Here is a 144,179-nt window from a genome sequence, read left to right as displayed (position 1 = left end):
ACACTGACTCTTTTTTCCTTGTGTGTGTGTGTGTGTGTGTGTGTGTGTGTGTTTGTAAGCGCTCACGTACGTTTGTGTGGATAGTAGATTACTGGGTTTCATTATAATGCTTTGCGTGTGTGGATAGTAGATTTGGGGTTTGTTAATTGCTGCTTCACTTATGTGGATAGTATATTATATGAAATGAGAAAAGTAGGGTTATGTTTTCCTTCACGTCCGCGCTTTAACTATAAGAACCCACAAGGTTCAATGTTAGAACAATTATACGGTATAACCAAAACGAAGATGGAGGTGTCACAACTGTTTAATGATTTAAGGCATGTTTATTTTTGGATGGTGGATGGGGAATATGGAGTTGAAAGGATTGAAAGAGATTGGAGGTTAAGAACAAGTTGCACTACGTGAAAGAACTAAAACTAGCCAGGGAGATGATAGAGGGATTAATTGAAGAAGAAGTGAAGAGATTGAGAGGTCGGATAAATCCCCCTTATGTCAGAGTGGGGACAATAAAAGAGGCTATGGAGAAGGTAAAAGAAGTAAGAAGGTTCTTGGAAGAGATAGAACAAAGGTCAGAGTGGCCCTTTGTCAAAAGGAGTGTTGAACAATTGAAAAAAGGGGAAGAAAAGATGAGAAAGGTGATAGATGAAGAAGTGCAGAAAATAAAAGACAGGTGGGCAAAAAATAGGAAAGAAGAAGAAAATAGAAAGAAAAAGGAAGAACTAGAGAAACTGAACGCTAACTGGATGAAAATCCAACAGAAGTTCCGAGCCATGGGTCACCCGGACTGGATACCGGAAACAGAAAAGAAGAAGAAGAAAGGAATGATGGAAAAAATAAGGGGATGGATAAAGAAGTTAAGGAGCTAGTTAAAGAAGAAGAAGAAACCCAGAGGCCCTTTTCAGGGCCACTCCAATCTCTCGAAAAGAGATAGACTTTCAATTGCCTACCCCTTTTTTATTGTTATTTTTTTTTTAAATAGAGACCCCTCCCTGTTTCAATTTTCGCCTGTTCCATTTCCATAGACCCATCAGGTCGGGACCATATTAAAATAGGGTCCCGACCCTGTTCCATTTCCCTTGAGGCTCAACTTGCCCAAGATTTTTTCCCCATGTTAAATTTACATAGACCCTATACAGACCCAGGGTAATTAATGTTAAATTTACATAGATCCTATACAGACCCAGGGAAGTCTGTAATGCTGATTCCTCATAGACCCTATATCGACCCAGGATTTTTGTCCATGTTAAATTTACATAGACCCTATAGTGACCCAGGGGTGTTTTTAATGTCTATTCCCATAGACCCTATACCGCTCCACTTCACTACTATCGTAGCATTAAGGTGTATGTTACCCATATAAATGTTGGCAGGGCATAATCGTGGCATTAAGGTGCATGCTACCCATATAAATGTTGGCAGGGCATAATCGTAGCATTAAGGTGTATGCTACCCATATAAATGTTGGCAGGGCATGCTCTTAGCATTAAGGTGTATGCTACCCATATACATGTTGGCAGGCATGTTCTTAGCATTAAGGTGTATGCTACCTATATAAATGTTGGCAGGGCATGCTCTTAGCATTAAGGTGTATGCTACCCATATAAATGTTGGCAGGGCATAATCGTAGCATTAAGGTGTATGCTACCCATATAAATGTTGGCAGGGCATAATCGTAGCATTAAGGTGTATGTTACCCATATAAATGTTGGCAGGGCATGCTCTTAGCATTAAGGTGTATGCTACCCATATAAATGTTGGCAGGGCATAATCGTAGCATTAAGGTGTATGTTACCCATATAAATGTTGGCAGGGCATGCTCTTAGCATTAAGGTGTATGCTACCTATATAAATGTTGGCAGGGCATGCTCTTAGCATTAAGGTATATGCTACCCAGACAAATGTTGGCAGGGCATAATCGTAGCATTAAGGTGTATGTTACCCATATAAATGTTGGCAATAAGGTGCACTTAGGAGAGTAATTGGCTATGCCAGGTGTCTCAAACGGGTAAGATTAAAGATTATTTTGGAATTCAGACTGTATACATGTCTCCAAACAACTGCCCAGTGCCCATCCCCATGGGGTTAAGGGGTGTGTGTGTGTGTGTGTGTGTGTGTGTGTTAAATTAGTCAATTCATATTGAACAGTAGCTTGAGTTCTAAGACACGATCATGCAATGTACAACTGCTTGGCCCCCACCCCGATTTTGTTTTAGTATAATCGATTTTGTAAGTGATCTAAAGAATATAGCGAAATAAAGTAAAACTTTTAATAACTGAATCAAAGAAAAGTTACCATGTAACTTATATTTAAAAAACTAAACATTCTATCTTCTTGTGACATTATCTGAATCAGCTCACTCCATCAAAAAATCATTCCATTCTAAGTTTGTTGAGTTATAATGACAGCATTGTTTTTTCAGGGTAGGATGTATCTGACACGTTCAACCATTTCTTTACCAATGCAAAAAGTATATATTATGACAATCAACAAAACGAGCCTAACCCAGACTTCATTCGCATCTCAACCGTTATAAAGGCTACAGATCTGGATGATCTACAAATTGCATTACATATTTTGAGCGAAAGTAACGTTCTATACACTCTTAGCAAAATCAAAACAATAAGGTCATGTTGTACAGCTGAGGTGGGACCAAAAGTCCTACAGTTATCAGTACCAGTTATTGCACGGTCTCTTACCTTCTCGATAAACCGCAGTACTACTTGAGTATATTAAAGTGTGCAAAAATTACTCCTTTTTTTAAACAGGGACGTAGCAATTATATACCCATTTTTATACTGACATCTTTATCAAATAATTTAGAAAAATGTAGCGAAGTAGGTTTATAACTATTTTAATATCTTTTCCCTTTCCCACAAGGAGCAGTCAGGCAGACTTCACCGCACACGCGAGTACACAAATAAAATGCCACCGTCGCACGTCATTCACTGGGAAGCCGTACAAGAATATCTGCCTGTACATGAAACCGTCAAGCAACAACTACAATCACGTCAATTCACGCGCGAAGTTCTCATCGCAGGATTCGAACAGATATTCGCGCCACTTACCTGCGCGAGAGATCGCTGCGGTCACCAGTGCGACGAAGGAAAAACTTGAGAAACTGAGGAAGCGATTTTATACGACGCCTCTGTGTTTGCGGTATCTCAGCTGAATCACTGGCGCCAACATCTCTTGCAAGAAAAACAGCATGCATTTCGCCGGGGAAAAGAAATGGATAGGTTTTCAGTATATGAATTAGAACCTGATATAATGGGACGTCCTGAATAATGTATAGGTAAATTATGGTCACTATATTTACGAGTTTTGGGTAATATATATAACTGAGGTGTACGTATGCTAAGAGGGAAAGTATGAAATTACTCATATACGGAATTATTATTTTTAGCGATCTCATTAATGCATGTTGAAATTTTCCATTCAATTTCTACTGATGGGTCTTCGTTAACATGTTTGTATTATTTTTCATCATTTAATTGACGTTCAACCTCTTTAACATAATCTTCTTGATTCATAACAAAAATATTGTTTGAGTTATCAGCCTTTTTAATCACTATACTGTCGTCATTCATTAGATTATATAAAGACTTAATTTCGTCCTTAGAAATATTGCTATGATATTGCTTTTGATGATTACCAATTAATATCTCTTTTGTGATCGCGTCAATATAAAAGTCTAAATAGGAATGACGTCCACTAGGTAGTGTAAAAGAGGATTTAATTGAATTAAATTTTTTTTAGAATGAAAAGAACTCAATTTAACCTCTGAATTTTGCTTCAGATAGATTAAGTACTATAGTTGCAACCTACAACTACTTTTCAAAGCATGATTTATTTCCAAACAAAACGATGCATTAAATTCCTGTGACAGACGTAAGTCATGCAGAAAAGGAACGAAGTCAATTTATAAGCCTGAAGTTGATTGTTGAATCGTCTGGGAATCCTTCGGAGGTTCTCAGTATAGTAACATTGTTTGCGTCCATTTTGGAACTTTGTTTTTCACTATTGCTTTAACATTTTGGAGACCATTTTTCAAATCGGTTGCCCAAGAGGCATTGGGATAAAATGGCTACGTTTGTCGGGCCATGGCCAATGTACTCCACAGGGACTTGTTACAAACAAAACTAAGGGTATCGGTCAATGGATGTAGGCCTTAGAGGGACCTTTAAGATGGACTCCACCTTATGACAAGCGTTGTTTAAATGTTAACTTCTTGGAGTAAATAGTCTGACCTCTATTTGGAAAAGAATCTGGACATAAGCCTGTCTCCCAAATGACACAATTGTATCCAGCACATCACATTTTACGAGATAAATAGCTCCAAAGAGATTTTGTTTCATATCATGTGATGTAAATATCCAGCCATAAATACATTATAGAAAATCTGGACTTCATGTAATCATCCCCAAACAAGAATATCCAACAACTGGAATGATTATCAGTAGAATTGACGCACTTTATGTGGAAACATTGCAAACATTATAAGGAAAAGGATGACTAACTAGCCGTGTGACATCATACAGGAATTTTATAGCTCCAGTGTTTACAAGCTTATGCTGTGCCAAATATTCTACTGATTTGGAAGGAAAGTTGCTCTTTAAATTAGATATTGCAAACAAAATCTAAAATTTTAAATGTTACTGGTTATATAAATGCGCGTCGTCAATTCAATAAGCATCAGTGGGAAATGAAAGGTGCAACATCCGATCCAGTATGAAATAAATTATTTCGTCTTTTTCTCTCTAAACTAGCTCCATAAAAATAAAAACGAAATATAGACATAATCAAACATGGATAATGATTTAATATTAAATTTATTAAGCTCGTTGAATATATTCAATATTAAATTATCATAAATTTGAGATCCACTATTTAAAAAGTATTTTTACCTTGGAAATTTTGCAAGAGGATGATGGTTCATCAAAACCTTGCACCTGAACGTCATTTGTGTCCGCAGTTAGAAGTGTAAGAGGTAATAAATTAAATTATGAAGTATATATATATATATATATATAGATATATACAGACATATATATACATATAGATATATACAGACACACACACACACACACACACACACATATATATATATATATATATATATATATATATATATATATATATATATATATATATATATATATATATATATATATATATATATATATATAATGTGTGTATGCCTTTTCAGAATGACTCAACTCAACCCGCCTTATTGCCTATGTGGCATGCTCGCTCATAAACCGAGATTAGAACGCTCTGTTTAAATTGGATGAAGAATGAATGACGTCTTTATCTTTATGTTTCAAACCTCTTTCAACACTTGTTTTGTTAGTGTAGTTTACCAGAAACCTGACACGAGATAATATTCATTGCTGTGCTGTACAAGGAAGAAATTACCATACTAAGGTTAGGCGGCTTTCACGACTCATGTAGGTGGGTTGTTTATTTTTAGTGTAGACTTAAGACATGCCATCATACTCATTGATGTGTGTAACAAATAACAAAACCTATTATGAAAGTTAAATACAGGCATGACTACAAGCGCTGCAACAGAGCTCGATACTTTTTTTCTTGAAACTAAATGAATTCCATTTCAGTGTGGGTGAGTGTGTAAATACCATGAGTTCAACTCTATCTGCACTAAACATGGTGTACTCTAACACAAGAATATCTATATTGAAAAATACCGGCCTTTCACGCTAAACTGGGATCACGAAAACAAAAACACAGAAGGAAACAAGATCATTACCCCCAGATGAAATGGCCTCTTTATTGGAAAATATCAATAATAAAAATGATTGATATAACGCAAACAACGAATATAAAAAATACCAATTGAAAAGTAAAAACATAAAACTTGCAATATTAATTGCAACGTCTGATCCGAATAATAAAAAAAAAAACGAATAAATGAACTAAAAGTATACACACACATTTCAATATTCAAGAAAAACTGTAGATAATCAATTTTGAAAAGATATATATAGATTTAAAGCTATAAATAAAAGGTGGGTTGGAATTTAGAGGCACTTTCAAAACATTATTGGATATGGCATGCCCGTTAAATGAAAGCAAATTGCTATTCCCATCGACATGAACGAAAGCAGCCCACATGGATTATCCAACCCGCAATTCATGGAATACGCTCTAGCAACTAGGATGCGGCGACTCCCTCTAAGACAGAAATATAAATAACAAGGAAAATAAACCCAAGAGACCCAAAAGGGCCTGAGAGGGCTCATCTCTTTCTAATAGCCAAATGCAAAAACATTTCTACAATAAGTCTGGCTCAATGGAATGCTTTCTGTCGAAAACGTCTTACAATGCAGTTGCTCGCATGTATTATCAAAAGAACTGACTAATTTTTTATTTTTGTATCTTCATCCATACCTGAAGGCACATATGCGTCCTTTGTCCAATATTGAAAGGTATTTATTCCAGGATGCGTTCTGTCCCATATTAAAAGCCTTTTATTCCAAGATGCTTTCTGTCCAATAATGACAGGCCTTATTCCAGGATGCGTTCTGTCCCATGTTAAAAGCCCTTTCTTCCCAAGATGCATTCTGTCCAATACTGGCAGGCCTTATTCCAGGATGCGTTCTGTCCCATATTAAAAGCCCTTTATTCCAAGATGCTTTCTGTCTAATAATGACAGGCCTTATTCCAGGATGCGTTCTGTTCCATATTAAAAGCCCTTTTTTCCAAGATGCATTCTGTTAAATACTGACAGGCCTTATTCTAGGATGCTCTCTATCCCATATTTCAAGCCCTTTAGTCCTGATGCTTTCTGTCCAAAAAATGACAGGCCTTATTCCAGGATGCTTTCTGTCCTATATTAAAAAGCCTTTATTCCATGAACATTTCTGTAAAATTTGGTATGATTATGGTTAACAGTTTTCTGAGACAATATTATTAAAGATTTCTTGTATTGTTGTTTTGTAATGGTAGCCATATTTCAAGGCGAAATGGTATCACAAATATAAATTTGATTTTTAATAGAAGTCGTTGAAAGCTTTAATCTGTATCTAGTGGGAACGGTCATATTTAAAGGTGGATGTGCCAATCGCACTTTAGTGACTGTATATTTGAATGCAAATCAATATTATTTCTTCAAATTTAAAAATATTTAATTAATAAAGCATTTCTGTTAAATTTTGTAGATTAATGTGTGATTTTAGACACGAATTTGTATAAAATTTTACTTCATGTAAGTAAAGACTGCGACCATGTTTCAGGCAAATTTGCATTATTAATTTTTTTTATAAATACATAGCCCTTCTTGTCAGAATGCATTATATTTAATTTGTTTAAGTTTTATTGAGATGGTTTTGACACGAAGTCATTTCATTGTTTTTCAGTGACGAGGGGCATATTTGATAGTGAATTGGCATCTTCTTGTACATATTTTTAGCTATTTCACAGGCCTTTATGCGACGATGATTTCTGAAACATTTTGTCAAATTCTGTTGAGCAATGTTTGTAAAGGCGTCGTTTAAAGATTTGGGGGGTGGATATAACTCCGATCAGATGTTACCCTCTGAATTGTTGTATACGTTATCATTAAAAATTCTTTTAATTGTATGCGTCTAGAAAAATTAACAATTTCTTCAGCTAATTTAATTTTATTGTGATATCTGGTTTGGGAATTTTTTTTAGCCCTTTGCCTAACAGTATATACTCATTATCAGTTAATCTTCTACGTGAGCGGTTTAACACTGTTTCTTTACCTCTCTTAATTTGTTCTCTTCGCTTTTGTTTCCACTCTCTTCTACTTTTGAATCTATGGAACCTTCCATTATCTTTTCTTGTGATGTCGTCTCTATTAGTCCTTGTGAAATCTTTACCAGATTTGTCAATGTCTTTCTCGTGGTCACTGTTTCTGATTCTCCCCGTTTTACGGCTTCTGCGTATGTCTTCTTTGTTGTGCCGTTGGAAGTCATGTTTTTTCGCTGCTGTTCATCATGTTGATTCATGTTTGAATTTACAAAATTCCTATTTATGTTGACTTTTCGGTTTACTGATAACAGCATATAATCCAAAAACAACCGAAAAAGCAGCAGCAGAAAGCAGCAAATCATCATAACAACAGAGTAAGGAACGGCAAGAAAGGAAGTATTCAAAACCCAGAGAAACTACAGCAAGGAACAGTAATACACATATAGCACCTTCCAAAACATCAGTAAACTAAAGAGTCAACATAAATAAGAATTTTGTAAATTCAAACAAGAATCAACAGATGATATGGCAGACTGGCAATATTTGAACAAAACTGGAAGAACTTTGTACCGGGATATCTTCTCAAATTTGGTCAAATTCTGTATAGTGGTTTTTGAGAGATTGTTTAAATATTTTGTTTCCATCTTGAGTAACCGCGGCCATATTTGGTGATCGTCATCATTTGAACACACCTGAAACATGTTGACGCCAGAGTGCACCCTGTTGACAAACTGAGCACCTGTTATATGTCCAATATTATACGTTGATAGTGGAACAAATGGAGAAAAGTTTGCTGTGTACTTTTGATGACCATGTGGGCATTACAGGTTTATTCCTTGTCTCTTTCCCCAGGGTCCAGCAAACTTTATTTCGGGAAGCAATGACTCAGAAAAAAGTTCCTGTCAGTCATTGATTTATATGTGATGCCAGTAGTTTGTGAGGAATTCGGAGTGGAGGTGGGGTGTTTGTCGATTTGTAGCTGCCGTCCATTGCAATGTTTATTGTAGAGGATTCATTTGCACTTCACAACATCTTTTTTCCAGCCATATCTCTTCTATTGAACTCTGACACAGTCTTAAGCTCTGCATGATCTTCCTTGCAGGGGATGCCACATCCATGTTAGTCATAAGCTGTCGTCTTAACTACAGGCATGTCTCCAAGACCGATTGCAAGTCCGATATTTTGTGCGGCTGAGCTTAGTTCTGATTTGATGGTCTTCAATTCAGATGCATAGAAATTAAACTTTTAACACTGTATATCTATTCTAACAGATGTCAGCAGACTCTGGTGTCTTTTTCTCTTTAACCTAATATTAAATATTGCTTGCAACCATCTTCTCAATAGAGTGTTTACTTCTTAGCACATCATAAGGATTTTCTTATGGGATGTTAAAATCAAAGGCAACGTATACGTTTTCGGTTCCCGCGTCATGAAGGATCTCTCTCCATTTCTGATAAAACATGGGTAACAAAGGAATAAGTGACCGTTTGTATTGCTGGACAATTCGAGTATGTCATACGTACATTACTGTAAGGACGATCGACCCACAGAAAAAAATTAAGACAGTGTTGGAATGGGGAAAGGGTTGTTAGAAGACTTATGTGAAGAACAATAATGATTAAGTACACTTTTCTCAACCGTGGAATGTGATAACTATTTTCATTGATTTTAAACATGCGCATCGATCAAGTTCGATGGCAGGAAAGATTATTTTAGCATACGTTTCAAAGATCGTGGAAAAATATACTGAATAAACTTTCAAGTACGGTAATATATTTTACGCATGCGCAATGCTAATGAAAATTCTGAAAGGCGGAAAAAATGTTTGAGTATATAGTTTACCATCGTTGAAAAATGGACTTACTGTAATGGAATTTTACATACACGCATTGCTAACTAATGATATGATCTGGATATCTTTGAATATTTACAGTTTTCACCAAATGGGATCAATACACAAAATGAATACTTGCTATTAACAATTCATTTTGAGGTGATAAAAGCAGTCATGCATAGCAATCAATTATTGCTGCAGCATTTTAAGTTTTACTTCGTTTTGTTTAGTCATCGTAGCACAATAAAATGCTTTATTCAGTTTCTGAACTTTGTTTTTCATTCATTCAGTTTATGTAAAATTTTATATATATATATATATATATATATATATATATATATATAATTTCCGAATTACGTCAACGGCAGCCATATTTATGGTATCAAGGCTGATTTACCATTGAGTTTATATGGTGTTTGGAAGTTGAAATTAATTCATTGAATCTCACGATACCATTACAAAGCATCCATATATAAACAGAATGCAAATCATGCTTTCCGTTTGTATCTATATATGTAATTTATACTAGATTTTGCTCCAGTGTGTCTTGTACAAAAACTGCCAGGTTGACCCTTCGTACTGGTAAAATGGGCAGAATATCGTCTGCTAGTGATCTTATCGGGAAGCATCGATACTGTGCAGTTTGTTCATCTGACTGTCTGCATGGCTGATACGGTTATTTACTCTTTAGCTATAAAGTTGTCAAAATTTGTATGGGTCGTATTAACACATTTTAACTTCAGTCACAAGAACGTTCATTTGTCCTTATTTTTCAAATGAAACCTAGGCTTATGGACCAATAAGTGAACCTTTTTGGTACACACTATTTATTACGTACTTTGCTTTCAAGCAATTTTAAGGGAAGATTTTAAAGACTAACAGTAATTAAATATATTTTATACATAAAGCTTATTTACTTTCTAATTCTCTATTTATGTTTTCATTTCAAAAGAAATTATTGGTGCACTGAACTTTAAGGTGATATTTTAAGAACATATGTTTTTAACAAAACGACTTTTCAGTCTCTTTTGCAATATGCAGAGCAGATATTTAATTATAATTTGTATCTTTTTAGTAGAAAAATTCTAAACGAATTGTTCCGTTTTCTTCTCTTCAGTTTCTACTTGAAAGCTCACAAGAACTTAAAATGAAAACATTACAATTTCAGCAGTGTTTCCCAGTGATGCAAGAGGTTGAAACAGCACTGTAACAAGATGTAATTCTTCCAAACTACAGGCATAGGCAACACAGCTACTGCTGTTTGTGATATGTCTACTTGTATATTGCAAATATCTGTCAGTTTTATTTCAGCTTTACTAAACTAATTTGATTTGTACGCATATATGGTTTTAAACTAAGTAACAGAAAATAAGGAAACCTAACAAGTTTTGTTAAATTCAACAAATAATTTATCTCCTTTGACTTCAAAGTGAAAAATTACAGTATGGTGAATAAATTCCTTAATTGTCCTAAAGTTCTATAACAAGTCCAAAAGTATCGAGTAATCCAAATGAGTTCCTGTGTTATTCCGAATAAAAATCAGTCTATTGTGCTGATGTAATCTTGATATAATGCAAAATATCTTAAATGAATAACATTAATTCCAACACAGCTACTAAATCCAAAAGGATGAGCACTTTGCAATCCAATGAATAACTGAAATAAATTAATTATCTCAACTGAACACAACTAAACGACCCCACAAAGTCTGATGTTTATGTTGGGAATAATCTATTCTCAGGAAAACAACTCGAATAGAGAAACTAAGAAGCAATAACATAAAGGGAGGAGCGTCGAATATTCATTTCAGATCATTGTAACTTAGTCAACAGGGTCAGGTACTTTAGCAGAGAAAAACCCATGACCTGAACGCAAATCTCATCAAATTTGTCAACAAGATTTCTTCCACATCTTTCCATGGTCAAAAAGCGGACACAGACAGATCATCTGTATTGAAAGCCAGATCAACCGTGCAAAATTAAATTTGTATATCATAAACGAATTTATAGCACTTGAATTAAAGATAAAATGTTGCAAATTGTTGACTTCAGAAGAGTTTATGTAAAGTTGCTCTGTAAGAAAATTTGAACGCTTTCGTAGGTGAGCCATGAACCGTCTTCACCCAGACTTGACAAAAACAAAAGAAAATATCAATATTATGAACGTATGGAAGTGTATCGTGTAATAAATGCAGTTTTCTGGTCGACAGAGTTATTGCCCTTTATGAAGTTTAAATATAGCATGAACATTTCCTTGCATATTAATAGTCTAGTTCACGATTCATTCTTTTGATTCTGATTCCAGAGTGCACGAGAACTATCTTTAGAACCTAGTTTTAGTTTATAAGGGTTATGAAGGGACGCCTCAATTCTTGATAGACTTATGTTACTGTTCTTTCAATCATCGTTTGAACAAGAAGACAAATCTACCTGGAACTCTGCATCTGTGTGTCACATTCTGAAGACAATCACCACTCTTAAAATTATTCGTTGAAATCTGCTTTTCACATAGATCAGGGATTAAAAATTTTTGCTTCATCCTTATCGTCCATGTAATGCAGTTAATTTCATTTTATCACCTGAAACAGATAAACATCCGACTACACGATATATTCTTTGTAATACAGTGGGTACTATACCATCTCTATTATCAAACGGATTTATAAAATAGAGTTCTTTCTTTGGGTTGTCGCTCTATGTTAATATCAATTTTCATTTAGTTAACATGAAATAAAACAATTATAATTCAAACAGACAATAGATACAAACTACTTTGTTGTAACTGCAATCTTCTATAAACTTTCTTTCTCTTTTCTCACCATAACATGAACAGACAAAGACAAAGAGGGAATGTCAACTTCAATGACAATGAAGATGTATTGATAATGAGTGCTTCAAACACAATGCAAAGTTCTAGTGAGCAATAACTGAACTGTACGTAACCAACTACAACTATAAATTGCTACAATTAAATAGTCACATGTACATGTTGGTATGTCATGAATTGGATACATCCTGTGGGATCTTGAAATCTAAAACCTATGTATTTATCAGATAAATAGCACCAAAAATACTTCAACATACATTATTCCAGTTTTGCAAAGTCTCTACCTATAATAATTTTTTGGTTAACTTTTCTTTTTTTTTTCTTTCTTGGTGAGTTTGTTTCATACAAGGTTAATCATGATTTGAATCTTCAAGATATTGAATGTCAATATAAAATGGAGATTGTCAAGTAATACATTTTGCCAGTATTACTGCAACGTATATATTTGGCGTAGCTCTGGCAATTACCATTACACGCTAACCAAATAACAATACGGGAATGTATATAAAATGTCCCAGGAATTTTAGTTTCAAATCTCGTGAATAAATAGAAAGATCTTGCGCAACACCAATAAATAAATATCGACTTAAGCTTGGGCAACAGCCGTGTTACAAGTTTATGTAATCCTGTAGAATCGAATGTTGCATTTACGAGGCAGAGTGTGCAAAACCCGTGCTGACACACAAACACGTAGAATTTTGGAAGATAATGATTAAAACGATATACTAACAGAGAAAGAACATGCAAACAAGAAATAATTTCTCCGAAAGAGTGTCAGACTAAAGGAGATGTACAAATTGAAGAATTGCTAACTACAATTTTATATAAAAAATGATCTTAGGTGCAAATTACTTGTTTAAACAGATATTCAAGTCCCTATCCAATGTAACAAAACCCACTAAAATACTTAGATAATTTGTTGCCAGCAAAAGAAAAAACCAAACAGAAGAACACATTCAAGAAATTGAACAAAGTATAACAGTCAAGGATAGACTTAAATAATAAAATCAAGTAAAATGATTACGAAATTAAGAAATAAACCTGTACGATAAAATAGGGGCTAACAAAACACCTCTGTGGGGGGTTCTAGAAATGAATGAGTTTACGGAAAAAAACTTAAAATATATGACATCAAGAAAGTCGCTCACAAAGTCATAATGAGAAATGATTTTCTCCATATTACTTTCAAAATCACAATATTAAATAACAGAATGTTTTATTAATGGTGGTAATTTTGCAGCATAATCCCTATCTGGTTTTATGTCCATTGTTACGATTCTATGGTCATAAACTAAGAGACAGTAAAGAGAGAAAACCAACAAATTTACTAAAACTAAATGAATCATGTATTTCGCTAAAATACAAAAGTTAAACATTAAAAATAACCTACAATATAGTGAATAAAACCCTGAAATAGCACTAAAAGTTCTATCACAAGTCCAAATATATCGAGTATTCCAAATGAGTTCCAGTGATGTGCCAATAAACTTGATATATCAAAATGATAACAACATGTCTTTAAATTAATTCGCAGTAATTCCAAAACAACTACTGAATCCTAAGGTCTGAACATTGTGTAAATCCATTGAATAATTTACATAAATTAAGTCCTCTCAACAAAATTGAACACAACTATTTTTTTTCTCCTCAGAGACTGAAATTTATACTAGGATAAACTTCTTTTTGTAAATTATTCCCATTATAATAAACAAAGACGCAAGTTCAGAAGCAGAATGAGGATCGACATGATTATTTCGAAGTCACTCTTTGTCTCCAATGTCAACAGCGTCAAGTACATTAGCAACTAGCCAATCAGGAATTAAATCACCTAGTTTTCAAAGGGAGAATCCAATCAAATTCGTCATCAAGATTTCTTCTGCAGCTTCCAAGGTCCGAAAATGCCACAATAACATTTTACCAAATCAAATTACCTCTTTCTAAAGTACAAATCCACTATCTTATAGTATGAACACTCAATCACGTACACAATTGGATGTTTGCTATATTTACTAAATGATCCTTACAATATATTGTTATTTATATTTAATGTAATTGTTTGTTTGTTATTTTGTTAAATGTGTTTATTTCATTACATCCTATTGTAATGTAACATTGTTTACTTGACTTGACCCTGTCCAAAATTGAGTTCATTTCTTCTTGACTTGATTGATCTTTTTTAATTGTTTTAATTTCATTTATGTAAACAACTAAAAATATATTCATTATATTATATGTGTACGAGCTTATTATCCAAATTATTATTCAAGTAAACAACTATTTGTTATCTATCTCAGAGTAAGAATCATTAAGTTGAGTGAAGGTCATACCTGCACTGTGTGATATTTATCATGTGCCAATTGGTAACAAACTTCTATTTGATCCAGAAGAATGAACTTTTGACCCTCATCCGGGAATCTGTCTTGTTTCTTAATTAGTCGTATAACATAACTGATGTTTTGATAAAGGGATTGTCAGATGGGCTTAAAATACTTCACACGTTAAGTTGTATTATGTTGTATCCAGTTTGGACTGAATTCTATTTTCTTCAAATTATTTAATTCAAGTGATTCTTTTCTATGGCAATAAAAAGGTGCTGTTACATAATTCTTGGACAAAGACGTTCACTGGAATTTATACTGAATTCAAAACTGGAATAATATTTTATGTGATTCAACAAGCTTGTTGTCTTCACTCTTTTCTGCTACTTTTTTTAGAGCATAGACACGTAACAATATAATCATGAAAATTAATACACGTAATATAGCTATACATAACACTATTGTATTGTCTTTATGATTATAACGTGTTTTGTGTTCTTGTAGGTTGATTGCAGAATAGCGATGACTTTACACTTTCTCAAAAATATTGTATTCTGCTCCTGTTTACTTGAGATGACACATATTATAACAAATCATTTCCTCCACAATACTGACATTGTAATAACTCAACATATGATCAAATAGTAGAAAATATATTTTTGCAAAACACAAATGTGTATATAGATTTGTTTATGTGGATGGGATGACTTCTTTTCTAAACCATCCCCATTTATGTAACCAATTGATATGTAACCCTGCTCTGATTAGTGCGGTTTACTACTTGGTAACCTGGCTTCCTCAGTGAACCGGTTCAATTGTAAACTGGTCTTTTGTTTACCTGACATCCACTATAACAGGACTCTTTTGTAACCCTGCCCCTCTATAACACCTCTCTCTGTAACGCAGCCCCTTTGTAACTAGCCCATTTTGTAACCCGGCTACCTCTGGAAACAGGCCCTTCTATAACTTGGTGTTCTCAATAACCCGGCTTCTGTTACTTGGCATCTCTGTAAACTTGCTCCTCATTGACGCGACCCATATGTAATCCGGCCTTTCTGTAAACCCATCATCGTCTATAAGCCGGCTTCGTCTGTAAACCTACCTGCTCTCTGCCTCATAACCCTGCTTCTCTGTTGAAAGGTCTATCTGGAATCTAGTTTCATCTGTAACTTGGACACTTTGTAACTCAAATTTTTATGTAACCAGGGCCCTTTTTAACGCGGATTCTGTGAAGACTCTCCTCATCAAGACCTTTTAAAAGTATACTAATCAAATGCAATACTTGCCAAATGGATAAAATGTCCAAACTTTTCATGTTAATAGTAATCGGTTGAACAAATCTTTAGGGTGATATATTTAATATTTACTGATTGTTTTTTTTTATTTCATAAACCATTACGAATAATGGGTGTTCAAATGCAAACAAATCTGATGAATATAAATCAGAGAAAACACCGCTGTATTTTGTCATTGGAATACTGGCAAGCCTAATCTGATTCATAGTGATGGTCCTCATAGTGATGTACGTAAGACATAAGCGAATTGTCGAGAAATATAAACATAGACCTATTCTGTCACTGCCCATGGTTTGTACAAAATGCCACGAGGTTTTGCGTTTCGCGGAAATTCATGAACCGTATACACCCCTTGCTCCTGACAGGCCTCTCATCCCAGAGCAAGCACAATATTATGTGTTTAGAAGAGAAGACTCAAAAGAAGGGACAAATGCGGACAACATATACACATCTGACAAGATAATGAAACACAATATAATAATAAGCTGTAACAGTACATGCATTTGAACTTTATTGTGAGCGAAATGTATGTGAACTGTGGTAAAATCTGCCTAGGCATACCTTTTAAAGCTCAAAACACAGTAATATGCAACGATAATCATATGCATCTGTCATTATTGACTAAATGATCGATACAATGTTTTCGTCCATTAGAAATTATGGCCTAAAAGTGGTAAAGCATATGCAATGTATTATTAAACGAAAACGATTATTGATGTTGCAGAAAAATTATTTACCTCTAAATCGTATTGGCCGTGATTTTTCAAAAACCAGACCCATTCTTTGTACTATTAGTGTGCACACTCTATGAACTGTGCTTATTCGGATGATTCGCAAAAGCAGTGTAAAGGAAAAAGGTCTCTCGAGTATATTTTATGTCCTAATTCATAACATTGGTCATAAATCATCCCAATGAATACCCCATTAAAAAAGTATATTTTTATACTTTGAATTAGAGACTATTTTCGGATTTCCTAGGCTGTGCTCTACAGATGTTACGTTCTTTTGAGAATGTGACAGGTGTAAAGTGCAAGTTGTTGCTATGCCTCTCACCTACTTCCATGTGCTGTGGCTGGCATTTCTGTACATAATGTACTTGTTGAAACTGTACTGATCTCAGCAGACAGTTGACCAAAATAGTTGCTTCCATCTGCTTGAAAAATCAACCCGAATTCGTCCAAAATACACTGACTTTATCAGTGATTAAAATAGCGAATACGAGGAAGTACCAGCTTCTGAAAGTGAAAATGAATGAAATACGAAATATACAAGACGCAATATAACGCAAAATATACAAAAGTCAGAATAGAGTTATGCAATTTTGTTCCAGTTCTAGTTATTGCGAGTTGAAAATGAAATCTCATTTATCACTTTCAAGTACTCTTCAAAAGATACATACTGTTTTATATAAGGACGTATACTATCACAAACTATAAAGGAAATTACGTAAATATTTCCGTACATATTTTGTGTGCAGTTTTGCATGTTATGTATGTATGTATGTATGTATGTATGTATGTATGTATGCATGCATGTATGTATTTATGTATGAATGTACGTATCACAGGCACCACCAGAAAGATAATAAGAGAAGAGCTATCAGATATTTTGACGTTTACGAAAACAAAGCAATAAATGGTGTCCATGCGCTGCAGTTTATTTGTCGATTTGTTAACGTTAACCAATATGGTTTTACATGTGTCTACGTCCGTGAATATTAGTGTATTGCATTGTTGGGAAATTTAATGAAAACTTCGTGTAATGATAAGGTCTTTAATCACACAAGGAAATCTAGTATCTGATTTTTGTCAGATGTTTCGTCAGATAAATAGATCGAAGATGGGCGGAGTGGCACGGTTACTTTTGCTCAGAAGTTGATTTGCACATTAGAATTCTGCACACGAAAGTTGTCCCTGTCTACTTTTAAAGTTGATGCATTGATTTAAAGGAAACAGTTTTTGTCATTCGATTTTGAACACTATGAAGGCATTGTGTTGTTTTTGGGGCTACAGTACACAGTAAGGTATCAAAAGGTCTCGCTGCTCCGAAAGTATATTACCATTTCCATTTGAGGCAATGAGAAAATTTAAGGTCATAAATCCTTCAACCTTTGCTAATTTTCCGTTTGAGTTTGTACACTTTCGACCCTTTGAGGTTATAATACTTTCCCCATGTTAAACCTATCCCAAATATCTGCCGCATGGTCACCTATAGACGCATTTATAATTATCATACGAGTCCCAAGTCCCTCATACAATTACTAGCGTAGCATAAAGGAATTTAAACCAGCTACATATCTCTACAATGATGTTTATCCACTATATGTAAACCTTTACCGAAAAACCATGAAATAACTTGTCGAAATCGGCTTAACAAAATTTGAGCAAATTTAATAGAAAGCATTCCGACAGGAATGATTTTAAAGTATTTTTTTTTTTACAAAAAAATGCAGAACTGCTTTAAACATGGTCGCAGCTATTTCATACAGGAAAAAAGGCTATCAACAGTTCTTGTATAAAAATCACCAAACGGATATTAGCAAAATTTGACAGAAATGATCCATGAGTAAAGAGTCTTTACATTTGTAGAAAGGATTCCGACGTACACTCTAATATAACCACATTACTAAATTATTAAATATGGCAGTCCTTACTAGATTTAGATAGAAGCTTTAAACAACTTCTGCTAAAACATCAAAGTTTCGGAAAAAGAACTTTTAAATTTATTTAAATGATGTGTTGATTGGCCATTAAATATCTTTGCAATTACAAAAAAGGACCGTAAGGGGAGACTTTCACAACTTCATCTCAAAAACATGTTCATCATAATTTTACCAAATTTGACAGACAAAATTCTGGAATAAAGGACATATAGTATTAAACAAATGATGCCATCAAATATGTTGAAGATATAAAATATGTAAACATTTGAAACAATTGTTTTCATAATATATGCAATCAAATGCATTGGTGGGCACTTTTGACACAAAGCATCCTACTCAGCCAGAGGTACTCTCTAACTGCTCTTGCATTTGGTTATTGGGCAGAGGTGAGTGATCTAGGACCTATTTGGGTCTCATGTTACTTTGTTTTTTTCTGTATTTGATTGAGTCGCCGTAGCTTAGTTGGTAGAACGTCCGATTTGGATTCGAAGAGTCGTGTGTTGGACAACCTAAGTTGACTGCTTTAGTTTATATGCTTGGAAACGGCAATTAGCTCCCATTTTCTTGACGTGATATAACCAATATTGCTTTGAACGTGCCGTTAAAAACCAACAAACATTTCTATTTTCATCTCAAGTTTTAAAATTCATATCAGTCTTTTGAAATTGATGTTCCACTTTTGTTTTCTTTAATATTAATTTTTATGTTTATTTTAGTTCATTCGTTTTTAGTTGTATGATTCACATCAATCTTTTACATTCACGTTGCAAATTCTGATTGCTTAATGTTGCAATTTTTGATATCTTAGCGTCTACATCTTTTATAATTAGTTACTTGTGTTTATCAGTACTTTTATTGTTTTTCCCTTTTCTACACATTACATTTGTTTTTCCTTTTTATGCATTTTGCATGTTTATATTCATTGTTTTATATCAGTCTTTTTATTAACTGGTATCTTCCCTTCAAAAGAGGCTTTTAATCTGAGAGTACTGATCTTGTTTCATTGTTTTCTATTTATCGTGATCCTAATTGCATACATGTTGATTACATTGATGGAGCAGGAAAACAGAATCCACTTCCCCTCCCGATACTACTTTAAACTATGAGTCAGGTTTCTTTTGGTATACATATTCCATTGTTAGACAACACCCTCTTTGTGCCGATGGAATATACAATATAGTGTTCACACCTGCACGCATACTAAAACGAATCTGTTTAGTTTCTAGAACAAACATGGTATAGAACAGGCTTTCGCATGTATGTTTGTGTTCGACTTTTGTATAAAGCTTTATTATTTGTAACACACAGCAATGAATGTCGTGGATGTTTTAGTTTAGGCCAGTAGAAAACTTACCTGTAGCTTGAAAGAGGTCTGAAATATAAAACCAAGTGTATATGACAACATGTTGACTGTAACACACTGAAATGAATATCTGGCATGTCTAGAGTCTAGGCTGCTACAAATCCAACTCGAGGTTTGAAATAAGAAACCAACAAAGTCATTATCCCGCATAAACTAACAAAGTCATTATCCCGCATACAAAATTAACAGAGGTATCTAACCCGGAACATGAGCAAGTAACCCATTGGCTGCAATAAGATATATTAAGTCATCATAAATGGGCTTATGTATATTTAAGTTATTTGACAAAGGCGGAACTTAAGAAGCTCACTTTGGAGTATAAACATTTTGGAACAGTTCCCTCTTCATCCTGGAGCCGAGGGCAGGAACGACATTCAGGAGAAAATTATTGGGGTTGAAGTACCTGCATTCTCTTGTTAAAAGTCTTCAAGGTCAGAATACTTTTTAATGCACTGTATGCCATAATTTAGTAATTTTCTCTACACATACAAAATGCATAAAATAGACCCTTGTCGTTAATGATGATTACTTATAAAAGATAAACCTTGCTTTACTGCTTTATTTTAAGCTATAGTTTTAACTGTTGCAAAGTAAGCAAATTTCAAATCTCCTTTGCTGTTCGTTACGCAAGTGTTCACGTTGTAGACTGATTAATTTCTGCAGTCGATATATATTTTTCAAACATTATATACGTTAAATCGTATTTGAGTAAGACTAAAATAAACATGTCGCCATTCTGTTATAAATAGGGGATGAGGGTGACAAATAGCCGTCATTAATTGCCACTATTTAGTACGTACGAGAGAGTCCCTGCTAATTCTGGCAAAACAGACAGCTTCGTGCCTTTAGCCGGTTTCATTCCTTTCATGTGGAACTTAGGTCTGTAAGAAGTGTTATATTTGCACAAAGCTTGATGGTTCCACTCTATATAATTCATTGCTTGGTTTAGAAAGAAAAAACGTTTTAAGAAGTAGTTACAGGGGGCAGGAGAGGTACTTCACGTAATATATTGAAACAGGAACATGTTTCATTCTACAGAGGCGGGTGATAACTTTACGATGCAGCATTTTTGTCTATTGTTTTTAAAAGTGTAAAGGGATTTTTAGGGCAAGATAATTTTAATATCCTGAAATATCAGTTCAACGGGCTAGATTACTTGTCATTACGCAATGTACACAAAATCTCTGTGAGTGTGTGCATGTGCGTGCGTGTGTGTGTGTGTGTGTGTGTTGGATTTTTAACGTAGCTTTAACAATTTGAGTCATATCGCAACGTCTGCAGTATGAGATTGATAGAGATATCTAACACTGGGACATCATGCCGCTGATACGTGGTATCATGTCCCACCCGGACACACTATACTGTCACCAGGACAACCGCTCCTAATATCAGCCTCTTAATGCTGAGCGCCAAGCGAAGCAGCTGTTAGTACCATTATAATTAGTCTTTGGTATGACTCGACCAGGGTTCAAACTCGCGACCTCCTGCGACCTTTCTTGTTTAAATTCTTTTAGTGTACCACAAAGCCTCGAACGACGCTATGTGCTTTAAATTGGATTAAGCATTGCACGCACTTATATTACTCTACCGTGGCACTAGCTCCTGACAGGATATTTAAATAATGGATGTAGATATGTTCTACGTGAGGTTTATAAAAGCGCTACTGATTATATCCATGCATAATTTGAACGAATAAAAGTCGATAAATTATTAAAATTCCGCAAAATATTTTTTCTCTTTGTGATTGGATGTGGCAAAATATCGATAAACCGAGATTCAGGAAGATGTCCTTCTTTGAAATGATGATATGGATCGAACTTATATGGTGGTGGAGAAGGCAACACATTTGTTTTTTGGACACAAACTCCATTCGTTCTTACGTGGAAAATATTGTTATCCCATATTTGTGTCTATATCAGCTTCCATGCTATAAGTTAAAAAATAGAAGAAATGCTTGGTTTTAGATAGGGAAAAATATCCAACCCTAGGACAAACATCAACAATCCACACAGGGGAAAATGGTTGATGCCTCACATGCAAGTTTCAGAAGTAAAATGACTGTTGTAATGACACTTTGCTGAGGTTGTGCATAATCAACCTCGCTCAGATGTCTCCCACCAAGGTCACTGTCATAGCAAGACATTTTAATGCTACAATTTTTGTGTCAACTAAGTAACTTATATAATTTATTTATAATGTTTATCCCCACATACTGCTTTATGCGACAGCGAGCCGTCTGTTATTTATTGTTGTATTGCTTAAATGTCAAGGTGACACTAATCTATACATATATCATATGTTTTAGGTCATTTCAAATTGTGCCCCATGTTGTTGCTTTTTACCATTTTTTTGGATTCGAAGAGTCGTGTGTTGGACAACCTAAGTTGACTGCTTTAGTTTATATGCTTGGAAACGGCAATTAGCTCCCATTTTCTTGACGTGATATAACCAATATTGCTTTGAACGTGCCGTTAAAAACCAACAAACATTTCTATTTTCATCTCAAGTTTTAAAATTCATATCAGTCTTTTGAAATTGATGTTCCACGTTTGTTTTCTTTAATATTAATTTTTATGTTTATTTTAGTTCATTCGTTTTTAGTTGTATGATTCACATCAATCTTTTACATTCACGTTGCAAATTCTGATTGCTTAATGTTGCAATTTTTGATATCTTAGCGTCTACATCTTTTATAATTAGTTACTTGTGTTTATCAGTACTTTTATTGTTTTTCCCTTTTCTACACATTACATTTGTTTTTCCTTTTTATGCATTTTGCATGTTTATATTCATTGTTTTATATCAGTCTTTTTATTAACTGGTATCTTCCCTTCAAAAGAGGCTTTTAATCTGAGAGTACTGATCTTGTTTCATTGTTTTCTATTTATCGTGATCCTAATTGCATACATGTTGATTACATTGATGGAGCAGGAAAACAGAATCCACTTCCCCTCCCGATACTACTTTAAACTATGAGTCAGGTTTCTTTTGGTATACATATTCCATTGTTAGACAACACCCTCTTTGTGCCGATGGAATATACAATATAGTGTTCACACCTGCACGCATACTAAAACGAATCTGTTTAGTTTCTAGAACAAACATGGTATAGAACAGGCTTTCGCATGTATGTTTGTGTTCGACTTTTGTATAAAGCTTTATTATTTGTAACACACAGCAATGAATGTCGTGGATGTTTTAGTTTAGGCCAGTAGAAAACTTACCTGTAGCTTGAAAGAGGTCTGAAATATAAAACCAAGTGTATATGACAACATGTTGACTGTAACACACTGAAATGAATATCTGGCATGTCTAGAGTCTAGGCTGCTACAAATCCAACTCGAGGTTTGAAATAAGAAACCAACAAAGTCATTATCCCGCATAAACTAACAAAGTCATTATCCCGCATACAAAATTAACAGAGGTATCTAACCCGGAACATGAGCAAGTAACCCATTGGCTGCAATAAGATATATTAAGTCATCATAAATGGGCTTATGTATATTTAAGTTATTTGACAAAGGCGGAACTTAAGAAGCTCACTTTGGAGTATAAACATTTTGGAACAGTTCCCTCTTCATCCTGGAGCCGAGGGCAGGAACGACATTCAGGAGAAAATTATTGGGGTTGAAGTACCTGCATTCTCTTGTTAAAAGTCTTCAAGGTCAGAATACTTTTTAATGCACTGTATGCCATAATTTAGTAATTTTCTCTACACATACAAAATGCATAAAATAGACCCTTGTCGTTAATGATGATTACTTATAAAAGATAAACCTTGCTTTACTGCTTTATTTTAAGCTATAGTTTGAACTGTTGCAAAGTAAGCAAATTTCAAATCTCCTTTGCTGTTCGTTACGCAAGTGTTCACGTTGTAGACTGATTAATTTCTGCAGTCGATATATATTTTTCAAACATTATATACGTTAAATCGTATTTGAGTAAGACTAAAATAAACATGTCGCCATTCTGTTATAAATAGGGGATGAGGGTGACAAATAGCCGTCATTAATTGCCACTATTTAGTACGTACGAGAGAGTCCCTGCTAATTCTGGCAAAACAGACAGCTTCGTGCCTTTAGCCGGTTTCATTCCTTTCATGTGGAACTTAGGTCTGTAAGAAGTGTTATATTTGCACAAAGCTTGATGGTTCCACTCTATATAATTCATTGCTTGGTTTAGAAAGAAAAAACGTTTTAAGAAGTAGTTACAGGGGGCAGGAGAGGTACTTCACGTAATATATTGAAACAGGAACATGTTTCATTCTACAGAGGCGGGTGATAACTTTACGATGCAGCATTTTTGTCTATTGTTTTTAAAAGTGTAAAGGGATTTTTAGGGCAAGATAATTTTAATATCCTGAAATATCAGTTCAACGGGCTAGATTACTTGTCATTACGCAATGTACACAAAATCTCTGTGAGTGTGTGCATGTGCGTGCGTGTGTGTGTGTGTGTGTGTGTTGGATTTTTAACGTAGCTTTAACAATTTGAGTCATATCGCAACGTCTGCAGTATGAGATTGATAGAGATATCTAACACTGGGACATCATGCCGCTGATACGTGGTATCATGTCCCACCCGGACACACTATACTGTCACCAGGACAACCGCTCCTAATATCAGCCTCTTAATGCTGAGCGCCAAGCGAAGCAGCTGTTAGTACCATTATAATTAGTCTTTGGTATGACTCGACCAGGGTTCAAACTCGCGACCTCCTGCGACCTTTCTTGTTTAAATTCTTTTAGTGTACCACAAAGCCTCGAACGACGCTATGTGCTTTAAATTGGATTAAGCATTGCACGCACTTATATTACTCTACCGTGGCACTAGCTCCTGACAGGATATTTAAATAATGGATGTAGATATGTTCTACGTGAGGTTTATAAAAGCGCTACTGATTATATCCATGCATAATTTGAACGAATAAAAGTCGATAAATTATTAAAATTCCGCAAAATATTTTTTCTCTTTGTGATTGGATGTGGCAAAATATCGATAAACCGAGATTCAGGAAGATGTCCTTCTTTGAAATGATGATATGGATCGAACTTATATGGTGGTGGAGAAGGCAACACATTTGTTTTTTGGACACAAACTCCATTCGTTCTTACGTGGAAAATATTGTTATCCCATATTTGTGTCTATATCAGCTTCCATGCTATAAGTTAAAAAATAGAAGAAATGCTTGGTTTTAGATAGGGAAAAATATCCAACCCTAGGACAAACATCAACAATCCACACAGGGGAAAATGGTTGATGCCTCACATGCAAGTTTCAGAAGTAAAATGACTGTTGTAATGACACTTTGCTGAGGTTGTGCATAATCAACCTCGCTCAGATGTCTCCCACCAAGGTCACTGTCATAGCAAGACATTTTAATGCTACAATTTTTGTGTCAACTAAGTAACTTATATAATTTATTTATAATGTTTATCCCCACATACTGCTTTATGCGACAGCGAGCCGTCTGTTATTTATTGTTGTATTGCTTAAATGTCAAGGTGACACTAATCTATACATATATCATATGTTTTAGGTCATTTTAAATTGTGCCCCATGTTGTTGCTTTTTACCATTTTTTTGGATTCGAAGAGTCGTGTGTTGGACAACCTAAGTTGACTGCTTTAGTTTATATGCTTGGAAACGGCAATTAGCTCCCATTTTCTTGACGTGATATAACCAATATTGCTTTGAACGTGCCGTTAAAAACCAACAAACATTTCTATTTTCATCTCAAGTTTTAAAATTCATATCAGTCTTTTGAAATTGATGTTCCACTTTTGTTTTCTTTAATATTAATTTTTATGTTTATTTTAGTTCATTCGTTTTTAGTTGTATGATTCACATCAATCTTTTACATTCACGTTGCAAATTCTGATTGCTTAATGTTGCAATTTTTGATATCTTAGCGTCTACATCTTTTATAATTAGTTACTTGTGTTTATCAGTACTTTTATTGTTTTTCCCTTTTCTACACATTACATTTGTTTTTCCTTTTTATGCATTTTGCATGTTTATATTCATTGTTTTATATCAGTCTTTTTATTAACTGGTATCTTCCCTTCAAAAGAGGCTTTTAATCTGAGAGTACTGATCTTGTTTCATTGTTTTCTATTTATCGTGATCCTAATTGCATACATGTTGATTACATTGATGGAGCAGGAAAACAGAATCCACTTCCCCTCCCGATACTACTTTAAACTATGAGTCAGGTTTCTTTTGGTATACATATTCCATTGTTAGACAACACCCTCTTTGTGCCGATGGAATATACAATATAGTGTTCACACCTGCACGCATACTAAAACGAATCTGTTTAGTTTCTAGAACAAACATGGTATAGAACAGGCTTTCGCATGTATGTTTGTGTTCGACTTTTGTATAAAGCTTTATTATTTGTAACACACAGCAATGAATGTCGTGGATGTTTTAGTTTAGGCCAGTAGAAAACTTACCTGTAGCTTGAAAGAGGTCTGAAATATAAAACCAAGTGTATATGACAACATGTTGACTGTAACACACTGAAATGAATATCTGGCATGTCTAGAGTCTAGGCTGCTACAAATCCAACTCGAGGTTTGAAATAAGAAACCAACAAAGTCATTATCCCGCATAAACTAACAAAGTCATTATCCCGCATACAAAATTAACAGAGGTATCTAACCCGGAACATGAGCAAGTAACCCATTGGCTGCAATAAGATATATTAAGTCATCATAAATGGGCTTATGTATATTTAAGTTATTTGACAAAGGCGGAACTTAAGAAGCTCACTTTGGAGTATAAACATTTTGGAACAGTTCCCTCTTCATCCTGGAGCCGAGGGCAGGAACGACATTCAGGAGAAAATTATTGGGGTTGAAGTACCTGCATTCTCTTGTTAAAAGTCTTCAAGGTCAGAATACTTTTTAATGCACTGTATGCCATAATTTAGTAATTTTCTCTACACATACAAAATGCATAAAATAGACCCTTGTCGTTAATGATGATTACTTATAAAAGATAAACCTTGCTTTACTGCTTTATTTTAAGCTATAGTTTTAACTGTTGCAAAGTAAGCAAATTTCAAATCTCCTTTGCTGTTCGTTACGCAAGTGTTCACGTTGTAGACTGATTAATTTCTGCAGTCGATATATATTTTTCAAACATTATATACGTTAAATCGTATTTGAGTAAGACTAAAATAAACATGTCGCCATTCTGTTATAAATAGAGGATGAGGGTGACAAATAGCCGTCATTAATTGCCACTATTTAGTACGTACGAGAGAGTCCCTGCTAATTCTGGCAAAACAGACAGCTTCGTGCCTTTAGCCGGTTTCATTCCTTTCATGTGGAACTTAGGTCTGTAAGAAGTGTTATATTTGCACAAAGCTTGATGGTTCCACTCTATATAATTCATTGCTTGGTTTAGAAAGAAAAAACGTTTTAAGAAGTAGTTACAGGGGGCAGGAGAGGTACTTCACGTAATATATTGAAACAGGAACATGTTTCATTCTACAGAGGCGGGTGATAACTTTACGATGCAGCATTTTTGTCTATTGTTTTTAAAAGTGTAAAGGGATTTTTAGGGCAAGATAATTTTAATATCCTGAAATATCAGTTCAACGGGCTAGATTACTTGTCATTACGCAATGTACACAAAATCTCTGTGAGTGTGTGCATGTGCGTGTGTGTGTGTGTGTGTGTGTGTGTGTGTGTGTGTTGGATTTTTAACGTAGCTTTAACAATTTGAGTCATATCGCAACGTCTGCAGTATGAGATTGATAGAGATATCTAACACTGGGACATCATGCCGCTGATACGTGGTATCATGTCCCACCCGGACACACTATACTGTCACCAGGACAACCGCTCCTAATATCAGCCTCTTAATGCTGAGCGCCAAGCGAAGCAGCTGTTAGTACCATTATAATTAGTCTTTGGTATGACTCGACCAGGGTTCAAACTCGCGACCTCCTGCGACCTTTCTTGTTTAAATTCTTTTAGTGTACCACAAAGCCTCGAACGACGCTATGTGCTTTAAATTGGATTAAGCATTGCACGCACTTATATTACTCTACCGTGGCACTAGCTCCTGACAGGATATTTAAATAATGGATGTAGATATGTTCTACGTGAGGTTTATAAAAGCGCTACTGATTATATCCATGCATAATTTGAACGAATAAAAGTCGATAAATTATTAAAATTCCGCAAAATATTTTTTCTCTTTGTGATTGGATGTGGCAAAATATCGATAAACCGAGATTCAGGAAGATGTCCTTCTTTGAAATGATGATATGGATCGAACTTATATGGTGGTGGAGAAGGCAACACATTTGTTTTTTGGACACAAACTCCATTCGTTCTTACGTGGAAAATATTGTTATCCCATATTTGTGTCTATATCAGCTTCCATGCTATAAGTTAAAAAATAGAAGAAATGCTTGGTTTTAGATAGGGAAAAATATCCAACCCTAGGACAAACATCAACAATCCACACAGGGGAAAATGGTTGATGCCTCACATGCAAGTTTCAGAAGTAAAATGACTGTTGTAATGACACTTTGCTGAGGTTGTGCATAATCAACCTCGCTCAGATGTCTCCCACCAAGGTCACTGTCATAGCAAGACATTTTAATGCTACAATTTTTGTGTCAACTAAGTAACTTATATAATTTATTTATAATGTTTATCCCCACATACTGCTTTATGCGACAGCGAGCCGTCTGTTATTTATTGTTGTATTGCTTAAATGTCAAGGTGACACTAATCTATACATATATCATATGTTTTAGGTCATTTTAAATTGTGCCCCATGTTGTTGCTTTTTACCATCATCATATATTTAAGTGACGATTCAAAGGGCACAGCTCATGGTTTCATTGGTTATGCACCACTTTTATATATCGACCTCAAAGACCAGTCACAGCAAAACCAAATTTGTTATTTCATCGTTATTTTAATGAAATTTGATCTGTTTACACAACGACACTGTTGCAGATTTGGGATTGAGTTGTCTCTATGTATACCCATTTGTAATTGCACTAATATAATCTAGTTACTCATATCAATTAGAATGAATTACAATGTATAGTTTGTGATGTGCTCGTGTACATTCATATGATCAACATACATGGCGTAATGGCTACTCAAACATTAAAATTATTCAGTGAAGGTATGCACTAGCACTAGACGGCGTGCTGTGTAGCGTGGATATAAACCCTTTTAAAAATTCAGGGTCACGTGAAGGGTATATGATTCCCGTCATTTCCGTTTCAGCTATGTAATTCTTCAAATATTCTATTATTTAGCAGGAACGAATAATAAACTACTTGTATCTGCGTGTATGTGTGTGTGTGTGTGTGTGTGTGTGTGTGTGTGTGTGTGTGTGGTATGTGTTAACGTAGCCTTAACAATGTTGCAGCCATATCGCTACGATGTGTGACAGTATTTAGTGATGTCTAGCATGCCGCAGACATGTAGCGTTATGTCCCACCCATTCACATTATCATGACACCATGGATGACCAGTCCTAACGCTAACCTTGTGATGCTGAGCGTCAAGCGAGACAGATGAAAGCACCATTTTTATAAGTCTTCGGTATGACTCGGCCGGGTTTCAAACTTGCGACCTCCAGCATCCGAAGCAGACAAATTAACCACTAGATCACCGGAGCGGTAAATACATGGTTGTAGCAGGTCAAATTGTAACCAAGGTGAAGATACAATTTCAGCACGAGTGCATTCAGGACATTATTTCACCGCCGATACATTTAAAAAGCTTGTCTATTGCCGACCTCAGAGGAGTCGAATTAAAGTTGCACTGAATGATCTGGCCTTTGGTATGTTACTTTTGGAAGATTTGTATATGCCTTTCTGAAAGTTGTTTTCCCATTAGTTATTTCGGAGATAGCGCGCATTTTCGTACTTCCGGGTAGTAAAGAAAATGAGCACTCACCAACAGAATGAAAAGTTCTCATTTGAAATCGATACTGACAAGCTAAAATATAAACAGCTGAAACATTATTCACGCAGACAAAATCAATTTGTGACAGGAAGCAAACGCGAGTTGATATCTAGAGCGAAAGGAATCTCACAACTGAAGCTTACTGATGGTGAAAAAAATGCTGCTTGAAGCTAAGCAACAAGTTACTAGACTTCAAGTGAACAATCTATTAACTGCTGGCGATCGTGTCCCACATTCAGACACATTGACTTCGTGGAAACGGACATAAATGCAATTTCTTGATTTTAGCGAATCAGACATTTACAATTATTTAATCCTGAAAATAAACTGTAAACGACAGCTGCGGTCCAAAGGATGTTTAGAAGACAGCCATCTGCATTATTTTACGTACCATCAAATTAAGGGTGATAGTAAATATTGTTTGTGATGTGTAATGTAATACCCGCTTTACCAGGATCTACGTCTAAAGACAACCCTGACCACGTTGTTTGGTTGTGCCTTTCCAAAGCCAATGGTCATGTCTATTCGGCAGAATGTGATTGCGCCATTGGATAAGATTATTGTTTTGCTTTTCTTTTCTAGTATTATAATACAAGAAAAATTCAGGACTTAAATGAGAAAATAAATAAGACATATACGATAAGATTTAGTACGTAAGGGGGGTTTTGACACCGCATAATCATTATTTATTAATTGATTTGAGGTTGGTGAAAGTCATACAATATGTGACTGAAAATACAAACATAATACGTGAGTTTATTTTAAATGAATATGGCTTCCTTAAAGTGAGCACAGTCTTTGCTATGTAAGTAAATATTCTTGTCATACCACCGAGGTAGAAAATATCTGGCAGTGACAATCTTATCAAACAATTGTACCATTTTGACTTCGTTTAAGTAACTGACACCTTGATAATTATCAATTTGTTTTGCCAAATTATCAATTTTCAGTGGATGAAAACAGATTTCGGCAAGATTTATAAGAGTGTAATCCAAGGGCGGGGTAGCGCTTAAATTTATTTGAGGAAAGTGGATATGAACTAGAGCTGCCTGCACTATTATACCTTTCCTATTGCTATGGTGATCTGAAAAATGCAAAAGTAAAGGCAGAAATGTTAAAAATGTTTAACAGTTTATCCATGTATGTCCAGGATGTAACACTTATTGAAGAAACACAAGAGGACAAGCTTCTAACTCAAAATGGAGGGCATAAAGGTCCTATCGAAATATTAGTACAAATGTTGGTAGAGATATACTCATGCAGAAGTCAACAGATCTTGAAGCAATCATAAAACAGATTCTTTATTCTGGTATATATGTGTAACAACAAGTTCACAAAGTGGGGCAATAAAACACGAGACTGTTGCAAGAATGAAATAGAAAATTAAAATGAACAAATAATACAAAAATGTTTAAGGAATACTCTATGGCTTAATGATTAATACAGAAATTGGACAGTTCCTTATATTGACGAGGATGGAACACCAGATGAAAGTTTGCTTAAAGTGAAATGTCCAGCATCTGATAATTGGAGAAAACAAAATATTTGTCACCAAAAGATTGTGCAAAAGACAAAAGTGTCTACAGAGATTATGGAAATGATATTGACTCATGTAAGCTGAAACGTAATCACCCATATTAAAGTGCAGGGGCAGATGGCATTATGTGGGTATAAAAAGGTGTGATTTCGTTTTGTGGAATTTGCAGGGTATGTCTGTAGAACGAGTTTATTTTAATCCAGGGTGTTGAAATGCTGCCAAGGTCAAATTGCAGACCATATTCTTAAATACTGTTTTGCTAGATATCTTGTCAAGGAGAGTTCAAGGAAGTAAAACGCTGTATTCCTCACAATCTGTCATAATAGTCTGGATTTTACAGTTAATGTGTCATATATGAATATTAAATATTAAGGGAGGTTGTAGATATGATAGTCGTGCACATGTTTTCTATATTTGTGATGACTGGGTAAACATTGTAATTGGTATGATAACCTGAAGAATTTTGAAGTGTTTTATTCTTCAATTTCTCGTTCTACATTTATCCCAAAATTTGCAATTTATCTTTTGTATGAACTTCATGAGGCAAAAAGTGTCCTTTTACGTTTAAATAGTGGTATTATGAAATATATGCCCTTGAGTGTTATTTAATCTGATATTAAAAACCATTTGCTGGCCATGGTAGCATCTTTCCAGACGATTTTGTGATTTGCTTGTCACTAGTACTTCTTGAATACAAATCGGAAACAAAAGTAATAATGTTCCAACTGGGCGTACTCTAATTAGAGATTTGTATGTCGTATATGATTTATAGTCCCAATCAGAAGGTAAAATAACTGTAGAGAACATGGTGTGTCAGTTAAAATGTCTGTACAGTCTATAATTGCTCTACATTTTGGATATCTGGCATAGTTTGATTTATGTTATCTTTCGATTGCCACTTAGCTAAAAATTGCAAATTTTCATCAAAATACTCAACACACGTCTTAAAGATAGAACTACGTTTACTTGTTGAAATACTGAAGCGGTCGAATAAATTTTCACAAAATAGACCTAATCTGATTTGCATCAGAATCATAAAGAATTGACCAATGATTATCAAACATCCTAGCCTGCCATTATCATCATTCTTTGACATCTCTACTTCCAACTCAGCAAACAAGCCCCTGACTGATGATGCATCTCTAATACCAGAGTAAAACACCACTTTTTGTCATCATTTAATCCATATTATTAAAAGTAAGAGTTGGTCTGTTGCCCTGTGTACCAAAGTCTTCCATTTTAATATAATTAACTTGAATTGATGGAGCAATTTATCTTACTGGAATTATCAGCTATTCATCTGTGTTGATACGGAAACAAGTTCTGGCTGTATTTGCCCTGCTTTATGATACACGTTTTACCTGTTGTATTATGCAAGCCTGTGGAGTCATGGAACTAAAATGGAATTATTTTATCCTATTTACTGAATTAAATACTTGCTACAGGAGACTAAACCTGTGTATATGTACAATGCTGTCGGGCATTTCTACGCACTTAAGGTTTCCGTCACCAATATTGAAGCAAAATGCATATCGAATTGTACCGATTGACGAAAATAAAAAACTGCAATGCTTACTATTTGAAAAGAGGCGATTGTCACCAGAATATTCCGTTTAAACTAATATTAATTTTGGACACCCGGGATATTACCCCTGTGTTTTCATGACTCGCGATATGTCGGCCTATTCTGCGCATAGCTTTGAAAAGATGTAATGTTTATCCATCGGGCCATGGAAATGAAATACATTACTTTGGACTCTTTCTGACAGCATTTCAGTCGAACAATTAGCCAGATTTATAGCTGGATTTACAAATTCCAACGTAACAGTGCCAATAAATGTCAAGAAATATTTAGTAAACTAACCAGATCTTCTAAAAAAATTAGTAAATTTTAACTTTTTATAAAAAAAATAAGCTATTATGTTGAAGAGAAACAACAATGAATAGGAACTAATAGATTTACAACGTCTTGTTTATGAAAAAAAATACCAAAGAATTTAGAAACTTGGATTAAAATGCAGTATCATTTTAAGGTATACATTTACATCTTTTATATAATGTATTTATTTGTATAATTCTGAGATACATAGTAAATAGGATTTTCCTAGCTACAAGTTCAAAAGGTCATGGGGTGGGTCTTCATGTTGGCATTTAGCAATCCATTTTCATAAGAGTTTCGGGTAGAAATGTGGGATATTTTGTACACTTTATGAATATCACTTTCCTTAATTAAAGGACTATCGTCCTTTCTTGAAACAAATTAGATTTTCGACCAAAATCAACACTTGATCCAATGTTTACAGTAATGTCGTATCGTTGCGCAAAAATACCTGACGCGCAGATCTGGCCAACATGGTGGCAATTGTATATAAAGAAAACAACATTTTTAACGTTTATTTATGTCTGTATTAGAGGAGATTAGTGATAACATGTTTAGCCCAGATGAAATTTTTGAGAATAGAACATTTAAATAAATATTTATCTATATGAGGATATAAAGTGCACACACACACACACACACACACACACACACATATATATATATAATGTTAGAGTGTCCGCCTCGGATGTGGGACGTCGCGTATTTGTACCCCAGCCCAGTCATACCAAAGACTTAAAAATGGTACTAGCAGCTGCCTCGCTTTGCGCTCAGCATTAAATGGTTAGTGTTAGGACTGGTCGGACTGGTGTCAGGATAATGTGACTGGATGGGACATGATTCCGCATGTCTGCGGCATGATGCCCCAGTACTAATCATGGCTAAAAAAGAAGACTGCTACGATGCAGACATTGTAGGAATAATGCTGAAAAAGTTTTAAAGCTATGCTGAAATACAAATCACACACACACACGTCTCTACGATTATTTAACTTGTCGTAATGACACCATCGTTTGTGTTATTTTTCACTTTCACTCCTTCTTGCAACCCGGAAGCGCTGCCTAATTATATAGACGCGCTAAAGAGTTCCAATTTCAGGGCAGATAACAATACATTTAGTAAAGGTCTATTATTACGGGCTGGGTCAGAAAACCTCGGATGTAGATGTACTTTATAATGGTTATAAACGAATACATCCACTTTCGATAGATTCGTATTACCGATCTGAACAATAATGGATCTTCCGATCATCTGTCAAGCAAACGAATCGGCACCTAAAAGTACGGATGTTGGTCAACTTTCGAAGAAAATCAGTACCGTCGATTTTAAATCTGCTGTTGCATGTATATTCATTTGTTATCCTTTAATACTGTTGATCTTTAATTTTCATTTCAGATAATAATGAAATTTGAAATCTCTGTATTGTGAAGTACACCGTCCCATGAATCATATGCTGAACATTAATAATGACTATGTACCATATACGTGATACCCATGTTGTCACAATATTCCTGGTGTTGATTTTACCGTCACGCATGACAGGCTATACAATAAGTACAGAGGAACCGTCAATGAGTACATCCATATTCACTACGACTTCTTTGCAGTCTACAACAAGTACAGAGGAACCGTCAACGAGTACAGCCTTATTCACTACAACTTCTTTGCAGTCTACAACAAGTACAGAGGAACCGTCAACGAGTACAGCCTTATTCACTACAACTTCTTTGCAGTCTACAACAGGTACAGAAGAACCGACAACGGGTACAGCCCTTACCACTACAATTTCTCTTCAGCCTACAAAAGGTACAGAGGAACCGTCAACGAGTACAGTCTTAACCACTATGACTTCTCCATGGTCGACAAGAACTATATCGCAAGGGACAAATGGAACAGTATTTACAACTATAACGTCTGAATCGTCGGAAACAACCACTGAACAACCGACAGCCAGTACAGTCTGGACCACAACAACGTCTCCACGATCGACATCCAGTGCAGCCCTTACTACTTTAAGTTCTTTACGGTGGACAACAACTAACCTGCAAGAGGAAACTAGTACAGTCTTTTCCACTACAACGTCTTCACGATCGACACCCAGTACAGTCAATACCACTTTAATTTCTTCACAGTGGCCAACAACTAAGTCGCCTGAGGGAACTAGTACAATCTTTACCACTTCAACGTCTTCACGATCGACACCCAGTACAGTCAATACCACTTTAATTTCTTCACAGTGGCCAACAACTAAGTCGCCTGAGGGAACTAGTACAGTCTTTACCACTTCAACGTCTTCACGATCGACACCCAGTACAGTCAATACCACTTTAATTCCTTCACAGTGGCCAACAACTAAGTCGCCTGAGGGAACTAGTACAGTCTTTACCACTTCAACGTCAACAAGTAAGCTGACCAACATATATTATTTGTTGATGTAAATCTTATCGTGAACAAAAGATGGCACACGGCAGGTTGGAAACTTCTATCTTCTAAATTAAAAATCATGACGCATCTTAAGTATTAGACCTAATCACTTAGGCCGCAGGCACTCTATATTGTCCTCGAGATCCATTCAAAACTGTCCAACTAAACGAAGTAGTAGTGGTAGTAGTAGTAGTAGTAGTAGCAGCAGTTGCAGCTACTTCCACCAGAGTCGGACCATGATAAAGAACTTTCATTATCAATGGATACGTTCTCGTTGTGGTCTGTTGCATGGAAACGGATATAGAAATATTGAGCCCTAACAAGAGTAAAGATCTATTAGTATTATTTTTACAGGTTACAATGACACAATCTTTTCACAATCTTTTCCAGAGCCCGACTCTATCTACATCTCTTGTATTATCGACCAGTGGCGGCTAGCAATATAAATTACACTGAATCAAATATTCCTACACAGCTATTATCAGGACCGTTATGCTGTCAGTTAGAGTGGCGATGGTTGGGGTGGGGTTGTGAGTGAGAGAGTGGTGGTGGTGATGGTAGGGTTACCTAGGCATGGGAAACGTTATAGCCCTTGAAGCAAAAGTCAAGTCATTATTATTTTATCGTTGCACAATATGTACAAACGTGACAAGATCTAGCAATATATATATATATAGAGAGAGAGAGAGAGAGAGAGAGAGAGAGAGAGCAAAACATTCGAACTCTACACCCCTATAAAAATAAAACAAAAAACAAGCAAGAAAAATAATATTTTACAACCCATACAATACAACTTCAAAACATACAAGGCTACCTTATCGCTCGCCCCCATTATTTTAATTTACATAAAGGTCTAGACCGTAGAACCATACGCTACTGCATTCATCGAAAGGTTTTGGATTAAATACAGTATTCGCTCAAATATCATCACCGTTAATGAGCAGATATTTCACTGAAAGATATTAGATTTATAGATTTATAGATTATAGATTTAGCTTACTAGAACTTAATACCGAAATAATGACACCTACCTTCATCAAAGGTAATTTCCAAATCATATTAGGTTTCGCATGGCCTAGTAGTCTAAAGCGCACGTTTTACCGATCACTGCTGTCTGAGCTCTGTCCGCGTGGGCTTGAGTCTCTGGCTCATCTAATGTGGGTAAATGAGAAAGCTTGCCAGTAGATTCCCGTGGGTCGGTGGTACTTTATGGGTTTTCTGGGTTATTCCTCATTCCTCAGGTCATTAAACAGTTTTGACAAATGTACATTAAGCCTTGACATTAAAGATCCAATGAACAAAAACAGAGAACATTGTGATATAAAATTCTGCGAGAATCAGTTATACTGGGCAGTTGGTGATGAAAACCTGTAGCATATATTGGACACAAAACCAGTTTTAAAAAGGTCACTAGTCTGGCAATGAATGCCGCAATAAATACCGACATGGTAAAGAAGATAATACTCGGATCTGTTAAGTGGTCTGTAGTAATTTGTAAAAAGATAGACAAAGAAATTAAAGAAGAATATGTAGGTACATATTATGTAGACACAAAAAAAAAAAATAAAAAAAAAAAAAATAAACAGGGAACAGTTTTGCTATCACACTGGCACGGCCTACAGCCAATACAGCTTACTGTAAGTAGATCACGAAACAAAAAAAAACATACGTTTATAGTTATGTATGTGGTTTCATGAGCTGGCTTAAATAACATTTTCTAACAGGTTTTTATCGTCTTTACCTTTATTGTCTTTTTTCTTTTCTTTTGTTATCAAATATATCTTTCTTTATAACCTTAAATAGCTAGATAAGTAATGCTATAGCCAGCACAATGAGACGATCATCGAATAGAGAAACATTTTTACAGCTAATTTTAACAGTAGTTTATTACTGTGCAAATAATAATATGCAGTGACTCTGCTGCCTTTTATTTTAACTAACTCAAACAAGTAGTTGGCAGTATTTATAACTCAGTCTTAATCTTTGTCAAAATAAGACTTTGTACATCTCTATCTCCATCAGTTATTCCACATCGTCTGGCTCGTGTTGAACCATTTATAAAAGGCAGTAGTTAGACAATGTGTTGCTACGGTCATGCATGTTGCTGCAACAATAAATCTGAGCTATTACCAAACCGTTCTTTGTGAATAGTTGTTATACTATTTTCGTCTAATGGTTTCATTAACTTTTAGATTTGTATGCCGTTGATATTGTGTCTCAAGTTACATCCCAGTTTTATTTAACGTCTGACTAAATGTGCTCTATTACATTGAACATAATTCAGCTCTTCTTGCGACTTGGTATCTTTGGTTGCATCGGTTTAATTACTGATATTTTCCTCGATATCCTTTCTTTATGCCTTCCATTTAAACGTCTGATGTCATTGATTCTAATTTTGATTTGGCTACTTCAACAGCATTCACATAACATTTAAAATCTTTTTCTTCTCACAGAGTAAATAATCTGTGACCACATATCGCTTAATCGTAAGTTTTAAACCGGAAATATGTTTTGTTGAAAGCTTCGTCTAGTCTATGAATTGATTTTTTTACAGACATCAGGACTTTCTTCTTTACAATTTGCAATGCAATTTGTTTGTTTCAGTAAAATTATCATCCATCTCTATTTGTTCCCTTATATTTGCATGGGCGGTCGGATATTCATTGTTGTGTTGTGTTTCAGGAACGATTTCATTATCTTCATAAAAGCGTTTGCAAATGTTTGTCTTTTGTGGGTTTTTTTATATAAAATCTTTCTCAAATAAGCCAAGTACAAAATGAGAACCTCCATTTTGAGTTGTTATTGAGTCGATTTTTAAAACTTTTTCCGCCTTTGTGATTAATACATACATTTGCTTATGAAGTTAGTCCTTCGAACGTAGCATAATATCACCATCGTTACCTTTGTACGTAGTGTTAGGATATTTGTTGTTACCTAGCATTATTCTTGTTATCTTTGTTAATTTTTGTAATGGTCAAATTAGTATGAAAGTTGTTAACTTCAGATTTTTGACTAGTCTCACTGGATAAATAATTATCTTTGACAAATATATTCAAAACCATTTTACACTATTTAACTGGATCAAAACCACATTGAAAACGACTTGGTATTGTACCAGAAGCAAAATAACAATGAGAGAAGTAACCCTGAAGAGGAATACAAACGGGAATTGAAAATTTGATAGCAAATGGGACGTATACTGAAAAAAAAACAGGAGAAAGTTAATTGTCAGTGAGTTGAAAATTCAAAGAAAACTTGTTGTTGTTGTGGGGTTTAACGCCATTTTTCAGCACGATAGGGCTATATATGGCGGCCAGTATTAATGGTGGAGGAAGAACCCGGAAAACCCCGGAAAGAACCACCGACCCACGAGAAGCTACTGGCAAGCTTTCTCACATGCCCACATTGGCTGAATCTTAGACTCGAACCGCCGCAGACATAGGTGAGATGGCAGTGATCCGTAACGAAGAGCGCTTTAGACCACTCGGCCACTCGGGGCCCCTCAAAGAAAACTAGATGAAAACATTAGTTATTGGTCAATGCACGATTAGCTAAACGAATATCTTTTTCAAACTGTTACACAAGTTTAGACACCTCAGAATCAAGCAGTTTCACTGGTTAGAGTCCAAACAAATCAGTTTCTAGAAACTTTTAAAGCAAAGAGAAATTACACAGTAATAAGATAAAAGTGAAACAAATAACATACTGAGCACTGTTTACCATGTAACCTTAAATTCAACTCAAATAGATATTTACAGCATGCGTTTGAAAAATTTTCAGATGGCAATGTATTTATTATTAAACATGAATTTTGCAGAAATCTTAATGTTGATTATTCCGATTTCTTTGATTCAGTTTAGGATTGATAATCTGATAGCATTTGGGATGCTACACAGAAAACAATTAAGTAAATAAATAGGACCAAGGAAATTAAGTCATTTGGCTCGTGTTGTATAAATAATATAGAGCAAACAAAATATAAACTATGTATTCGTTGTTGGAAAATATATTTCCATGTATGATTTGGGTACTTCTACAAAATCACTCGACACAATACCGTCATTAATTAAACCACAACCAAATCAAATGGGAGCAATTTCTTGATTGAACTGAAAATACAAACAAACAAAAATTCTGATATGACAGCGAGAAAAACATTATTTCGTATTCTGAACTGTATTGATAATTAAAGTATTTAAAAGGTGCCTCACAATAAAATTATATGTGGTGCTACAGATTATGGGAAGACAGCGTGTCGATATATTCCAACGAGACGGCATGTCAGAAATTATCTTTGCTGTGAGCATATGTCCATCATATATATACGGCCAAACGCAGGAGAAAATGGCGTTTTACAGATATTTGTAATATACCCTAGTGATAAATTAGTTAAATGAATGGAATTACTCATTAGTGTTTACCAGGAACTGATATTGTGTTTCTCATATACGACTATAGGAACATCGATGACGCAAGCAGGCAACAAACAAATGTAACCACGTTAGCATTCAATTGTATGCATTACAAAATATATGTTTAGGTGATAGCGTAAAAGATAATGTAATTGTTCATGACTTCTTTGAGAGGACTCGGTTTATTGTTGTGCTTTTCGATCAAGATAAAAAGCTAAAGAGTGATTTTTTAAATTACATATTACAAGATAACTTGCAAGGAGATTGCAAAAAATCTTAAAAAGGAAACATAAAGCTATTAATGCATCTCATGTATCCATTTACTTACAAGCTGACTACTGATTCTCTATCCCGCAAGTCTTCATAGTCATCGACTACAATATTGTATACTTGTATCTCAGTGTTTCATTGCACTTTATCCTTGTTAGTATAATCATCAAGACAAGACAAGACTTTATTGAATTCGGGTTGAAAGTTGGCAACATATGACCATATACTAATAAAAAAATGAATATAGCGTTTGTTATCATAACATAATGCTTAACAAGGATAACGATATACAAAACGCAATCAAAGAAACTTCAAATGTTTTTCAAGAGTTATATGTTACCCCGTATTCATTAATTGATTATATTTATAAAAAATGAGGCATACATTTTCTTCTTTTTGATGATAATAAGAACACGACAGGAGATAATGATATTTGTCACTTATTTCTTGCGACAGACGAGATCTGTCGTTATAGGAAGCATTAACCCCGCTACTTGTTTCAACAGGAGACCCATTCTTTGTTGGGTTTCCTATTATTTTTAAGCTGTTAGATATTTTTTGGTGTGAGAGATAGATTATTTCTAAATCGGAACTAGTTATGAATAACCTGTAATTCAAACCTTTCCATGAAATATTGATGTTAGCTGTCCAAGCTTGCCTGTACATGTATTGATCTTTTAGTTCTACAGATTTTGTTAACCAGTTGTTGTTGTTGTTGCTGTTGTTCTTGTTGTTATAGGGTTTAACGCCATTTTACAGCACTAGATAGGCTATACATGGCGGCCAGTATAAATGGTGGAGGAAGAACCCAGCGAAACCCCTGAAAGAACCACCAAAACCCGCGAGAAGCTACTGGCCAATTGTCTTACTTACCCACACTGGCCGAGCTCGGAATTAGAACCCACGCAGACAGAGGTGTCATGGCAGTGATCCGTAACGGTGAGCGCTTTAGACCACTCGGTCACTCGGGGCTCCTGGTTAACCAGTTAAATGAAATAAAACGTTGATTTTTCCAGCTGCACCAGACATCATCTACAGTAATACAGATGTGTTTATATTATCCATTTATTATTATAAAAATTGCATCCGAAATGTTTGTTTAACTGAGAGTGCATATGATAAGAAATTATTTCCTTCGTGACCACTAAGCAATCTAGCTCTATAGTTTATCACGAGACTTTAATGTTCATAATTAGAGGGAACGCAAAAATTCAATATATACCATATACAGAGGGGTACATTTTTGACATTCAGAATATTTATAAGAAATGAAAGATGAGTTTTTCAACTAAATCAGATCTTACAAAGCCACAAATTTCACAGTCATATGTTACAATCGAAACAATGGTCTAATCGAACAGTTTCATTTTTCAATCAATAGGCAAGTCTAAATTGTATATATTCTTTTGAAGTAACTACATACCTTTATTAGCTATGATACTAGAGTATTCAGGTTATTGGGGAACTTTCCATTTTTGCGAAATATTTATACTCATCTACAGTGTCCTAAATTTGCATGCATGGTCTGTTTTTAAGGAAATACAATACTGTTTGTTTACCTTGTATTGATTTTAAGTTTCCAGCTGTTGCAGTGTCTGCTAAGGAAATGAAAGGTATATTGTATGTTAGCAAGATTATCTGCGACGGGCATAGCGTAATCATTGAATGAAAGTAAAGTCAGTATGCTTGGAGGGTACAGTGCAAGTTATTGGGGATAAGGAAAGAAATAATAGAAATAAATTTTCCCCTTTTCGTACACCTTTTCCACGCGAGAAAATACCAGAAATAAACATTCATGATTTGATATCATTATAATATTTATTATCACATGAAAACACTTTCATCTGATGCCTATGGAATGTAATGTATGTAATAATCCTACTCCATACATTGTCAAGGGTATTTTTAAGATCAACAAAAGTACAAAGAGGTTTCCTTGTGCAATGCCTAATAAATTCAGTAAGGATGTATTGACAAACGTGGAATATCCATCCCTGAATCCGGCTTAAGTCTTAAATAGTGATTTATTATCTTCAAGGGATTTAGACAACCTTAAATTTAATGGAAGAACTTTACCAAAAACAGCCATATCGGTTTTGTCGCCTTCATTTTTATGAATCGGTACTATAAGACCTTTAGTCCAACCATCTGGTATGAAGCCAGTATTCAAGTTTAAATTTAAATACTTAACATTCATAATTAGCATTTTAGCAACTGAGCATTGATGCATTCATTTTATATATTATCAATTAAACTTGCTATATTAATTTTTAGATTTGTAACAACTCAAATTTTACTTCAGCAGTATTTGGGTCATTCAGTCAAGAGTTATCTAATGCATGCAAGGCTTGCGTGGTTTCTGAGATTATTTGGTCGTCACTATCTGCTTTCACTGAGTTTCTAGCTTTAAAATCTTAAACATATTCTTGCAGTGCGATACTCTTAACGTAAATTTCTCCAACTAAATCATACTAAATGTTCAGGATGAGAAAGATTAAAGCTTGCACAAGGTATTCAATGATGATTGCAAAGATTTCCCCCAGTTATTGTAGAGTAGTCTATCCCGTTGCAATTTGTAAATATAAGTTACACTGAAAAACTCAAGTCTACTACCAAATTTGTCATTGTTCTTAATATTTTGCATGTTAATCGTGGCATGAACGAGTGATTTAAATATTTGTTTCCTTTTAACACGTAGCTTTAACATACCATTATACTCTCTGTATTCAGAATTTTTTGCCATTCTCATGCATTTGTATTCTTTGCTATGCTGTTCCCCCTTAACGATATTTTTCTTTTACTCTGATTTCCTCTCTGTGCTTCATGCTTTCGTGCTGTACTCATATGAAAATCTCCACATTCTGATAGTTTGGGGAGTTAGATTTTTCAAGTAGCTTCTCACTAAATATCTATTTCCATCGTAGCAACTTATTACAACCTTATTTAAGCCTAATGGCGTACATTAACAATATTGTAATTGTATAATCTAATTGAATTCATCTCTTTGTAATTCACAGTTCAGTAAAATATACAGTCTTCATATTGCTCTGCTCATAGATTGTTCTGATAATACATTTTTCATACCCTTGCATACTTTTCATCTTTGTTAGTCCGAAAGCCATATATCTTTCTTTTAATATAAAAAGGATATTATACTGGTACATAATTCAAGTTATCTTTAAATAGGCTTTTGATTCATCTGAGTAGCACAAATATATACTTATGTTTATCTCTTTAACTTGATTCATGCTAAACATATAGATTCAAGTTATGACACTAAATAAACCATCTCATTTTGATTTAACTTGCACAATAATTTTGGAACCTAAGGTCGATTTTATCTTTAATTAATTTTCTTCAGTGTTTCTTTAGGAATTAGTTTTGCTGGTTTTAAAGAACAACCCTTACATCATAATATATTGAAAATATCATCCCAGTCTTGTTCGTCACTACCAGACAATACATTGTATTGAATAGAATTGTTATTTGGCTGCCCATCTAAATTTGTAACAGGCATTAATTAACAGTAGTAAATGGGGCCACCCTAGCCTCAATGGGAATTAGCATTGCAGAACCCCTTGGGCCACTCTAGCCTCAATGGAAATTTAACATGGGGAAAAATCATGGGCCACTCTAGCCTCAAGGGGAATTTAACATGGGGAAATAGTCTTGGGCCACTCTAGCCTCAAGGGAAATTGAACATGGGGGAAAAAGTCTTGGGTCACTCTAGCCTCAAGGGAAAATGAACATGGGGAAAAAGTCTTGGGTCACTCTATTTTTTGTTTTAAAAAAATAAAATAAAAATAAAAAAGAGGTAGGCAGTTGAAAGTCAATCTCTTTTCGAGACCTATGAGTGGCCCTGAAAAGGGCCTTTGGGTTTATGTTAATATGCCCTTAACATAAAGGGCATCTGCGACATCTTCTTGTCCTCAAGCTGCGTCTTAGTGTAGGACCATAAATCAGAGTCCTCTTGAGGCATCCTTGTCTTTCCACATAGACTCTTCGTATCCACAGACTGGTGTCTGACTTGTGCACAACTGTCCACTTGGATCGGACATACATTAGCATGTCCGTCCTGAACATCATTGAAGACACAAGGGTGGATGATTCGACTGTGATCCACATCTTGAGGCGCCGAGAACAGGTGAATCAATGCAGTGAACTGCGCTTATTTATAGGTAGAGGAAGGATTGAACCGGATTGAGTTCATTGACCAATCCAAACACGCGTTACAAAATTCAGTCAGTCCGCATCCAATCCGAAGAGAACAGTCTGTGACGTCACGTGGTCTATATAGATTCGCTAGCGCCTGTGTGCAGTCAATCTATGCGACAGTGATTCAACATGACGGAAACTCAGAAAACGATTCATTGGGGTGCACCAGCAGGGGAGACCACCCAAGGGAACCCGGACTTACTTTCAGAAGAGGTAAATTGGGATTTTGTGGATTTTCTTACCTCGCTAGAATTTTTTTCCGGAACCTTCGTCACCTTCATTACCACACGTGGAGAATTTTAGACAGAGACAGAAAGAAGAATTGGAGAAATTTATACAACGACAAAAGGAAGCGGAACAAGCTTTTCTTTTACAGCAACAACAGCAAGAAGAGGTAAGAAAAAAAAAAACAACAACAACAACAAGAACAAGCAACAGCAAAGAAACAAGAGGGTGAAAATCAAACGGTCACGGTACTGTTGGACATTTTAGCGGAGTTAAGCAGTCTGAAACAAATGTATCAGACTTCTTTATCACGACCGAAGAGAATACGACCTTCCCCAGCTAAACACGCCAACCCTGTGACTAAGCCTACCGTACCACCCTTAGTGATTTCAACCCAATCATCATCATCATCATCAGTAGGACTCGGCCATGGCAAAGGCTTAAGGCAGTTAAAGTTGATTGCTTAAACTCACCCCTACACCAAAAACCAAAGGCCCTTTTCAGGGCCACCCACTTCTCTCGAAAAGAGATACACTTTCAATTGCCAATAACTCAAAAAAAGTTTTTTTTACCCCTATAGCACGTGTATATGAGTGCGTGAGTGTACGTTCTTATTTTAAAATCAAAACCCAAAGACACTTACCATATATAATTAATGTATTCTTTTATCAATAGTTACAATCCAATTCACAATTCACAACAGAGCACTTTAAAAAGTTCATACACTTCTTCTGTCTCACTGTTTAGTCTCTCTGTTTTTTAAATTTCTTCACCGTCACAGTCTTTTCCTCCTCCTCTTCCTCCTCACTTTCTTCCCTTCTTCTTTTCTTCTCCTGTTTCTTTTTCTTTACCTGGCTGTTTTCTTCCTCTGAAGAATCCCTCTCTTCTTCTGAAGAATCCCTCTTTTCTTCTGACTCCTCTTGTTTCTTTTTTGGGCAATCTGGAGACCAATGTCCTTTTTCTTGACAATAATAACAGGTATCTTGACTTTTGTCTTTTCTAGCCCCTTTTTCTTTTTTGACGGTCTGGACACTCTGAAGACCAATGCCCTTTCTTCTGACAGATATAGCAAGTATCTTGACTTTTATCTCGAAAGGAAGGAGAGTAGTCCTTCGGCTGGTCTGAAGAGAATTTTCTAATGACCCCTCGCAAAGCTCTGATGAAACGTTCCATCTGGGTAGTCTCTTCCATCGTTGTACTCGGTTTGAGAGTGAAATGAATAGTGAAAGGACAAGACACACACCCTTTTATATACGCTGGTCTGCCATGACTATAAATTAGTCTATGGTGTTTAAACTTTAGTCATTTGACGTTTTGCACTCAAGGTGAAACGATCCAATTCATTTGAGAAGAAAGAAGAAGAAAGTAAGAGGCAGAAACGTGATCTATCGCCTCGTACCAGGGCTGATGTCTTGGCACAAATTCATGCCAGTGATTTTGAAGAGGACATGAGTGAACCAGAATCCAAACCCTCTAAACAAAGTTCGCCACCCTTAGTCAACCCTGAAAAATACTATTCCATTCGAGAGACCGAAAAGCGCCCCTCTAGAAAATTTAGAACCACGGCTTACAAATACACGGTGAAGTTTAAAGACTTCAAGGCTGAAGTACCGTTAGAGAAAGCAGAAGTGTTCATCACCGGAGTGTGGGATTCTTTGCTCACCACACTCAAGCGACAATGTCAACCCAAAGAAGACGATCGCTTGAGACTTTCCATACAACACGACGGCTTGAAATCCCCTGTTTGGATCGAGTTTAGCACCCCTGCAGAATTGACCGCTTCCAAAGTCATGGACAAAATTCAACACGTACAACAATCCAATGACCAGTTTGACACCACCGATGGAAAAGCCACACTGGACATGACCCACGTCTCTCCTCCTCAAGGGACTTGACGCAAAAAGATGTTATTGGTGAACGAGCTTCGCAGCATTAAGCGTAGCCTCGTCCAAATTCACAACCCTCAAGACCAGATGTGTTTAGCCAGGACTATCGTGGTGGGACGAACCTATGCCAACAAAAACGACACGGTAGAATGGAAAAGAGCATGGGAGAATATTCGAAAATCGGACCGAGCCAAACAACGAAGTGAAGCAGAACTCCTGTTGCAACAAGCCGACTTGCCCAAAGACACACCCTGTGGCATTCCTGAAATACAAACATTGCAAGATGTCCTAGCTCCATGATACACCTTGAAAGTGTACCCTGAACCCGAGGGATAGTTTGTACGGAGGAAGGACCAATGCCACCTGTTTGCTGTACCAAGCCGACGAAGAGAAAGGAGAAGAAATCAAATACTTGGACGTGTGTTCGCTGTATCCCTACGTGTGCAAATATTGTCACTTTCCTGTAGGGCACCCACAGTTGTTCACGGAACACATTGACCTGAAAAACGTTCGACAATACGAAGGCTTGATCAAGTGTAGTTTTGCCTCCCAAGGACTTGTACCATCCCGTCTTACCTCACCATTGCCAAGGTAAACTGATGTTTCCTTTGTGCCGTACTTGTGCCGAAACTTGCAACCAAGAGCAACCTTGTCAGCACACCCAGGAAGAACGGGCTTTGACGGAAACCTGGGTCAGCGTAGAATTGTTCAAAGCTCTGGACATGGGATATCGACTGTTAGAAGTGTACGAAATTTGTCACTTTCCCAAGACACAACAATATCACAAGGGTGATCCCACGCAGAAAGGCATTTTCGCCGACTACGTGGATGCCTTTTTGAAACTGAAGCAAGAAGCCAGTGGCTATCCGTCCTGGTGTCACACTCCCGAAGACCAAAAGACATTCAAAGAGAAATACTGGGCACAAGAAGGCATTACTTTAGATCACATCGAGAAAAGCGAAGGCAGGCGATCGTTTGCCAAAGTGATGTTAAATTGCTTGTGGGGTAAAATGGCACAACGACCGTGTTTACCCAAGACGGAGTATTTGACAGAACCTTCCCGCTACTTTCAGATGATTCACGACAAAACCAAATTCATGAAACACGTGGACGTCGTTCGCGAGGATTTGATCTTGGTCAATTATGATGAAGATCTGGACTTTGTACAAGACGACCGTTATGGAAATGTCATCATTGCGGCTTACGTGACAGCTCATGCTCTCTTAAAATTGTACGAAGCTTTAGAACTGTTAGGGGAACGTGTCCTGTACTTTGACACGGACAGCTGCATTTACATCCATCACCCGCGTCAACAGCACCCTGACATCGAAGGAGACCGTTTAGGAGCCTGGACAGACGAGTATCCCGACGACAAGATTCTAAGTTTCGTCAGTGGCGGTCCAAAAAATTACGGCTACGAATACCGGGACCCACAAGGAGAAGTGCACACGACGTGCAAAGTGAAAGGATTGACTCTGAATTATCATACCAGTCGTGTGGTCAACTTTGGGGTATTGAAAGAAGCCTTGCAATCTGGAGAGGATGAGCACTTTAAAGTGACCACCTATCAACCGAACAAGATTGTACGTTTACCCACTCACCACATCGTCAGTCGACCCTTGGAAAAAGTCTATCAAATCGTGTACCAGAAGCGAGTGCGACTTCCCAATCATTTCACCTTACCGTATGGACACGTCGGTATTGATCTGTATATAAAAAGGAACCCTAGGCAAGATCGATAGTTCATTGTGACTACCAAGACCAAGCGAACAAGATGAATACTTTCAGAGAAACACAAAACAAGTTCAGACAGGTACACTTCAAGTTTGGGGCTTCTGAAGTGGAATGCGATTGTGAGCCTTGCGATGGGAACGATGCTGTACGCTGTGACCTTAGCGATGCCGTAAAGCATCATGGGAACTTTGTTCTCACTACCCCTATCATGGAAAGTGATGCTGTGCGTGTCAAACCTGAGGGATGCGAAAGCGATGCCGCTCGTCCTCTTGGACATTTTACTGGGTTTCGTTTTATAGGTGGATGTTCACCTTCACATCTACCTCCCTATGGATGTCATCCAGCCCTGAACAAACTCCTGTCCATGTCACCCAACCCTCATCGAAACGAACCTGTGAAAGACGAATATTCGTTTCCTGTGCGTTTGTCGGAATACTGCGACTTTGAAAATCGTCTTCAATCGTTCAAAGGAAAATGGCCTAAGTATCTGGGAGGACCGACCCCGAAGAATTAGCCAGAGCCGGATTGTTCTACTTGGGCGAAGGAGATAAAGTCAAGTGCTTCAGTTGCGGTGTGTCACTTCATCACTGGGAACCACAAGATTCGGCCTACGTAGAACATGCTCGATGGTCACCGAATTGTCGTTACTTACCCTTAGTGGGACCGAGACATTGAAGTAACTTACCATGTCGTTGACGAAGAAGAAACCAGATTGGCTAGGAGTGAAATGTTGGACATCACCGAGACCGGTATTTAAACTTCATTTCAAAAACGATATTGAATCATTACCTAAAGAACTGCAAGAGAAGATTTACAAGGAAGTTTGGCAGGGGTTTGCCAGAGTGAAATCTCAATGGGTCACTGTAGAACTTTGGGCCGAGAAATTCACAAGAGGAAGGTGAAAAAAGTCAACCAGTGTGTTAGATTTCTCTGGGTCAAGTGTGCATTCGTCCTATTATATCACTCTAGACCGTTTACATCAAAAGAGTTCAGTGAGATTTTTGGACGTTACCCTGAATGGCAGTGGTCAGAAATTACTTACTATGTGGATTACTTTTGCTCTAGAAGAAGATTGTGAATTGTACGGACTGACCTATTCATGGATACTTTACAAGAGAACATTCGTGCTTTGTCTGTGGAGTTAAGAGAACGCATTTACCGAGAGCTGGTCAAAATACAAGTCAAACGTAAAGAACAGTTGCATCCGTTACGTCACCAGATCTTTAACCACTGGTACCTGAATGGTATAAAAGAACTGATTCGTCAGAAATTGTTTCAGTGGTCAGACATTGTTCAAAATTTTGAGGTCGCCAATGATCGACATGTTCATAATTTTGGTTACTTCGAGATTCACCTAGTGCAGCGCATTGAGGAAGACAAGTTAAAGGATTACAAACATATTTTACGTGGAATCTACTTAGTGGAAGAGGAAACTTCTAAACAAACTCTGACGTTTCGGTTACAGTATGCAACATTTAGATTCCCCACTGGAGAACGAAGATGTCTGGCTAGAAAGTACGTGTATTGCATCCGAAAAAAAGAGAATATAAAAACAGGCTGCCATGCCACGACTTATATCACATGTAATTGAACAGATTCCGTGGAAGGAACTCAATGACCATATTCAAACCGTGGATCATTACCATCGATTATTACAAGAACTGTATCCATTCAATTTGGGTCGACAAGTGGTGTGTGTCTTAGTGACTTGTTTTCTAGGATTTCGTTTACCAGCCGATTCCTTGTGGACTCTTTACGAACAGTATTTACCATCCCATTCAACATGAAAGTGGTGCCTTTAAATGTTCACGAGAGACTCCTTTTGCTCAAAGCCTTACGTTTTCATCTGGATACTTCTCGACCTCTACGGGAAAAAAAGATTCGTCAACTTTTAGCTACCCAAGACGTGTATGACGATGTGTGTGTAGCTTGTGACTTACACCCCCACTGGACAGATGTCCGTGCCTGGAACAAAATGGGATTTTGAGGTTGTTCAGTATGCTCGAGAGTTGTGATCCTTCCTTTCAACGTCCAAAGAAAAAAGTTACTTTTCAACCTGTGTTAGTGACGGTGCCAGAAGAACCCGTCACCCAGGACAGGACTGTCGTGGACAGGCCTGAAAGACCCTTTCGGGAGGACACTTGTGTGACCTTACCCCCTATAGAACTGGTCAGAACTTTACCCAAAACATGTTGTACAGACACTTGTTTTTATTCCACGTTAATGATTTTCATGTGCCTTTTATCGTTGTACTTAAGCCTTTGGCTTTTATGTATTTTTGTCTTTCGTATTCATGTTTAAAACATTCAATAAACGTGTTCTGAAAAAAGTATATAAACTCTCGTCTTGTTTGTTTTCGTGTCACAAGTGACACTATGGCTACTTCTGCTGTCTCTGTTCCCTCTTCCTCCACTGTCAAAGTCATCCCTTTAACATGCTCATTGCTGGACCTAGCGGTTCAGGCAAAACCGAATTCGTCAAACGTTTGATCGAACATAAACATCATTTGATCAATCGACCACCTCAATACATCGTGTGGTGTCACAAAGAGTGGCAATCGGCGTACAGCCTCTTGTGAGAAAGTCAAGGCGATTCCATCGTGTTTGTGGAAGGTATTCCTAAAGAAGACGACAGCATCGTCTCTGACTCCCGTCAAACCCATTTGGTCATTTTCGACGACATGTTAGGAGAAGACGAAAAAGAAATTAAACTGTGGTTCACGCGCAAAGGGCATCACCGTAATACCAGTGTCGTTTACATCACCCAAAATTTGTTTCAACAAAGTAAAGCCCATCGCATCATCAGTCTCAATGCACATTACGTGGTCTTGTTTAAAAGCCCTCGAGATAAATCGCAAGTGCAAGTCTTAGCCAAACAGTTAGGGACGCCTTGGCTGACTCAGGCGTACGACGATGCCACTCAAACTCCACACGCCTATTTACTCGTCGATTTGAAACCTACGACCCCCGATGATTTGAGATTTCGTACCCACTTGTTTCACCACTGGTGCCAAGACGGAGGGCCTGTCCTGTACACGTCTCCGTCCTCGACTTAACTTCACTCCACAAAAAAATCTATAAAAGCCTCAGACCCTTTTCGTCTGTCTCACACACATTTTGAACATGACGTCCCTTCAGTCGCATCTTCCCGTCAAATTGATTCGTGCCTTGTATGGCATCAGTCGAGAAAAAAATCCACAAACACGAGCTCGTGTCTTAGAAGCTAGTCTCAAAGAAGTCTTACGATGGTTCACGGTGACGGCACGTCAATTACTCCAAGGGATCATTCAGATTCCTCATCAAACCAAACGCTTTTTTGATCGAAACAAAGTCGCTTTGACCCAACTGGCCGATCCCCGCATCGACACTCAAACCAAAAAACAAATCATTTTGAAACCTGGAGGGAGCAGTACTCTAGGAGGGGTCATCAGTCGCTCTCTCTTAAGATGGGATCCTAATGCCCCCAAACTTCTCCCCAAGAAAAAAGTCAAACGAAACTCCAAGAAGAAGAAAAAGACCAGGTCCCCAAGGAGAACTTCTCCAGTGGCGCCACCCTCCTCTTACCAGACACCACCCCGGAAAAAGAAAAGAAGCCCCCAGAAAAAGAAACAGACAAAAAGTCCCCAGAAAAAGAAAAGTCCACAGAAGAAAACTAGTCGCAAGAGAGGCACTTCGGCCAGGACGCAACGTTACACTCGCAAATCACGACCTGCCACGACGGTGACTGCGTCTCGGCAGCCTCACGTTCATCCACTTCTCCGTTGATGACACCAAGAACTGAATAGTACTTGGAGACGTTGATCACACCAAGAACTTCTCCGTCGATGACCCCAAGAACTTCCCCAGTGGCAGGACCCTCCAATTTAGTGGCAGTGGCGGCTGCTCACAAAGTACCTTCTCCCAAAATCAAAGTCCAAGAAAGATCGGGCATGTTACAAAGTTTACTGGATTTGTCCAAGCAAGAACTGGCTTGATTTAGTCCGTTACGTACCCCTGCACGACGTGTCATGCCTGTCCTCAAGTTGATACGACGTAAAGACAATCAGTGGCGACGCGTTCCAGTATAAAAAAGGCCTGTGACCAAGTAAGGTATCATTGTTTTGGTACTCCTGAAGCTGTCACCCTCCAGAAAACATCCCTCTTCTAAACAGCCCCAAGGAAAGAAAAGAAAAGGACTGCCTCCTCGTTTAGTCAAACATGGGGACATGTTATCTGTCCTGTCCAAAGCTTCTCCACCTCTACAAAAAAAACTCATTCAATCAGCCTCCAAAGATGTCATCGATACCGTGTGCGAATGTTGTTTGAACGTCTTGAAAGGCACGATCCCTTTGTCCAAACACCAGTAACAATGCTTAGGCAAACATCGTCACGTTCTTCGCCAAATGGTTCAAAAGAAAATTCCGATTCGTCAAAAGAAGAAGATGTTGGTCCAACGTGGAGGCATTTTACCCCTCTTGTTAGGCCCCTTGCTGAAAGGAGTCTTGGGAACCACGTTGGGAGGACTGGTGGGAGCAAGATAAAAAGGCCCTCTGAAGTCCCAAGTGCTCAGAATCGACCCCTGACAACCCCATGGAAGGACGAAAGCTAGCTTTAGTGCCTTACAAACGATGGATGGAATACCATCGTTGGCAAGAACAACGCACCCCGCATTTACCTCCCAATCCCAATTTGAGCGAGATGTCCCAGTTACAACACGAATTGCAGTCCTTGATGGATCGCCAAGATTTGTCCGAAACAGAAAAATCGCAAAAGTACGGTCAACTCTTGCAACGACTGCAATTCTTTCACCAGAAAGCTTTAGACGAAATGCTCTACGCACTCTGAAAGATTTTAAGACCTTGATTAAAAGTCCAGCACCATCATCACTACCACCACCACCACTACTACCATCCCCAGGGGTCACCAGAGACGCTACCCCACGAACACATGAGGAAGAAGAGATGCGAGAAGTGTTTCAAACACCGTCAGCAGCTCCCATTTCAAGTAAGATTGCAGCATCCTTGTTGACCCCGTTCCCCACACCCCAACGAGAAGAAATGAAAGCTTGGCTTTAAAAGATGATGTCCACTCCTCCTTCGACAGAAGTGAAAAAGAAAGAAGGGAAACCAGAAGTGAAAAAAGAAAATTAGACCAAAGCCATTCCATTGCCACCTCCACCACCACTACCTTCGACTTCTACTCCCGTAGCCCATCGGACACGTAAATCCGTTTCTAAACCACCCTTTCGACCCACCCAAAGTAGCATCACCGAAAAGTGGGTGACTTATTAACAAACAAACAAACACAAAAAATGGAAAAAGTCTTAGCCAGCATTTACTACGATCCCTCCCATCCTGCAGGTTACGCAGGAGTTCAAAAATTGTATCGTGCTGCCAAAACTCGACTGAAAAGTCTCCGTTTACCTCAAGTGCAACGAACAAGCTACCTACACTTTACACAAAGCCATTCGACGCAAATTTTCCAGAAGTCGCACCCGAGTGGAAGGCATCGATCATCAATGGCAAGCCGATTTAGCCGATGTCTCTCATTTGGCCAGCTACAATCGTGGCTACAAATATTTGTTTTGTGTCATCGACGTCTTTTCCAAATTTGCCTGGGTCGTACCCTTCAATTCCAAATCCAGCAACGATTTAGTGCGAGCCCTGCAACGAGTGTTGAAACAAAGCGGTCGTCACCCTCTTCGATGGCAAACTTACAAAGGTACCGAATTTCTGAACCAAGCTTTCCAAAAAGAATTAAAGAAACGTGACATTCATGTTTTTTACCACCGAGAATCCCGAAACCAAAGCCAACATCGTGGAACGTTTTCAACGCATTTGAAAGAACGCATGTGGAAATATTTTACGCATCACCACACTCTGAAGTTCATCGACATCTTACCGCACCTGGTGCAAGCGTACAACCAATCTTACCATCGAAGCATTGGACGTGCCCCGCAAGAAGTGACTCCCGAGAACGAAGTGCTGGTGTTTAAGCGCCTGTTTGGTACGTCCCCGACGAGGGCTGTCCCCAAGAAAAGTGGAGAGTTGACCGTAGGAGATTGGGTGCGCATTGGCAAAACCAAACGCACTTTCGACAAAGGTTACTTACCTAACTGGACGACCGAATTGTTTCGTTTCACTGGACGAGTGCATTGCCGTCATCCTGCCGTCTATAAATTGGAAGACATGAACGGAGAAGTGCTCAAAGGAACGTTTTATTTGCCCGAGTTACAACGTGTCACCAAAAAAGAAGACGACGTGTACGACATCGAAAGCATTCTCGAACGCAGAACCCGTAAAGTGGGCAAACGACGTGTCAAAGAAGTCAAAGTACGTTGGAAAGGATATCCACCCAGTTTTGATTCTTGGATCGACGCTTCGCAAGTCATCGACTATAAAAAGATGTGACCATCATGCCCTTTCACACAGACGCAGCTACGTCGACCACTCCTTCACCCAGTTCTTCTCTGCAAGATTTACGAAAACAACCCTTGTGGGTGTGGTGTGGAGAACGTGTGCCTAAAACGCAAATCGTCTTTTTCTGCCAAATCTTCGTGGTGTATTGAGTCATCGGGGCAGCCATCGCCAATTTGAGTTTGCAACAAGGAGACAAACAATTGTGGACCATTTTATTGAGCAGTTGCATCGGTTACCTGCTTCCCAATCCCTCCCTGAAATTCTCCTCGAACGGGAACAACGGGAACCTTGTGTCCCGTGCCAGTGTCAGTCACCACTCCAACAACAACAATAACCCCATTTTGAGCGCAGACACGCCTCTGACTTGCAGTAACCCCTCGGACAGCCACAGAACTCTGGAATTATGAGTCACCAAAACCAATTTTACTTAACCTTACCCAGTGACAGTTCCATGGAGGTGTTTCCCAAGAACACGTTGTGCTGTTACACGGCCAAATTACCTCAGACCATCCCATTAGATCACGAAACCCATTGGGAAGTGGCTTTAGTAGAAATCATTCACCCGACCCAAGTCCTCAATGTCCTTCCCAATCAAAACTTTTTGATGTGGAAGTTTATGACGAGCAAATGGAACAGTACTCATGGCAAATATGACAAGAAAACCCCTGGCACAAAAAAATCAAAAGTACACCACCTATCACTTGTTCATTCCCCCAGGCTATTATTTTAGTGGTCAACATTTGGTGAGCACCATAGCCTCCAGGTTTATTGTCGTGTTTCTGAAAGCTTTGGAAAGTGTCAGAAAAAGTGTCACCATGGAATACCACAAAGCAGCTCGTCGCTTCTTGATGAAATTTGACGGGAGTAAAATCGTGTCCATTTTATTTTGTCCTGAATTGTTTGAGATGTTGGGCGGAGACATGGACACGAGAATGGCCATGCTCAAGAAAAACGAATTGCCAGTCGTTTACGACAACGAGTCTTTTAGCAAGTTATTTCGTGCCCCGGTAGAACTGAACCAGGGACTGAATTTGATGTTTGTGTACTCCGATGTGGTGGAGTACAACGTGGTGGACAGACCTCCGTACCGTTACTGCGTGTCATTCCTTTCAAAGTGGATTCTGCCACGATCGCTGACGATGAAGGTGGAAACACTTATCACGTCCACCGCGAATGTGTAAATCCTCACTATTTGCCTGTCAGTATGTCTTATTTGGACACGGTCAACATTGCTATAAAAGGAGATCTGGGACAAAATATTCCATTCACCAAAGGAAAAGTCACGGTGAAACTCCATTTTCGAAAACGGTTCTCTCACGACTCGTAAGTGATGTATCCAGTGTACCGAGGGGTTGCTAGACAGCGAGGGCACGGTTTAGGAGATATGTTAAAATCGGCCTTTCGTTCGGTGGCCCCAGTCTTGAAACCGATGGTGACACGCGGATTATACGCCTTGAAAGATGCGGCATTGACGCAAGGCAAAGAATTTCTCCAAAATGTCATCATCGACAAACCAAACCCTAAAGAAGCCTTCATGAGGGCTGCCAAAAATGTCTTGCTGCAAACGGGTAAAGACCTTTTGGGCCGACGGGAAACACCTATAAATGTCCTGCACGCTACCGAGTCAGGCATTCAGCAAGGACAAGGCAGAAAGAGACGACGAAGAAAACACCCTTTCACCAGATTTCACACTTCTAAAGCTAGAAAGACAAAGAAAAGAAGAACTGTTCGAGACTTAGACGTTTTCGATTATTAAAGTATTAAGACACAGAAAAAAATGATGCACCGAGAATCTTGCACTTGTTCCAAGTCGGAACTGGATCTGTTTGCCATGCCCCCCACCATGATGACCATGCAAGAATCCCAGTGGGTGGAATTTCACTCCGTTTCCTCTTTGACAGCCTCAGCTCCCATCGAGTTTGAAATCAAAGGACAGCCCGAAGATTACATCGCACTGAATAGCAGTTACTTGTACCTGAAAGTCAAAGTTGTCGATGAGGACAATTCGCCCCTAGATGGTGATGAGGTAATAGTTGCCGTCAACAATTTCATGCATTCCTTGTTCAGTGGAGTGGACTTGTACTTGAATAACAAACTAGTCAGTAGCAGCATGGATACTTACCCTTATCGTACCTACCTGGAAAATCTCTTGACGTACGGAATAGACGCCAAGAACACCCATCTCGATGCCTGTGTGGTATGGGAGGCTGACAATGCGGGCGAATTTGAAACATTCGAAACTGATACAAAAAAAACACACAATGCGGGATTTGTGGAACGAAGAGACAAAATCAAAGACGGACAGAGTTTAGAACTGATGGATCGTTTGCATTTGGACATGTGGTTGCAAGAGAAATATTTGCTGAATGGGGTGAATGTCCGCCTGAGACTGAATCGTAGCAGTGCCGCTTTCCATTTGATAGGTACTACTGGTTGCAAAACTGTCATCGAGGAAGCCAGGCTCTACGTACGACTCGTGGAAGTGTTACCTAAAGTGGGTAACGACATCAGTCAGACGTTGAGCAGAACGACCGCTAAGTATCCGATACGACGCGTGGAAGTGAAAACCTTCACCATTCCTACGGGGCAACGATCCATGATCGAAGATCATCTGTTCCAAGGCCAGCTACCCAAACGTTTGATCCTTAGTATCGTCGAGAATGCAGCCTTCAACGAAGCTTTGGCTAAAATTCCTTTCTACTTTCATCACTTTAACGTGTCCAAGATCGAAGTCAGTCACGATGGCAAGACCTTGTGTACCCGACCTTTCGAACCTAACTTTGGCAAGAAGAATTACTTGAGATCGTACTTGTCCTTGTACGAAGCCACCGGACAGTTAGGAACCAACACCAGTCACGGTATTTCGTACGAGGATTACGCAGGAGGCAACGCTTTGTGGGCTTTCGATTTCACTCCAGACCAAGGCAGCGACGAGGGACATTTCCACCCTATAAAATCGGGCCAGATTCGTGTGGAAATTCAGTTTACTACAAATCTACCAGACACGGTGAACGTCATCCTGTATGCAGAATTCGACAATACCATAGAAATCAACAGTTTGAGAGAAGTCATTCTAGATTATTAGAAGCCATGGAAGACTGTTATCCCTCTTTACCTAGTGGAGAAACTTTGGAGATGGAATGTGAGGAGACCGTGGAAGGAGAATCCCAAGACAAAGACGATGAAGTTATGATGAAGTCAAGATGGCCAGAACAAGAAGCCCATTTAGTCTCCTGTTTTGCCAAACACTTGGTCGAAAAAATGACGGAATTGATCAAGAAAGATTGCTATGGATGTCAAAACGATCATCCCAGTCAAATTCAGCACGATAAATGCCTGATGCTGAGTCAAGAAGAAAAACTGGACGAGTATCTGGACGAAGCTTGGAGTCTCATCTTATACGAAGTCGTGTTGCATCAGTGGTATAAAGACTTGCGTGAACATTCTTGTCCACCATTAACCACTCAAGAGATCGATCGTATCGAAGCTGTCCTGAATCAGAGTGGGGAGACGAAACGAAGAAACGGTTATTTGTCAGACATTTTCAAGCAAAAATTCAGGATCGAATTGATGACTTATTATTACCTGTGAAGAAGAAAACACACAAATCAATGGATACCTTGGAACTTTATTACCTTTTGAACCACAGTTCGTATACTGCTTCTTGGAATCCTGTCGTCTGTGCTAAAGATGAACTGCCTCATCGCAAACCTCAAGACCATCTAGCTCATGTGATCAACACGGACGATAGTCATCTCCCAGGAACCCACTGGGTAGCCGTCTACTTTCCTCAAGAAGGATGTGTGGAATATTTCGATTCGTACGGATTGCCTCCTTTGAAAGACGATATCATCGACTTTATGAGAAGAAATGCTCAGACCACCCGATTCAATAATGTGAAATTACAAGGCACAGATTCCTTGGTGTGTGGACAATATTGTGTGTATTTTCTGCATCATCGCAGCCTGGGCTATTCCTTAGAACATTTAGTGACTCATTTTGATCCTCGTTCTTCTTCTAGAAACGATGTGAAAGTAGATCAATGGTTTTGTGACCATTATGCTTATCTTTTGTCTCAAGCTAGGAAACGTAGTGTCCATCAATGGCCTAATGACTTCCAACAGTGGAAATCACAATTTCATTCACAACGTTGTCAACCCTGTCCAAAATAATGTGTGAGTTGAAAAAAATGTTTGAGATTTGAAAAAAATGTTTGATGTTATATTGTTGGATTATTGTTAAAAATGTTAGAGTTGTTTGTTAGTGTTAAGTGATTTTGAATAAAAAATGTTGTGTTTTGAAAAAAATGCCTTTGTGGTTTGTTTGGCTATAAGAATTTTGATTCAAGCTCTTTGACTTCTTACTATCCCTCTCATGACACTCATTGAACGTTCCGACTCGAAAACCGTAGAGGGATGTTTTCCTTCACGTCCGCGCTTTGACTTTAAGAACCGGGTTGTTTCCAGTCTAACCATCCATTGTCGACTCATCCTCCTACGTAGATGTGCTCCAAACTAGCTAAGCTAAACGAAGCCTACGTGAATTTGCATAAGGTCAGACACAGTCTGATACCGAAGCCAGAAGAGATAGAGAATGTGAGAATGTTAAAAGTCACTGAAGACCTGATAGAAGAGCTCTTCAGAGAAGAAGTGAACAGGGAGAAAGAAGAATGGACAGAGAAGTACAGACTTCAGAGACAGCAGCAACAGCAACAACAACAACAGCAGCAGCAGCAGGAACCTGAACCTGAGAGAGGCTTTGTCGATTGTCGTATCGACACCAAAGAGTTCTTCTTCTCTTTCCGAAGAAGCAGACCTATCGTCAGAAAGTCTATCCTCAGAGGACGTCGTATTCTTAGAAACTAAAAGATTGCCATAGCAAACAAAAAAAAAACAGCCCTTTTCAGGGCTACCCAATACTCTATAAAAGAAATAACAATAGATTTGCCAATGTGTGTATGTAGAGTAGTGTGAATATAAACACTGACTCTTTTTTATAGTGTGAGGGTATGTGTTTGTGTATATGATTGCGTGTTTGTAAGTGATCACGTACGTTTGTGTGGATAGTAGATTAAGATCATGTTTTTTTGCTGTTTGAAGTGTGGGGAGAGTAGATTTGGGGTTTGATTGCTTTGTGTATGTGGATAGTATATTGAAGTGATTAATGAAAATTTTTAAATTAGTAATGGGTAGTATAAAAAAGTGAGTGTTTCTTCTAGGTCCGCGCGTTGTTTGGTTATGATCTAGGTAAGATCAATTTTGTATTAGGGGGATCTTTTCCATCACGTCCGCGCTTTCAGTATAAATTAAAAATCGTTCGGCAGTCTAGCTACCCTTGTTGATTCATCAACGCCACCAGAATGAACACCAGACTAGCTAAACTGCTTGAACTTCATGTACACCTGGAATATGCCAGGCGTATAGTGAATGAGCTGGCTGCAGAGGCCATCGTAGAGGAGGGATGGATGAAAGAGGAGGAGAGAAGAAACAAAGAAGAGGAGGAGAGAAGAAACAAAGAGGAGAAGAGAGGAAATTTCAGAACCCCAGAGACAGAAAATTGGGATTCTGAAGCCACTTATCCCGCCTCTGCCCTCCCCCCAAAAAGAGTGATTAACTAATATCTATTTACAGTCTAATTTTGACAAAATCATACGTTTGTGAAATTATTTTTTACGCAATAATCATTTCACAGCGTTTTCAGGTCTTACTTTATATAAACGTCTTCTGTAATTGTTTGCAAATACTTGTCGAGCAGTTTACTTTACTAGAAACTATAGTTTCACAGTCTTTAAGTAAGAAAACAATCTTGACTGAATATATTTTGCTGTTTGTATCATCCGAGATTTATTCGGATTTTGTTTCGAATCTCTTGTGAACAGTTCAAGTGGCCTCATTGGTTAGAGCGTCCGCCTCGGATGAGGGAGGTCGAGGGTTTAAACCCCAGTCGCAGATTCTTCGCTTTGCTATTAACATCAAACAGTTAGTGTTAGGACTGGTCGGCCTGGTGTCAGCATAATGGAACTGGGTGGGACATGATGCCACATGTCTGGGCATGATACCTCAGTGCTAGTCATCACTATAAACTGCCACACTGCAGACATAGTAGCGATATGACTCAGATTGTTAAATCTACGCAAATATACCAACAACAAAAAACAGGCACATAATCTCCTATTGGCTCAATATTGCTTTCGAAATCACTATAAACAACAAAAGGACGTTTTGTTAACGGTGGTATATTTTAAAATTAACAACTCATAATCCATTTCTCACATTATGGCTATTTTAGTATTTATTCGTTTGCATAATCTTATGCAGTCTTATAATTCAATTTCAGAATATAATTCCGTTTCAGAATAAAAGCTAGTTGGACCCTTCTCTTTAAAAGTATTATTTTGCTTTTACTTGAGATGACACCATTCTTGACAAATCCTGTACTCCACAATGTTGATATAGTCTATACTAACTTATAAGTCAGGTCAAGACAGTACATGCGATTCTTGTCTGCATCAATTTTAATTAGCATATTTATTCAATTTGCTCTCTTTCTGTTGCTCTCATTGGACATAAAAGTATGTATACGGTTTGGCATACATTAACATATGTGTTACATTTATTTTCAAATCATTTACTTCTTAGAGGGAACCATTGTTCATACTTATCAGGTTGATATGTTGATGGCATGTATGGACAATCATTTAGACGGAACCATTGTTCATACTTATCAGGTTGATATGCTGATGGCATGTACGGACAATCATTTGGTGAGTTTTTGAATGATTCCATTAGAAACAATTGTTGCTGAAATTCTGAACATTAATATAATCATTTCTAGTTTTTACCCATTCTGGTAATTCAATATGTGATGGCTGATATCTATCTACATGTAATGTTAAATAGTTTATACCTGCAAAACCCAAATGAACCGCTCCGGTCGCCTCAGAGGTTAGAGTGTCCGCCCCTGATGCGGGTGGTCGCGGGTTAGAACCCTGGTTGAGTCATACCAAAGACTTATACAAATGGTACTAGCAGTTGCCTCGCTTGGCGCTTAGCATCAAAAGATTAGTGTTAGGACTGGTCGGCCAAGGTGTCAGGACAATGTGACTGGGTGGGGCATGATGCCACATGTCTATGGCATGATGCCCCAGTGCTAGACATTACTATAATCTGCCACAACACTGCGGACATCGTAGCGACGTGAGTCAAATTGTTAAAGGTACTTTAAAAATCCAAACCCACAAACAAAACTCCAGTGCATATTTTAGACCTTTGTGGGGGAGGGAGACGGGAATAAGGGACAAGGGACAAATGTTATGTTTAGTATTTCATACAACCTTTAACTGTCGTCTCTGTTGATTGTAGTTAAAGAATAGTCTATTTGATACAAATTCATTAATTCGGGTCTGTTTTCTACTTCTGCTAACATTACGGCTGTCAGCGATTGAAAGATTCAGCCGAACTTTGATAGATACAGACTCTCAGTTTTCTACTTTACCTGTTTAATGCTCTTTTAAACAAATCCTTTGCTTCTGGTGGTGTTTCTTTTTCTGTTTTCCATGTTTATTCTGTTCATTTTCCATTAGGCAAGACGTTTAATAAAAGGTGGATGTACTTTTCAAGTTCTCGATTTAGGAACTTTTGCATAAAAAAATGAAGTCACATATTACAGCACCATATTTTTCTAACTGAAAATTATTTTGAAATGTACATTTGGGTGATTATAATTGATCCTTTTGTCACATTTTATTCTAACTCACAAGTAATTTTTTTTTCTGAGTGTTTTCTCTGATCTTGTTATTTAAAGTTTCAGCTTATCAAGTTAATGCACATTTTGCCTCTTTGGTATTATATATTTCGACGATCCGTCTGGACGGCAGAGCTTTTCTAACCACAACGAAAACGGCTTCATCAATAAAACAGACCGTGTGTAAATTTGGTTTCCTCTGTAACCTGGCTTCCTCGGTAAACAGGTCCGTCTGTTAACTGATTTTTCTGTAACCTGGTGTCCATTGTAACCTGGCTTTTTTCGTGACCTGATAACTCTGTCGCTCGGCCCATCTGTAACCGGGCTTTCTCTGTAACTCCAACATGTTGTAACTCATCTCCTCTGTAAACCGATTCTTCTTTAACCTTGTACTAACAATAATCCAGCTTCTCTGTAACAAGAGATTTCTGTAAAATGGTCCCTCTTTGATGCGGCCCTCTGTTGCAAAGCATATCTGAAATTCGACCCCTCTGTAAATCTACTGTCTCTGTAAACCGTTTACCATATAAAACTACCTGTCCCTAACGCTGCTCCTTTATAAACAGGTCCTTCTTTACCCCGTTTTCATATGTAATCTGGTACCTCTGTAACTCGAATCTATCTGTATTCAGAATCCTTTATAACCCAGATCCCTCTACGGACTGGCCTCTGAAGACCCCTTAGAAATGTGCTACTCAAGTGTCACACTGGCCATGTGGATACAATAGCTGAATGTTTCATCGAAACTTTCCGGTTTAGGAAAGTTTTTGTGTAATATATTTTACGTTTTCCAATTGTTTTATTTATTTCAGAAAATACATTCGATAGTGGGGCATCAAATGCAAACGTACCTAGTTATGCTAAATGCGAGACAACACCTCTGTATATTGTCATTGGAATACTGGCAGGCATAATCCTATTCCTGGTGATGGTCCTTATAGCGATGTTCATAAGACATAATCGAATTGTCGAGAGATCTAAACAACGACCCATTCCCTCAATGCCCATGGTTTGTCCGAAATGCCGCGAGATCAATCATGACACGGGATTTGAGAACGCGTATGCTGCACTTGATCCTGAATGGCGTGACATACCAGAAGAAAAACCTTATAATGTGCTAATGAGAGTAGACCCTATTGAGACACGGGCTGTAGACAATATATATTATTGTGTGAAAGAGAATGAAACGGAAGATACTACTGCCATGTGATAGCATATGCATTTGGACGTTTTAGCGGGAAATGGACATTTAAGATTCTCACTATGATATTGTTATGTGTGTGACAGTATGTTTTGCAAAAAGAGTCATTTTCAATTTGTTGAGCATTTTGTTTCAGTTTAGGTGCCACTTTTGGCCGCCTTACTCTCATTCTAATGTATCATTACCCATAAAGATTAGTCAATGTGTCTGGTCTCTAAACGAGTTTAACAATGAGGTTCTTTGATCTGGTTTCAAATATGGCAATGTAGACTCAGACTTGAAGCGCCTAAGAGGAATCCAATTTTAACTAGGGTAAAAGGATTCTAGCGCAAAATGGGAAATTAACATTAGGCCACCATTTTAGGTCACTTGGGGGACAATGGGAAATTAATATTATATCACCAGTTTTGTGAGATTATAGGGAGAAAGGTACATTAATACTATGGTTCTTTTGTGGCAATGGAGATGCTGAGGACAAGGAGAAATCCTATATAAAAAATGTCCATAGGTTTAACATTATTGCTGACTAAAATGACAATGTAAAATTAACATAAGGACTCCGTTTTTAGTGACATTAGGGATTCTGGAGACAACGGAGCATTCTGTGTTAGAAATATATATTGGTTTAACATGATGGTTGATTATAAAGATATGGTGAAATTAAGATTTGTGTTGGATTCTGTAGACAACGGAAAACCTGTTCGAAATGTGCCGTATGTTGAACATCCACCTTGTCTGACCGAGACCCATCGATCTACCTCTACACCTACTAACACACCCTTAACCGGCACTCATCGTTGCTTATGAACACAATGCAGGGGTCATATGTAACAGATAAGGGTATAACGAACATAATTTAAATTCCTTAAAAACAAAAAATAAATTTAAATTTTCAAGATAAGCTTTATAAAAAGTACATCGCCCAACTTTTTATACAGGGTCCAAATATATGTTACTCTAGCTGCAATAACGTTATAAAACCGTATCAAAACTGATGAATGAAACAAACTACTGACCTGATACTGACCAAAAGTTTAAAAACATACTGACGATAAAGGGCTCAATTTTAATGCGAATGGTACAATTAGAAATGCCGAAATTCTAAAGCTCCCCTCATGAAGGTCATTCAAGGTTAAGATCAGAAGTAGTGGCATTTGAAAAACGTAAGTAGTTCACTGTTGCTAAGTACGTATGTGTACATTTCTCTCCATTCTGTCTTTCCTTGTATGTCAAGTCACTGGTCAACCTATAGGAAATCGGATATTGGTCTGGGGAGAGTAATTGTATAAATATGAGAATGGCAGTGGTAGTGCTTTCACTTTTTATAAGAAGATCACACAGTGGCGTCACTAGGGTTGGTGTCACCCAGTGCGGTAACTCATGATGTCACCCCCATGAACCTACTTCCTGCACAAAAATTCTAAATTTTTATAGACAGTCTTGTACAGTAACTCATGGTGTCACCCCCATGGAACTCTTCCTGCACAAAAGTCGAAAATTTTATAGACAGTCATTTGGGTGTCACCCCCTCTGATGGTGTCACCTGGTGCGGTCCGCACCCCCCGCACCCCACCCCCTCCAGTGACGCCACTGGGATCACAGGGACGTAAGGGGATATGGAAGTTAATTTCTGTTTATAAGGAATTTAAATTTTATTCTGTCATACCTTTGTCTTAAAGCAACTATGAATGTTGGTCAGCTTAAAAGGTAGGTTTGCTAGTAGGTGTAGAGGTATTGACTAGCATGTGTAACTTTAATGGACAGCAGATCACTGTGCATTGATCAGTCAAAGTGTATACTATACTTATAGATTTCTAACATAGAATTAACCTTTGTCGCTATTTTCCTATACACCAATGCTGACCTAATGTTAATTTCCGATTGTCTCTACGATTACTCAGCATGGTAACCCTGTGGACACTTTTCAGTTAGGATTTCTCCGTGTCCTCGGTATCCAAAATGCCACAACGTTATTTTCTTTTTGTCCCTGTAATCCCACAAAAATGGTGGCCTAATACAACTTTCCAATTGTTCCATAAGCCATAAAAATGCTATTGTATTTCAAAATTCTGGATAAAGATCACTTGCGAAAATAACACTGAAAAGGTCAGGAAGAAAATGAATAATAATATCAACAGATTTAACAATCATTTTAGACGGTATACTTTGAGCTGTTTTGATTTATTTATTTCTAATGATTGTGCGGCCTTTTAATATCATCTGGTGTTTATCTTTATCTATATCTTTTATATATCGATTATTTCACTATCTACTATGACTGGCTCATCAATTAACGAGCATTACTTCCAAAGAAACAAAAATGTTTTTAAATGCTCAGAAAAGGCAATTCATTGGATGGCTAACATTCATTTTCATAGTATCTTATAATTTTTCTCCAAAAGCCTCTAAGATACGATTAAGCAATGCTACTTAAATTGATACCGTCTTTGACCATATGTTGCTTCTTTGTAATCTTCTCATATTTACTATACTCTAATCTAGATGTAGCATAATATTAAAACCAAACTTGTAACGTTTTATTTCGAAGATACCTTTCCCAATGAATACTAAACTCAATTCGTTCTTTCAAGAAAACTTGCAGCACACTAAACACCACTTGCTCCTATGTTTTGATGAGATTTTAAGCTACTTTCTTCCAAACACTGGAAATGCACATTCCAAAAAGATATTAAAAAACATGTTATAGACATCATTTATGGTAACAGGGTCATCTACACTCCCGACATGGGAAGGTATGTCATGTACTATATATATTGTGTGCAGGCAAGGCGATACATGAGGTTTACCAACAGATCTGGGTTCGAATCTCCGTAGAGTACGAATTACAAATTCTCTAACCTGTATGATAGTATTATTTGTATTAAATATTCATTCTGCCTACTATTATCAAGCATTCTTCTGTAGAATCCAGGGATAACACTTTCCGTTCTGTCTAGTGTATATTTGTAATTCTCTCTCTCTCTCTTTATATATATATATATATATATATATATATATATATATATATATATATATATATATATATATATATATATATATATATATATATATATATATATATATATATATATATATATATATATATATATATATATATATGTTTAGTGTTTGTTTTGTTAGTTGCTTTTTTCCCTGACGTACAGTTTGTTGACCCTCGAAACGTTGGGATGCGCAGCTATTAATTTGTTGGGTCAAACAAGCCTCAGTCTGATTTTATTATGGAGAATCATGAACCATTCGTGTCAAAGGATTCTACATCACCCATGATTAATTCTGCCAATCTTAGCTCTATTACAATTGTAAGGAACACAGGAGCTTCTCAGAGTGTTTTATTATCAGGTACTTTACCTTTTCGTGAGAAATCTTTTTCTAATTAGGGTGTTCTCATTGAGTGAGTAGAGTGCGACTTTGTTAGTGTTCCTTTCCAGTATGTAAATTTGTCATCTGACTTAGTCTCAGGACCCGTGACAATCGGAACTGTTTCGTCTTTACCACTCGAGGGTACTCATTTATTCCTAGGCAATGACCTAGCTGGAGATAAGGTTGTGGTTAACCCACATGTAACTGACAAGCCTTGTTTAGATGAGAAATCGTACGTATTGAAAAAGAAATCTCTGAATTATACCCAGCTTGTGCAGTTAATAGGTATATGGCAAAGAAAGCTCTTCAGAATGATGTTGATCAAGAATGTATTCCTTAAGATGACCTCATGTGATGGTCAGGGTTTTGATGAGGTCACATTTACTTATTGCTGGCTGATTCGGACCGTGGCTGATTCGATCCAAATGACCGGCTTATTTGGCCCAAATTACGGGCTGATTCGGGTCAGATGACGGGCTGATTCGGACTATGTTAACTATTATAATAAAAACTATGCAACACACATATTATTTATTTTAGTAATTATTACTGTTTTTGCAGAAATACTAAGAGAATAAAAAAGTTGATATTCGATTTTTAAATTAACGACGACAGTTGTTAGCAAATTTCAAACCGAAATCAGAACAAACTCCAAATGAACTATATCATTTAGATTTGTTCAACCAAAATAAAGAATATATATATATATATATATATATATATATATATATATATATATATGATTTGTTCTTACACATGTAGAAGAGGGGTGCAAGTTATTGTCAGAAAGAAAGTGAATAAAAACACAGGGTCCTGTATTATTAACTTGTTTGATGAGATTGTAAAATGAAATGTGCATACACCAGCCTGCTCTTTCCGACATCGGTAGAGTCGAGAGGAAGACAGAGAGTAAAAAGACAGAATTCCCTATGTCAGTCGTGCAAATATTAAAGTCAAAGTATATGGGTACATAATTAAAACAAAGACAAACGTTGTGATTGATGCTGGCCACTTTCGTGACTTTGCATTGAACATAAATGATATTAGTGAACCAAACATTTGCTATGTATTTACAGCATAACCTAAATATTTGGACAAAGTCTATAGAGTAAACGTGCTAAGAAACTGTACAATGAGACAGCGTATAATACAGAAATATTTTGAGGCTACAACCGCCGTAAACACGATTGTTTTATACTGACCAGACTCAACCTAATCTATGTATTTACAGCAATACAACTTCGAACAAAATATATCAAGTAAAGATGCTAACAAATGAAACACTGAGGCGAGTGGCATTATAAGAAAAAGAGACTGTAGAAGCCGTATAACCTTGTAAGAGATTACTGCGGATGCAACCGCCTAGAAATCGAACAAATGGAGGGAACAAGAAAAAAACAAACATTTTTTCTTCTTCAAAAAACATATCACTAACAAAAAGATATCATATAACAATTATATACAGGGAGGTATGATGGGGTGGAGGTGGGAAAACAATTTTACAAAAAGGAAAACAATTCTGCACCCCAGAAGGAAATGGACTCAACTGACGCCAAAGTCCCTAGCAGAGAGAATCCCTACGCGCACAGCCGGTGCGAACGCATTGCAATTGGCGGGGCAGAATACGTGATTAAAAAACATTAAATATATTGGCCCTTGACAGGGCGTTACACGACAAATCTGACGAGAAATTGTAGACCCAATCACACCTCCCATAAAGGTCATTACGTCAGCGTAAATCGTTTTATGTGATGTGTTCTTACACATGTAGAAGAGGGGTGCAAGTTATTGTCAGAAAGTAAGTGAATAAAAACACAGGGTCCTGTATTATTAACTTGTTTGATGAGATTGTAAAATGAAATGTGCATACACCAGCCTGCTCTTTCCGACATCGGTAGAGTCGAAAAAAAGACAGAGAGTAAAAAGACAGAATTCCCTATGTCAGTCGTGCAAATATTAAAGTCAAAGTATATGGGTACATAATTAAAACAAAGACAAACGTTGTGATTGAAGCTGGCCACTTTCGTGACTTTTTATTGAACATATATGATATTAGTGAACCAAACATTTGCTACGTATTTACAGCATAACCTAACTATTTGGACAAAGTCTATAGAGTAAACGTGCTAAGAAACTGAACAATGAGACATAGCGTATAATACAGAATGTTTTTGCGGCTGCAACGGCCATAAACAGAAATACAGCAAATAGAGCTTGCTGCATTTCTGGCAGGCACAAAAAGGAGGGTGGGGCAAAGAACAAAAATGTCCAGAAAAGAAAAAAACAATGTTAATCAAAATTAAACCGACGAATTCTGTGGCGCCGGGGCAGTAGAGCACCCAGATGCGGATACTTTCTGAATGCGCTGTCGGTCTTCCGGAGCTCTTAGAGTACCATCATACGCTACTGGCGGTTGAAAAGGCAGGTAGACGCAGATTAGTACGGGTCGAGTGAATGATTTCCAAGCAAAGCACGGTCGATGCCCAGGGTCTAGGTCTGTGCAACCCACGAGACCTGACAGAGAAAGTAGCACACACGGCAGAATAGCGATCTTAGAAAAAGTGACTGAAGTGTTGCAAAGCTGATACCCTTTTGCCTCACTTTATGTATTTCTTAAATGTATCTGATCTCCAGCGGCCTAATTCCTTCATTTGGTTTTCACTGAAACCTTGTCTGGCCGCCTCAGTGGCGGCCCCAATTCTGAAACTATAAGACTTGAAATGGTTAGAGTTAAAGCCACAAAAGCAAAGCGCTCGTCTAAGTTCTGTACTAAATTCTACTCTGGAAACTGGTTGCCCATTTTGGTTTATAAAAGCGGTCCTGGAGCATTACCCCGGAGGGTTAGGTATGCTTGTAAATGAGTTATCGGACATGTCGCAGGATTTTGTTGTGCAGCAGCATGCAATATATATGGTTGTCCCAAGCCGTGCTTGAAGTATCCAAAAGTGATTTTTGTGGGAAAAAGTGATTTGAAATAATTGTATCAAATTATCACTGTAATCTCTCCTATTCTGAGAAAGGCATGGAAAGCCAATGTAAACATTGCCGAATACATGGTACGCCTGAAATGGTCTGAGGTGGTATTTAACAGAAAAACTAAGATTATCCAGCGCAACTTTGTCAGTTGGTAAACGAACATCGTGAGATTTACCTTTGTGAATGGTTTGAATCAGTTTTTGAATAAGAAAGGATGAAAAAGGGTCGGCGAAACCGTTAAGTTTATGCACATATCCAACTGCAGAAACAAAAGGGGGCATCGAAGATGCTGCATATTTCTTGTCAAGTGCGTTATGACAAGGGCCAAATTGGTTATTGAAGTTGGGAGAGAGAACTTGGTCAAAGTTTCTTATGTGAACTCTTTATATAGCTTCCAAGCCCGCTTATATGTGGTTTGTGTAGCTGGGTGTAGGATGTTTCTAAGCAAATGATCAAGCGTACTCTCCAGCTGGGCAAGGTTGGAAGAGCGGAATGCGATGAGGCTGTGAGTCCGCATACGCAGCGATGGCTTGGAAACTCGAATCCTGTTGGCGAGAAAGGACATCGGCGAGTTTGTTACGTATACCCCGTATATTTTTTTGCCCTGAACACGATATTTCATTTAAGGCAAGAAAGTACAAATTTGCGAATGAAATGCATGATTTTTTGTGTCCTTAGAAGATTGCTTGTTTATGATTTCAACTAAGGCTTGATTGTCAGTGTGGAAATAGATAAATTTATTGGATAAGTGTTCTCCGCAGTCCTCAACTGCCAGAACGATGGGGTAGAATTCTAGAAGCGTTATATTTTGATATGCCGATGTCTGATCCCAAATGCCATAGAAATAGTGTATGCCTAGGATCTACCGTTAAAAAGTCTTGCCAGGCCCCTAAATCTTCTTTTACCTCCTTTGTTAGTCTAATGTGGTGATGCGGTTTTGAGATGCCAATTGTCAAGTTGATGAGTCGCCTAAGAAAGGTTCGTCCCGGCAAAACTGCTGCGCAAGCAAAGTTAAGAGTACCTATGATGGATTGCAACTCCTTGAGAGTAATTTTATTTCGGACCAGATATAAAGTTACGAGCTTATTACATTTTTCTAGTTTGTCCGTGGGAATCCAATTCGTATGCGAGGTACGTGATGGTTGCTGACGAGGAAAATGTTTTATCTGCAGCCATAGGAACGCCGATGTCGGCACATACAGTCAGCAAGCGATCGAGCTTATAGTGGTGTTGGACACGAGTTGCATCTAGTATATAAAAGCATCCCAAATATGTCATGTGCTTTATAGATAACTTTGTGTTTGCTATCACCATTGAAGTGAATAACTAAAGGTCTCAACTGGAACTACGACTCATTGATAAGCATTTGTCAACAATAGTACATTTTCCGCCACAAAAAGCCAAAACAATGTTACTGCATGCGACAAATAGGAAGAATGCGGAAGTATTTGACATATCTGTTTTTGCCACAAAACGCCCCCACCAAGCTGTTTTATACATGTTATGGCATTATCAATGCCTTCGTAATGTACTGCTGATTGTTGAGTTGGTTGTTGTTGTTGTGGGGTTTAACGCCATTTTCAGCGCACGATAGGCTATGCATGGCGGCCAGTATTAATGGTGGAGGAAGAACCCGGGAATAACCACCGACCCACGAGAAGCTACTGACAAGCTTTCTCACATACCCACATTGGCCGAATCCTAGACTCGATCCCAGGCAGACAGAGGTGAGATGGCAGCGATCCGTAACGGAGAGCGCTTTAGACCACTCGGCCACGTGGTGCCCATGATTATTGAGTTGGAATTCCATCGTTAACCGAATCGCCCAATGGAAAGGAAAGGTGATGAATTAGTCTGAAAGACCCGGAAATTGTATTCGACTAGACCCATGGGCGAAATGTGTAAATTGGGAAATGATTTTATACGAAAATGCCCTGCAAAGCGACCCGATGTAATTCTTTCTGTATCTTTTCTTCAGTTATTGCTGCTATAAAAAAATGGGGTGGGGGGTGGGGTAGGGTGGGGTGGGGTGGGGGTAATTCCCCGTCTGATCTTTACAGACCATTCGGGTCGACCCCCTCCCCATTGTTACAAATACCCGAAGGCTTATATTGTATTGCATTACCCGAAGGCTTATCTATATGTTAAAATGCTATATACGCATTTAGTGTGTTTGTTCTTTTTATCTATTCATATGCATTTGTGACATAGAACTTATAAAAATGACTGCATTTTATTAGCTTACCATAACGCATTTAACTGCGAGAGATCAGTTTTTTGATGACATCGTAAAATAAAAATGAGCATGATTCAATTATCCGGAAAACTTGTTAATCTGGACATATTCACTAGGAACGAAGGTGTCTGGACGGAAAACTTGTTAATCTGGACATATTCACTAGGAACGAAGGTGTCTGGATTGTGCGTGTTTTTGATTAACCTATGAAACGGACGATGATAATCAGATGAGACAATTAGAGCGGCATTTGTCAAGCGTTCTTATAAATAAATGGGGAGGCACATTTTCTTCATCATTCTTAAAATGACTGTTAGTTGCGTATCCTGTGCGAACCGAACATATGCCTTTCAACGGGCAGTGAGCTGTGGTTCTTGTTCTAAATGGCAACACAGATCATGTTATTCAGGTGAGAATTTTAAAGAATATTTGTGTTCATTTTTATGATTTCTCTCATTAAATTATATTTGCTCATTATATTTGCTCTAAATGCGCTACATTATATGCTATTATTTAGCAAAATTGTGAAATAATTCTTTCTGCTTCATGGCGGGAGCGTGCAGTATAATATAAATAAGAATTAACAAAAATTTTCATTAGTTTTGTGAACGAGTATAAGCCGTAAATAATCACGTTAAATAATGTAAACCTTTCAGGAGTAAGCAGAGAGCAATATCGACGCTGGTGGAGAAACAGCCGAGAATTTCACTTTCTGTTCAAGGATTGTAACTTGATAACAGATAGATACGCCAGTCAACACTAACAGCATCACAGCAGACAGGCGACAACTGTAATTCTGAGACAGAGCAGTCAGCCGTGACGATTCAGACGAGCAAGAGCGTTCCTGAAGATAACGTCTTTTCGGATGATGAAACTAGCATTGTCTCTCAGGAAAACGATGCCAGCGTTCCAGAAGAGAACTCATGTCACATATTTGTAAATAGAATATGGGGGTGTTATAGCTTCACCAAGACATCTATGTTAACTTTAGTCGTTTGCACCATAGCTTCAAGATTTATGGCCTCACATATACTTCTATGATAAAAGAGGTAGTTTCAAGGTTGGGGACAATGATAATTTAAGATGGGAATGTCACCTGAAGGTCAGTGGGAACTGAACATGGGTGATGTCATAGGATTTATATAGTCAAATCTATTTATAGGGTGAAATGTGTTTATAGGGGCAAAGGGTTGATAGGGAAAACAGACATACAGCAACAAACAAATACACATCCAAACACACAGAAAAGAAGACAGAGATATTCCAAAGAAAGATTCACAGACAGAATAGAGACTTCAAAAAGAAAAGTCTATTGTATGGGTACAAAACATTTACTCAAATATATACATGGTCTAAGCACTATCCATTTAATACATACAACTTTGGACATGGAACAAGCCTTTTCACAAGTAATCTATTTCTTGGGTCTCGAAAGCTACTTTCAAAAATTAAAGTTCATGCCTTCAGAAAACAAAACAAACAACGTATATGCATTTCATAAAGGAATGACATTTTTCATACTACAATTAATGTCCATTTCTGAGAAAAAGCTCAACCAAGAAACAAACGATCAAACAGAACAACGTTTGTGCATTTCTTTTTTTACGTCACACATGTCGTTTAAATATGGTCAGCTACGATTTGTGTCCCATCGTAGATGTTTGCCGTCACGTAATCCCTTTCATCTGTAGATCTGTTGGTATATTCATCGTTCTAGGTACATTTGTCGATAAGCAGATCAATGGCGATTATCGTCTTCTTTCCATGGAGGTACAACGTATGGCATATGAATGGTCACTTTTCTATCGGTGATGTCAAGTTTTTTTCTCATCGTCTGCACGCCTTCAATAGCCCTCAGTAATTTGGAAGAAGTTAATTCTGCAGGTGTAATAAGCCCGAGATATACAGGAGAGTTCAAAATGTCGTGATACATAGATAGGATCAAACGAATCCGATCTTTGACTTGACACTGACGTTTGAGTTCCTCTAACAGTGAGTCAAATAAGTCCGTAATGAAACCTGCTGCTTCCTCGGTTGGTACGTCAGACGCAAAGTCTTTAAATTTCACCGTGTAGGTGTAAGTTGTCGTCCTAAATTTTCTCGAAGTCGCTGTCTGGATCATTAGGATTCTAAAATACTCCTTTAGGTCTACTGAATAATTTTCCTTTTTTTGGACACACTTTGCTGTGACGGTTAGGTGGTTTAACAGGTCGGTGCTGTTTGGTCCTTCTTTATTTTCATCTGCGTAGAGTGAATCATCTTTCTCGACGTTTGTCCTCTCAATGAAGTGTCGTTTTTGGAAGTCGTTCCTTTTTATACTGGGTGATATCAGCGTGTCCATAAGGTAAAGTCTTGTATTCTGGAATGCACATAGTTTTCCATGACGTTAGTAAATAAACAACTAAGATTTAGTACCGCATTGGTGACATGCTTGTGAGGCACAGCATCGCACTCGAGTGTTCTCTCGCTTGATAATGGCTGTATGAAAGGTTCATCTTTCTCGCTTGGCGTTTGTAGTCACAATGAAAACTCGGTTTTGGAAGTTTTCCCCCTTATATGCTGGCTATTATAGGCGTGTCCGTACGGTAAAGTTAAGTGGTTGGGAAGTGGTACTAGCAGTTTCGAAAATCCCCAAGTTGCGAAATCGAAAAAAAAAAGGGGGGGGGGGTCTCGTGATCGTGTTTTTATCACATACGCCTAGCATGACCCTGACGAAAACCAATCATTTTACTCTAAGAAATAAAATTTACAAAATTGTTTACTTCTTAATCACGTAGTCCTAGCATGACCTTGATAACAACCAATAATTTTAAAATTAAAATAAAACTTATTTACGTGGTTGTAACTAATTTTGAATCAAGGTCAGGATCTATGTCAACATTTGGTGTTTACTAAAACGAACAGTCAGGGTCAAACTATTTTCTGGAAAAAGTATCATCTCCAGTGAATAAATTTACAAAACAATAGCATGTAATGAAAAATAAAAATTACATTAAAACTGACAAACAAACATTTAAGTTAAAATGAATATATATAAAATCAGAATATATATATATATATATATATATATATATATATATATATATATATATATATATATATATATATATATATAAAACAGGTCTCTCAAGACAGGTGGTCTCCCACAGAAGTGGTTTTTCACATCAGGTTTTACTGTACTACCGAATTAGGGTAATGTCTGGCAAGCTAAAGCAACTTGTCCTTTTTCAAAGACTATAGTTCTTCCTGGGTATAATTTGAAGCAAAGTCCTCCTTTTAGATGACATTGTGAAAGATTGTTTGTTTCACTAAAGATTTATCACATATGTGAAAATAAAATCTTTACCATGGACTCAGAAAACTACAAAACAAAGTGAATTTAATTTTAAAAACAGTTTTAGTTTCTCTAAATATTATAATGAAATTTTATACCCAGTAAGATTTTCAAATTTCTTAGTAGGACTCTCTGTGGTCTCAAATTAAGTAACAGAAAAAGTTTTTAAACTTGGACAAATAATTTCATTTTAAAAGTTATAAAATGAAAATATAAGAGGAACTTACAGTAATGTGATTTAAATCCTAAATAATACTTCAAGTTCTACCACAAGTCAAAAGAATCGGATTTCCGAATGGATTCCAGGTCTTGACTGTACCAGTAGTCTTGAATGTGCTGATGTGCTAACAGTATTGGTGATTCGTAATTATACTATCCAGAATGCTTTTGAATGAATGCACAGTAATTCCAAAGTAATATCTTAGGCCAAAATTAATCGAGCACTTTGGAAAGCCATTGAATAATTAAATAAATAAATCCTCACAAATTATAAATGAACACAATTAAAAAATTTATATTAAGATAGAAATAGGAATAGCTGAATAGCTGTGTATCTCTTATTTGTATAGATCGCCATGACTCTTTGTCACAACACATCTATAACTGGCCTATATTGCTCTACATCACCACCAGACATATGTCATAATACAACCCCAGCCGACCTGTGCCACAATAACTCCAAGCAGAAAATAACTCTAAATGTACACAGTTTCGTATTTTAGAACCTTCTAAGGTCATAACTAAGGCTGGCTAAAGAACTCAAACCCAAGTAAACAACCAATTTATAGCTCATTACCGGTATATTTTGAACAGAATCTACATATTGGACAAGAAATAGTTTTGTAATATAGTGTTTATGAAGGATCATTGCAATTTACAATCATGGACAAAAGTTAAACGTTCAGTATAGATATACATAATATTCTACAGAGTAATAGCTCTTTATTCATGTAAAAAATATTTGTTAAAGGAAGAAGATAACTGTTTGGATGTGGACGGAAACCATACCATCTGCTGGGGTGTCCAACTCACCCCTGTCCCTGATTGGTTTCGTTACTACTGTAATTCATCAGAAGGAATAATATGGATTGATTTGTTTGTTCAGCTGTTCACTGTATTATGTCAGTGTGTGGTCTATATACCACTTTGTTGCTGGTGTCGCCCGTGATGCCGGTGCAGCCAGTATAGTTCAGAATTACTAAAACCAAATCAAAAAGGTTAAGTATGTTGAAATGCGGTACCAGCTATCTTCACATGTGATAAAAATAATTATTTCCTCAAACATGCAGAAAAAAAACTATAACCTATTTTCAAACTGAGCCTCCCAGAGATCTTTCAAGATCAACCGATTTTTGCATAGAGGACTGGTTATAAATTCAGTAACCAATTAATAAGAGATAAGTTTTCAAGCAAACATCCTGGCCTTACTGGAAAAACTTTTGCAAACAAACCATTAGATTGCGAGACCATTAATTGTATTTTCTTCAGTAGAATGGATAAATCTAAAATCTTTAAATGTACAATTACTAACCTCGAATATAAATATAAACTTAGAGGACATTGTACCACAAGTAATGTCATCTATTTACACACCTGCGTGAAATGTGATAAACAACAATACGTGGGTGAAATACATATGGTATTCCAAATGAGAATAAAAAAGCACTTGAGGGATATCCATAATCATAAAGATTCCTTGTTGTCTAAGCATTTTAATTTATCTGACCATAGCACAGTGTAAAATTTCAGATAATGGAAATTATTAAATCTGATTCAGACCTCCCTAGTAGCACCATCTTTAGATAAGATACAGAACATTATTGGATATACCGATTAAATACTTTATATCCTGTAGTGATTAACATCTTGGTCTAAATAGGAGTACCGTCATTTTTAACTCAAATTAGTTTATTTTTTTGTCTAATTAGGTAATCAAAGACAATTTAATAAGATTAAAGTCCTTCATAGACAAAATGGTCTCCACATGATCAGTGTTAACATGATTTTTAGAAACAGGACTACTATAGTATTAAGCTGATTTCAAGTTAAATGTTGTGTACATTTTATAGAAAATACTACATTATTTTCAAAAAGTACATATTCAAAACCTCAATGTATCAAATTATGGATATAAGAATTATCTCCTCTTACTTATAATTGCTCTTGTTCACCTCCAGATTCAGAAGCCTTCGTGAAGATAATTCATCATGCAATTCAATATAAAAGAGAAATGTTTTTCGCTTAAAAACACTCAGATTACAACATAAGGAATGAAGATTATAAAATGCAACAATGGATGGATTATTAACATTTTAAGCGTTAGAAACGTATACTTACTTGTATAGCAGAGGTTATTATGATATTTGTGAAAAATGAACAAAATACAAGAAACGAACGTTCTTAGCCATATGTGCCTATATATGGATTTAATCAATATCTGAAAATCATCAGTAATAAAAGATAGAATGGACGAGTGGGAATTGAAATACTTACAAGTCTATTCCCAATTGCCTGAATTCAGGTCGACAATGCTTCCTCAATGAGTTCTCTGAAATTGGATACTTGTATTACCGATTTAAATGTGCATACTTTAAATGTAAGCAAGACTCGGACTGAACAATAAAAATTATGGTTGAGGGTAGATGATGTTTTTATGTCTGCTTACACATTCTTGTCAGTTATTTTTCATTTGGTGATAGCTTTTTTCCTTTAGAAAAGGATTCAGAATACATGTATATATAAAAATATGTTGCTATTTGATGACAAATATTGATGCTATAAAGATAATTCTAAGTTAGGTATATAATTGAAAATGTATTTATATGAGCTAAAACATGCGATTTAATAATGCATTTTACATGCAATAGATCACAGAACTGAGATAGTATAGAACGATTTCGTTGTAATTATCTTGTTGCATGAAGACTAATCAAGATGCAACGAATTTGACATTTTTTATGTACACTGGAGCTTGTATACAATTCACATGGCAAACATCACGATTCCAGATAATGGGGGTTGCCAGGTAACCCGGCCCCTTTGCTGAGTCATATTACAGGCATACCTGTAAACCGATGGCTATCACACTTTCCGTATTGAACGTACAGTTGTGGTAGGTAATGACAATTGCAAAGATAATTACCAAACATTCCTGAAATACATACAATAAACTGACTTACTTGTTTGCTTTCATTTAACGTCTTTTCATCTCATCTTTCATTGCATGTTCTGTATTAACCTGACAAAGTTTATAACTTCGGGCATCATCAGCCTTTTATTCTTAATACATGTCGAAAGATAACGAAAAGTACCTTCCATTAGCTAATTATACTAAATAAGCCATAATTTTCTCTACATAAAAAATCCATATTGCTGTACACTGCATTAAAGTCTGTGGACAAAAAGGTATGGAAACGAGTTTATTATAAGGAAGTCTTTCACACACTCACTGATAAATGGTGAATGATACTTAACTCAAGGAAATGGGACATCAATATTACTAATACTTTTACCATAATTTGTAGCCATTTCCGCACTGTCAGAGTACCATTCCCCGCCCACCTGTAATGCATGGACCTATTTCAAATGGGAGTGACTCATCACCCCAAGGCTCTTGAAAACGCCCCAAGACACTTCAGTTATGTTTTGCAGTTGAAATTCTTTTCTTAATCTAACAAAAAATCAGTTAATTTAGTCTTAAATATAAAAAATTTGAAAATAAAAAATCCAAGAAACGTTTTCAATCTTATTACCTACAGTGATAAAAGAATTATTGTTCATGCATCTCATATGAGGGATAAGGGCGTTATTTATCATATGGATAAATTAATACCAAATTCGCTGCAAAATAATTGAATCATCACTTTATTCAATGATCCACACGTATACAGGCCACACCATAAGGTTTAGCAAACAAAACAAAACAAAAGAAAACAGAATTTAAATAAATGAAAGTTTAATGCTACATCCCGTGATTCTGACTTGTTCAGTATACCGCATTTAGTCATATGAAAACATACATTATGTAAAGAATTTAAGAAATAAAAATACAGCATCTGTAGTCCCGCCTTATTCAGAGTACCGCTTTGTCATATTAAATTTACCAGACATAAACTTTAATCTTATTTGTATGTGAATTTCTTTTTAAAAGCGTTATTTCTTGAAATTTCTTATATCTCTTGCCTGGCCTTTATTAAGAGTGGAAGACTTATTTCCCTTGGCGACTAGCCCGGAACGCCGTATTATCGCGGTACTTAATGTTCTTATCGGTACATATTAAAACTGTTTTGCTATAGCTACTTACTTATAATTTATAAAGTTTCAATGACTTCTCCTCTTTCTATTACTATAAAAAAATCTTTGTAAATCGAAGCTCGTAAATGTAAATAAAACAGCACATGGTGGCTGACCCAAATTAACGTACCAAGGGGGAACAACTCTATATTATCGCAGTATTTGCTAAACTTCCGTATGGTAGCACGCAGGTATTACAATAAACATAAAATACAACTTACCTATGAGAAGAAATGTCTAAGCTTGTACTGGCATAATATTTCCAACAATAAAATCGAACAAACAAATGTAAGTCAAGTGTAAATCAATAATCAACAACACTGCAAATTAAAAGCAATTATTATTTAACTTTATATTAATTTCAAATGCAATGTAAGTAAAGAAATGTAAACATATAACAACTATTATTAATATTATTACTGAAATATTACTGATTTCAAGAAAGTTTAACTGTTATTATAATCTTATTTACGTACGAGAAGCATGATCATAAAACAACATTTTGTAAATTTTGATCCATATTGGTTACCAGGAAATGAAATTGCAACCTTAAACTTGTAAGGACATGTATGTCACCATCAGTATATGACCTATAATCATCAAACATCTGACGATACAATGAATATATTTCGTAATCAAAGTCAATGCAGTTATAGCAAGTTCGACTGGATTTTGTGTATGATGATCAACGGAATTGCATGCACTTTACAAAATAGTGATATTCATTCTTTTTCACTGTAAACTGTAAACTTATAAAAAAAATGTTGACATTTTAGAGGAAATTGTGCTGTCCGATATTTGCGTCCTTACTGGTTACAGCTTTACGTCTGTAAACAACCGCTAGATGGTGTGTGTCCAAAATTAATCGGAAAATCCCGTTTGCAATGATAATATAGAGTCCCCCCCCCCCGCCGCGATAATTATCGAGTAAGATCGGTACTGACTCCGTATACTGACTAGGGAAAAGTCAGTACCGATCTTACTCGATAATTATACAATACAGACTCGATAATTATACAATGCAGACGTTTACTAAATTTGTCACGCAAAACTGTCATTTTTATAAAACAAAATCATTTTAGATGACTGTATACATGTATCTTGGGTAGCTGAGAGTGTTTTGGGACAATCTTTGGTATTTTTGGGTAGTTTTGTGGTCTTTTTGACTTTAGTCATACATATTTCCATCTATCAAACTTTATTGTTGCAAATGAAACATCGGTATAAAATAACTAATTAAGAACAATGTCAAGTAAAATGATATTCACACTGCCCACCCCACATATCCACTCCACGCAACGTAAATAAAGATGCTGCACAAAAATCAATTATTGACATTCGAGATATGGCCCGAAGAGTAGACATCGCAGTTGCGAAAGCAAATGAACCGGTAGTTAAACGTGCTATTTTTGCGAGACATAAATACTCCTCGAATGTATGGCGGTGAAATAATTTTTATTCTTTTTGGAAATCGCATACATCTATCTTTGGATTCACAGGGGCTCGTTTCGTTGGTTACAATTTAACTATCAGTCATACAAGTATGACAGGTAAATCTAATACGATTTCCTGTGTTCGGATTAACGGAGAAGATACGAATGATTAATCTGGTTCCCTGCTTAGTATGCTCCCTGCGTTGTAGTCTGGTTCCCTGCGTTGTAGTCTGGTTCCCTGCTTAGTATACTCCCTGCGTTGCACTCCACTATACTAGTATAGCGGAGTGCAACGCAGGGACTATACTAAGCAGGGAACCAGACTAACGAATGATACAAATAGTCTGGTCTAGTTACCTAACTATTTTAAAACCTTATTACACGTAACACTGATGAAAATTATAGTGAAAACCGGTCAAGGACTCAAACTAAACTAGTTCGTGCATAACAATTTTCGTTCGGATATTTTTCGCTCTTTTGTGCAAACGAAATGTAGTTTGTTGAGCAATGGTCATGTCGTCTATAACAAAAAGAATTTGCTGTTTCTTCCAATTTAGAAACACGAAATTACTACCGAGAAACTAAACTAGTTTCCCCAAAAGTATATGTTAGTGATTCACTTATCTGTAACAGTCAGATTGGCCGAGTGGTCTAAGGCGCCAGACTCAAGGTATTGTGACCTAAATAGAGTGATCTGGTCCACGAATGTGGGCGTGGGTTCGAACCCCACATCTGACATGACACTTTTTTTTTTTGTATTTTTTTTTTCGCAATATTTTTTGGTCAGTTTAATATGTAAGTTAGTACTTTCACTTTCCCAAAGTTACCATTTTTATTTTAGGTTTGTTATGCTGGTATTTGGCACATTTTGTTAAGTATTTGATTTATATTTCTTGTAAATTTTTTTCACAATATTTTTCTTTTACGCTCCTTCTTTTTTTAATCAACTTTCCTGGTGTTTTATATATTTTGCTCACCTGATCCTTCAGCAATTGTGTTTTAGCTGTTGACAGTAGCTATTTAAGACTTCTTGAAAACTACTTGACCAATTTGCACACAGTTTTACATTCTGACATCAAATATTTCATCCTGTATGGCTACCATAACACAAAATAGAATAAGCATCACACAATTTCATTACAAAACCACTCAAGAGAATTTGATGAAATGTAAAAGTAGGCATACTGGCATTCTGATGGCCTTTCAATTGAAATCAAATGACGCTGATTCATCACCTATGGCTGCAGTTACTAAAACTAGACATTAAAATAAATCCTTTTTCAAACCTTTTGAACAGAATTTGACCAATTTTATATAAATCATGAATTTGGTATTAATCATCCTAGAATGAAAAAATTATAATCAAGTATCAAATATAACCACCATTCCCAAAAAATTAACAAATTTTAAATGACTTAACAAAAACTGCTTAACTGAATTTGATGATATTTCAGAGAAAGCATCTTGACATGAGGTGTATTCATTTTTTTCACAAATGATGCCAGTTCCCCTTAAATATGTCTGCAATTAATTAAATTATAACACAAATCTTTAGGGCCCCAGTTAGCCAAGTGGTCTAAGATGCTTGACTGTTCGGATCACTGATATCTCACCTCTGTCCACATGGGTTTGAGTCTTGGGTTCGGCCAACATGGGTATATGAGAAAGTGGCCTATCATGTGCTGAAAAAGGTCATTAAACAACCAACAACAACTATAATGACAATAACACGAACAACAATCTTACAATAAAAGTCCCAAAAACTCTGATACATGTTTACCTATTTTGCCCTTCTATTTAAATTTTGGAGAAATAAAAGAAATTCCAAAGGTAAAGTCTCTGACATAAATGTTTCTGTGGAGTAATAAAGACCTCTGGTCAAATATTCTGTTCAGAATTAAGAAGTACCCCTTCTTAATTCAGTGGCCAAAGTCACTTCCGTTCTTATTGAGAAACACTCAGTGATTGGTGATATAATACATTCAACAATTTTTGCCATTGACTAATACAACAACATTCTGACAATCGGTGGAAAAATTGAAAGCATGTTTCCTGAGTATAAACCCCACTGTGTTTCAACTTCTGAGATCCTGAAATGCTGTGTCCTAGTCGGCTTGATTGATATTTGCTAAACCTGGTAGTTACATTGCACATGTATTAAAAATCTGCTAATGTGTCAGTGCCCTGTTTGCTTGAGAACAGGCCAAAGATCAGAGCAATAACAATCTCAGTTACTGCATTCACTTTCAAATATTTGTTAGCAGTATTGTAAATTTTCAGTCACTGTAGAAAGACATATGGATTTGGGATTTGCCCCCTCCCTTCCACCTCTCATCCCTCATGATCTGCTTTTGCAGTAGTGTGGGCAGCGGTATAATGAATATAATACTTTAAATAGTGTTATACTGCAAGACATAAACATTATAATTTCATCATAGCATGCGGTTACTGTGGCCAAAAACTGCAGTTTAAAAGAAATAATACAAATTATTTAGTCCATGCATCCATGTTTTACAAAAACCTCACATTTTGATTGCTCCCTAAAAAAAACACATTCCAAAAGTAATTACATTTGACAAGTATGGTTTATTTTATATAGAAAAAAAATGCTTTAAACAAAACAGAAGTACAATAAATCTTGCATTTTTCCCATCCAATACATTAACTTCATGTGAAGGTTTCATTGTCATCCTGTATGAGGTTTTAGTTGTTGACATCCTGAGAAATCTGCAGATGCTTCAGATAAGGAATGAAAATAACAAGAACAGCCATGACACCGAGACCAAGTTGCAACTTCGACATCAGGGACAGCATACCTTTAAAAGTACTCAACACCAAAAGTTTTTGAGATATCAGCAGTAAAGACAATAATGTACATTTATTATCAGTTATGTTTGCATTAAACAATAACAATTATTAATTAATTAATTAATTAATTAACTTATTAATTAATTAATTAGTAATTAATTATCTATTGTTAACAGATGCCTTGAAAATAACTCCAATAAATTAATGGGTAGTGTTCTGTCCTCAGATGAGACACAATGTTGCATTAGCAAAGCCGTTATCTCTCAAAATAGGTTTATTGTAGGCGGTATATTTTTAATGTGTTACTGTACCAGCACCATTTGATCATTTTCTTAAATACATCAGAAGATGTAACTATAACTAAAACAAGTAAAATGTTTAAAAATGATGATAAAGAAAACTGGTCAAGAAAACATAATCTCATCTGCCAAGGGTACATGTATTAATATTTTATAGAGAAACTTAGCTTTTAGCCTCTTTGAATGGTGAGATACCAATGAGCATAAAATAGGATCATTTAAGAGGAATTTAGGACCAGAGTAAAAGTAGTGTCTGGGTTATATAATGCTTTTGTAATGATTAATTCATGTCTGCTTCAATCTGGTGTGCACTCTCTCTCTCTCTCTCTCTCTCTCTCTCAGTGTCTCTAGTTTTTTAATATTATTGATTTCAATATTACTCAGATACTTAATAAAATTTACATTATTTTCAGTGAATCTAATTTGCCTGGACATCCAAGGTTTCATTTGAGACTATGTGAGTATGTAACACACACACACACCATGTACTAGATTGTAAACTTTAGAGAACTAAAAGGTCCAAAACATTCATTGTATATGGACTTCATGTATTCTTTTTATGTGTTATTAAGTATAAATATACAAATGTGTGTGTGATTTATGTGATTTTAATTGGATTTTGAATGTAGCTTTAACAATTTTTCAGTCATATCACTACGATGTGTGCAGTGTGGCAGTTTATAGTGATGGGGCATCACGTCATGGACATGTAGCATGATGTCCCACCCAGTCACATTATCCTGACACCAGGCTGACCAGTCCTAACACTACCCTCTTAATGATGAGTGCTGAACGAGATAGCTGTTAGTACCATTTTTGTAAGTCTTTGGTATGATTCAGCCAGGAATCGAACCCACGACCTCCTGCAGCCAAGATGGATGCTCTAACCACTAGGCCACCAAAGTGGTCTACAACTGAAGAAAGCAGCATGTATTCTTGCAAAAGTTATGTATTAGTTACAATATATTATCAAAATCATGTATCATTTACAATACATTATCAAAATCATGTATTAATTAAATTATATTACATGTATCAAAATCATGTATCATTTACAATATTGTATCAAAATCACATATCATTTACAATACATTATAAAAATCATGTATCATTTAATATATATTATCAAAATCATGTATCATTTACAATATATTATCAAAATCATGTATCATTTACAATATATTATCAAAATCATGTATCATTTACAATATATTATCAAAATCATGTAGCATTTACAATATTGTATCAAAATCACTTATCATTTACAATACATTATCAAAATCATGTATCATTTACAATATATTATCAAAATCATGTATCATTTACAATATATTATCAAAATCACGAATCATTTACAATACATTATCAAAAGCATGTATCATTTACAATATACTATCAAAATCATGAATAAATTACAACTATTACCCGTATCAAAATCATGTATTAGTTACTATAAATTACTCGTATCAAAATAATGTATTAGTTACTATAAATTACATGTATCAAAATCATACATTAGTTAGAATACATTATCAGAGGCTTGTATTAGTCGACAATATATTATCGAATTCATGTATCAGTTACAGTATATTATCTAAATCATGTATATGTTACAATATATTACATGTATCAAAACCATATATTGGTTATAATATACAGTATTTAGCTAATTAATTTATTAGCTGCAATATATTTAGCTAATTGAATATTAGCCAGATAAAACATATGTCAAGGTTTAAGCATAATGAAAAATTTTAAATGATTAAAAAAATCATAAACAGTATGTAACGAAAAGCAAATTCTATAAAGTTATTCTTGGTTAAGAATTGGATGTGGTTTCTTGAATGCATTACAAAATGTGGACAGTGTGCATAATCTAAATAGTACATAGTGGGGAAGAGAAAAAAAATTGATTAGTGTACATTCCTTGCAATAGCTGGGACGATACAAAGAATTGATGTTTTTATAGTTGACAGATTAAAGTATACATTAACATTTACAATGGTACACCCTCACCCCACCAAAAAAGAAGCAATAGTTAATATTGTAATTCAAATAATTTTATAAGAAAAGATTCAGCATTCCAATGCTTCTTTGATTTCAGTCTTGCTGTGCAACAGATGCCCACTATAAGGAGGGAAATTCAGACAATGCCTTCATTGATCTCTTTGAGTGGGTAAATAAAAGAAGCTATCTTCATATACTGGTTGTTGTCGCTGTGTACAAATACACTAAACCCTTTCTTGAACACACTTCATGGGAGTCATTTATGTGATCAGTGAGAATTGTTTCAACAAAGTTGTGTCATAACGGTGCATACAACAATTTGGTATTAAATGATGCAACATTGCATTATAATTATTTTTCACAAATAAATGAAACAAGAGTGTAGGCAACAGCATGTGCACTTGTTCTAAATGAAGCAATCACTGCTTTACAAACTACTTTTTTAGCCACCTAACTGGCACTGTATTTGTAGACAATAAAATGGGTGTCCTCAACATTTACATACAATTCTAATTTATTTACCGGTATTAGTAGTTTACCGTTATCCAATGTCATGCAATGGTTGGCATGATTTGCACTTGTTTTTCATGTTTGTATATAATTTGTTCATAAATTCATGATATTTTTTATGAATTAAAACAATGTAACTTCATTCATGACAATAAACATCATTTGGAATGCTTTGTTTGTTATCTAACTTAGCAGTTGCTTACAGAATCCACTACACAGAAACTGAACATCAGTATTTCACACTGAACATCTGGACCTGTATTTAATGTATGTACACTTAGCTAATACCAAAAGTAAGATAGCTTTGTGATCACAATTATTAATTAATATATATTTATTGTTATCAGAAGAAAGGTATGGTTGTCTGCGAGAGTACACTTGCAGAATATTGACTGTGGTGGCTACACTCTGAATGGCAGAATTTATCCTGTTGTACAAAATTCCATGGAAATTACACAGCAAGTATATAAGTGCCTAACAGCATCTGTGCCAGTGCCTGTTAGGGTTTCTGAAGGACTCACGGTACTAATTCCACTCCAATGGTAAACATATGGAAACACTGTCATATTCAAAATTCAATAACTTAAAATTTATGGGTGCTGATAATGACACCTATAATTTTTCGTGCACATCTAACCTTGGTGCAAGCTTATGTGTGGAGAACACCATATGACCCGCGGCAATTTGTTTACATACATGTGCATGAAACACGTGTTATTGATTCTGCACCAAATGAATCTGGTGCTACTTTCAGTATTGAGTACTCCCGAGTCAAGCCTGTAAAAATGCTAAAATTGCATCAGTAGAAATTTGTCAATATTTTTTTTACATTACATATAGGACAAGCTCTCAAAAGATATTTTTCCTAAAATTTTAATTTTCATTATTAACCAATTATGGACCACCAAACCTGTAAATACTCTATCATTTCTTCACCCATTTCTAGACTGGTTCACAGTTCTTCCGTATAATTAGTACCGTGTGTCCTATAACCAGATTTAATTTTTTTTGGAAAAGTTGTATTTTACTCCTTGATATTAGAGCATAATTGTAAGAAAGAATTGGCCATGCTTCTGCATGGATAATAGTGCAATAGCATTTTATGTGATACCAATATCTATAGTTAAATTGCATCCGCATTACATGTTGCTGTGTTGTATTGTACTTATTAATGGCTTATTCATGTTATTAAAATAATTGTTTTCTGCCTTTGTATCTTCATGTTATCTTTCTATGGCATGCATGCTACACAAAAGAAACACAAGCATGCTGACATCAGCAAGTATGACATCACAGGGTATCAAATTACATGACGCATTGTATTTTCATCTCTCACTGGCTATAAGACAAGTTTTAAATGTTTTAAATTTCAAAATTGCATTTCTTTTCTTGCTGACTCTCACAGACATAAGATACAGTGCATCCCTATTCACATCAATCAAACAAAACAAATAAGTGTGCCACATGACAGGTCAAAATGATAAGAGGTCATTGCCCTTTTGTGACTAAAACAAATACACACACCCATGAAGCATCAAGAGATGCTGACATTCCAAACTTATTTAAACTATCATCACATGTGATTCATGACCCCCAAATGTTAATAAAAAGATATAAAAGCCAAGGAAGAGTTCCATAAGCTTTATTATACTGAATAATTAAATAACATAGTGCTACTTTTTAGTATAAAACTATGGGGAAGGGTGAATAAGCAAAGAATAGACAGAGTAATTTCTTCAAGCCTGGTAATGTTCCCCACAATGGGGGGGGGGGGATGTGTATCAACCCAAATAACACATCAACATGAGGTATGTTACATAAGGACAACAAGAGACAAATTTGAAAAAGCTATCCAAAGTTCCTATGATGCTGACATTGATGTTGGAGACAGAAAGTGTATGCACAAACTGTTATGACTCAAGCTATTAAGTATGCTGGAGGTGGAGAAATGTGTGAAAAACTTTGCTATGCCAAGACAAGTTCATGTCTCTATGCAATATGCAGACACTGATAAAAATTGTCACTGAATACACTACTTGTTAAATTTAAGTAATAGAATTGAATTGCATATTGAAGTTGTCTAATACATAAATATATACCTACATTTACCCAAAGCTCATAAAAAGTTAAGAAAAAGTCTCAAAATCATTACTGTGGCTACTTTCCACTATAAGCAGTGTTAAATTACTTACTTTTTAATATAAAGCTGAAAAAATGCATACATTATTAAACAAAAGAGAAACAAAGCAAACATTGCAATCACTCAATTACAGTCAAAGGGGAGGTAATACACCTTGATTTGGCAAACCAAATAGCAAGCTCTAATTTACAGCTAAATGATTCCTTACTATTACTTGATGGTAAGAACAGAGCAATGTAGGTTTAATAAATAGCTTTTGTTTCAAATATGAAACCATATTTCTGACATGAAGCTTGTTTTCATTTATTCACAACAACATATATGGTGAAGAAAACCCATATCACTTAGTGCACGCAGTAATCAAATGCTGAGATTTAGAATAATGTGTTCTGAGACCACAAGTTGCAACACCCTGAGTATAAAGGTTTTCTATCATGGGACTTGGTACATGAAGAAAAAAGAGATCTGGTTTGGTGGGAGAGAGCAGTATGTTCACCATGCAGTTATACATCAAGAATGTTTCAATTGTATGAAGGGAGGTTGGGGAAGAAAAACTGCCTGTGTAAAGAATGCAATACAGATAGGACTTTTGCAGACTTATATTGGGAATGAAGGATTGAAAACTATTATTTTAAGTGAAAATGTCCCTCCCTGCTCCCTCAACAAAAGGAATGCAGAAAAGTTCCAATACTGTTTGCCCAAAAATATAATGTACCAATATGAGAAACATGCTGAACATAGAATAGGTGTCAAGGAGTTTAATTCTAGGATAAGAAATAAGACCGGTATAATTGATATTCAGTGTGACTCGACATATAATAATTCAATTTACAGGTTGAGGCAATGCAGCATGTGCAGTTTTGTGCACAGTCCTTATTTTTACAATGTTCTCTGCTTTGATCTGCTGAGTGTGTCTCTAAAGTTAAATGATCAGTACTGATACATAAGTGATTGTGACATAAGTGGCTTACATATAAAATCTACCCCACCCCACCCCATTTTGGGGAATTATTGCATGTGTTAAATGGTATTTAACCATACAGGCCAATCTATGGGTACCATCATATGAAATTCTGCCATCAGGCCATACTGTGCTTTTTTCCCTATGGCCTGAGCTATCTACTTCCACTCTACAGTGTATAAAACCATCCCCATCTGTCTTTTGTATAGAATTTTTCTCCAAAATCACATGCAAACCATGATAAAAAGACTCCATTATGATTGTCATATGTAAAAACCACCAAATTGATACCCTGGATGCACGTGGTAACCATGGAAACAACAAGCTCCTATTATGGTATAGGTCGCATATAGGACTCAAGGTACTAATTCCACTCCAATGGTAAACATATGGAAACACTGTCATATTCAAAATTCAATAACTTAAAATTTATGGGTGCTGATAATGACACCTATAATTTTTCGTGCACATCTAACCTTGGTGCAAGCTTATGCGTGGAGAACACCATATGACCCGCGGCAATTTGTTTACATACATGTGCATGAAACACGTGTTATTGATTCTGCACCAAATGAATCAGGTGCTACTTTCAGTATTGAGTACTCCTGAGTCAAGCCTGTAAAAATGCTAAAATTGCATCAGTAGAAATTTGTCAATATTTTTTTTACATTACATATAGGACAAGCTCTCAAAAGATATTTTTCCTAAAATTTTAATTTTCATTATTAACCAATTATGGACCACCAAACCTGTAAATACTCTATCATTTCTTCACCCATTTCTAGACTGTTTCACAGTTCTTCCGTATAATTAGTACCGTGTGTCCTGAAGATCACATGGGATGTTCTGTGTTCTAAGGTAGTCCATAGGAATTTGTTTTTCTTTCTATTATCTTACTACGAACTCAGTATAAGGAAGCTTGCAAGAGAAAGATAACTTTTTTATTTATTATTTTGCCATGGTTTATCAATCTACAGATTTTTCTGATATCTGTTGAATATTTGCAGGAAAATGTTTTGCTGATAATTTTTGGACAGTTTCTTTACAGGAGACTGATCTTTACTCTTTAGCAAGTAATTAAATGGATAAAAATAAGTGTTCTCAAATCATTCTCAAATGTTGGCTTTTCAAAGATTGTTTTGATGAATGTCATTGATTTTAAGGTTGCATTTGGAAGTATAAGCTTGAGTGTGAGTGGACAAAGCATTTCACAGAAAGAAACCATAGAGTTAATTCATTGATGTTGGAATAATGCAGTGATTGATTAAGTTTTAGCTTGCATGAGAACTTTAATTGGATAAGGATTTTTTTAATATGATTAAAATTTAGTTAATACAGATCTGTTCTTAGCTTTTTTCAGTTTTCAGTTCTAGGTATTTTACAGAAACCTCTCTCTCTCTCTCTACTCTATTTCCAAACCCTTATCTTGCTATCTATTTATCTGTCTATATAAATATATGTGTCTGTCTCACTCTTCTAAATACATCTACATTCTAACCATTATTTCTACATGTACTATTTACATATATAATTTCTGGTAACTATAATTACTGGCATATAAATTTAAGGTGAAAACCTTTAAAACAAGAAAACAAAATTCTTTATTTAAAAAAAATAATAATGTAATCTTAGTTTTTCTAAAACATTCCACTTTTATTTTATGTTATTTTTCTTCTTAAGGTGTGATACAGGCATATATTACAGGTATAAATCTTATCAACGTTCAGGCATATATTACAGACATAAAACAAAGGCATAAATCAAACATAAAGTACAGGCATATATTACAGGCATAAAAAATTGGCATAAACTAATCTCTGAGTACAGGCATAAAAAATTGGCATAAACTAATCTCTGAGTACAGGCGTATACTACAGACATAAAAAATTGGCATAAACTAATCTCTGAGTACAGGTGTATACTACAGGCATAAAAAATTGGCATAAACTAATCTCTGAGTACAGGTGTATACTACAGGCATAAAAAATTGGCATAAACTAATCTCTGAGTACAGGTGTATACTACAGGCATAAAAAATTGGCATAAACTAATCTCTGAGTAAAGGCGTATACTACAGGCATAAAAAATTGGCATAAACTAATCTCTGAGTACAGGTGTATACTACAGGCATAAAAAATTGGCATAATATATTACAGGCATAAAAAATTGGCATAAACTAATCTCTGAGTACAGGTGTATACTACAGGCATAAAAAATTGGCATAATATATTACAGGCATAAAAAATTGGCATAAACTAATCTCTGAGTACAGGTGTATATTACAGGCATAACAAATTGGCATAAACTAATCCCTGAGTACAGGCATATATTACAGGCATAAAAAATTAGCATAAACTAATCTCTGAGTACAGGTGTATATTACAGGCATAACAAATTGGTATAAACTAATCCCTGAGTACAGGCACATTTTACAAATTTCAAATGCAAGTGTGATACTAACATCTTATGTAAGAGGCATATTGTTTGTAAGAGGCATATTGTTTGGAGAAATGCACATATGGCTAACTTGGTTATGAAAAGCAATCAACAGACAAACAAGATGAACAGTGTAATTGATTTTAATAACTTCTTAACACATAACATAAGTACATTTGATTGCAGGATCTATAATTCATAGCAATTCAGCCATGTTCCTTGTCTGCTGAATAAAGTTATGTTATTGCGATTCTGTACTCTTTTGCTTATATTTTCTTCTTGAATAGCTCACCGTTTCAGGGACAGCATCATTTAAATCAAACATTGAAGGGGTTGACAGTCCACATTTAAGATGCCAAGCATTTGCATATTCTGAAATAAAAATAGATGTCATAACAAAATGCAGTTAATTCATTTAATGTTGAAAGGAAAAATATTAAATTTTAATTTATGCATTTGATTTCAATTTGCAGGGCATACAGTATCAAAATTCAGGGCTTTCTGTTTGCTCTAATGGTACTTTTAACATTTTATTGGCTGTATCATGCCTAGGAAATCGGAGCTATGTATCTTTCTGAATGATACACTTGGCAGCTGACCTGGTTGGGTACCAAACCTGTGATCCTTTGATTACATATCTGGTACTGTACCAACTGAGCTACCATGGCTCCCATTTCAAAACAAAGTTATTTTTCTGTACATCAATTCTGATAAATTTTAAATAAAAAAATTCTTTTTGGTTTGGTTCTTTTTCAGCACAGCATATCTTACAGGTGCAAAGTGATATTCTCGCAAGGAATAGAAATTGCATTGTCAAGGACACAACACTGTAGCTGATCTAGTAGTGTGATTCAGACCTCCATCCTACTGGTCAACATTCTAACACCTTAATCCATTAGCCACCATGGTTGAACAAGAATGAAAATAATTACTTTGCCATATATTACTTTGCATATTATTAACATATGCAAAGAAAGCATATATTTTTGAAATATCAGTTTCATCTATTAAATATATTTGCTTGCAAACATCATTCCCAACATATAAAATATTTCTAATAAAACAAACACATTTTATAGAAAATAAAAATTTTAAAAAAGAAACTTTTATGTATTGTGGAAAAAGATGCTCATCCTGTATGCATCTCACCTTTAAAAGCTGATATGCATGTTTTATCTAATGGAGACCTTAGAGCTTCTTCCTTTGATATGAGCAAGGCTTGACCTCATGACAGGTCCATTTCTTTGGCACTAAAGACTAGAGCTAACAGTTTTTGTCAAGAGGGCATACCCTGGACAGCTGGACAGCTGGCTTTCTTGGCATGGTTCAGTGCATGTATCAATTCGATACTGTCCACTATCACATCATAAGAACCAAGGAGTTTTGTTTCCTGAAAAAAATGCCAAAGAATTGTTTGAAAATATTTAAAACAAGCTTTCAGAAAAAAACATAAAACTTATTAAGTATGTTGTATTGTTTAACATATTTTTCAAACTTATGTTAGAGGTATTAAAATTTAAGGTAGAATATTCTATCAAGATATTTACCTTTTTTAAATATTCAAGCAGTCTTTACAAAATAAAATGTTGGATTTAGGTCATTGTGACTAAAGTTTGGTGTTTTATGAATTTTTCATTCCATGATGCTTCTAATTGTAAAAGTGTGCTGCTTACAATTAAGATGATGAAGAGTTGTTGGCTACATTTTAAGAGTTGTCAATAAAATGCTGATAATTACATGCTGTTTTTGGACTGCTTAATAAATATTCCAAGATGCATCTTCAATGTAGTTTTACAGAAAATAGGCATAGCAAATAAGAATATCAACAAGATCAGTCTGGTTTAAGCTTGCATATGTTTGTATGTTGTGATTGTATTGTATTATGCATTCAATATAGAAAGGAATTTGAAAGTGCTTTTAAGTAGGTTATAGGGGAGTGATTAGGGAAAACTTGGTAACTTTGCTTGCTCTAGACCTGATTATGTCTTATCAATGTCCTATTGTATGACCCTCCATGTTTCTGCGAGTGGTATACTATCTTCTAATGAATCATTGCATACTTTGGGAGGGCTGAAAAACTGGCTAACGAGTGCAGGGTGGCATATTTTGGCCGGCATTACTGCCATTTGATGGTGTCAACTTTTGAGCTTTTTCTCTTTTTCAACTTCCTTTCCTACCTCTTTATGTGTTTTACTAATTTCTCTCCATTAAATTCTCTGTCTCTGTTTCTCTTCCTCCTTCTGGAAGCAAAATATGTTTAGTGTTGTTTGACATGTAAAGCCCAAACATATAATGTGGAATCAACTCTTCTTTATACTTAGTGCCTTGATGGATTTAACAACAGATTCATAAAATCCTTTAGCAATGGTCTAAAACGATTTATTTTATAAATATCTCATGAACATCATGTTGAGTTTGTAAGTAATTTTTCTCCTTTTGCCTAGAAAGTGATTTTTTAAATATTATTTCTTTCTATAAATGTTACTCAAATAAAGCAGGGTTGCAATAAAACGGTACACGCACTACTGCATTGGTCAGAAACAGTAATAATTATTTGAACACCAATGCAGCAAGAAAAGTATGTTTTGGTAAGGCACCATTGAACTGGCCAGACTGTTATCTGATATTTAACAAGCATAATAAAAGTAGTTTTAATTTAAAATGAACTTTTTCAGAAGATCCTTGGGAATTTTGTTCTTAAAATTCTAAGCTTACTAACCAACACTTTCCTACAATTAAGAAGCTTACCAACCAACACTTTCCTACAATTAAGAATTTCCTCACCCACCTTGAAGAGGTTGTTTTGTTTAAGTTCTGAAGTGGTGCTGGTTTATAAATTCATATATTTGTCATAAACTATGCAAAATACTTAAGGATGTATATATCTGCATTTCTGCGAGGACAATTGTTTTATCATTATGAAATAGCTAATATTCATGATTATTAAGCACAACAAAAACTAAAATGTAAAACAATGGCAGTGTAAGTCACTGTACCGAATAGCTTGAGTATACCCAAAAGATATATTTCACAAATAATATATAGTATGAAGTGAAAGGTTTTTACTTACCATCTACGTTGGTTATAACACCATCTCATCTCCATTTCTCCTTTTATGTTAAACCCAGTCTTCATTTTCAGAGAGGGACTGTTAGGTGGTACTACAGTAAAGGTTTTATCATCAAGCAAGCAAATACCAAAACTAATATCCGCCCTTTCTGAATTTTTTAATTCCACTATGAGCAGCTTAATGATTCGAGGAGATTTCAGCTTCCATTTCGACTCTACTACAAACTCACATGTGTCAAAACTCTTTGACTATATTCATACCTAAAAATTGTACCCCAAAAAATCCTACCGCTGAACAACTCCACCTATGCATGCATTCAGCGCTTGATAAGCGTGTCCCACAAACTCGAGTTGAGTCTCAGTTAAGAAATGTGCTCCATGATCCAGCAGCATAAGCGACAAGTTGTTTGCTGCCTTGAAGGAAGTCTGTTAGGCCTTGAGGGAAGGCCGTTAGGCCGAGAGACACTGGTTGTCATCTGGTCTGACAGTACATAAGCAGTTTTATTAATGTGCTGAAAGGAATTTACAAATACAGTTCATGTAGCGAAATCCACCTAAATAAATCGCTTAGAGTACCAGCTGCAAACCGATATACTGACACAGTATTGGTTAAGATAGTCTATCAGATTAGTTTGATATTTTCCTCCCTTACAAAGTAAAATCTATCAGAGGTCAACTTGACAGCATCCTAAAACATGATCCATCCTCACCTTACAGCTATGATACAGAATTTCAGCGATTCCCATTTACAACATTTCAGCGTATATCTATGGATTTCCTACGAATAGTCCTAAAGAAGTGTGCCCCATGTCATGTGATCCAATTCCAACATCTCTGAGTGTTTTGATGCTATACTGCTTGCTTGGACTGACGTCACAAATACTTTTCCCTCTACAAGTGTTCTTCTTCCATCACGATTTAAAATTGCTATTGTAAAGTCCCGTGTTATAAAAGGCTACCCTTGACCCCAGTTACCTGAAACCATCGCCCTCTCTATAACCTCTCATTTATGTCAAAAGTCTTAGAAAAGTTTTTCTGTTGTGAATTGCTTCCCACTTAAATTTACATAATCTCTTCAGTAATTTACAGAAGGCAAATTGTTTTGTGCCACAACACTTGAACTTTCTCTCTGATTTGGATGATGCTAAAGTTTCAGTTCTCAGACTCATTGACCTACCTTCAGCCATGATACAATTGACAATTGACCCTGATATATTATTTCACCATCTGCAGCATGGATTGGCATCCTCTTTACTGCTTTACTGTGGTTTACGCTATACCTAACTGAAAGAAAACAAATTGTTTAAGTAAATGGTAAACGTTCCAGTCCAGATAATCTTTGTTATGGTACCCTATAGGGTTCCGTTGTGGAACGAATTCTCTTTATTCTATACGGGTATACACAGCCCATTTCAAGTGTTATAAATCGCCATCCTGTGTTCCACCAGTTGATGCTGAACACACTCAACTATACAAATCTAGGTGTTTAAAGGATCTTCTTTCGACCGTCCAAACCATAATACAGTGCATATCATATTATGTCATTCAAAATTCTTGTCGCCTCACAATAATTTCTTCAACCCAAGATTTAGAGGAAAAAATTAATATTACTGACAATCCCATAACTTCTAGAGTTACTTAGAAATCTTGACATTACTTCTGATATCTCTCTCTCTCTCTGCACTAGCATGTCTTGATTACTTGTTGATCAGCATGCCTGGAGCTGAGATACATCATCACTATTCACATTCTTCTCGCAGTTGATGCCACAAAAATCCACCTCCACGCGTGTTTGTGTGTGATATGGATTTTTAACGTACCTTTAACAATTTTCAGTCATAGCGCTACGATGTCTGCAGTGTGGCAGTTAATAGTGATGCCTAACACTGGAGAGTCATGCCGCAGACATGCAGCATGATGTCCCACCTCGTCACATTATTCTGACACCAGGCCGATAAGTCCTAACAATAATAATTCTGAACGCAAAGCGAGGCAGATGTTCTAGAAGTCTTTGTTATAACTTGGCCAGATTCATTTTCGGGGACAAACTCTGAAGACCAATTAAAAACTGAAATCTGTTTTCACACAATAACTTTTCCTTTATACCTGATACTTTATCTAAACCTTTGTTGCATTCTAATTTTAATCTGAAACTAATGATAAATATATGACTGTCAAATCAATTCTTGCTTGTGGAAGGGAGATGTCTTGAGAGCACTCTTGAATGTGATTATGGTCTCTTTGTATTTGAGACCTCCTGCATTCGAGGTGGACACTCTAACCACTAGGCCACCGGACCCGTCAAAATCCATGTGTGTTCATTAATACTTATACTTTACTATTGTGGCACTATTCTTTCTGGTCTGCCGCTATGTATTTTGCATAAACTTTAAAAGGTCCAAAACCTTCTTAGAGTACCATGAACTGATTGTACAAACCTACGAATTAGATTTAAACACAAAATCCCTTCTCTGTTACATTTCGCTGGTTTGCTCTGGTCCGAAATATCTATCCGATTTCATCCATATGTATACTTCTGCTAGAAACTTGCGCTTATTATCTGACACTCAAATTCTTAGTATTTCTAAGATAAATGCTAAGTCCTATGGACAACGTCCATTGCATATCAGGTTTACGTGGAATAAAACCTCTTGATCTCAAATACAAAGAGACCATAATCACATTCAAGAGTGCTCTCAAGACATCTCCCTTCCACAAGCAAGAATTGATTTGACGGTCATATATTTATCATTAGTTTTAGATTAAAATTAGAATGCAACAAAGGTTGAGATAAAGCATCAGGTATAAAGGAAAAGTTATTGTGTGAAAACAGATTTCAGTTTTTAATTGGTCTTCAGAGTTTGTCCCGAAAATGATTCGTTTCTTCCTTGCCCCAAATGCAAGCTACTTACAGAGTTTGATGACAGTACATATTTGCTACATCTTAATTGTGCAAAATCTAATTTGGAAATAGACATCAAAACTTAATTAGGAAATATATGGATAGACATCATAACATGATACCCACCGCTGTTTTCATAACTTCTTTATCCCAGACATGTAGAAGAGCTGACTATATGAATAAAAAAATTGCTGATAAAAATGATTAGCAGAATATAAATATTATTTTCTTCTTGGAAACTAGAGTTTTTATGTATTTAATAATGATATGCAATATTGTGTTATAATATATATTTATGAAGGCATTTTTAATGCATTTCAAAAGTGTAGTGCAGTCCACATTATTTGAAAGTAGAGTTCCCAATCCTGCTTAACAGAGCCTACATTGTGGAAACCTTCTAATATGTACGTAGTGATGGCTAGGTACAATAAATTGGCATTGTGGACCAAGATGTTAAGCCTAAACAATGTTCGTACCTCATCCATCCATTGCATGCAACAACACTCATTCATCATTACCTTTAATGAGATTTGGGAAGAGTATCAGTGGGGATTTTTATGATCCTTACTATATCATACTGATGGGTGTGATAATATGAAGTGAACTTTAAATGTATACACACACATGCACAGAAAGATAACTATTTCGTCTTTAATTTGTGAATGTTGTGTTGAAATTAAGCAATAAACCATATCCATGAGTTGTTTGCGAGACCATGGAGTATCTATACCCAAATGGGAAACCTGGGGTTTATTAAAGCCAAAGACTCACCAAACAAAACCCATGTCACAGTAACCCCTTGGTCTCGTAACACTGTTGTTTACCTGTGACCATGAACGGCGTTTGGGGGTGGCAATTGGAGCGATCGCCCCAGGACCCGCTTAAGGTCGTCCTGATGAGTTTGTCAATCTAAATTCTCCGGTAAATTGGAAACACTGATACAGACCGCAGGTAATGCACGCAAAGTTGGGAAGTCAACTTAGTCAACTAATGCAGTAACATACCAATCGAGATACCGATACTCTGGCCCCGCGCGGTCATGGTCGGCCCTAGGCTCCGCGTACTCCTAACGCCGCCTCTGCCTGTGACTATTGACACCTGATGGGTATCATTTATTTAGTATGTAACATACATCATAATAATTTTATAAAATAAAATTAGTACATATTGTGTGCTTTTATAGAATCAAAAATCGCTCTTGGTTGCATACAATTTCCCCACATAAGATTCAACACTTCTGTTCAAAGTAGCCAGTTAGAATTGTTCAAGTTAGTGTGCGCTCTTAAATCTGGTAGTGTGTAATGCACTAAAGAGCAGCATTTTGCAGATATCAAAGCATATGGGCCGGACGTCTTCCTTACGACTTACGTGATTTTGTATCAACGAATTGGTTTCAAAGGTATTTAATCCTTTGTATACCGGGTCAAAGTCAGGTCTGATGCCCTGTGGTGCGCAAAGAAGGCGTGAAGAAACCTGGACCCAGGCGGAACGAAAATCAAACAATATGCGTGTCAACCATTAAAGATGAGAGAAGCTTCGTAAACGCACAGAAAAATGTTAGTGCTCACCGATCTCTTGAAGGGTAGTGACATGTCATCTGAAGCAGAGCGGAAAACCTATGCTGAACAGGGAGTTCTAACTATAAGCCACTCCGAGATATAACTCGTAAAACAAAGGGAATTTTAACTGGGTAAAACATGCTTTTAAAGGTAAGAAATTATCTTGGCCGCATCTTTGTCTTTGATTTGAATCATAACGTATAGCTGAATTTATTAGCGTCTTGATGCAAAGTCATATGGACAACGTTCTTTTTCTTGCATACCAGGGCCCATCAACGTGGAATGAATTGCCCACTGAGCTTAGACACAAAGAACAGTGATCCCATTCAAGAATGCTCTTAAAACTCACTTATTTGGACTGCAAGAACAAATTTAAAGACCTAATAATGTTTCCTACCTTAAATATTTGCAGCATGATTTTTATGTTTTCTAATTTCATGGTGTTTGTTTTTTTGTAGTCATATCATTATATATGTTTTTTATGTTACAGGTGTTGTCTAATGTTGTAAAGCGCTTGGAGCTTCTAAAGATTAGGAGACATATAAAGTCCTCATTATTATTATAGTTGAAATTACATCTATAAGAATGTAGATTGAGAACTATGCGAAATTAGACTGAGTTGGGTTTATGTGCATATGTAATTCTAAAGATGCATGCCATAGGATTAATTGCTTATTAACGATGAGTAGACGACTGTATCCGAACACATCAACATTTAGATGATGTGTGCGTGTGTTACAAAGAAATTGTTATTGAATAATGCTGTTCATACATAGAGATTAGCAAGGCCGGTATAAGAAAGTGGAATTAGTATGTGCTTAGGGCCTAGTAATTTTGTCACCTTTAGTATGATGGAAGAGAGTGATAGATTTAAAGGAGTAGGGTAAGGGAGACAAGAGTGTACGTCCCTTACATTTCTTTAGGAAACTCCAAGGGCGCTCGTTAAAGACAGCGCTGAGTGATTATCAGGGTGTCTTTAATGAGACACTGGGAGAATATGAACAAAAGAGTGGGGAAGAGAACAGAAGGGAGGAAGGCCAAAGGAAGCTGAGTAAAGTCCCGGAGTGCACAGAAAAAGGCACTAAGCATACAAGGAGGAAGAGGAAGGAAGGAGGAAAGAAGAGAAATTAGCAGCAGATGAATACCAGGGCCAACGTACTGAACAGACACTCTCTCACAATAGGACATTAACTTTTCGTGTGACTAATTAAAGTGTAAAGTGGCATTTGGTTAACCAGCCCATTATTGTGTCAAGAACTGAAGCTTTACATTAAAGTTATTAGTGAAATTTGTAATTGAAGATTTATGCTCAGGAAATTATTTAAATTGATTTTTATATTTAATAAAATTGTATTTATTCAGCCTTGAGTTGTTGTATGTATCTAGAATGTCAGCATTACTTGACTGGGGGCTCGGAAGTCGTTACAGTTCAATGCACACCTTCCGGATCATTATTTATAATACCGTAGCAGGGTTGTGACAAAGTTTAACACTATGGAAACTATGGAATCAAGAAAAGAAATCATTCAGTGTATTCTAATTTAGCTTTAGTATGAATGGAGTGTTGAATTATATATGTGGAAAAAGTGTTGACAATGAGGTGAAAAGGAAAGTATGCAATATAAACTGACAATAGCAATGAAATTGTGTTTTCAACTCTCCATTATCAGCTTCAGTTTTCCAGGGATTCGCGATTATGGTGATGTTTGAAATTTATGTGTTTATCAGTCAGGATTTTACTAATCATTGTGGATAAACAGCAGTTATTCCATAATTAATGTGATAAAATCCACTAAGTGATTTTAAGATTTTGATGCATTCTCTCTCTCTCTCTCTCTCTCTCTCATTATTTCAAGAACATAGTTGTGTAATATGTTGTCAGATTTATTCATTCATGTTATTTCTGTCTAAATACCACAAACTACTGTGCTTACAAATAACTATTTATATAGCATCCATCAGTAAATTGGCATAGAACACATTGGAATACATGCAGGGTCAGAAATGGCATACTTAATTCAGAGTGAGGAACGATGGCCATATTTCATCGTGGATCGGCATCATCTGAAGAAATTGAAAGAACCCTGAATAAAAATAATTTCACTCTACGTCGGTTAAATTCGGTTGAGTACTTTCTGAGAAGAAATGTTTTAAATGTTTCCCTATTTTGAGAAACGACAGTTATATTGAAGGATGCATTGTAATTATTCTGAGAGAAAGAAAATTGAAAGGCCTTAATGACAGAATTCTGCCTAAAATCATGTACAAAAAATGCCAGAATATTGCCTAAAAGTCTTGTACGAAATTGTTGTAGAGGTTTTTGAGAAGAAATTGTGAATAACTATTATGTATTGATGATGAACAATAAACGAAGGACCAAGCAATGGGATAATATAATATTAAAAGGTAATTCTCAAGGAAAGTCAATCAGAAAAATCGGAAAATGAACACCAGGTAACAAATATCTAATAATATAAAATCTAGCAAATCAATAAAAACACTGAAGTGGATCATAAATTTGACAATAATTTAAAACAAAAAAGAAATATGATAATGAAATGTTGAAGAAAAATAGTATGACGGTTGTGGGGGGATGAAGCCGAGCACACATTTGTGTATCTGATCGCTCGTTGTGGATGACATAAATATTGATTTTGGCGTTATTGAGCTCTCATCCAATTTAAAATCAGGCCTAAATCTTTCTCTAGGATTTCTGTGACTTGTATTTAAGGATTGTAGCAATCTCGAAAACAAACATGTTTATGGTACATCATGTGTTAGCTTGTGCGCATGTCTTGGTAGTATGTCCAGATCCTGTACTAATGAAACGCCTCAATCAAACACCTTAAGTGAATGTATAAAATCTATGTTTTTCCCCACGATGTTCTATAATAGTATGTTTCAAAAGTGAATAACAATGCTCTTATTTACAGCTGAGTGCTTCCTAAGATTATTTTGTAGGTATTCTGGAGGTCCAAACTGGCATCTCCATAGGTCTCTGTGTCCCTCCTTTTTGATCAGGTCAATGACTATGCAGTAACGTTTTTCTTCAGGGAAGTAGATCTCATTCAGCCCCTGCGACTTGTATTTGATCAAGCGGTTGCAGATTATCATGGCAAGCATGAACCAGTATCACTCTCAGTGTCTGGTATTGTTAACGGCTTTTCTTCAGCGTGGCTTTATTGGCTTGATCTGTCCTTTTCTGGATGTTTTCTTTATGACCTCTACTATCACTAAGGCGTATGGGTGAACATCACAAGGGGTGAGAGTTGCTTTCTCGCAGTTTCCTCTTGTGAATTGTTTTCTCTGACTGCTTCTCCAGCTTCTTCTTCTCACGTCTCTTTCGTGCCTCGCCCCGTATTGTCTATTATTATATGCTCATTTTTTCCCCCGTTAACTTTACATTGTCAGAATCGTTCAGTATTCCCCGATACTGAACGCGCGCGACAATACACATATAGCATTCACGTGCATAAAGGAACTACTTTCTATTGTAAACAAACAATGACGCAGACGCCAGCACTTTTGATTTGTACACAAATCATGTACACTCGAGTAAAAGGTTCTTTACGTTTTTACGTTGTGGTTGTTTAAATTTGTTTCTGAATGAACTAAAACATGTTTCGTGGACTGCAAAAAAAAAAATGTTTTGGCACATTCAGCGTTGATACAATGTTACGGATTTAGGCTAGCTACATTATATAAAAGACGGAAGATAAGGTCCTTACAAATAATATACAAGTGACAAGGCATATACTGTCTTCTTTAGCTGGTAATAAGAATGGCAAAATAAAATATACTTACAGTTTTACATCCTGAATTGGAGCCCCGAGTGGCCGAGTGGTCTAAAGCGCTGTCCGTTAAGGATCACAGCCATCTCACCTCTGTCTGCATGGGTTCGAGTCTCGGATTCAGCCAATGTGGGTATGTGAGAAAGCTTGCCAGTAGCTTCTCGTGGGTCGGTGGTTCTCTCCGGGGTTTTCCCGGGTTCTTCCTCCACCATTAATACTGGCCGCCATGTATAGCCTATCGTGTGCTGAAAAATGGCGTTAAACCCTACAACAACAACAACAACATCCTGAATTTCCTCAAAATGTATTTGCTTAATTCTGCAAATCCGAATTACATGAGCCATGTTATCGGTTTTCAATCTGGATTACACATTTCGAAATTGTGCTGTAATTTCGATGATAAGTGCAACTGTATCCTTACTGCACTCAAAATGAAATAAGCATTAAATTCCATAGAGTCTTTTTGATAATTGCAATTGAAAGACTTCATATTTTTCCCACATTATGATTTCAAACATTCAATGACAGAAATAGAAACACATTTGCAGACGTAAACACGCTTCTCCCGCGCCACTTCAATCCAATGTATTTCATGTATAATTTGCACAGATGAATCCAGTCCAAAATCACAAACTTTCGTCGAATCGAAACAAAATACCAAAATATATTCATTCCAGATCAAATGGAACAGTTGTTGCAATGCGCAATCATTCAACATATGACTGCAAATTTCAATTTTAAATAGACATGCCATTTTTTTCGAAAGTTATGTCGAGCGTGAGACTAAGTTCAAATTTATCTGGGCGGAGTTATGTGCGCATTAATAATGATGTCATTAAGTAATGACAAATCTGCGCTTGTGTATTTAGTTTGGAATACGGCATTCATTCATTTACGTTGTTTCTTTTAGTGTATTTTGTTTATATAATTAAACCTTAGGTAGAATAAAAAAATGAGCATATAATAAAATGGTTACTGCATTTGTATGGGAAAATATGAACTCGTTTTGTCGAAAGGATATACTGCACTCACAAGTTCGTGCAGTATTCCATCCCAAAACTCGTTCATATTTTCCCATACAAATGCAGTAACCTATAAAAATTGTTTACCTTTGGGTGTGGTAGTGACTGTGCTATTTCGTCACTTTCGGGAGCTCGACTTTGTCTGGGTCTGCTGTGGCTCCCTTTGCGCCTGCGGATTCCCTCTCCGTCTCTCACAGCCATGGTGTCCCAGTGGCTAGTGTGATGGACTCATGACCAAAAGTGCGCGGGTTTGAATTCTACCATTATACCAACCTGTGTCAGCTACGATGATCTGTCTTTGCGCAAAGTTCTTTACTCCAGTTGCTTTATAACTAAATCACCTACTTGTGTTGCTGTGGAACAAACCCTCTCTGTCTCTACTGAGGGCTTCTTATGTAAGTTGTCTTCTCCTCTCATAATGGAAGAGTTGTCCTCTTGTCCTGTGGTTGTTTAATATACCATGCCGATCGTGTTCAGGCGTAAACCTTTCAGTGCATTTAGGACATGGGCTGGTATGATTAATTCCATCTCAATCGATCTTCTTTCTTCTTGATAATTGCCCTTTTCTCTGCATACTTTGCAAGATCAATCAATCAATCAACCAATCAATCAATCAAGAAATAAAGTCATGTATGACCTATTAGGTCTTTTACAATTGGTTAAATAGATAGCGGACGTATGACATCACTTTCAGTATCTACATCCGCGAATGTTCCTAACAATTATCATTGCTGAAGACTTCAAGTACAACACCTGTGGCTGAAACGAAGATGATGTATTGGGCCGTGCCTGCAGTAGATGCGTCTTATGCTCAAATTGTTAGTATATCTACTGCTGCGGCTTTAGCGAGTATTATTCCAGATGAGAGTGAATGTGATTTAGCTTTGTGTGATTTCTTATAATCTTCGCAGATATCTTTGTCACCCTGTTGAACCAACTTTACATTATTCTCCATCATTACTTTCTATGATTTCAGAAATAAACATAAGGAAGATTTGGAGAGATCGGTTTTGGATACGTTAGAAAGAAGAGAAACATACACGTGTTCAACAATCACAAGAACAAAACAGGAAACAAAAGCAAGATGCACCTTTAACTATGACCTTTAACTTATCCAAAAACGCCTGACATTTTTCAGACCAAACAAATGTGTTTGTCATGCTCAAGAAATTTGCCAGGGGTTCAGCAATTATAGAAATATTGGAACAGTATTTTCGATAGTATCAAACCATGCCCCAAAATCGCATTAGTTGCTTTTACATGGAATTCATAGATAGCTTTGACCTTAGCATCAATAGGTTTAACTTGTCCATGTTCCACGATATGTCCGAGAAATGTAACACAAGCAAGGCAAAACTTACTTTTGGATAAATTAATTGTCAATTTTTTTTACGTGGATATGTCAAAGCATTTCTGAATTGTCTCTAAATTGCCTTTCCATGAGTCTTTGCAGCTGGTGATATCGATGTAAGAATCTTAATTAACTAGACGAGAAATAGTCATGTTCATTAAACGTTGAAAAGCAGAAGGCGAACCAGTCATGCATAACGTGTTGGAAAACTCCAGACATACAATCTGACCCTTGATTAGATTGGACAGAGTTGGTTGTTGTTGTAGGGTTTAACGCCATTTTTCAGCACACGATAGGCTATACATGGCGGCCAGTATTAATGGTGGAGGAAGAACCCGGGAAATCCCCGGAAAGAACCACGGACCCTCGAGAAGCTACTGGCAAGCTTTCTCACATATCCACATTGGCGGAATCCGAGACTCGAACCCATGCAGACAGAGGTGAGATGGCAGTGATCTGTAACGGAGAGCGCTTTAGACCACTAGGCCACTCGGGGCCCCAGGACAGATTTGGACAAACAAAACTGAGAAAAAACTTTATCAAGCTTTTGCTATTGTTTTAGTTCAATTATTCATCACGGGGTTATCCTCTGAAAATATTTTAGACGCACACACTAGGGTCAACAAGTAAGGTTGTCTGACGTGGTCTTATGTAAGGGACCAACACAATCTGCCATTTTCTGCGAAATGGTTCGTCAAATGTAGAAATAGACTGCCGCTGGGCCTTGGTATCGTCTGGTTGGGTTTTCCTAATATTTGTAAAGTGTGGCAAGATCTACAGTATTCAAAATCATCGCTTTAACGTTTTGGACAATTCAAGATCTAGTTATACATATTATTGATCCCTAAATGACCAGCCAAGGCACTTCATGGTCAAACTAATTAGTTCATGTCTGTACAATTCTGGAACTACAATTTGATAGTTCACCGACCACTCGGCACCCGCAGGTACATCATGTGGTCTCCATTTTCTCAGAAGGACTCCATTGCTAACAAAATAACAAATATGTACTTACTAGTATGTAGATTCAGTACCAGTAAGATTCCTCTGAAACAAACAGGAGATCTCAAATTATATTTCCTTTTCAACGACAAGTGATCGTCGTTCTTCAACCTGATTATAATTTAGAGAATGAGTTGCAAAAAGAGGATGACTGTGATCAATACCAATTGGTTAATCCAAACGAGGATTAAAAGTGATCTCATGAAAAGCCTGGCCAATACATGTGTCAGCTAAAGGAAACATTTCCTAATCAACATCATTCTCTGAAGCTTTTGTTGTCACGGCTCTAGTAACTGCAGAAGCTAGGTATAAATCAGGGATTTCATTTTCAGTAGAATAGAATCTATCTTCTGAACCAAACAAGGTTTGTCAGCTAGAAGTGGATCAACCTAAAACTTATTTCCATCTGGGAAGAAATAAATGAATAACCTCGATAGATAAAGACAACAATATTCTTAGACTGTCTGATGACAAATTTACGCAATGGAGAGGAATATACACAAAGCCACTCTTTATTTTCTTATTAAGAATACTTTCATCAGAATAAGACTTATCAGACAAAAACAAGGTGCCTGATAATAAAAGATTCTGAAATCTCATGTGTATCTTAGAGTTTTAATAGGGATACGATTGGTAGAATCACCCATGAGTGATATAGATCATGTAGACATAAATGGTTGATAATTCTCCATAATAAAATCAGACTGGGGTTTGTCCGACCCAACAACTCTACTGCTTTCGATATATGACAGTGACTATGACCTCTTAGAAACAAGAGCGTTTGAAATAAATCTGTCTTGATTTTATTGCTTATATTTCATTTTTAGCAATCAGAAATGACGTATTATTTCTTTGTGCGATAGGTAAGCGTAGAAAGAGATATGGGCTTCTGATCTGTGGTGCCAGAAACTTGATTTCCAAACGTTGTGCCATTTTGATGTTTGAAAGTGCTCGTATTGTGTAAAGAAATTCTCTACTTCTCGCCGCTTCTGCACCAGGTTCTGTCCGACACGAAGTAAATGTGGTGGGCTTCGTTCAACTTTGCTAATTTTGAAGGTATGTTTACCTGTTGACGAGTCAACCATTGATGGCCAAAATGGCGATAGCTACGCTTTATGTGTCTCAAGTACGGACGCGATAGAAAACATCCCTTTGGCATTTGTAGGGACACAAAAGCTAACATAATCAAGTGGGATAGAGAGAGGTGAAATAGCACATATTCATACAGTGTCCATTCTTTTTACAGACACCCATTTTCATTCATGCAATATGTTTTTATTCACAACTAACAAACAACAAGAAATACAAAATCAAAAATCTACATTTGTTTTAACAGAAACGTATTTGCAAAGTTAACAGCGTTGCTGATTGACACTCCACTTCCACGCATTGACTTCATCTGGCGAGATGAGAACACTACATATCCTAGCTAAAGATAAAATATAACTATAACGTTCACAAAACCAGATTACTACTCTGTCATCCTTTCCAGAATAGTTACAATCAAAATAAGTCACTAAATATTCTGAGGGATATCCAAGACTGCGTTCATGACGAAAATACTAATAATATTGTCCACACGCCATGGAATCTGTGACTTGTAATTTCACATTATTGAATCGAGCCGTCTTGGTATTTCTTCTCATAAAGTCGATGATGTTGTCTTCCAAAGTAGGAAATGCAAAATAATTAAAATAACGGTGTTGACGACATAACCTCAAATGTCTTTAGGATTGCGATGAGGAAGTTCATTTTAACACGCACACTATGATCCAAGAAGCTGTGTACGAACTGTTTTTCAAAATGCAATGAGGTTTCCATGTATTAATTTGACTGTTTTGGTCTCTCACAGGTAATAATGAGTCATAATTTCAACCCTGACTTTTTCTTTGAAAATCTCTGTCGAATAAATGGCATTTTACTTCGTTTTTTTTTCTAGACTCTTTGGAAAGAGATATTCGGTGCGATGTATCCCCAAAGAAGCCAGTGGAAGTGATGAATAATCACGCAAGCCTTTATGAGATGAGATCCCAAGCGTCACCCATATACTATTCCAGTTTGTCTTCTTCACTCATCGTCAGGCAATTATCGTGTTGAATTCGACTGGTATAATAGTTTCGACATCGGTACGTGTTTGTGGCTGAACGCTGTAATTGTTCCGACAGGTACTTGTCAAAACAGGAGGCTAAATGTTGCTCTTGTTCCGGGCATCTCAATATTAGGATGTCCCCTTCGCCTTTGTCTTTTCCTGTTCGTTCTGGTTCATCTTCGTCTCCCATCTACAAAAAGACTCCACAGTCAACAGAGGGATACAATTCTTCCATAGCTTCTAATATTCTAGAATCACTTCTCTTAAGCTGTTGATTTTCAAGGTATTATCGAATCCGGCATACAAGATGACTTTCACGTTGATAGGTGGAGCTTCTACAAACTGAAGTTCCAAACGAAGTTTACCTGACTGTAAGGGGTGGAAATGTCCCTCATCCCTGCCTTGGTCTTGAGTGAAATCAAAAGCTCACAAAGCGTAACCTCCTGTATAATAATCGTACGAAATGCCGTGACTAGTGTTGGTACCTAACTGACCGGTGGCTTCGTACAGGGACAAGTACGACCTCAAGTACTACTTTCGTTCTAAGTTCGGTTCGAAGGGTCTGACAACTCGACTGACATATATCTTGGACAATTTGTACTTAAACTGAAAAGGATTGGTAGTAAAGCTCCGTTGAGGGCTTAATTGCTGACGATGCCAATGATTAAAGGTTTGGGTAACTGTCCTTGGAAAAAAATCTGTCTTGGATTGGAGCCCAGCGGCACTGGTGAAGGTTTTCACTTTCACTCGTAGTATCGGATAATTGGCGATCGTTCTTCTCAAAATGAGACTGATTTCATTTCCCACCTTAGGAAACACTTCCACGTAAGGTCTTGCTTCTTGGATGGTGGTTTTGTACTCGTTCGCTTGAGCCATCAAATGGAAAACGGTACTGCTTAGATTCAGTCTCAGACGACATCCACTCCGTACAGCAAATACTCGTATTACGACCATATGTCCAAATGAAAACGATCCATCAGTGCTAAAGTATGTCCTTGTTGGATTTTCTTTCGACCGTAGTTAAATCCCACATCGTGAAGATTGTCAGCGTCAGTTACGACCGTGTCGTTGAACTTCGAAGACGTGTGCAAACATTCAAATGATTGCTTTTGGCTTCTTCTCCGTAGGTCAAGAGATTTTCTAGGTACGCTCGGTAAGTGTAAGTATCCATCCTAATACTGATCAGTTTGTTATTCAAATACACCTCCACTTTGCTGAACAATGAAAGCATTACATTGTTGACGGGAGCTACTCTGTCATCGGATAATGGAGCGGTGTCGTCCGTTTTGAGAACTTTGACTTTCAAGTACAAATAACTCCTATTCAGATCGATGAAATCTTCGGTCTGTCCATTGATTTCGATTCTTGCATCGTCATCATAGTGGGTGACATGTCAAACAGATCCAGTTCTGACTTGGGATATTCGCAAAACTCTCTGCAATCCTCGTGTCGCCATTGATTTCAATACGGGAGCCACCGAACGAAACTCAGATTTTAGTATATCTCCTAAACCGTGTCTTCGCTGTCGAACGATTCCTCAATACACAGGATATATGACTTAAAACTTAAAAACCAGGATCGTTGGCATCCTACTGTTGTTGCACTTGTTCATTTAGTTTTTCGACGAGAAAACTTTGATTTACACTGACATTTATACTTGCGTGGGAAGAATGATTCCTACCAGAGTAACTTCCTAATGCACTTCGTGATCCAATTGGATGGCCTGAGGTAATTTGGTAGTATTACTGGGAATCACATCTAGGGAACTGTCACTCTGTAAAGTTAAGTGACATTGTTATTCGATGCTTATGCTTTTCGATGAGTGTCCAAAAGTGGGTTGTTACTGCTTGGTCAGGACTGACTCTTGTTGTTGTGACTGAAATATTTCAGGGAAAGATTTGGAAGAAGGTAACTGATGTAAATGCTGAGTAAAATGTTCAACAATTGTTTGTCCCCTTGTTGCAAACTCAGATTGGCGATAGCTTTACTGATGACAAAATACCACAATGATTTAGCAGAAAAAGACTATCTGCATTTTAGACATACGTTCTCCACACCATGCCTATATTGGTTGATTTTGTCGAACTTGAAGAGAAGAACTCCGAGATGGAGTGGTCACTGATGCTGATGCTGTTATGAACGGCACTATGGTCACTTCCTTTTATAGTCGATGACTTGCGAAGGTTTTGGGAGTATCGGTTGTGACATAATTGATGTTACTTTTCTTCCATTCTTTTTGGAAAGCTCGGTTCATACATCCGGTGCGTTTGTTAGTTTGCCATTGAAAACTGTGGCTACCGCTTTATCTCAGCATCACTATTAAGGCTTGCACTAACTCAATTGCTGTGGAAGTCAAAGGCACGACCCAGACAAATTTGGAAAAGACGTCGATGACACAAAACACGTATTTGTAAGTGGTCAAAAGAGAGACATCGGCTAAGTCGACTTGCTGTTGATGATCGATGTCATCCACTTTGGTGCGACGTCCGGATCATTTTCGTCAAATGGGTTTGTGTAACGTGTACTTGGTTCATTCTTGTAACCATCGTTGCACGTGAGGCAAACGTACATGTTTCATTTAGGTTTTGGCAGCACGATACAATATTTGAACTCCTCCGTAACCTGATGAATGACAAGATTGTAATATATGCTAGATAAAAGAATCTCCATCAGGACCCTCTTCAAAAAGTCACCAACTGTTCACTGGGGTTGGTTGGAAACTATTTGGCGTGTCTGACGTGGCACAGGATTCGACGTTAAGGGTAGTGACGGCGATGGTGGTGGTGATGGTTTCAAAGAATCGCTTTCTTCTTGCATTCCATTTTCGCTTCTAGCTTCCCATCTTTCCTTTTCACTTTTGTCAAAGTAGTAATCGGAATCATCTTTTTAACCCAAGTTTTGAGTTCTTCCTTTTAGATAGTGCGGGAATGAGTCAACAAGGACGCGACCATAGAGTATGAATGGGAGCAGCCAACGGCTTTCGAAAAACTTCTCGTGCGTCTTCTTCATCTGGTATCCGTATGGCTGCGCCTGGCTTGGTCACTGGTAGTTGTGGTGATTAATGTTTTATCATAGCCTTGAAATCAGAGTGGGTTTAGCTGTTTCGCTTTAAGCCTTCTGGTGAAAGTGTTAAAGACGTAATAATTGGCCATACCGTTGCGATTTTTCCGTTCCTATCAAATTGGAGTGTTCCATTAACGATTGCACTTTGTGTTTTAACTATGACATCTCGGTAAGATAAGGGCTGGGAGGCGAATATGGTATACAAAATTCTTGCCAATGGTGGAATTCCATCTCTGGTTTGTAGGATATTAAAGTTATCTTTCGTCCTTCCATGAGATTTCAGATTACATGTATAAGAGCTTTCAACATAAGAGGTCATTTGTATCTTCTTCTTTTACTTTCCTTTTATCTCGGACCGTTTGGGTGGGTGGTAAAAGACCTGGAGAGTGGGTGGTAAAAGACCGGGAACAATTCCTCCCAGTATCGCTCCAGTATCGCTCCAGTTAGTCCTTTGATCAAGGGTTTTTATCAACATGGGAAAAAATCGAACGCGTTCCACCAGCATCGTTTTCTTTTGATTAATGTGTATTTTCTTTTCGAATATTTGGCGAAGAACATTTCGATGCTTGGCTAAGTGTTCTTTCTGCAATTTGGACAAAGGTATCGTTCCTTTCATGACATTCAAAGGGAGGGCATATTTTAGCAGCTGCCGCCGAGACTAAAGAAGACGAAGAAGATGGTGACGATGGAGGAGGAGAAGCTCTTTAGAAACAGGTTTCCATTTTTTATCAAATTTGGAAAGATACGTGTCAAATCGGGTTTGTCTGTCATCACCAGTAACGGTTAAATCGAAGCAGCTGCTCCTGTTGATGATGCTGGTAAAACGGTTACCGAGGGTCATCGTTTGGGGAAGTAAGGTTGTCTCCTGGCAACACTGCCTCTCTTTAAGGTAGAAGCTGTTTTCTGGGGACTTTTCTTTATCTTGGAATATGAACTGGTCTTGCCACCACTGCTCATATTGTTGGAACGTTTCCGTTTGGGAGAGGCTTTGTCATCGGGGGTGCTTGGTGCTGAGGCATGAAGATCCCATTTTAAGAGGGAAGGGAAGTCATGTTGACAATTTGTGAGACAGATCAGAAGTTTCGGATATATTTTTAACAGACTGGGACGTGTAAACGATAGGCCCTCGGTAATGGCACCAGTCATGAAACAGATGGGTACGAAATCTCCAATAATCTGATGTGGCGTGGTTTAAATCGACGAGTAAATAGGTGTGAGGTGTTTGAGTGGCATCGGCGTACGCATATGTCAGCAGCTAGTTCCTAATTGGTTGGCTGACGTTTGTACTTGAGAAGTGTCTCTGGGACTTTTAAACAACAACACCTAATGAGCATTGAGATTGATGGTTCGAAGGGCTTTACATTGTTGAAACAATTGTTGGGTAATGTAAATGCCACTGGCTGGCATTATGATGATGTAATTTGTGTGCAAACCAAAGTTTAATTTCTTCTTCGGCTTCTCCTAACGTGTCGTCGAAGATGACCAAATGTGTTTGACTGGTGTCAGACACAATCCCATCGTCTTCAGGAGGAATGACTTCCACAAAGACGGTGGATTCTCCTTAACTTTCTTAAAGGAGGCTGTAAGTTGTTTAAGATACGTTGGGGTGGACGATCGATCAAATAAGTTTTGTACCCAATCAAACGTTTAACAAATGCGGTTTGCCTGAACCAATCGGTCCAGGAATAAACATTGTCAAAAGGATTATGAAAATACAAGGATTCCCAGCTGGAACTATCTAACGTTTCGTCGACGACTTTGAAAGAAAAGGAACAGGTTGAAGAGACCGATGTAGCCAGAGTGAATGTTCAGAATTTTGGAAATAACAGAGACAAGGCAAGAGATTTTATACTTTTTTAGGAGACATTTATTTCAAGTTAAAATTTGACACGAAATACAAAAACACCAATGAGCCAAATGGTTAAGTACATGTCTAACATAACATGAAGCACGATCAATGTGGAATATAAACAAGTCACTATACAACATTGTCGACAGATGTATTGTGTCCTAGAATGTCTAGAAACACGATGCACAGTCTCTAATTTTTCCTCCCGGAATGGCTTTTCGTTCGCGTCAATGTCATTGACGGCACTGCTGTTGTCGTCCTGAATTTGGTTTTCCTCCGTGATGGGTTCTTCTGACAATTTCACTTTCGCAGGTTTAATGTCGCATTGTTCACTGGACGTATTATGTCAATCAAAGAAATCTTTAGCATACTTAGCCACTTATTTCGTCCAAGCGTCGACACCAAGACCTTTCCAGTCACTCACATCTTTCCAGTGAATGTGTATGTCACAAGCTATATACAATTATTCGTAAGTGTACCGGGTCGTTAAAGTTGTACGAATCTTTTCATCCTGTCCAAGTAAAGAAGTGTTATCAAGCTGAATTTAACAGAACGAGTCTATTTTGCACATTTAAAGGTGCCACCATATTGTCTTTATAGGTTCTGTTCGTAATTAATTAACAAGGAATCTGATGGTAAATAAAAACCTAAAAATTAGTCTTTGGAAGTTTGACACCAGGAAGGATAGCCGCTTCTTTCTTGTTGAGTTAAAAATGTACCCAAGTAGCCAGAGAAAATACCTTTTGGTAGTGTTCTGTCATGGGAAAAGTTTAAATCTTTTACACGTATAGCAGTTGGCATCCCAGTTCCAGTGCTCGAAACAATTCCATGCTGAGTCACGTTCCTGTCAATGCAGTTCTTCCTGAGTCTGATGACAGAGATGGTCTTGGTTCCAATTTTTGGCACAGATGCGGCACAAAGGAAACATCAGTTGTTTCATTGGCAATAGTACGGTAAGACGGGATGGTACAAATAGGTGGGAGGCAAGATTATGTACTCGATCAATTCTTTGTATTGTCGAATAAAACCCACGTCGATGTATTTCGTCAGCAAGTGCGGATGCACTGCGTTAATTTGACACTATTTTCAGACAAAATTAAGTAACGAGCACACGTTCAGGTTATCTGATTTCTTCTCCGCGTGGTACAGCAAACAATTGCATTCGTTCGTCCTCCAAACAAACTGTCAGGTGGGTCGTGAGGGTCTTCCAGTTTGTAACTTTCCACGATGCGCCTAATTTCGAGATATGTCTTAGTAGTTTTCCCACATTTCAAGAACTCGGTATCCTTCCTGTTCTAAGTTAAAGCGTCGTTGACATGTGGCCTTGTAGAAGTCTTCCATGGTTCGCTGTAAAAATGGATTTTTGATGTCAGGTTGAGGGTAACAGGTAGTACATCCGTGGATAAATAAACCGTTAAACTCGTACACAATCTTGGGGTCTTCAAAGTCCCAGCCATCCACCGAATATTCCCCAATGGTTTTTTCGCCTCCTTCGTTTCTTGCATGTCGGATCCATTTGTCTTACTTTTTACACAAGTAATGTAGCCAGCGCAGAGTTCTGACCGAGTATCAACGTTTGACAAGGTTTGTAGTTTTCAAGTGCGTGTGATAGTCAGGGTCTTCTCAAGCATGAATTGCTTGAGGTACACTAAGGAGCACGCTTTGGCAACGGCACGTGTCTTTTAAAGGATAGATCCCACCATGTTCCATGAATAATTGTCGATATTTTCCATATCAATACCGTAAACTGTTAACGTCAGAGCAACAAAACTTTAACATTTCTTCCTGAAAGACTAAGGGGTCCGATGCGTAAGAGCTGTACCAAGCGTAGAAAGCTTCTAGTTGGTCAGTGCGCATTTAGTTCAAACTAGTGATCATCAGACAAATGCGGTAGAAAAACGTATTGATTTGCTTCGGTGTTGAAAATGCGCGGAAAATATTCTTTGGCAATTTCTGCCATTCCAAACGTTTAGGCATTCGACTCAAAGTAATGACTAAATAATTCATTGAATCTTTAAAATGTACTTGCATGAAAATTATTTTGACCGCGTTCAAGTTGACTTTAGGGCTCCCGGTGTCTGGTTCTGTGTAATATTTTAGAAGAAATTGTCCATCGCACCCTGATATTACCATGGCACTGTCATGACAGTCTCCGTAACGTTCGATGTCTTCTTGACCCAACGTGTTTTGTCGATAGGATCATCGGGCAAAGATGGCAAGCGTGTTAGGTTCTCGAAATATTGTTCTCGTGCTCCAAGATCTTGTTACAGTGTGAGCAATGATAAAAGATAGGCTCATTGTTGCATTTTTCGTATGCTTCATGAGCCACGCGGACATTAAGAATGTGAATACCGGTCTCTTGCATGCATTCCACATCGAGATAGATGAACTTCCGTTTCTTCGTGTCATCCTCTTCTATATGCTTCGACTGGTATTATTCATGTGTCGTTCAAGTTCTAAGTCCAGGATTTCGCGACAAATGTGACATCGTTTTTTTCCTAGACAAACGTGTGATTTGGGTATTACCAACACGTTGATTAATTTGATTTGATATGATTGTTTGTGGGTTTTGGAATCTTTTTATTTTCTTTACATTTCAATATAATGTAATTTTGTTTACTATGAATTGATATTTTCCAGAAAATTCCGTTTGACCTGAGTTTTAACTTAGATACCTAATATCAGAAAAACCTGTTTCTATTTTTGGCTTAGTTCCTGGCCTTGATTGATGTCAAGTAACCAACTTTTTCTAGGAGTAAAATGATTGGTTCTTATCAAGGACATACAGGAACTATGAGACATTTACATGTAAACATGATCACGTCATCGTCTACTGCGCAATGTATTTCCCAATCAGGCATTTCCGAAATTGTGAAATACTTAGCATTAATAATGATATTTAGAGAGAGAGAGAGAGAGAGAGAGATCAGAGTCCAGGGCTTTTAAACTCTTTATGTCAAGTTGTTTTCTTATGTTGTGACCAGAAATGAACTTTTGAGTTTTGAGTTATTAGTTAATTTTTCTCCAAACTATTTGGACTCTAAGAGATTAATTAGTTTCTCTGGAAATGTTATTGTATTCATACATAATTCTTGAACAAAGACATTTACAGAAAATTCTGTTTGGATCTCCAAGACCGAAGGATAAATTTTATGTTTCTACAAGGAACTGTAGACGTCAAAACAGTACAGGCTATAGCATACGTCATCGCCTTCCATCCTGGATTCTTCGTCGGGATTCCGACTTGGAATCATTAGAACATTTCAATATTAGGACTTCAAAAATTGTATTCGTGGATTAATCTTTTATTAATTTTGGATTTGATTCAGGAAACCGTAAGTTCTCATATTTTTTTCAATTTTACAGTACTTTTTTGTGTTACTGTTTATTCGAGCCTAAACACGTAACATAAGAGACGATAGACTTGAATGTATTTTCCGTCCGGCGAATATTTGCCTCGAAACAATAGAGTTCCGCGCACTTCTTGAGGGTGCATTTTCAAAGTGTAGCGTGGCACTAAGTCGTGTTGCGTTTTTTTTTTTTTTTCATTGCAGTAATGCTACAAGTTTGTGTCTTTAGATAGGCCATCTTGCTGCAACATGAGTTCTGATTCTCTTTGATGTTTCGCTCGGTCCGACGTTTGAATGGTTTTTCGGGCCCTTTTACATTCTGCCGTATGTTTTTGTTGGTTTAGGTTCGGCCCACGACGATAGCCTGGACTAAATACATCTTGTGTTGAGTCTTGTTAATTTTGACGAGACTGCAGTTGTTGAGGATGCAAAAAGAGTCCACCAATAACATATTTTTGCGTTGTCCATCCCCTTTGAGAGAGGAAACGTGGGTCATGTAAAGTGTGGCTTTAACATCGGTGGTGTGAATCTGGTCGTCGGATTGCTGCATGTATTGAATCTTGTCGATGACTTTGGAAGGTGTCAGTTCTGTTGGTCTGCTGATCCAGACGGGCGACTTTACACTGTCATGATATATAATGGAGGGTCTCAAGCGAGTATTTTCTTTAGTTTGGTATCATCGTTTCAGTGTGGTTAATAAGGAATGCCACAAATCAGAGATGAGCCCTTCTGCTTTCTCCAGTGGTACGTCGTACTTGAAATCTTGAATCTTCACTGTGTATGTTTAGGCCATGGTTCTAAATTTCCTGCAGAAGCACATTTCCGTCTCTCGAATGAGGTAAATATTTTTGGGTGCTACCGGTTGAATTTGTCTCGGAGAAGACGCTCTGTGTCTTGGTGAAGTATTAAATAAGCCTCGCTCATGTCGTCTTCAAAACCGCTAGCATGGATTTGAGCCAAGATTTCAGCTCCTGTGCGAGAAGATATCTAGCGTTGTAGCCTCTTATTTTCTTCTACTTTGTAATAGTGCAATTGTTTCAAATTGATAGCACAATTGCAAATGTCAAGATTTTAGACGCCATGGTCCCTGTATATTGGGCGAATTTCTTACCTCAGAGTATTCATTCAGGTCTCAAGCAACCAAGAAGATGGAAGATACAAGACAAATCGAGCTTCTGATCAAAGCTTTGCAAGCCGTCATACGAAGGTTTAGTTCAGAAAAGGCAACGGGCTACTCATCCTCATTTCGAGATAAAAGTCAAGTCACTTGCTATGTCTGTCAGAAGAAGGGACACTGGTGGACAGAATTCAAACAACGTCAAAGTGTGTGTGTGTGTGTGTGTGTGATTTGGAATTGTAACGTAGCTTTAACAATTTTTCAGTTATATCGCAACGATGTCTGCAGTGTGACACTTTATAGTGATGTCTGGCACTGGGGCATCATGCCTGAGACATGTAGCGTGACGTCCCACCCAGTCACATTATCCTGACACCAGGCCGACCAGTCCTAATACTAAACTCTTAATGCTGAACGCCAAAACAAGGCAGCTGTTAATACCATTTTTATAAGTCTTTGGTATGTCTCGGTCAAGGATCGAACCCACGACCCCCGCATCCGAGGCAATCACTAGGTCAACGGAGCGGATACAACGTCAAAGTAAGACAGGAGTAAAGAGAGACAAAGATAAAGAAAACTGCTCTCATTGTCAGAAGAAGGTTCATTGGTCTTCAAAGTAATATATGAAAAAAGACCCAATCAAAGATATTAAAGAAGGATGAGAAGACTTAAGGAAATGAAGAAGAACCGTTCGAAAGGGAAACAAAATCCATTACAGTTCAGGATCTTAAAAAAGAAAAAGAGAAGAAGAAAGTGAAAAAGAGGAAAAACCTGTGTCATTTTTGAATAGTGTGTGAAGGGGTGGTGGATGGTATTGGAATGTTGGATGGTATAGTAGTTTGATGGATAGTATACTTTTATGGTGTAAGTGATGGTCTGTTTTTTGGTGTACAGGATATTATATGTTATGAACTTTCATCTCCTTCTCTTTTAATCTAAGCTAACACGAGACGATTTCTGGATAGTGTTTGGGGTAATGGATGGCATAAATAATGCAGTATGTTTTAGCTGTAAAGCACAGTATATCTTATGAGATTTTACCTTCATCTACACAAACCCCTTGTCTTTTGATAGTTCTTGTGGGAGTTTAAACACTGTGTATGTTTGAATTAGGTATATAGGTTGTAGGATACTATAGGTATATTCATATTATCTTTCTGAGATTTGATCTTCTTCGCTTAAATTCTAAGCTAAAACACAAGACCTTTGGGATGGTGTGTTTATGGATGTCAAATAATCAAGGGGTGTGTGTGTGTGTGTGTGTGTGTGTGTGTGTGTGTGTGGGTGGGTGTTTATGTTTCGTTTGTCCCTAAAAACTCCATTTGTCCCTTTAAAATTCATTAATGCGTATTCAGGTCAACTCAAACACTGTTATTAACTGCATCGCCCAATAGACGTCAGCCACTTGCAACACTGTTACTCATTGCCTGCCCGATTGAGGTCAGCCACTTGTAACATTGTTGCCATTTTTCCACAGAGGCTAGTACCAGGACGTACCATGTTCAATTCCTCTTGTCGCAAGACAGGCACAGCATGTTAATTTTCCATTATCGCTAGAAAGGCCCACGATATTAATTTCCCATTGTGCTCAATTGTCCCTTATATTGCTTCTAATGACGTTCAAGCATATGTCATCAGCACTTACGAAAGTCATCGAAAAGACTCCGACTGAGTAATCTTTAATTTTAATAATGAAAGCGAGCTGTAATATTTTCCTTCCTTTGCATTACCTCTTCTGGACAACGACATCATCGACTTTATTAGAAGAAATTTGTTTTGCGCTCAATCCAAGATGAGATTACAATTGTTGTATCTATGCACTTAAAATAAGTAATAGAAAAGAGTGAAAAGCAACAAGGTTTGAGAAATTCAAGCAATAATTTATTACCTTTAAAACAACATAAAATTTAAATTTTAAAAAGAAATACTGTAATGCGAATTGAATAGCAAATAATCATAGAATTACTAACACTTGGCCTAATAATTTAAAGTTCAGAGTAAACATTTAGTACGGAAATATTAAGTCCAATGCTAAATTGTTGATGTGTGTGCGTTGTCAGCCATGTAAATAACTTTACGTTCATGACTTGGTATTTGTGATTGAAGAGGAAGGAACGGGCCATAATCCTCTCTCGTCACGGTTGATGTTTAAGTAAGCGGGACTTGTTAAACAATTCTTATTTTTAAAAATATAGTGTTTAATAAAATTATCTTTTGACCTTCTCTTTCTTATTCCATTTTTGTATTTGTAAAAAGAAACATAGAACCATGTACAAACCCATTTACAGTTTTCAACATGGTGGTTTAATGTTAATTCCTGCAAACATCCATATCTCCACCTATAACTACTGACAATATTTTAATCACGATTGAAAAACCTTGTCACACTGAGAGAGTAGTTCACATACCTTTGTATCCATGGTAGTTCGCAATTGGCGAAAGATTAGTCATATACAAATTAAACAGTGGAATTCCTTACCTAGCTCTCTCATCAACATGACGTACTTGTCTTTTCTTCTGATTTCGATATTTGTACGCCACATTGTACAATCTCAGTTAGTAAACGTCAGCACACCTGTTGGATCCATAACTGGATATGTTGACGACGTTAACTTTGATGGTGATAGCCAAAAAGTTATCAAATTTATCGGTATCCCATATGCCGAGGCCCCAGTTGGACAACGGCGATTCAGTAAACCAGTTTTGAAACGATCCTTGCCGTTACTATACAATGCCACCTACCCAAGACCTCAATGTCCTCAGGATCGCCTTTCTGGTTTGGACCTGGATCTATCGAACATTGCGGAGGATTGCCTAAATCTAAACATCTACATTCCTGGACACCGTGTTAGTTCAAACTCCAGACAATTCGCCGTTATGGTTTGGATTCACGGTGGTGGATTCATCATTGGAAGCCAAGACATGTACGATGGAAGTGTGCTTAGTGCTATGAATAACGTCATCGTCGTTACGTTGAATTACAGGCTAACAGTTTTCGGATTTCTTAGCACTGGAGATAATGAACTAAGTGGAAATTACGGTCTATGGGATCAACATACTGCGTTCAGATGGGTTCATGAGAACATAGCTGCATTCGGTGGAGACCCTGAGAGAGTAACGATGTTCGGGGAGTCGGCCGGAGCGTTTAGTGTGTCGTATCAGGCATTATATCCAGGTAACTCTGGGCTTGTCAGGCGTGGCATTGCACAGAGTGGGTCTACCGACAATATCCGTGTTGGCATCGATGAGTCTCAACGTAATTTCCAGGGCTTCACCAAAGCCGTCGGGTGTGCTTTTCCAGAACAATTCAGAACAGTCCGATGTTTGCGTTCGAAAACTTTTAATGAACTTCTCACTGGGTTGCATAGAAACGAATTTAACATGCCGGTGTTTACTTTTCGCCCAAGAGTTGACGGAGAATTTTTGCAAGAGTATCCGTCAAATATTTTTCGAAATGAAACAGACTTATCTGCAAAAGTTCTGAAATTCTTTTCTACTCTGGATTTTATATCTGGTGTTAATAGCCAGGACGGAACTGCAGACCTCAACCTTTTTGTTGATGAGATGAAATACTACCTAAATAGAAGTATAAACGATGGAATACCTAGAGAATTTTTTACTGGCACGATTGTTCCATTCATAATGGAATATCTCTTGAAAGAGAACGTGACAGTTTTTGCTGAGGCAATTATCCACGAATACACAGATTGGTCGGATCCGTATGACCCAAAGAAGATCAGAAGTTCCGTTCTTGATCTTCTCACGGATTATATTTTTCTCGTTCCAGCAGTTAATACCCTTAACTCACATAGTGCGCTAAACACCGACTCCAATACTTTTATGTATCAGTTCAGTGAAATACAATTTTTCTATCAAAATTACAGCTGGTTGCAAGGAGCAGCACATGGTATGGAATTGCCGTACGTTTTTGGATTTCCACAGTCGATGAAAATACCCTTCGCCTTTGAAAGTGTCCCTGCTAAGGATATAAGGCTGTCGAAGCTGATCATGAATTTATGGGCTAATTTTGCCAAGACCGGTAATCCTAATTCACCCATCGAATTAAATAATTTAATTCCTGTTCCCTGGCCTAAATATGGCGAAAATCACATGTATCTGGATCTTTCGACGAATATGACGTCATCGGTGAAAAAAAACATTGCGCCTTCTAGAATTTCTTTGTGGTTGGAAGTTTTGCCAGAGATCCTTAAAGCCGTCCACAAAGTAACGTCAGTGTTACCACATGTTCCAGTGACTGTTGTCGGCTAAGAAATACATATCTATATTTTAAAAAAAAGTCTTGTCCATAGATTCCGAATTTTCTTCGCAAAGTAGAAAAACAAATATTACTGGTGTAAATGAGATTGCAAAACTTTTGATTATAAAGATGGTACAAAAATCCAAAGATACACAACAATGTATGCGATTCTTTAGATTCCATTAAAATGCAATCGTCCTTTTCTTTTTAGATTTTATGCCCAACTCTAAAGCACAAACAAGCTGAGAATAGAAAGTTTATTTAAAATTGCCTCTACTTTTTAAGTAACTTTTATCACAAATATTTTGAATTTTACTTTCATAATTGTTTTAATTGAATCGTGTAGTTGTCAGGGAAATCGGAGTGGGGTGGATGGAAAATAAATTAAACGCTACATCACTAAATTATGTCCTTTCTTGAATAATATTTCTTTATTTACTAGATAAGTAGAAGGATGTAAAATATCTACGTGTACCTGTATAATACCTGTATGTACCTGTCAATATATACCTGTACCTGTATAATACCTGTGTGTACCTGTAATTACATGAGTAATATTTCTTTCTTTACGAAATAAGTATAAGAGTATATAATATCGTCATGTAAATGTGTAATATCAACATGTGCCTGAATAATATCCACATGTAGGTGCACAAAATTTACCTTTACCTGTATAATATCCACAAGTTCCTGTAAATATTTTTCATATTATCTTCGGTGAGGAAGATGCTTTGGAAGAAGTATATACAACAATTGTAACAAGACTGAATATCATAATCTAAAACTAGATATATTTCCACAGCTGAAAATAAAATTATATATATGGTGATAATCATCATCTCCAAGCTAGTTTTAAAAAACCGTAGACGAAAGGTTTTACAAACATTGTGAGTGAAATTGGAAGTTTTATGTATGACCATTACTAGATAGGAAGACTTATGACCTTACATCATCATTTCGGAAACTTATCATAGGATTGGTATCTACGATAAAGTCAGGATTTAAATTCGGTATACATGTATATGTAACAAGGTAGATGGATAAAATAAAATTTTCCCATAGCATTTAATATTTTTAAAGAGGTATTGTTTAGCAATCTGTCTATATTTGTTTGACCTTGTTAGGAGCTTTCCTTTATGACCTTGTTAGGAGCTTTCCTTTACCGTTTCTCAAAACTGAATTTGCAAATCACTTGAAAATTGTATTAGCAATTAGTACATTAAAATAGTTAGTTTCACTAATTAAATAAACTTCCTTATAGTGTTTTGTATTAAAATTGAATTTTATTAACGACCTGGTAATGCTATAGGCTAATCAAACAAATTTCCGTTAAAACAGGAAATAGAAGTGTAGTCAAAAATATTATCCATGATTTGCCAATGCATATTGGGAAAATTATACGGAAAGATAAATAATCACAAAACAATAGCTTTTAAGCATTTAGCAGCGAAATATTTACATTTGTGTAAAGGTATTATATATCCATGGGTATGTGTTTGTCTGTTTCTGTGCTCGTTGCATTCTTTTTTGTTGTTGTCGTTCTGGTTTAAATAAAAGATTTCATTTTTTCTCCCCCTTTGCCAATTTTAGTCGTTAAAAGGGCCTTTCTAGAAGATCGTGAGTTTTTGTTGGCGGCCTGAACACAACCATTATAAATGTTGATAAGGCGAGTTGATAACTATCAGTTTCATCGATAATCAAAGCCGTTCACATTGCATGCCTTATCCATGCTCTTCTTTTTCTTTTATTTCGCAAAAAAATACTTTAAAATTTACATTCATCTTCAGATAAACACAGTTGCTAAGCAATATATTATTATTTATTTTACTAACAAAAATTCATGTTTTAAAATTAAAATTTCGTTTTTCGGGAGACAAGAACGACACGTCTCTCCAGTCTCAATATATTTTAGTTAGTACAACAATTCACATGTGACTAATAATATACGAATAAGGTACAACAATTAACTTGTGTCTAATAACATACGAATAAGTTTCGCCAGATATAATCTTGATATTTCAGGAAATTTAAAATTTCCTTTAAACCACTGAAATTTAAATTTTGGTTGCTGCTAATTTATCCAATTAATTACATGAATCCATAACATCAACCTCCACATCTTTGTATTTAAAAATTATCACAAAAATACATTCATTTTATTAAAAGAGAACATTTCAAGTTTTTTTATAGATAAAAATTACGTCTTCTATGACATGGTCAGAACTTGTGATTATTAATTAGATTGACCAAAGTTATCCCCCCAGTAATATTTGAAACTTAATATCTCGAGAACGTCTTTATCCAGTTAAAGGAATTTTCCCTTCTGTAATCTTAAGTTGTTCTCGTTATTTTTAATATATTTATTCCTAACCTTGGTTTCACTTTAATATAAACCAACTAGTGTGGAATAAGGAAGGGGCGCGTAAATAAAGACAGAGCGATCGTTTTGGTTGAGACTGAATATTTTGGTACTGTATGGACCTAGGTGTTGGCGCACCCTCGAATTTGATTAACTGTCATACACAATCATATGCATATTAATAAAGTAATTAATGTATTCTTTATATAATACTTACTGAATATCTTTAATTGAAATGAAATCTCACCAGGAAAGTAAGATTAATAAATACCCTTTACTAAATAATTATTAGTAGGCGGGGGAGGGACAAAACTTTCAGTATATTCAGAACAAGTTTGTTCACACACAATTTTATGACTTTATTTTCGTGTCACTGCTGTCAGAAAGTGGCTATACACTTTTAACTGTTTTCTATGTGCTTCTAGCACGCGAGCGGTGGCAATATATCCTCCGTTTGGAGTTTGTGAAATGGGTAAGTAAACGTAGTTTACTTTTGTTTGAGTACATAACTGACATGTTACCTCTGTTCACGTGGGTTTCAGTTTCGGTTCGATCAACATGGGTATGTGAGAGAGCTTGCCTGTAGCTTCTCGTTGGTCGATCCACCAAATATGCTTGCCTCCATCTGTAGCCTCTCATATGCTTACAAATGGGGTGATGTCCGATGAAACCAAACCTTTTTTAGATAGCAGTAACCTACAACGGCGCTGATATGGTACTTAATTCATGTAGGTAAAGTTATTTAACACATGTAGCTAGGGAACATAATACATGTAGTTAGGGAACATAATACATGTAGCTAGGGAACGTAATACATGTAGCTAGGGAATATAATACATATAGTTAGGGAAGGTAATACATGTAGCTAGGGAACAAAAGACATGTAGCTAGGGAACGTAACACATGTTGCTAGGGAACATAATACATGTAGCTAGGGAACGTAATACATGTAGCTAGGGAAAATAATAAAGCAACAAAATTATCTAAAATAAATCTGGAGATACAATGACATGTACCATAAGTATGTCTGGTGAGCGAATGATAATCCTAGAAACAACATATTCTCCTGTTAATGTAAATAACATACTAGCTGTAAATTACACCCAGCTTAAGACGCTCGATAATAGCAAGATATCGCTGAGAGGCGTAACAATCATTGGATCGATAAACATGGCAGGTAATAAAATAATAAGTCTGGAAACAGAATACCCTCCTGCTGACGTAAACAACACACAAGCTCTAAGTAATGCACAGCTTAATGTGATCGATAATAACAAGTTATCACAAACTTGTTGAACAATGACTGGAAACATAGATATGGCAAGTAAAAAAATAATAAATCTAGAAATTACACATCCACCGCTTAATCAGAATCCTACTGAAGTGGTGAGTTTAAGTCAACTAAGTACCGTATCAGGCTTGGAAATAAATAAATTTTGGAGATACTGTAAATGGAACACTTACATCTTCTTACGGTGTTAATATAACAGAACTTCAATCAAATTTTCCTCCAAATGCATCAGATGCAGTATCGTACAATCAGCTCAAAACAGCGCTAACAAAATAGTTACCACTTGGTGGTGGAACTATGACTGGATTGTTATATATGAGCGGATATCTAATAATATATACTCAACTTGAATGGCACATCGCCTACCGGCGCCACTTTTGTGGCAAATGTAAGGTTTGTTAAAGACAATTTTGTGATAAAATCTGGCGACGCTTTGGTGGGAAATCCAGACATAGGGGTGTGAGCGATAACATCATATGTACCTATCAATGGTTCTAACCTAACATATAAACTGTATGCTGACGCAGGTAAAAAAAAGTGTTATTACTGCTGCAAGTACAGTTGCAGATGCTTCTTATCTTAAAAAACGGGAGGTACAATAGCAGGTGCGATCGACATGGTTACCAATAAGAAAACTTCTACATATGCACCTTTTGATGCATCTGACCTGGTAAATAAACAGTACGTGGATAGTGGTGTTGCAGGTAATGGTAGCACAAAACAAGCTAAGAACAGCGTTGGACATATTCCACATCTCGTAAAAGCTATAGATAATCAATGGGTTCTGTTACATTGCGTCAACACAATATCCTAGAAATAATCCAAATTATCCGTCTGGATGGTCAGAATGGAATGGACCGCAAACGGAGAAACAAGTAACTTTTGGACTAAAGTACAGTGCCTAGCAGCTGTAGCAGTATGGAAATTTCAACTGCGAGGCAGATTAGATGTTAATGTCGGTCATATATACAACTGGATACTAGAGGGAGCGACAGAAAATTCAACCTAGACAACAATATATAGCGCGACAGGTGTTTATATCTCAACGAGTCAACAATTCATCATCGCTGATGTTAACACTGTTAACAAATATCTTTTCTTTAGGATTTATATTGTCAATGATGAAATTCCTTACCTAGGTCATACAATGTTTCGAAGAAATATAGTTGACAATTAGTGTAATTGTAATCTATGTCTTTTGATCCGCCGTCGATCAGAGTCGCAAAAGAGTTTTATAATTTATACTAAACCCGAAAACAGAGACACGAAATAGCGGATGTTGATTCGCTGAACCTATATTGTGTTGAAGAGGCGTGAGTAGTAAACGTTATTGCTAGAATGAAAAAAATTGCTTCAAATTCACCCGGTTTAAATGAGAACAATGAAAATTTTGTTAGAGTTGCAGGAATGAGAGGTCCTCAGCTGAAAGATGCCATAAAAGACTTTGATATTATTAATATTTACTGTCCTGTATGTGTATGTGAGGAACAGAGATTAAAAGCTGAAATATACGTTGTTTGAGCAAAACAAAGAAAATCTCTTAATTATCGATAAATCTAACCTTCTAAAAACTAAATATCATGGTGGTTAAAGAGCAGAGCAAGATCCACTAAAAACGATTCATGACGAGCTTGAAAAACTTGCTGAAACAATGAAACACAAGTTTTTAAAAATCGTGAGCTCAAAGACACATTTGCTAAATGGATAATATTAGTGTGCTAGGCATGGACTATAATGTTAAAAAGACTTGTTGGAAATGGTAGATAATAGTAGTGATGATAACCTGCTAACAACAACATATCTAGCTCTAACAGACTATCTCACCGGTGATAAAAATGAATAATATAGATCAGATGCTGCACTAAACGCAAGATCAGATATTGAACATAGGATTGATTCATATGATGATGTTGAACGAGACATATTTTATCGGGATCTTGACGATATTACAATTGTAGAACCTAACATTGATGAAGATTATAAAGAATATCACAGTTCTAAAGAATTGCGTGTGAAAACATATGCAAAGAGAAGCTGGAAAGTTACCGACAGAACGAAAGTACAAAAATATTAAAATGTTAATGATTCGATACCTAAACCCACCCGTCAATGACATAAATATAGAAGAAGCAGATGTTAAAAGTGTTTTGAGTTTTGTAACAGCATTTGCAATTCTCAGCTAACATCTAGTACTTAAAAATGTTAAACTTGGACAGTTCTGTTTCGTTATAAGTTATATCGATGAAATAAAATATATTTATCGTGATAGAGTCAGTGATCTTACTGAAATACCAACAAATTTGGATCTTCTATTTGTATCCTCAGATCGTAACGTTTTGACAGATAGCATATATAATGATATCTCATTTGAAGTATAAGATAAGTACAGAGATTTTCTTGCTGATCCTGTCAATAACAATTTTCGTACGCTGATTTAAAAGGTTGCTGCTGTAAATACGTTTACGCCGTCAGTTCAAATAATTACTGAAAGAGTTACATAATGAAAAAAAGAAAGAAATAATCGACTTCAATCACGTATCATCTGGTATCTTAGACAACGACAGTAACGAGCAGATCAAATAGTCCAAGTACTATCATAAAGAAAACTATTGTGTCAAACGCTCCAGAAAATATTACAGCAAAATAATAACTGTTCTCAACTATATATCCCGATAGTCTTAAAAACAGCGGGAATATGATCAGCAGGATGAACAGCAAATGCATCGCTGCTAGTTGTGTCAGGAACAGGTACTGTATTATGAGCGGTAAACAAAAGAATCGAGCCAAAATACGAGAATGAAAATACTTTGTGTAAAATAGCAACTTATAATAAAATATTGAATCAACTTCGAGCTTATCTCAGAAGTGAAAAGTTCATCATGTTAGATTTGATATAAGAACTGCGAGTCAAAAATGATTTGCTCGTCAATATAATACCTAACAGGGCTGTGGAATATGAAAAAATATTCTCGGTAACTATTGTGTACAAATATATAATATGGAAGATATTAATGTAGAGAACACAACGTTAAGGGTGAAAATAATTCTTTACCAGGGTAAGCATATGACGACTATGCCTAACAATGAGAAATATAGCATATATTGTTAAAAAAAGAAACAAGATAAAGTTGTGTCTTGTTTGTGAAGATGATTCAGAGTATTTTGATAAAATAAACTTGGTCACACACTCACTTTCTGACGTTGTTGATAATCTTTACAATCCGATATAACAGGACAAATGTCCTAAGATGACAGTTGATGATGAGATAAAAAAATGTAATGCTAATAAGACAATAGTCTCACGTGGAAATTGTATTAAGACACTGGAACCTGGTTCTCATACCAGTGGCAAAAGTAACTTGTTCATGGGAGTTATATAATGGCAAAAGCGGAGACGTTAAAACTAACTCGACAAGTTACTGCGTAAAAGGCTGTGTGAATATTTAACAAAAATCGCTGGTCATTTCATATAAAACACCAGTAGTCTAATATTAGGGGATTATTTCTGGGCAAACCCTATTTATGTTTAATTTTACATCATGGTCTCATCTGGTAATCAACGATGAAATTGATTTTGTTGTCTCAACAAAAAAATACATTTTCATAAACCTGGGGAGGAGGATTGGGGGGATGTAGAATCATGATGTTGTCCAAGTACAATAAAAGGGTTTGGCCAAGAAACTTTATATATATATATATATATATATATATATATATATATATATATATATATATATATATATATATATATATATATATATATACATACATACATACATACATACATACATATATATGTGTTTGTGTTTATATATAATATACATACATATAGACACACATATATATCACTGTGATTTTTGTTATAAGAACTAACATGTTAGACACTGTCACGTATATTTGATTTAATTTATATTTGATTTAATTTGTTTTTGATTTGGTGTGATTGTTTGTGGGTTTTGGCCTCTTTTTTACTTTACTTTACATGTCAATGTAATGTAATTTTGTTTACTAAGAATTTGATATTTTCCTGAAAATTTATTTTGATTTGAATCTTTCCATAAATACTTAATAATAGAAACACTGTTTCTGTTTTTGACTTAGTTTCTGGCCTTGATTCGGGGTCATGTAATTAACGTTTATTCTCGGAGTAAAATAATTGGTTCTTATCGAGGACATATAGGGGTTCCGTGATTTTTATATGTAAACATGATCACGTGATCCTCTATTTCGCAATTAGGCTTGTCAAAATTGTGAAATACTTAGTATACATAGTGATGTTTAGAGACAGATCTCAGAGATGTTTGGGCTTTTGTACACTTGATGTCAATTTGTTTTCTTCTGTTGTGAGCAGTATTGAACTTTTGAGTTATTGAGTTTTGTTTGCATGTTTCGGATTCTAAAAAATTAATTAGTTTTTCTGGAAATATTGTGTATTCATGCAGAATTCTGGAACAAAGACGGCTCTAATAAAAAATTTATTTGGATTTCCAAGACCGGAGGATTAATTATTGTGCTTCTACAAGGATCTGTAGACTTCAAAACAGTATAATTACAGCATACGTCATCGCCTTCCTTCTTGGAATCTTCGTTTGGACTCGAACTTGAAATCATTGGAACATTTAATTATTAGGACTTCTAACATTTTATTCGTGGATTATTCTTTAATTATTTTTTATTTGATTATGGAAACCGTAAGTTATATATTTTTCATGTTTAAAGTATTTTTCCAGGGAAATAAATTATTTGTAAAAATTTTCAAAGCTTGTTGTTTGCACTCTTTATTGTGTTGCTGTTTATTCGAGAATAAACACGTAACAACGCCGACGCAGTGAAAAAGAAAGTATTGAACATATATTCCGTGATTACGATAATACATCAAACCTTTGTTAGCGTTATGTGAAATACTTTAAACCTTGTTGCACAAATATTGTATATTTATTCACAAAATATTCATTTTGTCCAAATATTATATTTACATTTGTAGATTCAATAAGCACAAGTGTTTCATTTTTTAAAAATCAAAAAAAAAAAAAATGCAGTTACAATATCAAAGAACATTAAAAAATACATTGCTAGAATAAAATTAAGGGACAAACTTAGTCAAAATAGGGCCTGAATAATGCTTATATATTATATAGCAATCCCTTTTCTTCTTATATTTCGCTTTTTGGGAGGTGTGTGGAATGAAAATATGAAAAAAGTACTGTAATATCAATAAGAGCCTATTAATTGTCTACTTTTAAATCGTGTATTTGCATGTCTAAGTATCCGTGTATGATTTCGTTTATTATGTATTTATAGATTACTGCATTTTTATGCGAAAACATGAACGAGTTTTTCGGATGGAAATACTGCACAACCTTGGGAGTGCAGTATATCCATCCAACAAAACGAGTTCATATTTTTCCATTTAAATGCAGTTACCTCTATATTATATGCTCATTTTCTTATTCTACCTAAGGCTTAATTTTATAAACAAAATTACACAAGAAGCAAGGTAACTGAATATATGCCGTATTCCAAATTAGTTACACAAGCTCAGATTCATCATTACACAGCAACAACTTTATTAATGCGCACATAACTCCGCCCTGATAAATTTTAACTTAGTCGCACACTCGACATAACTTTCGAAAGAAAATGAAGTTTGGTCTACTTAAAATGGAGTCATATTGTAAAATAATGCGCATTGCAACAACTTTTCAATTTGATCTTAAATGAATAAATTTCGGTTTTTTGTCGATTCTACGAAATTTCTTGATTATGTACTATATCATCAAAGCGAAATCTACATGAAATACATTAGATTGAAGCAGTGCTGGAGAAGCGTGTTGACATCTGCAAGTGTTTCTGTTCTGTCATTGAATGTTTGAAATCATAATGTGGGAAAAATATGAAGTCTTTCTAATGCAATTATCAAAAAGACGCAATGGAATATAATGTTTATTTCATTTTAGGTGCAGTAAGGAGGATCTTTTTGCACTTGGAATATAGTCTAAATTACAGTAAAATTTCGAAATGTGTAATTAAGCTTGAGAACCCATGACATGGCTCATGTAAATCGGATTTGCAGAAATGACAAAGTACATTTTGAAGAAATTCAGGATGTAAAACTGTAAGTATATTTTTTGAGACTCTTATTACCAGCTAAAGAAGACAGTTTATGCCATGCCATTTGCATGTTATTTGTAAAAATCCTGTCTGGCATAGCTAGCCTAAATCCGAAATATTGCATCAAAAAAGTTAACGCGGAATTTTCTAAAGCACAAGCAGTTCGTATGAGGCAGTCTACGAAACATCTGCTTTAGTTCATTCGGAAACAAATTTAATCAACCAAAACGTAAAGCGTCTACTACGAGAGTGTACATGATTTGTTTACAAAGTAGTTCTTAATACACTATTGGGCACACGTGATTTCAATATGCAGTTGCACTTGAGTTCAATATCGTCAAATATTGCATGATTCTGACAATGCAGAATTAACGGAGAAAAATGAGTATATAATAAATCATACTTATTGCCCCTAATTTTTCTCCTAACTGAAGATTTTCGATTGTTACTTTCTTACTGGTAGCACGCGCTCGTTGATTTTCTTTTGTAATTAATCCGGAAAAAGTGGCATGCTGAGTCAAATAGGTTGCCGGCCCCTGCGTTAGCCGATTATGAGTACAACAAAATAAACAATAATGAAGAGGTGTGGAATAGAGAACTGCTAATATTTTTATTATAAACAATAAAATTGTACTCTAAACATAATGATCAAGGAAAGTCAAGTCTCATTCTTCAGCGTTGTCAATCATGTAATTACGTTCATCTTTAAAATTTGATATTTGTAAATGAAGATGAAACACTAGAAATAATCCCCATCTTTATGGTTAATGTTTAAGTAAACAGGACTTGTTGAACAAAGGTTAATTTGAAACTCAAATGGTCTTGACTCGTGTTTCATAAATGTTTCTTTTCACATAATCTTTCTGATTCTCTCTGTCCATCTTTAAATTTATAAAAAGAAAGATCAAAACCTATACAGTCCCATACACATTTTGCAGCATAGAGGCACAGTGTTAATTCATATACACATCGATCGCCACCTATAACTTCTGACAATATTTTAATGAGGATAGAAATACCTTATCAAACTGATAAAGCATGGGCTTCACATACATACCTTTGTATCCATGGTAGTGCGCCATTGGCGATAGATAAGTCCGGTACAAGTTAAAACATTGCATTCCTTACCTAGCTCTCTCATCAACATGAGGTACTTGACTTTCCTTCTGATTTCTATATTTTCGTGGCACATTGCACAATCCCAGTACGTAAACGCCAGAACACCTATTGGAGCTATAACTGGATATGTTGACAACGTTAACTTTGATGGTGCAAGCAAACAAGTTACCAAATTCATCGGCATCCCATATGCCGAGGCCCCAGTTGGACAACGGAGGTTCACTAAACCGGTTTTAAAAAAAATGCTGTCATCTCCATACAATGCTACTTATCCAAGACCTCAATGTCCACAGGATACCATTACTGGTTATGAAATGGATCTATCAAACGTTGCAGAGGATTGTCTATATCTAAACATCTACATTCCTGGAGACCACGTTAACGCGAACTCGAAAAACTTCGCCGTTATGATTTGGATTCACGGCGGTGGATTTATCATTGGAAGCCAAGACATGTACGATGGAAGTGTGCTTAGTGCTATGAATAACGTCATCGTCGTTACGTTGAATTACAGGCTAACAGTTTTCGGATTTCTTAGTACTGGAGATAATGAACTAAGTGGAAATTACGGACTCTGGGATCAGCATACTGCGTTCAGATGGGTTCATGAGAACATAGCTGCATTCGGTGGAGACCCTGAGAGAGTAACGATGTTCGGGGAGTCGGCCGGAGGGTATAGTGTGTCGTATCAAGCATTATATCCAGGTAACTCTGGGCTTATAAAACGTGGCATTGCCCAGAGTGGGTCTACCGATAATATCCGAGTTGGCATCGATGAGTCTCAACGTAATTTCCAGGGCTTCGCCAAAGCCGTCGGGTGTGCTTTTCCAGAACAATTCAGCACAGTCCGGTGTTTGCGTTCGAAATCTTTAAATGAACTTGTCTCTGGGTTACGAAAGAACGAATTTAACATGCCAATGTTTGATTTTCGTCCAAGAGTTGATGGAGAATTTTTGCAAGAGTATCCGTCAAATATTTTTCGAAATGAAACAGATTTATCTGCAAAAGTCCTGAAATTCTTTTCAACTTTGGACTTTATATCAGGTGTTAACAGCCATGATGGATCTGTTTCTCTCTTACCATTTGTTAACGAGATGAAATACTACCTAAATAGAAGTATAAACGATGGTATACCTAGAGCATTTTTTACAGACACGATTGTTCCTTTCATAATGGAATATCTCCTGAAAGAGAACTTGACAGTTTTTGCTGAGGCAATTATCCACGAATACACTGATTGGTCTGATCCGGATGACCCAAAGAAGGTCAGAAGTTCCGTTGTTGACCTTCTCACGGATTATGCGTTTCTCGTTCCAGCTGTTAAGACCCTTGACTCACATATTGCTTTTAACACGGAATCCAAAACGTTTATGTATCAGTTCAGTGAAAAACCATTTTACTATCAAGAGTACACCTGGTTGCCAGGAGCAGCGCATGCTGTGGAATTGCCGTACGTGTTTGGATTTCCACAATCAATGAAAATACCCTTGGGAAATGTCCCTGATAAAGATATAAAGCTGTCGAAGCTGATGATGAGCTTATGGGCTAATTTTGCCAAGAGCGGTAATCCAAACGCACCCATCGAATTAAATAACTTTATTCCTGTTCCATGGCCTAAATATGGCGAAAATCACATGTATCTGGATCTTTCGACGAATATGACGTCACCGGTGAAAAGAAACATTGCTCCTTCTAGAATTTCTTTGTGGCTGGAAGTGTTGCCCGAGATCCTTAAAGCCGTTCACAAAGCAACGTCAGAGTTACCACATGTTCCAGTGATTGTTGTCGGCTAAGAAATTCATAGCTATATGGAAAAAAAAATTTCCTGTCCACAGATTCCGACTTTTCATAGTAAATTAGAAACATTATCTTGCTGGTATAAAAGACGTTACTAACGTTTTTTATTGGAAACCCCCACCCTCACCAAAAATTGAAATCCTGTAGCGGCACAAGGATATATTGTTCGACTGATGTATGATGAGTTACAATTAGAGTTACAATTAGCGATGTACTATAATTTGACTCAGCAGACTTAACGATCACTTGACTCCAAAAATACACGCCAATGTATACGTATCTTTAGACTCCTTTCAAATATAATCATCTTTTCTTTTTAGATTTTATGACCAGCCTATAACAGAAACAAGGTGAGAATGGAAAGGTTATTGAAACATTTTGCTATATTTTATGTAACTATTATCAAATATACGTTGAATACAATTATTTTCATAATTGTTTTAATCAAGTCGCATAATTGTTGGAGAAATCTATGTGGGGAGGATAGAAAAATAAATTAAACTTTACATCACAAAGTCATGTCCTTTCTTGAGTAATATTTCTTTATTTACGATATAAGTACAAGGATTATAATATCTAAGTTTACCTGTTTAATACCTGTATGTACCTGTCAATATCTACATGTGCCTGTTTAATGCATGTATGTACCCGTCAATTTCTACGTGTTTAATTCATGTATGTACCTGCCAATACCTACATGTATCTGTTTAATACTTGTATGTATCTGTCAATTTCTACGTGTACCTATTTAATACATGTATGTACCTGTCAATATCTACATGTATATGTATAATGCCTGCATGTACCTGTCAATTTCTACATGTGCCTGTTTAATACTTGTATGTATCTGTCAATATCTACGGGTATATGTTTAATACCTGTATGTACCTGTCAATATCTACATGTACCTGTAAACGTATTTCATATAACCTAATGTCAGGAAGATGTTTCAGAAGAGGTATAACAACAATCGTAACAAGATAATAAGTTAGAAATAGATATATGTCAGCAGCTGATAATTAAAACATGTCTCTGATGATAAAAATGGTCTCCAAGCTAGAAAAGAAAAAAGACGGAAAGTTTTACAAAACGATGCGTAAACTTGAAAGTTGTGTTTATGACTACTACTAGATAGGAAGTTTTGTCTTTACGTCATCATTATGAACTCATACTATGGGATTGGTACTGGGTATAAAATCAGAACTTAAAATAGGTGTGCATGTACATGTCAAAATGTAGGTGGACTGAGGACATATTTATAGTGTGATTTCCCATAATTACTAATCTAGTGAAGTGGCATTGACTTTGCAGAAGTTCTAATTTTCCAAAGCATTTATTAGTTTTCAAAGATGTATTATTAAATAGTTTATCTGTCAATATTTGTTTGTCTATGTTAGGAGTTTCCGGTTACCATTTCTTAAAATTGAATGTACAAATTACTTTAACGTCGTTTTGGAATATAGTACATTCAAATAATTGGTATCACTAATTAAACCAAGTTCCTAAGTGTTTGTGTTTAAAACGACACTTAACAGCACCTAGTAATGACAAATGATAATCAAACAAATTTCCTTTTTGAAAGGAAATGATTGTGCAATTAGGAAAAAAACTATGATTTGCCACAGCGGATTAGGAAAATAATACACAAAGTTAAATAATTACACAATTAGCAATACTTTTTAAGCATTTAAAAAATGATCACGCATTTATATACCTGAAATATTTCAATTATTTATTTCCGGTTGCTAACTTTCGTTCTTAAATGGTACAGACTAGACGAACATGTTATTGTCTGAACCGTACCAGCATGAGCATTGATACGGCAAGTGGATGATAATCGGAATCGCCTATAATTAAAGGTCACGCGGGTTATCGTATTATCTCTCGAGTTCATAGTGTATGCCTTATGCATACATGCTGAAAACAATGATGGACTACTATTGGTCAGTGCATGTACATTAAAGAGAAAGGTAGACTTGTATTACCCAATGTGTGTACTAGAGAAAAAGGAAGGCTGGTATTGCCTAGTCATCCACCTGAATAATAAATGAAGAAAACAAAAACCTGTGAACTATTATTGCCCTAAAACCTGCGCATTAAGGTCTCGATGTCTGAGAGAAATTCTTTAAAATCGAATGGAAATAATAATAATAATAATAATAATAATAATAAAGGTTCTAAAGATAAAAGCATTATAATACTTTGGCATTATATTCTTAATTCCATCGTCTGGTATAACAACTCAACCAAGCCAGACAAGCAGCATCATAACAAATGTGGATTGTACAGATTTAAATTAACTTTAAAGACTTATCAATTTTGATAATTACCTTTGATAATTGACTTAGTGTACCTTTGATCACCTTTTTGCCTGACGGATATTTATAGCGTGGGAATAAGATCAAGAAAAATCAATGGTGATAGCAGCCAGAAAATGAAACTTTATATCGATCCTTTAAAATGACACTCAAGTTTAGAAATAAAAGTTACAAATATAACGAGGACATCTTAACATGAACAGTATTGTCAAAGTTTTGATAATTTTAGAGATTGTCATGAGCAATTAAAGAGTTTCCATGGGGACATAACTTATCACAAACGTAATATCTTTTCGAAAGTTACGAAATACTAATTTAATTTGGGACCCTTTATTTTTATTTCATTTTTCGACAAAGTACATTTAAATTGAATTTCATCTTCAGACAAACACATTTATAAACGAGATGCAATATATCTGTTTAATTTAATGACAAAGAATGATATTTAAAAATTTAAATTTCATTTTTCAGGAGAAATAAAAGAGACAAATCTCTGGTTTCAATATATTTTTAGTTAGAGCCACAATTCAAATATGTCAATTAACATGCGAATAAGGATTTCCACGTACAATGTTGAGAATTTAGGAAATTTAAAATTTTCTTTAAAAGATTGAAATTTAAATTTTCGTTGCTGCTAAAATTATCCAAACAACTATCAGAATGCACAAGATCACCTCCACCTTTTCTATTTAAGAATTGCACAAAGCAAACATTAATTTCTGTTTAAAGAGAGTATTCAGGTTTTATTTTTAAAAATAAATGTACGTTTCCAGTGACATCGTCAGAACTCACGTTAATGATATTGGCCAAAGTTTACGCCCTTGTCATTTTTTAATTTACATATTTCGATTTCGAAGGAATTTTCACCGTGCGATGTTCAGCTGTTCTATTTATTTTTTATATATTTATTCCTAAACGTTTCCGAGTAACTTGAATAAAAAATCAACTAGGATAGAATGAAAATGGGATATGTAAAAAAATGCAGATCGAGAATTCAGAGCGATTATTTTGATTGAGACTGCGAATATTTTTACTCTATGGATCTATTTGTCATACAAAATAATCACATGTATATTTGTAAAGTAATCATTATCTACTATGTATAATAGTTGCTGCATGTCCTTAATTGAAATGAAATCTCACTATGAGGAACAGATCAATTAAAATATTTTACTAAACAATTACTTGAGTGCTTGTCGAGAGAGAGAAACCCTTAGTACATTTAGAACAAGTTGGTCCCCAAATTTTTATGAAGTTATTTTCGTGTCAGTGTTGCCAGGCAGTGGCTTTACACGTTTAGCTTTGTTTTCGATGCGCTCTTTGCACTGGAGAGGAGGCCAAGGATGCTCCTTTGGACTTTATGAAAGGGTCGCCAAATAACTAAATATACTTATCTTGGAATGAGTGCTCAACTATCACGTTATTCATTTTCACGGGGTCCTGAGTGTGCAAAGGAGATAGCATTTACAGATCCTTCACATGTTACCTCAGTTCCCGTGGGTTAGAGTCTCTACTCGACCAGGGTGGGTATGCGAAAAAGCTTGCCAGTAGCTTCTCTTGGATCAATGGTTCTTCCCCGGTTTTTTTATCCACCAAATGTACATGTACCTCTAGTTATTAGTAAATTACAATTGCGTAGCAAGAGTACTTAATACATGTTGCTAGGGTACTTAATATTATGTAGCTACCGTACATAATATACGCAGCAAGGGTAATTAACACACGTTGCTAGGGAACTTAATACATGTTGCTAGGTTACTTAAAACATGTATCTATGATATTTATTACATGTAATTTGGGCACTTAATACATGTTGCGAGGTTACTATAAAGCTCCAATGAGTAGTATAAATGGCATAGTTCTCCGCGCCATCTTGGGTGATTACGAGCGGATTATTTACCAGTTCGCCTTCGCCTCAAGCTGCGTTCCAACAGTGACATCCCGGTGAGAGGGGTGTGTTTTTTTTTCTTTCTCGGCGCCATACTTGTTAGATTATCAGAATATCACAGAAGTGAAGCGAAGTCATTGTGGTGACATCACTAAGTCATTTAAGGTCACACACATGTTCGAACATAATTAAGTACGACACAGTGATCTAAGTGGGTAAAACCGATATTGACTTTTGTCTAAGGCGTGAATGGGGACACTATGAGAAAGCGGTCTAAATTATTTACTGGAGATAATTAGGTAGGACACATGAAGATATAACTTTGTGAATCTCAGAAGATGATATTCTTTGCAGGACGTTATTGACTAATCCATTTATTAATGTTTACTAAACAGGTGTGTACATACTAGGTCAGATGTAACCCACCCCACAAAGTATAAAACTTGAAAATCCTGAACGAAGACATGTTATTTAATTAAAGCAATTTCCACAAATAATTTCAGCCATAATGCATTTTAAAGAAGGTACTAGATGTATGAAGATTTATTTTATTTTCTTGCCGTAGTTATTTATCACAAAGTTATGGAAGTGAATTATGTTTCTCACTTTATCTTAACATGACTAGTCATGTCTAGTTCGAAAACACCACCACATCCTACCATTTACTTCATTGCTTTACTATCCGAATCTTGTTATGTATTCATCATTGATATGACATTATTAGTCGTCATCAACCCTAGCATTAAACGGGTGGCGAGTGGTCAAAGACATTCGCCTTTACAGATCACCCATATCTCACCTGTGTTCGCGTAGGTTCGAGTCTCAGTTCGGCCAACGTACGTATGTGAGAAAGATTGCTAATAGATGCTCTTGGATCAGCGGTTTTCCCGGGGGGTATGCTCTGTCCTTCCTCCAACAAATATACTGGCTGCCATGTTCAGCATATCAAATGCTGAGAAATAGCAGCTAACCCTCAAAAACTAAAACCTGCAGCTAACCCTCAAAACCGGCACCTACAGATGACAGAACAGTCCCTTCTCAATTATTCCATGGTATAGTTTACCAGTCCCCAATCATAAATACTGCACAAGGAGTCACACACTCAATCCACACAACTAGATTTTAATAGGGACTACTGAGCTACAGGGACAAGGATGCGGCTCTGACCTCACTAAATCTAAACCATCCCATCATGACATCTCACCACTCCGTGACATTTGCTCCTAGTGATTGGTTAATTGTTTGGGCTGGGGACTATCTCCCCAACACCGACTTTCCATAATCAAACAAGTAATCACAAAAATCTAGGATATCCTTAAAATGGAGAGTTATATATTCCAAATTTATTACATAATAATATATGAGTAAATTAATGTTAAATTTAAAAAGAAACTTATCTTCTTATGTTTCGCAATGTGTGAAGACCCCGAGTCAAATATACATTCCAACGTTATAATGACGAACATAAAATGTTTTAGAAAACGAACTGTACGGAAGGAAAATGTATCATGTCGACTGGTATAAGGGAGAAAAATCAAATGAAAACTTGTAACTGATACAGGAAGTGAAAATTTAATAATAATAATAATAATAATAATAATAATAATAATAATAATAATATTATTATTATTATTATTATTATTATTATTATTATTATATGACCACAATTATTCAAAATAAAGTTTAATCTCAATATTGTTTGTAATTATGATGATAGGTCCCAATTATTAAATTGAAACTCTAAGGGATAAATCACTATAACAAATATTTTCCCAAAACTGTTATAGACTTGGATGCTGATGTAAGAATGATAAATGTCATGGGCAAGATTTGATACATATTTATTCTAACACATAATTATGACTTGCATATAAATACCAACCTAAACCATCCAAATAAAATAGCATAAGACCTGAATGTTACTATTTACTTAGTATGTATAGTCATGATTGCGTATATTACCGCTTTAAATGGAAATGGCGATAATCTTTAAAAGGAATAGGCGATAATCTTTAAAAGGAATAGGCGATAATCTTTAAAATGAATAGGCGATAATCTTTAAAAGGAATAGTTATCATTAAGACTTAATACGCACAAACCTAATGTTGATTTTATACTGCGGCATGAGAATTTAATTGTTCAGGCTTTCAAAAAGTTAACAAAATTCATTTTAATACTTTCTTTTCATAGTAAGATGTTTTTCTGCTCATGAAACGTACATCCCGGTTTACAGAATACATCGAGTCAAATTGACTTTATAACAATAACCTTTTCTCCCAGGAGTCTTATTTTTGTAGCAGTATCATATAGTCACAAAAAAAAAAAAAGATTCAATTTGAAATACAGAAAATATGATTTTTCCCCTGCATAAGTACAAACTATGTTGCTTTGGCAGAGAGGCAGAATCCATGACAACCAATATTGACAAGTAGACAAACCAAATTCAAATTCCGAAAACAAAAACATTTGTTCGTAATATTTCTTTTGATTTTATGAGGTACACACATTATATTGATTAATTTTGCAGTCCTCGTGTATTAAATGGTTCAGACCGCAGTTAAATCAATATCAATAATGATAGAAGCAGGAAAGTTGGGTGTACCTTATTTTTTGCTCAGAGGAATTGAGTTAAGTATCAACCCTTGAATTATCTTATTTCGTAATTCTGCAATAATGCCTGTGCATACGTTTCAGATATTAAAACCTTCTCGGGCAGTAACTATGGCAATACATTTTGCTCTTTAGGGTTCTTTGAATAATTTCAAGCTTTCGATCGCCATGGCTTGCCAAAGCTGAAAAAAGTTCAACCCGTTTTATAAATTCAGTATTAAATCATTATCCTTTTGAGGGCATTTACATACATAACACGAGTATAAACACTTCATGGCGTCGTCACAAATGACTTCGCAACGTCATGCAGAAGTAAGGCGTAACGACCAAAGCATCTGAATGTATTCAAATAAAATCAGGTTTTGTAGCAAAAAAAAAACTATAATCTTGCATTTGTGCTCATTCCAAATTTTCTTTAATGAAACTCGTCGAAACATTTCAATTGTCTTCCTCACCAAGGGTAGCAAAGACAAAATTTATTCGACTCATTCAGTTTTAATCATGCACTCACGTAAGATTGTCCAATCATGAAATGATGTTCTCATACTACGGTTTACAGAGGTAATTATAATAATAGTAATAATAGTAACATATGACAAACTCAAAGATATACAAGATGGGCATTCCCGAATACCTCCAATTATCTCATTTAAATTTCTAATCACGTACTTATACTTATGCTACAAAATGGGAGAGTCATTTTCTGTATTTCCAAATTTATTTTTCTGGAATAGCTTTTGAAATTGAATCTTTTTGTTTATAGATGCTACTTCCACAATTAAAATGAGCAGCAGAGAGGGTGAACAGACTACTCTGTAGGAACGTCCAAATGTCGAAAATAAGCCTTCCTACGAACGATCGAAAAATAAAAAGCGTCGACAGATTTTTAAAAAGCGTCGACACTTTACTGAGAAAATCTCTATGGAATTTCCAGTTAATATTACTCCAATGTCGTTGGTGATTTTTTCTAGTTTATTATGTACGCGCTTTACGCAATTACGTCTTCGCGAGGTCCCACCCTCTCTGCTGCTATTAATTTATCCAAATATTTTATCAAGTCCAATACGATATCTTGTTCTAGGATCGTGCAAATTCATTGTTATAAATCCATGCGGAGTAGCTTGTGCTCGTGAAAAGAAATTTTTAAATTTAATTATATCCATGTCACCGCTGCACCAAGTTTGATGAATATTTCGCAACGTATGTGTATCAACTCCATTAAACAAACTAAAATATTACAATTATCTCTGATCACTTTTGGTATTTGTGTGTATCGTTGAGTAACATAAATGACATCGGTGTTTTTATGTCAACCTCGAGAAAAAATCCTAGCTGGATTTGATTGTTTGTCCAGCATCACATCATCATATACAACTAAATTATTAATAAATCCGTCTATGGAATCTACTGATGGTGCTTCATCAATATCGGTTATAAACTCGATAACATCGTCATCTTTATCTATTCGCGCGTTTTCATTAAAATCCTTAAGTACATTATAACATCGTTGATCATCAACTGACGGGGCTACCAAATGCAATT

The 144,179-nt window shown here is 36.4% G+C and overlaps 3 protein-coding genes, 1 long non-coding RNA gene and 1 other non-coding gene across 5 annotated transcripts; all 5 read left to right on the top strand.

The window, feature by feature from the left end:
* Nucleotides 1–26,667: 26,667 nt before the first annotated feature.
* LOC149799114 (uncharacterized) lies at nt 26,668–67,812 on the top strand. Its single transcript, XM_089958134.1, has 3 exons — nt 26,668–26,930; nt 34,797–35,804; nt 63,520–67,812. Exons 2-3 carry the CDS (start codon nt 34,868–34,870, stop codon nt 63,915–63,917), a joined length of 1,335 nt encoding a protein of 444 aa, XP_089814260.1. The 5' UTR covers nt 26,668–26,930; nt 34,797–34,867; the 3' UTR covers nt 63,918–67,812.
* Nucleotides 67,813–81,918: 14,106 nt separating this feature from the next.
* On the top strand, nt 81,919–88,393 carry LOC149799112 (uncharacterized). The gene is made up of 3 exons (XR_016421083.1): nt 81,919–84,385; nt 85,082–85,125; nt 85,315–88,393. It is a non-coding gene; the product is annotated as an uncharacterized LOC149799112 (long non-coding RNA).
* Trnal-caa (transfer RNA leucine (anticodon CAA)) lies at nt 82,194–82,299 on the top strand. Its single transcript has 2 exons — nt 82,194–82,231; nt 82,254–82,299. It is a non-coding gene; the product is annotated as a tRNA-Leu (tRNA).
* A 32,918-nt stretch (nt 88,394–121,311) lies between the features above and the next one.
* LOC149799111 (neuroligin-1-like) lies at nt 121,312–123,170 on the top strand. The gene has a single exon (XM_089957029.1). It carries the CDS (start codon nt 121,383–121,385, stop codon nt 123,153–123,155), a length of 1,773 nt encoding a protein of 590 aa, XP_089813155.1. The 5' UTR covers nt 121,312–121,382; the 3' UTR covers nt 123,156–123,170.
* A 10,818-nt stretch (nt 123,171–133,988) lies between these two features.
* Nucleotides 133,989–136,316, top strand: LOC149799110 (neuroligin-4, Y-linked-like). The gene has a single exon (XM_089957028.1). The coding sequence runs from the start codon at nt 134,051–134,053 to the stop codon at nt 135,815–135,817; it is 1,767 nt and encodes a 588-aa protein (XP_089813154.1). The 5' UTR covers nt 133,989–134,050; the 3' UTR covers nt 135,818–136,316.
* Nucleotides 136,317–144,179: the final 7,863 nt, after the last annotated feature.

The sequence above is a fragment of the Sinohyriopsis cumingii genome, chromosome 5, assembly GCF_028554795.1.
Source record: "Sinohyriopsis cumingii isolate HCF-2022 chromosome 5, ASM2855479v2, whole genome shotgun sequence".
In the NCBI taxonomy this organism is placed as follows: domain Eukaryota; kingdom Metazoa; phylum Mollusca; class Bivalvia; order Unionida; family Unionidae; genus Sinohyriopsis; species Sinohyriopsis cumingii.
Note: the sequence above shows the minus strand (reverse complement) of the source record. Positions and strands in the feature narration are given on the sequence as shown.

Bases quoted from the DNA above. Each gene is read 5' to 3' on its own strand.
- LOC149799114 (XM_089958134.1), top strand. From the start codon at position 34,868: ATGACTATGTACCATATACGTGATACCCATGTTGTCACAATATTCCTG. The intron at 35,805-63,519 runs GTAAGCTGACCA...TATTTATTTCAG, and splicing joins TACCACTTCAACGTCAACAA to AAAATACATTCGATAGTGGG.
- LOC149799111 (XM_089957029.1), top strand. From the start codon at position 121,383: ATGACGTACTTGTCTTTTCTTCTGATTTCGATATTTGTACGCCACATT.
- LOC149799110 (XM_089957028.1), top strand. From the start codon at position 134,051: ATGAGGTACTTGACTTTCCTTCTGATTTCTATATTTTCGTGGCACATT.